The sequence below is a fragment of the Vidua chalybeata genome, chromosome 12 (genome assembly GCF_026979565.1).
Source record: "Vidua chalybeata isolate OUT-0048 chromosome 12, bVidCha1 merged haplotype, whole genome shotgun sequence".
Classification (NCBI taxonomy): Eukaryota; Metazoa; Chordata; class Aves; order Passeriformes; family Viduidae; genus Vidua; species Vidua chalybeata.
The window spans coordinates 20,480,828-20,602,723 of record NC_071541.1 but is presented as its reverse complement, the minus strand read 5'-3'; the positions used below and the strand labels follow the sequence as shown (position 1 = coordinate 20,602,723).

General features: G+C 44.3%; 1 protein-coding gene across 2 annotated transcripts; it reads left to right on the top strand.

The window, feature by feature from the left end:
* The first annotated feature begins 1,001 nt into the window (after window positions 1–1,001).
* PHF2 (PHD finger protein 2) lies at window positions 1,002–54,726 on the top strand. 2 transcript variants are annotated; one of them, XM_053953951.1, is made up of 22 exons: window positions 1,003–1,453; window positions 24,732–24,817; window positions 30,457–30,571; window positions 32,909–33,069; window positions 33,576–33,717; window positions 36,078–36,264; window positions 36,814–36,976; window positions 37,830–37,917; window positions 38,476–38,582; window positions 38,849–38,940; window positions 39,339–39,428; window positions 39,914–40,276; window positions 41,060–41,179; window positions 41,768–41,886; window positions 42,223–42,401; window positions 42,609–42,682; window positions 43,818–43,975; window positions 48,389–48,666; window positions 49,719–49,814; window positions 50,706–50,815; window positions 51,965–52,226; window positions 53,766–54,726. In XM_053953951.1, the coding sequence occupies exons 1-22, from the start codon at window positions 1,356–1,358 to the stop codon at window positions 53,852–53,854; spliced, it is 3,177 nt and encodes a 1,058-aa protein (XP_053809926.1). In that variant the 5' UTR covers window positions 1,003–1,355; the 3' UTR covers window positions 53,855–54,726. The 2 variants fall into 2 exon arrangements, with proteins under 2 accessions (XP_053809928.1, XP_053809926.1); XM_053953953.1 differs by lacking the exon at window positions 51,965–52,226 and having other exon boundaries at window positions 1,002–1,453.
* Window positions 54,727–121,896: the final 67,170 nt, after the last annotated feature.

Here is a 121,896-nt window from a genome sequence, read left to right as displayed (position 1 = left end):
CTGGCCTTTGAACACTCTGGGAATAGAGGTCATTCCAAAAGTCCCCAGCCTGTTTGTTTAACCCCTGTCAGAGCCTTGGCATGGCATGGCAGCAAGGTTCTGCATCCTCAGCCCCGGCTCACACTATATGATTCTTCTTTGGCCTCTGCGTGGGAGGAGGTCGGTGGGGCTGTGCAGTGTTGGGGTTCATGGCCATTCAGTGCCTCAGTGTCCTCCCATAGCCCATATGCTGCTGTGATCTGGTTCTTGGTGGGCACAAGGTGTTCATTACCATCCCCTTGGTGTCACAGCAGGGAAAGGGCTGCTGTGAGCAGAGCTGGTGACTTTAAAAGCAGAAATTATACAAATGGAGAATCACAGGGTGCTTTGAGCTGGAGACCTTTAAGACCATCTCGTTCCAGTTTACCGTTTACCGCCCCGTAAACCCCCCATGTAGTTAAACCCCCACTAAGATCATGTTACTGAATAGAAAGAAGCTCGTTCTTTTGGGTTCTCTAGATGTGGACCAGCTGCAGTGTGTATCTGGTTGCCCCCACCCGAACATCCAGCCAGGCGTTATTCCCGCGGGTCACAGCGCACTTGCGGCCACTTCTCCGGGCTTCCTCGCCCTTGGGGCGGCCCGGAGCCCCCCGATCCCGCGGGCACCTCGCTCCTCTCCCGGGCTCTGCCAGCTGTCCCAGACACCTCCGGGCGCCCCGAGCGGGGTTCCCCCCCGTTCCCACAGCCCCCGAGCGCTCCCCGCTCCCGGTGCCCCCGCACCGCCCCCCAGGCCCCCCCGGCGGGGCGGGCGGGGGCGCTCCGGCTGGGGGCAGCTCCCTCCCGGCAGGCGGGGGTTAACAAAAACACGCGTTTTCCGCCGAGCCCCCGCCGCGCCCCGGCCCCGACCGGGGAGCCCCGCTCCGCCGCGCTCCGCTCCGCCCGGCCCGGCCCCGCTCGGCCCCGCTCCCTCCGGGCTGACGCAAGGCCGGGCCCGCCGGGGAGGCCGCGCGGGGCTGTCACCAGGGGGCACCGCCGCGATCGCCGAGCACCGGGAATCACCATCCTGGAGGGACAACAACAACAACAACAACAGAGAGCCCCGGCCCGCGGCGCCGGCGGGCGGCGGGACCTGGCCATGGCCCCCGGCTCCGGGCAGCCCTTCCCTGTCCACCGCTCGCCCGCCCCTCTGGAGCCCTAAATCCACTGTCGCGGTTTTGTAGCGTTTTTTTTATTATTTACATTATTTCTCTTTTTCCGCTCTCCCCTTCCTTCCCCGTGCCACCCGCCTCGGCGCCTCGGCCCCGCCGCGCTCCGCTCCGCTCGGCCGGGCGGGCGGGCGGCCGCGAGCGGAGCGGATCGGCGCGGTCGGCGCGAACATGGCGACGGTGCCCGTCTATTGCATCTGCCGGCTGCCCTACGACGTGACCCGCTTCATGATCGAGTGCGACGCCTGCAAGGACTGGTTCCACGGCAGGTAACGCACCGCGCTCGACACCCCGACCCCGGCCCCGGGCCCGCCGCCCCCGGTGCTCCCGCCGCCGCGCTCCCTCCCGCAGGCCTTCCCGGAGCGGGGAAGGAGGAGCCGCGCTTCCCGGCGCCGCTCCCGCGCTCCTCGCGCGCTGGTTTTGTGTGTTTTGTGGGTTTGGTCCTGGATTCCCGACACAAAGCTGCTCCCCCCGCGGTGACACTGGAGCCCCGGGGTGGCGGGGGCCATTGTGCGCGCCCGGGGAGGAGATGGGGCCGCCCTGCGGCGACCGCCCGCGGCTCCGCGCCGCGTCCCTCCCGGAGCCGGGCCCGGGGCGGGGAGCGAGGGGCCGCGGCGGCGGCCGCGGGGCTCGGCCGCGCTGTCAGCGGGCTCGGCCCCCGCGCCTCGGCCTCCCGCCCGGGCAGGGCTCGGGCACCTCAGCCGCGGCTCTCCGCGGCGGTGGAGTGGGCCCGCGGGGTGTTCCCGGGTGGCAGGGCGGCCATGGCCAGGGAGGGCCGGGGGCTGCGGAGAGCGCCCGCCCTGGCAGCCCCTCGGCGGCGGGGCCGGGCGGGGCGGTGGGAGCGGGCGGGCGAGCCCTCCCTGGCGCAGCGCCCGCCCCGCGGCCCCGCCGGGCAGCGCCCCCGCCCCCGGGGACCCCTGCGCACCCCCGGCCCTGCCCGAAGCCAGGGCCTGCCGTGGCGGGGCCGCGGGCAGGGGAGCGGCGGAGGAGGCCGGGCGGGGCGAAGGACTCGGCTTTTCGGCTCGTTTCTCCCCAAAGTGCTTCCCGGCGCGCAGACAATGGGCGGCCGCGGCGGAGTTGGGGCGGGCGGCGGAACTTCGGTGGCGCCTGGTGTGATGGGGGCGAGGGCGGCGACTGGGGTCCGAGAGCCTGAACAGCCACCGCACCGCCCGAGCAGCCGTGCCGGCGAAAGGGGTCACTGGGCGAAAGGGGGTACACGCGGGGACAGCCCCCCGGCAGGACCCCTCGCTCCCTTCGGATGTGACGAAGGAGCGTCAGCGGCATCGCAGCAATTCCCCAGGAGTGACTGAAGTGTAAAAAGTGCAATTAAAATCGGGTAAATCACCTGGATGAGCACTTTTTACGACAGGGGTCCGGTCAGGTTAGGCTGTCGCTCTTTCATCGCAACCAGCGCCCAGCAGAGTCTCCGAACAGCTGTCAGAGGAGGTGGAGGCGAGAGGCTCTGCCTGGTGCGGCTCACGGGTGCTCGAGCGGGCACTGGGGCATCCGCGGATCTTCCGTGCGCGGAATAAACTATTCAAGACGCTTTGCCGTGGCATTAGGAATGATGTTCTGCCGTTTATTTTAGAAGCTGTATAGAAACAGGAAGGGAAATACAGAAGCAGACAGTCCTAGTGCCAGTGCTGGCAGAAGGGTGCTCTGCACGTATGGTCCAGAACAGGAGGCTCGCAGGAATCGCGCTGGTCCGTGTCACTGAGGACGCGGGCACAGATGGTGAGGTGAGGCTGGAGAGAAGCCTCAAGCATGTGCACTTGAAACTTAGAAAGTTTAAGGACATGAAAAAATTAAGATTTTCAGGCAAAGTAATAACAGAGTGAATTGCTGAGGAGTAAACAGCAAAAGGAGGTAAACTGCTTGCACAGGATGGTGAATTCCCATTGAAACTGACAAAGAGAGGTTGCTTGTAGCTGATCAAGCAAATGATCATGTTGTGGGCAGCTCAGGGTCAATAGCAGGAGGAAAGGTGTTTAATTTTTTGGCGTAAGGGACAGAATTGATTTGTGGCACTGCTGGGGGGACGAGTTTGTACCCTTTTTCCTTAGTTTATAGTAGTGCCCAGAGGTTGATTTTAGAGAAAGAAAACTGAGGAGGAGTTCACTTTTCACAGTGTCAAAGCCTGAGATAATTGTATCAGAGAAGTTCATCGAGTATTAGGAGCAAACAGCTTATCTATGACACTGTTTGCTTTTCTTGGTAATATATAAGTAAATAAATAGAAAAAAACATCAGGATTTAGTTGTATAAAATTGTGTATGTCCTGGACACTCAAAGCACTGGTGTTAATGTTTATACAAAACTGCAACAAAAATATTCAATGTTATATAGTACTGCAACAGAAGATACAATGTTACGTAGGTTCGGCAACCAAATATGAGCCAGTGTGCCAAGCTGCACAGTGCTCAGGAGGATTGCCTGGTGTTTTAATCATACTTCTGTTTCTTTTTAACATGATGTACAGTGTGCAGTTCAGAAAAAAAAGGTGTCATTTCTGGTTTGGTTTTGTAGAAGCAGATCAGGTGTTTTCATGTTTCCCTTCTCACAGGGATTCCCAAATATCTAAAAGAAATATTTTTCATGGGTTTATTCCTGCAGCAGTCACAGTCTCCCTTTCATCTAAGGCTGGGCAACATCTCTGTGGCAACTTCAGCAGTTCTGATGGCAAATTGATATTTTCAAAGTATCTAAAGTGTGTAAGCTTATGTAATGTAGTTTAGAAGTTGGACACAGGGTAATGGAGCCCTCTCCACTTCTGGGACAAATGCACTGGGGACCTTTGGACACTGTTGAAGTGTGCTGAGCCGTGGAGCTGTTGGTGTGTTCACAGAACCCTGTGTCTCCTTATGAGACTGAGGTTTGATGATTCTTATTCTCTCTGTTTGCCTGAGCTGCTCCAGACAAGCAGCTTCCAGCTGTCTGGAAAGGACAGAGATGATCTTAGAGGCAAAGGGCACTAATGCCAAAGTGGGCATGGGACTGTTTGTCTCCTCTCCATGTCGTGTGTTCTCTGGTGTGGCTGTTTGGGCTGATGAAGTCCCACACACCTCAGTGCTCTGCTCTGAGCAGCCAGCCTGGTGCTCCGTGGTTTCCTGGCCCCTCCATTGCCTGTGCTGGCTCCTCTCCCCTTGGGTCCCATCCTAAGGAGGAGTCCTGGTGTTGTTCTGCCTGGTAGCAGGTCTGCAGGCAGCAGGGCCGGCCAGGGACTGGTTGGCATGGGAACTGGCTCTTTGAGGAAGACCAGGAAAGGAGGAGGAAGAGGGAGTGGTCTTGATGTGTGAAGAAGCTGAGATTCAGCAGATGCTATGGGTCACTCTGCTGCCTCAAGGCTAGGCCTGGCTGGACGGGAAGATTGGTGCCAGCTGTGCCACAGGCATGGGCCAGGGTCCCTGGGCCAGCCATGTGCTGCTCGGGCACAGGTGATGTGGGACAAGGGGGTTCAGCTGTATGGTGTGAGGAGCTCTGCCTTCTTCCCTGCTTGCAGGTGATGCTGCTGGCTGTCCGTGCCCAGTGACACTGTGCTGCCTTGCAGGAACACCCTCCATTCTCCCTTCCTGGGAGCAGCTTGCTGGCAAGTTGCTGGGCTGGGAAAAGTTGTACATGATGACCGGTCTCTGAGTGTCTCATCTGCAATGGAAACGTTACAGAACCTTGTATCCAAGACAAGTCTTTTTGTACCAGTTTGTTCAACTAGAAATCTAAATGGGGTTACTTGTTACAGCTGTAGGTGATGGGAGGTAAATTATTCATTTTCTCTGCAGTATTTTGTTACCTGTTCTTATAACCCATACCTGGTGCTGTAGGGATTGTGCTCACTAAATGAAATAGCAAGTATTGATTTTATTACTTCGTGTATATTTAACCTTCTTGCTCCAGGCCTAGCAGTGGTCAATAACTTAGTAAAAGGTTTAGTTACCTAAGAGCAGCTCGTGCAGTTATCAGAGCAGCCTGAAGTGATGGTGGGAGTTACTCAGGATGCCCTGGCACACAGAGTAAACATGGCTGGGTTAAGAAAAGCACTTCTCTGCTACACTGCAAAGCTAAACCCTGTGTGTGGGCAGATTTTATGCTCATAACAGATCATTCAGCATTTCCCTTTCAAAAACAGGTCTGATTTTACATGGCAGCATTTAGTTCTACTCTTTTATCCAGGCTTATCACTAGCTATGGGCAAATTGGGAAATTTGGGTAAAATCTGAAGATGAGGATAATCCTAAAACTAGAGTGCTATTTGCTTTGGTTTTATCACAGCAGAGGGAATCCCTGAGGTTAATCGTGCTGTGCCCAGAATGATTTCCTTTCATGTGCTGAGTTCAGATAGGACCAAAGTGTAAGTTTTTCAAATAATTAAAAATCTCAGGTTATTTCAATTTTTCCTGAAGAGTTAGTTGACATGACAGGCTCAGTTTTTCTGGGAGCCTGCCCACAACAGGTATCATGAACGAGCCATGCTAATGCTTATACTAGAATGCTTTCAAAAATCCAAGTCTAAGTAATACCAAGAGTGGACAAGAGTTTAATTGAATTCCACACTACCAAGAGTAGTGTAGGTTCATGGCCTACATGAACTTCCTGGTACCTGAGAGCCAGTATAGATCACAGAAGATTTTTGTATATAAAGATTCTTCTAATTCTAGAAGATTTTACCAGATTTTACCTCTGAAAGGATAAAATCTTAGAAATATTAAACACAATTCATGTTTAATTAAAAAAAGACAAAAATGCTGTGGTTTAATGAGTACTCTCCAGCAGCCCAAGCATTCAGCTGCACTGTTTTGTGAGCAGCCCTGTGGGCACCTAGGTACCCATTGAGCTCAGCACTAGCGGGATGACAGCCTTACCAGTCATGTCACAACAAAGAAATTAGTTCTGCAAGCAAAGGGGAACTTTTTCCTTTGTGCTGAATAGCTCCATAATAAAGGAAATGGGAAAGATGTCTTGACAAAAATTATCAAACAACTGTAACTACATATGAAGAGATACTGGTGACGAGAAAAATGTTATACAGTCACTCTAATGCTTTCCAAAACTCAGAGGCCACCATCTTTAATATTACCTTAATATATTTTCTTCTTTCTGACCAATATAAATTTTGTAGTAGCAGCATAGTATATTTACACTGAAAATTGAGTGTGTTCTCCTTGCCCAGATAGCCCTCTCTTGTATGGCAGCCTGTAGGTCTACAGTTCTCAAAATATTTTATTAAAACATGGTTTGTGGCATTAAGAGTGTCTTATAAAGGTGCTCTGAAGCAGTGCTGGAGTTTTTTTTGTGCTACAGGTGAGATGATGCTCTGGAATCATGTGGGTTTTTCATAGTGACCATGTCATGCATCTTATCAGTGACTGATAACTCTGTAACATTATCAAATCTTACACTGGCTGACTGATACCAGTAGTAATTCCTTTCCAGAGTTTTATCTGAAAAAAAAAAAGAGCCTGGTCACAGTCTGTTTTATGACTTTATGCATGGCTATTTTTAGATGTTACTTGGCTGTTGCATCCAAGTACCTCTGGTACACAATATAATGGCAATAACAACATATTTGGCAAATCTCACCAGGTCTCTCATTTAGATTTTTCCTGGGGTGTTGGTCTCCCACCCTGTGTGATGGCTGAGCATCTTCCCCCCCACCCCTGACCCCCAGAGGGCACTGTCTGTGGGACAGGAGTGTCCCGGGGGCCATGGTCTCCAGCAGTGTGGTGTGATCAGGCTGCAACATCTGAATGTCTTAACGTTGTGCCAGGGAAAGCTTCAATTGGATATTGGGGAAAATTTCTGCACCAAAAGGGTTGTCATCCCTGGCACAGACTGTCCAGGGCAGTGGTGGAGTCACCATCCCTGGATGGATTTAAGAGAGGTGTAGACTGGGGACGTGGTTAATGGTACACTTGGCCGTGCTGGGGGGATGACTGGAGCTGATGATTTTATGGTCTTTTCCAACCAAACAATTGCATGATTCTGTGAACTCCTGCTTTGTTCTGGTGCTTGGTGCTCTTCAGCACTGGGACCACAGCCCCAGACACCCAGGGATGAATATTTTCTCCTGATTTTGCAGAATGCAAATCCCTCCTTGTTGCACTCTCCTGGGCCTTTGGAAGAGCTGTTGTAAGAGGCTGACAACATGTGCAGGGCTCCCAGCCAGCAGCCCATGGAGGAAGAAAAAGGAAAAAGAAGGAGTTCCTTCTTTTCCTCTCAGGCACATCCCCAAAAACTGATGGCTGCTGCTTCTCCAGGTGAGGCCAGGGTTTAGTACTGTGCTTACAGGCAGAGCAGGAGTGAGGACGCCGAGTTTCCCTGGGTGTAATTGTGCTTAGCTTCCCAGCTAACCAAGATAGACTTCTCCTGGGATATTCAGCAATTTTTAGTGCTTTATCCATTCGTTTTAGCAAGTAATCAAGACAAGCAGAAAGTTAAGCAATTGTATATTTTGACAGGAAAAAATAAACCAGAATTGCAGAAACAAAGATATTTTTAAATTTCCTGTTTGCAATTGTCAACCCAGTAATCTGGAACTATGTGAGAACTGCCTTATTGTTTTTATGGAATTGCTCATGGATTTCATTGTGTTTTCCTCTTTTAGCAAAATACACAGTACATTTACTCTCAGAAACAGAATTTCGCCTCATCTGGCAGACTGGAAGGATGTAACAAGTGAAAAAAGAAGTGAAATATTTCTGTTAGGTATCAGTAGCTGTGATTTTTTATTAAACCTCCATTTTTGCTGTTAACATCTCAATGGAAGGGAATGGAAATGTGAAAATTGGCTGGAATGCTGTTCCTGTGCCATATGTGCCATGTCCCTTGTGTCAGCAGCACATGGATCATTGTGCAGGATCATTGTGCAGGAGCACAGTCCCCACAGCCAGGTTGTAAGTGAGATTTAATGCCTTTATTGAGCATCTCAGCAAAGCCTCTGGGTTGGGGCAGGTGGGGGAAGCAAAAGGACTTGCAGTACTGTTGCTGCTGGGCTTATGTGTTAACAGGGACAGTGTCTCCTGGATCACCATACTATCCACTTGGGATTTCCTCTCTATTTGTGATCAATCACTAAATACCCTTAAATAGATTGCAGCAGTTACTAAGGAAGGTGGAGGGTATCTAGTGTACTCTTAATTTATTTAGCCAAAATGAGCAGTTTATTGGCCAGGAGCAGGACCACTGGAACCCCTGGCTCCTTACAGGCCATGGGGATAGCATATGAACAGCATATGAGCTCCTTCACATCCCAGAAATGTTTCCCAGGGAATTAAAGAAAAAAAAAAAAAAAGGATAAAAAAAAAGCTGTCACTGAGCAGTCCTCCTGGATACCTGAATGAGGAGTCATTGAGCAAAGAATGGTAAACACGTGGGGCTGCTAAGTCTTTTGTTCCATGATCACTTCAGAAATCCGAGTCACAGAGGTGCCATTAGAAGCCACAAGACCCTCAGAGAGCCCAAGTGCCCGAGGCTGGGAGTCCAGGGGCTTCTTGACATCCTCTTCTCTCCTGCTCCTTCATATGGAACACTGACCATGCTGCTCTGCAGCTGGTTGCTGATAAGGGATTCATCATTCCAAAGATTTGACTAATTCCCGCTCTGGCTTTGCCTTTCAATGAAACTTCCACTGAAAGGTGAAAAGGTTGGTAAAACATGTTAAAGAGGGTTGGAAAAGGTGAGGATGCTATTTCCTTACAGGTGAAAATGGGGCTTGTTCTAAAAGGGGTGGATTTGCTTTTGTTGAGATGGCTGAGGAGGTCTTAAAACACTCAGTTGTGTTCTGAGAAGATCCTATGAATTCACAGCTTTTACTGCCAAAGTGGTTCTTGGCAGTATCTGGAACTCTTATCCACCAACTCTTTTGCATCAGGACAAACACACTAGCCAAATGAAAGGATGGTTGTTCTTGAGGGAAAGTCAACATATCCACTAATGACTTGTCCCAATGTTTATTAGTTCATTTTTGGAAAAAATCATGTGTATTTCCAATCCAAGTTTGCTTATTTTCAGTTTCCAAGTGCTGTATTATTGCATTAGTGAAGAACTTCTTTCTCACTGAGGTGTTTCTATCAATGTTTTGATATGCTTCTGCTCAAGTCAACAATTATGAGATGAAAAAATTGTTCATCTGGGTTTGGCTAAAATAGTAGAACATTTCTTCTACAGTCCAAGAAATACTCTCAATTTTCTAGTTCTATACTGAGACCTTTTAACTTTTGACCATGTTGAGGTGAATGTTTTTCCCATCTCTTCTACTCCACATTCAGGTTTCCCTTTTTCTTTGTTTATATTTGCAGTAACTTATCAGACGAATGTTGGTTATCTGCATTACACTTGTAAAGGAGCCAGATATGGCTGTACTAGTTACTTTTTAAGCAGTCTGGTTTTGAAACTGGGTTTCTACCTTTGGAATTGACTCATGAATAGCAGCAGAAAGCCTCAGCCATGTTCAGAGTTGGAGCAAGAAAAACCTCTCGTCTGCTGAACTAGCACTGATAAGACAAAGTGCTGAAGGACCAAGGAAAGCATACAGAAACATGTAACAGTCCCTCAAAATAAATTTTTAGACTATTACATGGGACTGTGACAAAGTTCAGCCTGGTGGAATCACAAGGTGCTGTAGTGGCCGCACACCAGCTCCTGCTGAGGGATGCCCGCCCACAGTGCTGTCCTTCCAGCACTCATGGGAACAGGCTTCACAGTCACCCCAGGCAGCAGCACATCATTCCCTGAGCCCTTGCTCCCAGCTTCAGCAGCACAGCTGCTCACCCCTCTGCTCAGCTGGCACTGCTGCACCCCCACAACCCCAGCTCCAGGTGCTGGGGAAGGAATGGCTGTGTGTCCATGGATGCAGCAATGTCCTTAGAAGTCAAGGATTGCTGGAACATGTGGGAGTAAAACTGCAGGGGACTGAGCAATACCAGGGTGAAATGCAGCTGTGGGTGAAAAACTGTTACTATTCCTGATACTGGTGTAAATCACAGACTGGAGGAGGCAGTGCAAGGCAGAGGCACAGCGTGTCAGGACACTTCGCTCGGAATGGATGGAGAGGGCTCACAAGGACTTGAACACATTATTTTCCTTCATTCTTTGGACACAGAGTTGCACAGAACTGTTAGGAACTGAGCAAATGATTTCAGAGACCCCCCAGCCCTGCTCCTGGGCCCTGCCAGGCTTCGCAGGACCATTCTCCCGCAGCACTGTCAGTGCCTGTGGCATTTTCCGGTTTTATCAAGTTTTACCCTCTTTTTGACATTGCACCAGACTGACCAGAGAACAGGATAATTTTGCCCAAACACCTCCTGTAAAAGGCAGAGTGCTGAAGTTGGCTGTACAGTGATGATTCCTGCTCAGCCCCATGGAGGAACACCTTATATCTCAGGTACCTCTGAGGTTTGGGTGTGATCAGCTGTGTGCTCCTCCTGCAGGTTCACTGCTCCCCGTGAGCAGTTCACAGGGAATGTGGTGATACTCCTTTGCTTTGCAGGCAGGGCACAGCCCACTGCCCCTGTGGGATGCTGTGAGTGTTACTGAAAAGTGGGAGTTCACGTTTCAGATTCACTTGTGACATTTGCAGAGTGCCTGGAGAGGGGAGCAGGTAAGGAAATGGGCGCTGTGAGTGACACCAGCAGGGAGGAGATGGTGTGAAGAGCAGTCTTGCACCAAGAGTGCTACTGGGCACAGCGTTCTGCTCCCAGTTACCATCTGGGGCTGCCCTGAACTGGTGTTGGCTGCTACCTAAGTCCCATATACAATTATGTCCCTTTTTACCCTACTGCTAAATTTTTCCATTTAAAAAATGCTGAACTGAAGTAGTTGCTGGAATTCAGTTACAGTCCTACTTGAAAAATACCCAAAGGGCTGGAATGAGTTGGAGCTGGGGTTGTTCCCTCATGCTTCCAAAGCAAGGGGCTGTAGGAAATTATCTATTCAATATTTCACTTGTAGTCAGAACTGGTGTTGCCTGTAGTGTTCAATGATGAGCCAAACCTTAAAATTTTTAAGTTCTCAGACCTAAGCTTTTTCCCAGGAGGATTTCTGCAGGGAGGGTGGGCAGGTTTTGTTGTTTAGTTGGGTTTTTTTTGGTTGCTTGGGACTTTTTATTTAGAACAAGAAAAACTGTTGTTTTATGCTTTGGTGCAAGGAAGTTTTTCAGACACAAAGCACTCACAAATGTTCTTCAGAATAATTATTTCTGCTTTTTTGTGGTGTGAGAGTTGACGAATGGTTTGAGAAAGGAAAATGTGTGTCAAGGAGGTGTTTCTGAAGAGCACTTACCTGGAATCTTACAGTGAGTGGGAGCAGAGCCATCTGGCTGCCTGCAGTCACAGCCTCAACCTGCTGGCTGCTGCTGCTGCCTTTTCATTGTTCCTTCTGAATTCTGTGTTTCTTTGCATTCTTGGAACTCTGAAATCCCTCTCTGAGCAGAACTGATTGCTTTAATTGCAAACCATGTTGATGGGGAGGCTCTGTGGCACTGGCCTGCTGGCATTCCAGGTCCTGCTCATGCTATGGGGCTTCTGTGGGACAGAAATGGCACAGAAAATGTCACAATCATTTTTTAAGGAAGGATGTCTTATGGAGCACTTTTAAAGAGTGTCTTGTGGAGCACATCCTGCATGGACTGGAAGGGCTAAGTCAGGTAAGGTTTTCCCTTTGAGAAGAGCAAGGCAGAGCTCTAATTTTGTGTTGATAAGTCACAAGCAGTGAAAGAATATTAACACTTCATGTTATGTTTATAAAAAGGCAAGAAAAGTATCTGGAGGAAAAGAGGAAATTTATGACTTTCCATAGAATCCCGGTGTCATTTGTGTTGGGAGGGACCTTAAGCCTCACCTGGTTCCTGCTTCCTGCCAGGGTGCATTGATGTGCAGCTGTTTGAATCAGCTGAAGAAAACAGCACTTTACATCAGCACTACAACAAGCAATCTCCACTGCTAACTTACTGCTAGTGGCACTGGGTGGCACTGGGTATTTTATTTTGAGCTGTTACTGATCCTCCACAGTTCAAAATCATGGATGATTAAGAAATATGTTGTGGTTTCCCTGTCAGTTACCAGGTGGAGCAAATCCTTACAAGTACATGGACACGAAGGACACCACTTCACACCAGCCCAGTGCCCAGTCTGAATGCCTGATCCAAGGATACTCATGTGATTTATGGCTGTTGCTACCATGGTTTTCTTTTTAAACACTCAGGTTCTCTTTGTTTGCCTCTGTCAAGGATGTTATCCATTGTTCTCACACACACACGCCATATGCTGTATCAAAGCATGATGGACCATCTCCACCATGGCTCTCTTCACAGTGGGGCGCTGCTGCGCATGCCATAGGCAGGGGATCCTTTGCTCTCACCTGGATTAGTGATGGTGGAGGTAAGCCAGCTGGAGAATGGCCTGGGAAGAACACACAGAGCACAACATGGAGGTACATGGAGACGTATAAAGCCAGTTTGCATCTTGAAGTTGGAATAAAATGTGATAAAGCTGTAATTGGGTCGTTTGAAATTTGATGTTAATCTTTTGAAAATGTATTTGAAGTGCTGAAATGAAATTAAGGTACAAGAGCAGGTTATGCATCTCAACAGCAGGAACAGTCAAGAATGGTTTGAAGGTTCAGTTAATTATTTATCATTCTTTAATTGTGCGGTTGTTGGGTTTAATATAGTAAGTTCTTTTTAAATATGACAGTGAAAATCATTCCTGTTCCTTCTCCCTCCTTGTACTGTCGGCTCATTTTGGAGCTTCCCCTGTGAGTGTTGCAGTTGGTTCAGAGTGTTTGCCATGCAAAACAGAGCATTAAAAAGTAACGTCGGGGTACTATCAAGATTGCCATGTGTTTATATATTTATATGTATCTATAAAGAATACATGAAAATGGTCCTGTGACTGAAAAGGACAACCAACCATTGATCAGTATTTTTAGCAAGATCTGAGCATGCTTATGCAAATTACAGTGATAAGTTACCTCAGATTTAAAAGTAAGTTATATAAATGGTCATATAAATGGGTGTCACAATTAAAGCAAATCAAACACACACAGTAGTCAGATTTGTATTAATGTCTATAAATGCATACATGGACATATAAATACACAGGTACAGTTAGTTGTTGCTGTACAAAGTTAATGATGTCTGGGGCCTTGCTGGTGTTTAGTTTATTTGCATTTATCTGTCATTTAATCACACATGTCCACTGCCCATCTCCAGCCTGCTCCTGCCATATGTGTGGCTGTGGATGTGACACACAGGGTGAGCCAGATCCTCAATGTAGTGAAGAGGAGAGAGAAGGAACATGAAATGCAAAGGAGTGGTGTTGCTCAGTGTTGTGGCTTTTGGAGGACAAGTGACAAAATCAGAAATTCCAGAGGGATCCATTGGTTGCAGGTGTGAGTTTGTAACAGGCCAGTGTTACAGGAGTTTGGTGAGTTGTGGGTCCTGCACAGTTGATGTTACAGCAGTGGTATTTATTTGCAGTAATGTTCCTGTTGGACGGAGAAATGGAACAACAGGGTTAGGGCAAGTCAGTTTGTAAGGGTTTACAGTGGCTGATTTCCTGGAGTGTATGTGCTCATTTTTAAAGGTAATTCCTAGAATTGCAGAGGGCAAAGCATAAGGGATATGTTTTACTGAGCAGTGCTTGGTAAACACAGGTTTGTATTGCAGCACAGGTGATCCTGGTGGCTGCTCCTCAGGGCTTAGGTTTAGCCCAGCTTTTGGGACTCCTTCTGCTGTGGGGCTCCCCCGGAAAGGTGGCCTACCTACTTGGCCACTTTGTGGGGTGCCATTTCTGATAGAGATGCTTATAATCTTCAGATCCTTGGGCCAGCAAAGAAACACTGAGGTTAAATCCAGTCTCATTTGCAGTGCTGCTTGCTGCCACACTGGGCTGTCAGGGCACACTCGGACCAGTCTGCCATGGGAGTTGGCTCTGTTGGTCTGTTTGGGTTTGGTTTGGATACATCCTGGTTGGAGAGTTGGCAGTGTCCACTCCTCATCCCTTGTGGATGTGTGGTGTGTTGTACTGAACCTTGAAACTGAGACCTCGTTCTGTAGGGTCTCAAGAAACTAAGCAGTGAGCCCTGGCTGATTTTGGGGGTTCTGACTTCCAACTTCCAATAACAGATTTGTTGCTGGCATGCACAGGTTCTAGTTAGGCCATGTAACAGTGTAAGGCTGGCAAAGATTTGGGCTGTGCAGTAGGTGCAGGTTGCTGCAATCTAGAAACTTTCTGTTTGGTTGATTTCTTTTTTTCAAGGGTGGGTGATATTTCTATTATACAATGTCACCAGTTGGTTTTTGCTGAGGAACAAAAGGCACATGCAAACAGTAGATATTTTTGTAAAGTAGTTTGACCTGTGCTTGGGCAGAAGGTGCCCTGTGAGTGAAAACACACAAAGGCTGGATTCCAGCACTTCTCTGTGGAGGATGATTTCTGCTGGGTATGTACAAGGCTGGTCTGACAGTGGGCTGTTCCCAGGGGCTGCCTCCTGGAGCTCTTCATGGAGCAGTGGTCAACAGCTGAGGTGACACATTGCATGAGGAAGAAGTGCTGAGCACTAATATCACAGTATTTTGTTGGTAATACAATAATTCAAGGATTATTTTCCCTGACACAATTCTCCTTCCTACTCCCTTCTGCACTGGGCAGAATAGAGCCTGTGGTTTCTAAAATGCTCATGAAAATCAGTCCATTCCTGGGGTCTTTTGTTTCCTGCTGTGCTTGCCTCAGTGCACGTGAGAGAATGCACTCCATCACTCCATCCCTCAATTATGTGCAGCAGATAAACAAGGATTTATTTGACCAGACCAACACTAATTCCATAGAGAAGTTTTGCAGTATGTTTGAAGATAGAAGAGGAGGTTTTTAGGGATCTGGAGAGTCGCCTGTGCAGACTGGGATGAGCTGGGAGCCGGAGGGAGGAAAGGTAAAGGGCAATTTTATGCATGAGTCCACTTTCCGGTGTATGGCCACAAACCTGACACAGCGTTTACACTGAGGCAGAGCCCCAGGGCAGGATTCCTCTTGCAAGTGCCCTTAACTCTGTAAAGCTCTCAGTGACCTCAGCAGGACTGGATAACCTTGGTGTCCACCCCATTTGTATGTAGATCTCAGCCATGGGGAAGCTCCATGTGAGAGGTTATTCTGCTTACAGCGGCTTTGGTTAGGAGTGTCCTGTTAGGATGACAGATCTGAGGACATGGAGCCTGTAAGGTGAGTGTTAGGCTAGTCCATGGAGCAAAGTGGCAACAACCCGCAGTGCTATGGACTCCATCAGGGTGTGGAGCTGCTACTTTCTGTAGGATGGAGCAGAAAGGGTTTGAGGCACCCGGGGACATTAATTAGTGGTGGCATTGGCAATTCTGGGGAACGGTTGGACTCCATGTCCTTCAGATTATTTTCCAATGTAAATGATTCTGTGATTCTGTCATTCTGCTGGGCCAAGAGTCCTGTGTGGGTCATGGGTGGAGGAGCTGCTGTGTTGGTCACAGGGCTGAGTGCCACAGACTGGGGAGATGAGCTGTGGGGAAGGGCCCCTGCACTGCACCTGGCTGTGGCTGTGCAGGGGGAGCCGGGACATGTGCTGCCCACTCATTGGCTTTGTTTCTGAATTCTGTAGAATGCAGAGTGTCTGCTCAGGTGTATCTGTTTGAAGCTGTGTGGCAGCAGAGCAGGGCTGTGTGGATGGTGTCATGCCGAGTGGGATGGGTGTCACAGCTCTGCTGGCTCTGTGGTTCTGGCTGACACCTGCACATCAGTTGAAGATGAAATAGAAACCATACACAGAGAACAGAGGGTGATTGGTGAAAGGAGTGGGAGAGAGGAAGAAAATGCAGAGACAAGACATGTGCAGACCAGTTCATTTTTCACACCTGCAGCCTGTTGGTTCAGCCCTTGAGGTGGGAGCTCCATCATCCTCGCTGCACCCTTTGGGACTGGGCTGGGACGCACTGGGGTGCTGTGGAGGGCCTGCACAATGGTGTTGTCTGCTTTGTCACCTCCCCTGCTCCCAGGCTGGGATGAGCCCTTCTTGCTCCCTGCAGTTGCAGTATGGCCACCCTGCCTGGAAAAAGTTTTGGATGTGGCCAGATTCCTTTGTGGACCAGTGCCACTTCTTTCAGTGAAGTTACATAAGGAATAAACAAAAACTAACAGAATGATTTTGAGAGGAGAGTTTTTTTTGTTCTGTTTGTTTAATGGACTTCTTGACCTTTTGGGTCAAGAATTTGAGACCTTGAAATTGGGCTTGGCAATTTTTTTCCTTCAATTTTGATTTATTCCTGCTTTTTGCCACTCTTTCTCTGGTTCCCTCCCTCTTGGCTTATTTCCCATCTGCTTTTGGGAAACCCAGTGATGAGAAGGAGGAGAACAAACATCAGGGCAGCTGTAATCACACAGGGCTGAGCAGCTTCTCTGCTGAACAGGCTGAGCTCAGTTTTCAGCAGCAGCAGCACCTTGGCACAGTAGTGGGTCCACAAATGTCCTGTGCCCAGCTCAGGTCCTTCACATGGCAGAGGATGGGGCCGGCACTGCCACGGGATAGGGCAAGAGATATGTTACTGTGCAAAAAACGGCATGAGGCATTCTCCCTAGTCAGTGGTGAAGGTGTTCACCTCATCAAGGTGTTGCCTCTGAGGTCATCGAGATGACAGGCATATCAGTCAGCTGGAATTGTGTGATTGTTTGTTGGGGTAAGTCTCTAAGTCTTTAATTATTTTAAATTATATGACAGCAAGATTGAATAGAATTTTGAGTTGACATAAAATAATTAGGGGGAAAAGAGTCTCATCCAGCACTTTTCAGCCACATGTGTTTCATAAGAGAGTAATCTGCCAGCAGTAGGGATCAGGAGAGCTGGGCTTCACTTCTGAAGCAGGGTGTATTTCCTTGCTCTGTACATTCCCTTAGTGAGAAGAGGTTGTTGGAAAATGTAATGCATTCTAAACTAAGCAGTAATTCCCCTTCAAATTATATCTTAATAAAAAAGATAACATCTTGGGCAGTGTCTGATTTAGGCACACTGCATTTTAAATCTCTCCTAATTATAGTGCTCTTCGCTTAACATTCATTTAATGATGATCCTCATTTCTAAGGACAAGGTTGGCAAATAGGAATTAATGCCATTATAACCCGTGAGTTTCCCAAAGGAAACAAATCAAAAGCTCTGTGAAGGAAATGAAACCTTATTATTTATAGCAAGGCAAAGCACAGTCACCAGCCATACCTTGGTGTATCTGGCTCAGGGGCCTGCAGCAGATGTGGTTTGGAAAGGACAGTGCCCTGCTGCTGTGGGCATCGCTCCAGCTGGGGCACAGCTTCCCTTGAGGAGCCCCAGTCCAAGGCTCCTGTCTTGTCTTGCAAGTGGACCTTGGTTTTGTTTTGGTCTCAGTTTCTGATTCAAGACCAGGCTTCCTCTCATCAGCCCCAGAAATAACCACAGTGGTTCCCCAAGGCCCAGAACTAAGGATGGAAGGAAGACATCACATTTGTCTCGGTGGATCTGGAATGTTGTGGTGGATGCACATCTCTGCTGCTGTCCTTTTATCTCATGCTGATGTCAGAACTGCTTGGTTTGAAGGAGCACTGTCAGATTGTCTTCACAGGTGTTGATTTCAACACACACAGGAGATGGATGATTCTACTGGCTCCTTAAAAACCTTGGTCATCCTGAACAATGTTTCACTGGTGGAATTCAAGTGATGGCAGTGAGAGTTATGTACCAGCCTAAGAGCCCTTAGAGCAGTGCAGACTTGCACAGGCCCCTGCAACCCTCACAAATATCTCCTTACTTACTTGGAGGCTCTGAGTCTCTGGTGACTCAAGAGAACGGCTGGAGCTGTGTCAGGGAGGATTAGGGTGGATCTCAGAGAAAGGTTCTTCCCCCAGAGGGTGCTGGGCACTGCCCTGGCTCCCCAGGGAATGGGCACGGTCCCGAGGCTGCCAGAGCTCCAGGAGCCTTTGGACAACGCTGCCAGGGATGCCTGGGGTGGGGTTGGTGGGGTGTCTGTGCAGGGACAGGGGTTGGACTCCATGATCCTTGTGGATCCTTTGAGCTGAGGATATTCCATGATTTTATGAAGCCTCTGAAAGCTCTCTGTGTAGGCAGCATAGCCACAGCAAATGCCCACTTGCCCAGAGCTGGGCATTTTCAAAGCACTGAAATGAGTGTTTGTCCATTCTACAACAGCAGCCTCGAGGTGTTGGTAGTGCTGCTGCCTGCAGGGGATAACTGAGTCAAAAAGCTGAGCTCATTTCCTGGGATGAAAAGCAGTCCAAGCAATCTGATAAGTGGTGAGGATTGTCCCTGTCCCTGCATTCAGGTGTTGCTGAAGCTGCTGGGCTCCTTCCAGGGACTGCGCAGATGCTGTTCAGTTTGCAAGAGGAGGCCTTTACCCTTTTCTTTTCCTTTTTCCCTTCTTCTTTTTCTTCTTTTTCCCTTTTCCCTTTTCCCTTTTCCCTTTTCTCTTTTCCCTTTTCCCTTTTCCCTTTTCCCTTTTCCCTTTCCTTTTCCCTTTTCCCTTTCCCCATCCCTTTCTCTCCACATTTGTGTTTCTGTGAGCAAATGAGAGGTGATGTGAAATCCTGGTTGTCGAGCACAGCTCGAGTTCTCTTTCATTTAGGCCTTAATTAAAGATGTCCATGCAGGGGACCCTCACCCCGTGCCCACACCAGCACGTGGGTTCCTTCTGCTGTCCTTGGTCTTGGGTCTCCTGCTGAAGTGACACCAACGTCTGTCCCTGTTCTCCTGAATGACTCCTGAGCTCACTGCTTTGCTTTAACCCTAGCTGACAGCAGGCTTCATCTCTCCAAAATCTCTGTTTCATGAAAACATGTGACTGATTAGAAGAGACAAATCCTTCTACTTAGGAAAGGGCTTGTTTTTTTGCTCTGGAGATACTGGAGAGCACACAGGAGAGAGCTCTGGTCAGAGTTCCCCCCGTAAAGCCACCAGGAAAACAGCCCAGAAGACATGAACCCGTGGAACAACTCATTTACTTGCTCTCAAAATGGCCTCCCTCTTTCCCCTTTTTTGTCTTTTATTACGTTCTCTTGTGCTCACAGTGTTAGCTGTTGCATTTCTGGATGCTGGGATGGACAATGAGCATTGGCCTGGCATCAAAACATGAATTGTGAGCCTCTCCATTGCTGGGCAGTGCTGCTTTTCTGCAGCACCTATGGCTTTGTCCAGGTGGTAGAGGCTCCTGGAACTGGACAGGTGTCTTCTGTACAAATTACAGAAGTGAATGAAATGACACCTTGTTAAGGAAGAGCGTTATTGTGCAACATGTGATTGGTGACACACCGAGGAGTGCCAGCTGTTCAGGGATAGGGATGAGCCCAGGGTAATCACTAATTGTGACCTGCAAAAGTGCTGTGAGTTCTTCTTCTGCGCTTCATGGGGCTTTGATGATTTGTCCTCATGAGTTGGGGTGGGGAAGGGAAGGGAAGGGGAGGGAAGGGGAGGGGAGGGGAGGGAAGGGATGTTAGCCCATTTTTTTCTTTGGCTCTATTTCTGTTTTCCTAGATTTGATTTTCTTCCCCATCTAAGAGTCTTTTTCTTGTTTATTTTATTTTTTCATATTTTTCTATATTGTCTTCTGGTTGATAATGGAGGTGACATGGTTTTGATAGAACAGATACTATGTGAGTTATTTTTTTTCCTGAAGCTACTTAAAATATCACCTCCCTGCAGATGACAACCCAAGGTTGCCAGAAACATTCATGCTATAAAACCAGTTTAGTTTACTCACCTTTTATTAGTGTTGCCTGCGTAAGAAAAAAAAATCATTAACTTTATCAGAATATTGAGACTTGAACATCTCTTCACTGCCAACACAGAAGCAGTTTAATTTTAAAGTGGCAAAGGGCAGAGTTTCTGATAAAAATGTAATTTGTAGCCTCTGACTGCAAAAGCTTATAATGTGCTTATTCTCCTTTAAGTCTGTGTAACGTGGGTGAGATATCAGCTTAAACAGCTGCAATATCAAAGCCTTTACTTGTCATTATTATTTTTCCCCTACAACAGTTTTGGTGAAATTCAAATACATTTTTAATAATATTTCCCTTTTATCTCATGATCAAATTAGTTGTATGCTGCCTCAACATGAGTTAAATCACTTAATGACCATTTAAAAATCAACCATTAGGTTGGTTAAAATTGTTCCAACAAGATTCCTGGATGCAGGACAATTACTCTCTTAGACCATCTTTGCTGTGTTTGGGAAGAAAATTTTTTGAGCTGTGAGAGGTGTTGGTGGCTGCTGCTCCAGCATCCCACATCCCTGCCCTGCACAGCAGGTACATCCCCAGTTCCTGCTGGCATGGCTGCAGCCCCTCAGGCATTAGTGGCCATGGCACAGCAAGTGCGGGGCTTTGTGGGGTGTCTAGGAAGGGTTTCCTCTAACAAGAGAATTGTCCAGTCTTGGCACAGCTGCCCAGGGCAGTGCTGGAGTCCCCATCCCTGGAGGGATTTAACAGCCCTGTGGATGTGGCTATCAGGGACATGGGTTAGTAGTGGCCTTGGCAGTGCTGGGGAATGGTTGAACTTAATGGTCTTTGAGGGCTTTTACAATCTAAACAATTCTATGGCTTTGTGATTCTGTCCTACACCAAACAAAAAAAATTTTCCTTCTAACTCAACAGTGCAACTGGGAGCTTTTCCCAGTTCTTCCCTGACAATTGTAATGCACCCAGGTCCCACACTGATACTGTGGGATCCTGCTCCTGAGCACGCTGCCCAGATCCCACACACACTGCCCGGATCCCAAACACACTGCCCGGATCCCAAACACACTGCCTGGATCCCACACACACTGCCTGGATCCCACACACACTGCCCGGATCCCAAACACACTGCCCGGATCCCAAACACACTGCCTGGATCCCACACACACTGCCTGGATCCCACACACACTGCCTGGATCCCAAACACACTGCCTGGATCCCAAACACACTGCCCAGATCCCACATACACTGCCCGAATCCTGAGCACGCTGCCTGGATCCCAAACACACTGCCTGGATTCCAAACACATTGCTTGGATCCCACACACACTGCCTGGATCCCAAACACACTGCCTGGATCCCACATACACTGCCTGAATCCTGAGCATGCTGCCCGGATCCCAAACACACTGCCTGGATTCCAAACACATTGCTTGGATCCCACACACACTGCCAGGATCCCAAACACACTGCCCAGATCCCAGGCACATCACCGGTGATCAAGCACTGGCTGTGATCCCATGCCAACTGCCTTTAGACCCATCTGATCATTTTCCAATGCTTTTTTTTGATGTTTGTTTCTCTTGGGCAAATGTGGCTGAGAAAATAATCTGGAGGGACCAAAGTGAGTGTTCTCATGGGAAAAACCGATCGATGCCAGCCACAGAGTGCCATTTGTGCTGCAGTTCAGGGGCTGAGGGGGAGAACACCACTGTTCAGTCACCGTAGATGACTTGGTTTTCTTCTGCTTTGATTCTGTATTATTGTAATTAACCACCCTGAGAAAAAACAGTAATTTGGGTAGAAGATGCTTCAGAACTGGGCCCTGGCTTTTACCACAGCTGGCAGTCCCCTTCTGCTTTTTATTCCCAGGTGGAAATGCTCCGACCGACCCAAGGGTCAGTCACAGCCCCTTGCTACCCAAATCTTGCTCTGTAAACCCAGCACAGGCAGTGGGAAAACCTTGTTCCTCTGCTGGCAGGAATGGTTGCCTGGGGCTGTCTGGCAGTCTGGCTTTAACTTTTGGTGGGAATTTGGTTTCCTGTGCCTATATCCATGTGGAAGCCACCAACAGTCTTGCTGGTGGCAGTGCCTGGAGAACCCAGCTCTGCTGGCTGAGAGGAGCAGCACAGCCTGGAGTGGGTTGGTGTTTTGGTTCCTGATCTCCCGAGGCAGTTCAGCTGGGGGATCCCTTGGACAGTTCACACTCCCAGTTTCCCACACAGAGAGGGCAGCAGCTTCTCTCTGTGAGCAGCTGTAAGTGGCCAAACCTTATTCCAAAGCCATGCTGTAGTTGGAAAAGTTGACTGTGTCTTGTAGGGGCCCGCTGGAGTTTGAGGTCAGTTATTTTTACTTCTCTGTGTTGTTCTCTCAGATGTTTGACTCTCTCAGAACAATGGCTCCCACCATGCTGCAGCCACTGCCCTGTGCCACAGCTGCTCAAACCTCCTCCCATCCCGTGCCAAGGGTCTCATCTCCTTACTTTAGCTAAATATAGAGTTTTCAAGCTCTTGCAGAGAGCCTAATCTATACCTTTACTGAGCTTAGCCAGCTGAATCCAGTGGCAAAAGCAGCTGACACAGCTTTGTGGGTAGAGGAATCTTCTACATTCTCTTACACGGGCTCTAATCTACCAAGATTTGTTTAAATTTTCTACTGATTAATCTGCTGTTTTTCTACCATTTTTTCTGGTGTTTTCTACCAATCTGATATTTTTCTCTATATATGTACAGGATTCTGAGGACTGGATCGTTGTGATGGTGATTTTTCCTGTCGGCAAACTTCAGTTTTGTGTGCTGGCTTCCCAGGAACACACAATAATTTTGTATTTTTTCAAGTAATTGTTTAATGAAAAAAATCAGCCAAATATGCAGTTGCTTTGACACAATTCCAAAATAATGATTTCTGTTCCCAGTCTGGCTTCAGAAATGAGAGTGTCTCTGGCTTTAGTTGCAGAGCTTCTGTCACCCTGGGCTCTTTGTTTTGAAGGGAGCTGGGTCCCACATTGACAGTTGCAACAGGGGCACCATACCCACCAAGGTTTCTGGCAGGGTCTTATTTTGACACAACAGTTACAATGGTAAGAAAAAGGATGTGTTGCTGTATCTTAGCTAGTTTGGCCTTTCCCAGCGTGGTTGCAGTCTTGATTTTGTTGCTGCTGTTCTCCAGCAGCAGGTGTGTCTGTGGTTTGCCATGGTGACGTGCACCACCGTGGGCCTTGGGGTCAGCAGGGGGTTCAGAACCACCTCTGGCAATGGGGGCTCACAGTGCATTTTAACAGCTGCTCCCCTGCCCCAGGTATGTTTCTGTTGGTTCTTGGACACCTGCACCCTGCCAGGGGCACCCAGAGCCCTTAGGGAGTGGGTCTAGGGACTCTCATGGGAGGAGTGGGCACAGGATTGTGTGTTATCCTCCTTTATCAGCACCCAGGTCATGGCCTTCCTGCTTCTGGATCAGCACCAGGTGCTGCTGGTGTGTCCACCCTGTATGAATTTCTCCCATTGCTGAACCAATTTTTGGACACGCTGGTGTCCTGCAGAGCTTGAATGGAGTGAGAATGATCTGAGAGGTTCTGCGAGGTGCTTGGTAGAACCGCTGCCTGGCCTTTGGGATGGAGCAGCCATCCTCTGCTCTGTTTCCTCTGGGCGGAAACAGGAGCTATAAACTCCAAACTCCTGCACTCGTCAGTGCTCAGCCCTGCTGGGGAATGCCAGGAGGCAGAATGTGGCCTTGTGCATGGAGGTGGCACTGCATGACCCCTGCCCATACCTTTTCCCTGGCAGAAAAGCAGTGTTGGTGTTCTCTGCCAGCTGAGGAGCACTGAGGTGCTCTGCTGGCAGCTGTTCCCTGCTCCCTGCAGAGCACTGGGGAGGCATTTCAGGAGATGAAGTTGAGAAAACCCAGGAGAGCTCTTAGCACAGTGTGATCCAGCCTTTCTTGTGCTGGAGCTCAAGGTGCCTCTGATGCCTCTGGTGGGTGATCTTGCCTAGCTAAGCTCCCACGGAGCCAAGGCACCAGGGATGAATCCCACAGCACTCCACTGAACTCTTTTCCCTGTGTGGTGTCTTGCAGCCTGGGCTGCTCCTGACAGCAGGAGGAGCAGCAGGAGCAGAGTCCCCTTTGCCCTTCCTCTGTGGTCAGGACAGTGCTGGACCTGGCTTCTTTGGCTGGCTGCTTGGCACTTGGACTGTGCAGACTTCTTGTCTTGGGTGCTTCAATGCTTAGCTGTGTGCTTGACTCCTCCCCAGCCCTGTGCTCCCACAGGATTGTCCATGGGCATGCCCAGGGCTGCTGCTGGTGTGTCCCATCCAAACCCACCTCAGTGACATTCTGGCACAGCCAGGAGTGCTGAGCTGGGTGTCTGCTTCACCTTCTCATCTTCCTACATTGCAGCAGAGGTGAGACCTATGGAAGTTGTGCACATGGTATCCCTTGCCAAGATCCCTTTGGTATTTCACACCTGCCCACACATATTTTGTGAAGGTGTGTTTTGTTAATCAGGTTTATGTGGGATGGTACTGGGAGACCTCTGTGCAGGTGCAAAATAGTCTCCTTGGAAAAAAAAAAAATCTGTGGGTCTCTCTGTCACATTTTCATGGAGTTCCACAGTGGGCTACTGGATGGGCTTCTGGCTGGCAGCTTTTGGAACAAGCCCTCAGGAATGTAGGCTACAAAAACCCAGTCTGTATCAGTGTACACGGCCCCAAAGCTCGTTTGGGCAGGGTGCTGCTGGTCAGTGCAGCTGCATGGCAAACACATGGAGCTGTCATCATTAATGGTATGCTTGGGCATGGTGGGGCTAATGTCAGATGTACCTTCTTGTGTTCCAGCTGTGTTGGTGTGGAAGAAGAAGAGGCACCAGATATTGACATCTATCATTGTCCAAATTGTGAGAAAACCCACGGAAAGTCAACCTGTAAGTACTCTCGTGCAGCCAGTCCCCGACACACAGCAGGGTGGGGGTGTTTGAACAACAGGAGCTTTTTGTTTTGGTCATTACAAAAGGCACACCTCAGTATCATGCCATTAATACTGGAATTCAAACCAGAAGGTGAAGAAAGATGTTAGTGGGAGGAAGCTGCAGGTTGGATCACGGAGCTTTTGCTGCAGCCTTAGGCAAGTGTGTGAGCTCGTACAGACACTTACCTGGAAAACTGCAGTCCCTGGCCCCACAAAAAACTGAGTGTCCTTCCTTGGTTGAATTGGGCCCACACTCAGTAATGTGGGCTAGAAAAACCCTGTGGAGGCAGCTAAGTGCTAATAGAGGGAGTTTTGGAACCTACATGGAGTCTTCTGTCTGCAGATGAGAAGAGTAAGAAGCAGTTTGTTGTGCTTGGCCTGGATATAGAATTGCAACGATTTCAATGTCAGTCAAAATTGTAGGATACACTGAGGGTACCAGTTCTTGCAGTTCTTTCACAGGAAAAAGATTCTCCCGAGCAAAAGTGACAGTTGATCTCAGTGGGAGTTTTGTCTGGGAAGGAATCGTGGGATGTGTTTGCTTTGGTCAGATTAATTCACAAATTCTTTCTATTATACAATGGAGAAAAAAAAAGAAAAGAAACCAATCCCTGTGAAAGATGAAATGCTTTGCTTGAAAACCAGTTATTATAAATAAACAACAGTGCCAAAGAGGATCCTGCTGCTCTGCAACCTGAGGGCATCCTGCAGAGGAAGAGCACCACGCTCATCTGCTGGAGCTGAGGGAATCCTTATGACCTTTTATTTACTGTGAAATAAGGGATGACTGGAAAGTGACTCCTGTTGTGTTAAAATTCAGAATTTTTAACCCAAGCAATTATTTCTGTATTTCCTTAATTGTTAAAGTTTAAGAAATTTCTAGTGGGAATGGGCTGGAGTCTGAAGTGTTTGTTTTGTGGGCAAAAAATAGAATTGTATTTTCACTGTGATTTTTTAAAAATCAAATGTGAACTGTAAACCTGAATGACCTGCAGCTGCTCCTGTCTCCCAGAGGATCCAAGCTGGCAAAATCCCCATTGGGGGGTTGGTTTTGAAAGACTTAACAAAATCAGTATGTCCCTACAAAATATTGTGGTTTGAAAGGATCAGCCTTTCTACTGTTTTGTTTTCCTGGTTACACAAATAACCACAAATCATTTTGAAGTGAATGACTTGGGATTGGAGGGGTGGGGGGGTGATTACAGGCTCTCCCAGACTGTTCCTAACCCAGGAGGGAAGAAGCAGCACAGGATCTCCACCCTCTGAGTCTGTCAGTGCATAACATTGAGATGGGTCTGATACTTTGATTTCTTTCACTTTTTAAAAAAATTATAAATTATGAAAGACACCTACTTTTCAGGGCAAGGCAAAACCCTATAATCAGGAATTGAATATCAGTTCCATAAAAACCGGGGTGCGTCATCCTAGAATTCAGACATGGCAGTTTTGATAAAAAGATTGCAGGTTTAATATACCAGTTATGATGAGGAGAGTTGAATTGACAACAACATTCTGATGCTTTTTAAAAGGTTTCTGTGTATCCAGTTATTTTTATCCAAATAAAATTCCACTGATGTGTCCCAGAGAGCATTCAGCCCAGCAGAGAGTGCTGCTGGAGCACAGTTCCAGCCCCTGCCATGGCAGGGACACCTTCCACTATCCCAGGCTGCTCCAAGCCCTGTTCAACCTGGCCTTGGGCACTGCCAGGGATCCAGGGGCAGCCACAGCTGCTCTGGGCACCCTGTGCCAGGGCCTGCCCACCCTCACAGGGAACAATTTCTTCCCCATATCCCATCCATCCCTGCCCTCTGGGAAGCCATTCCCTGTGTCCTGTCCCTCCATCCCTTGTCCCCAGTCCCTCTCCAGCTCTCCTGGAGCCCCTTTAGGCCCTGGAAGGGGCTCTGAGCTCTCCCTGGATCCTTCTCCTTTCCAGGTGAGCACCCCCAGCTCTGCCAGGCTGGCTCCAGAGCAGAGGGGCTCCAGCCCTCAGAGCAGCTCCAGGGCCTCCTCTGGATCTCTCCAGCAGCTCCATGTCCTTCTGGTGTTGCAGCCTGCTGATCTAGGGCAGCTCTGCAGCTGTGGTCTCAGAAAGTGTCCCTTGACCCTCTTCCCTCTGGGGATGCAGTATGGAGGGAATGCAGACCAACATCCGTTCTGTAGGACAGCAAGGACACTTCCTTTTCTCCCTTTGACAGCATAGGCAGTTTAATGAGATACAACACCAATCATCAAAGAAGTGAAGTGCAAAAAATTTATTTAAATATAAATCATTGCTATCCTTACCTTGAGTTTTGGTGACATGGACACAAGCTGCATAGTAATTTTCCCTGCTAATATGTAGAATCGTGGATTCTGTGGGAAAAGGAGGCTGTTCTACTCTAGCCCATCCTTGCAGGGTACACCAGGCCAGGGGAGTTAAAAGCTGGAAGAAGTGAAGGAGGGAGCGGCTTGGCTGGTGAATTCCATCTGCTGGAATTTGCATGGAGAATGTCCTGTTGCAGGGCTTGGGCACTGCTGGGAGATTGCTTCCTTTGCTTGTTAACTGCTCCAGAATCTGTTCAGATCCATTATCCAGCACTATCAGCTCTGTAATAAAAGAGCAGGAGTTGTTCCAGCGCCAGTAGTTCACTGGTAGGATTTAATTATTGTGAGACTAGCAAAGGGAAACACAGACACCAATTGTCTGTTATGCGACTTGTCTGGATTTAAAAATATAAGTGTATTTCTGGAGCTCACCTTCTACTAGATATGTTTTCCAGATGTCAAATTTAAAAATAATTTTCCTCTCCTTACATTTTTCCACTTTTCCACTGTGGTGAGTGGCTGCTCTCAGAAGATTGCTTCCTGTCACATGGCATTTTAAGCCATCCCTGCTTAATGAAATGTGTAGGGACTTCTCTTTGGGAAAAATCATCCATATTCATCCAACATTTTCTGACATAATTTCAATAAAATGTAAGGGCTTCATTTGGGCAGGCTTGGCTCATTTTCATAACACAGTCTGAAATGCTGAGTTTGATTGCTGCCTCATTTGCCACAGTGAAAATCAGGAGAAATCCTTTGGATTCAGTGGAGTTACAGAGCTGTGAGTGAGCCAAAGGCTGTGGCTGGCTTTAAGTACTTACAACCTTTGGTGCTGATCAGTAGAGAGCTCACAGGGTGCTCCTGGGTATCTCTGCTCTAGGGAAGCACCCTGGTCATGGCTGGAACAAGATGGGCTTTGAAGTCAAGCAGTCATTTAGGTTGGGAAAAACTCCAAGATCACTTAGTCCAACCTGTGACTGATCACCAGCTTGTTAAGACCAGAGCACTGAGTGCCATGTCCAGCACTTCCAGGGCATGGGGACTTCCATGAGCACTTCCAGGTATGGGGACTCCACCCCTCCCTGGGCAGCCCTGTCCCATGCTTGACCACCCTTTCATTCTTCCTGAGAATTCAAGTTGATGATCCCTTCTACACAAATAGGTTTGAAATAATATATGCATACCTGTGAATTACTTATTTTGAGATACAGTTTTTGTAAAAATTTATTCCCTTTTTCCCATGTTGGACTTCCCAAAGGTTAAATTTGTATCAGAAAGATCTGCAGAAAAATAAATCTGTGGTAAATTACAAAAAAGTAGCTTTTCTGGCCCAAGCTGGGATCTTGCACATGAGAATAAGTCTTTAGTCCTTACTGTGGTGTTCAAGGCAAAGATAAAATATAGAAAGTGTGCCTGAAAATGGCCAAGGGTCAAGTGTTTGATGCAGTGTAATGGACTCCAGCTGCCATCCAGGAGACAGCCCCTCCTGAGGAATGCTCTGGGGTGAGGAATCCAGGCTGCCTCTGCAGGAGGGCTGAATGGGAGAGCTGGATGGGGAGAGCTGGATGGGAGTGCTGGATGGGGAGGTTCATGGGAAAGGTGGATGCCTGCCAGCTCTTGGTGCTGAGGCAAAGAACTCCCTGGAGGTTTTGGGAGAGTTGCAGTGAATTTGTTAATTCAGCACTGATCTGTTGCCTTCATTTCCCAACGCTCTGTGCTATCTGGAGTGTAATAAAGGAACGTGCTTAAGCTCTTTAATTTTCCTGTGGCAAGTGACACCTCTTTCCCTGGGACTTGCACTCAGTGCGAGTGCAATCAGTACACTCGTGGTGTGGATTCAGATGTGGAGGTTGGGAAGGGAGGGAGAGGAGGAAGGTTTGGCATTCAAGCCAGGCTTGTTTCCTTTGTTACCACGAGCATTGAATTAATACACTAAGCCTGAGAGTCATTAAGATAAAGAACTAGCAGCTTTAATGAATATCTCCAGCTAGGCTGGAGCCTGCATGGAACTAATAAACCCAACATGCTTTGTGCAAAACCTGGGATGGACTCACTCGGAGATGTTTTTCCTTGAATTATTCCAGGGCTGTGGTTGGGAAAGCAAAATTTGCTCTTTCCAAATCTCAACTATTATAGCTCTAGCCTCCAGATTCCTTTCCTAATGGAAAAGTGTATGGATCTGTGTGTGTGCAAAGAGTGAGGAGTGGGTGCCATCTGTGAGAAGTCTGCTGCCTTCCCTTACTGTTTTGATAACTTGGGGTGAAATACTGAATTTCATGATGTAAAACAAGGGTGGAAAATGAAAGTATGCGACATATGAAAATTCTATTAACAGAGGTTTTGAATGATACAAATGAGGAAAACAAATGATACAAATGAGTTTCCTACCAAAGTGAGTTTCTCTAGACTCACTGTGGAAGCAGGAACAGCTGAGGGAGATAGTCTGACTCAGGGAAAAAGCTGGACCAGTTTTTCCTGCTTTGTGCTATCTGGCTATCGGAGGCAGGGGAAAACCACACTGAAACCTGACTGGCTCACATGTGCTCATTCCTGCCGGCCCTTTATCCCTGACGAACTGTCCTGATCCCTCACTGGGAGCACAGTCAAGGGGCCTCAATCAGCTGCAGCTCTGAGCCATAATAAATTCCCTTCCCTGCACTTCCAGCAACTAATCCTTTTCCTTTTCCTTTTCCTTTTCCTTTTCCTTTTCCTTTTCCTTTTCCTTTTCCTTTTCCTTTTCCTTTTCCTTTTCCTTTCCTTTTCCTTTTCCTTTTCCTTTTTTTCCTTTTCCTTCTTTTCCTTTTCCTTTTCCTCCCCTTCCTGTCCTTGCTGTGTGTAGGGCATACTAAAATCCCATCAAACTTGGTGTCAAATGCAGCACTACTGGACAGAGCTTTATTCTGAGGTAATTCCTGATGAATGCATTCTCACAGATCTGTCCTGCAGGTTGTGCCAAGGGGCTTCTGGGGAGTTTTCTGGTGAGGATGAGGAGCAGTGTGAGAGCCCAGGATGTCCAGATCCGTGCTTGTGTGAGGCTGCAGGCACTGTAGTTCAGCAATTACTCAACTGCTGCCCTCTGCTCCAAAATGCTCACTGCTCACCCTGTAATGGATGTTCAGCTGCACCACAATTGTTAAATGGGGCACTGAGAGCAATATTGAAATCTGCAGGGCAGCGTAGTGGGGGTTCCCTCCACTCTGCTCATGTGAGAAATTAAAATAAGATTCATCCTTCCTGCCAATGTCTTAATAATTATCTCCAATTTGACATAGTACAATTCATTTTTTTCAGTGAAGAAGAAAAGAAATTGGCATAAACATGATACCAGCCAGACAATGGAGGTCAAGCCTGTGCAGAATGGGAGCCAAGTGTTTATAAAAGAGCTGCGAAGTCGGACATTTCCAAGGTGGGTTTCGGTGTTGGTGGGGTACAGGGTGGGGTCCTGTGAGGTTGGGGATGGTCTGTGCTGGAAACACTGCAGAATATTGGTGATTAAATCAGTGCTGTTTGATTGCAGATGTCCCAGGCTCTTCCCTTTTTCACATTTGTGCAGGTGTATTTAGATCTCCTCTCAGTTGAGCCCAGTGCCTGTGGATTTCCATAGATGCTGGGATTTGGGAAGGCAAGGATCATGGAATCAGAGAATGGTTTGGGTGGGAAGGGACCTTAAAGTCCATCTTGTTCCACCTCTGCCATGAGCAGGGACACTTTCCACTACCCCAGGTTGCTCCAAGCCCTGTCCAACCTGGCCTTGGACACTTCCAGGGATCCAGGGGCAGCCACAGCTGCTCTGGGCACCCTGTGCCAGGGCCTCCCCACCCTCACAGGGAACAATTCCTTCCAAACATTCAATCTAAATCTCTCCTAGTTTAAAACTCTTTTCCCTTGTCCTATCACTATCTGCCTCTGGAGAAACTCACTCTTGCTGTTCTTTATAAGTTCCCTTTAGGCATTCAAAAGTGGCTCTAAGATCTCCCCAGAGCCTTCTCTTCTCCAGGCTGAACCAAAGCGTGTTTGGCCCGTAGAACATTCACTTGCATAAGAAGCTAACCCACTTATTGCATAGAATTCTCCAGTTCTCAAAATTCTAATGACTTTGCTGAAGTCTGTCCCCATCTTGGACAGAACAATGACATGCTCAGTCACTGGGTGACAAAGGCTCTCTCACTGGGGTAATGAATGGTGCTAATTGTTAGGTGACATGTCCCACATGTTATTAGGCTGCTTCACAGCCATTTGTGAGAGTGATCATTTTCTTTTAGCTCTTTAATGTAGGCTGTAGCCAAAGAAATCCTTAATTATTAATAACTAATTATTTTAGAAGAATCCTTGGAGACTGGCAAAATAAACACAGAACTTCTTCCTTTTTATGGAGAATTTAATTTCACACTTTATTTAAGATACTTGTCTTAGGATGCTTAAAGAAAAAACTGAAAACAATCCTGTAAAGTGTTTTGCAGCTTTTACAGATGTGTTTTGCTGAATTCAGGATCCAGTATTTTTACTTGCCTGTCTATTTCCATTGGGGCCTGCAAGGTTTTTTATCTTTGCTATTTGTCTTTTTTTTTTTTTTTTTTTTTTTTTTTTTGTAATTTGTAATTTGACAGGTTGCACAGCTCATTTTAAGAAAGATTTATGGCCCAGGCAGACTGATTTCAGTAACCTCGGGTGACCTCTGAGACTACAGTCACATGTACAGTATCTCTGAGTCACTCCAAAATTGTTATAAATAATACAGCCCCCCCATTTTTTCTCTTTGTTACTCATTAATGTGTGCATAAGAAAATCCTGCTGCCAAATGAAATCTCCTGAGACAGGAGAGTCTGTAGCACAAAGAAATGTCTGCAAGATCTGGGACTCAGACACAAAGTCTTGTGGAGGAATTTTCTCCTCCAAAGCAAATGAACGAGATGTGCAGATGGGACTGACCAGGCCCCAGCACTCGGCACCCAGAGGCTGCTGGAGGGGACAGGGAGAGACCAGGAGCATAACTGGTGACTCCCAACACGAGGCAGGGAATGACAACCCCGAGTGAGTGCTTGCGAGGGTCTCAGGTCAAAAGGAACACTGAAGGGAGCAAAAAGGCAAAAAATATTATTCATGTCATCCTGTTCTAAAATGTTGAATACCAAAATAGTGCTGGAGTAGCAAGAGTAGCAGTGATAGCAATTAAATTGATTATTCTCTGTGAGGGTGGAGAGGCTTGGCACAGGGTGCCCAGAGCAGCTGTGGCTGCCCCTAGATCCCTGGCAGTGCCCAAGGCCAAATTGGACACTGGGGCTTGGAGTAGCCTGGACAGTGGAAAGTGTCCCTGCCACTTCAAAACGATCTGCAGAATACTTCCTGAATACATTATTCGACTGCTTTAAAATGATTTGCAAAGCATATCTAGGGCCATTTATTTGAGATTGGGTAACATTTTTAACCTCATCTTCTTTAGAGTGAAACATTTAACATCAGTTCTTTAACAGTGATCACTGGTAGCTCGACTGATCCTACAGCTGAGGAAAATGGTCTTTTGCTATAAGCTGTTATTTTAGGACTTCCCAGTAGTTGGAGCATGAGGCCATGTTGCATGACTTTTTTGTGTCCTTTGTGCTTTGCAATAAATGGGGTTTTGGCTTATGTACCTAATTTGCCTATAATTCCTTTTTCACAGTGTCTTCCTTTCAGCAGTGAAATGCAGAACATTCCAAACTCAGTGTGGAGGTCCTCACCACTGAATCTGTGTTTGCTTTTGCAGTGCTGAAGACATAGTGGTGAAAGTGCCAGGCAGCCAGCTGACAGCAGAGTATTTGGAAGAGAAGGGCTTTGCAGAGCCCATCCTGGTCCCCAAGAAGGATGGGCTGGGCCTGGCTGTGCCTGCCCCCACCTTCTACGTCAGTGACGTCGAGAACTACGTTGGTGGGTACCTGGTATTGCAGTGCTTGGAGCTCAGCTGCTTTATAGAAATAATTAGTTGTGTGGAAAATTGTAAAATGTTGTATTCTAAAATATTGTCTGTGCCGTGAGCTTGCTGGTCTCAGTGCTTTTTATGTAGTGGGAGGTTGTAGTTAGCAATTAAGTAATTCTTGTTTTGTGTGGCAGCTTGGCAGTGAGGCTGAGCTAGCCTGCACTGCTCTCCACAGCTCTGCATAAGCAGTAACAGCCAAAGTAGTATCAAGGAATGGTTTTCCCAGGGACATGACTACAGAAGCACCATTTGATAGGTATTATGTATATGCAGGTCTTTCATGCATGTGTGTCTGTGTGGGTACATACATAAGCAACAGGGAGGGTCCAAGGGATGAAAAGGTCAGAAAATCAGAAGATTGAGATGTTTCTGGGCAGGTTAACTCACCCTCAAGCATAGGAAAGGGGGCAAGCCAGGCTCTCCATCAACCTGTCCTCTCCACTGAATTCATGTGCAGGGCCGGAGCGGAGTGTTGATGTCACTGATGTCACCAAGCAGAAAGATTGCAAGATGAAGCTCAAGGAATTTGTGGATTACTACTACAGCACAAACAGGAAAAGGGTCTTAAATGTCACAAACCTGGAGTTCTCTGACACCAGGTAAGGGTCCAGCCTGCTACACAGTAATTACTACAGGTTTATTTTAATTTATAATTTTTATTTAATTTATTATTTTGTATATAACATATTTCTATATAATAACATAGCTGTATACTATGCTGTGTTGCCCTATGTGTTTATTTTTGAATTACATTAATATTGCTTACATAGAATTATATATAAATTATAATTTTAAATTACTGAATCTCGCATTGTGTCTGGGATACGTGGCTGGGTTCAGCCTCTGCCTTCACCAGTGCTTTTCATCCTTAGGGAAAGCTGTTTAGCAACTTCTGGTTGCTCTGGCTTTAGGTGTAGGGTGACATGTCACTGGGTGTCCTTTGAGGAGAATAACTTTGGAATTTTGTTATAATTCTGTAATCCTACAGCATGTGTTCTAGTTCTGGTTTCAGTGCTTGTGCCAGGTAACCTGTAATCTGTCTGACAGCAGTTCAGGGTCAGAGTGATGCTGACTTCCCAGTGGCAGGCTGGAGGTGATGGTGCAGATCAGAGAGATCAGATATTGGGAAGAAATTCCTCCCTGTGAGGGTGGGCAGGCCCTGGCACAGGGTGTCCAGAGCAGCTGTGGCTGCCCCTGGATCCCTGGCAGTGCCCAAGGCCAAATTGGACATTGGGGCTTGGAGCAGCCTGGGACAGTGGAAAGTGTCCCTGCCCAGGACTAGATGGGAATGAGATGGTCTTTAAGGTCCCTTCCAGCCTAAACCACCCTGTGATTCCATGGTTAGCTGACACAAATGCTGAGGGCATTGCCTGGTGCTCTCTGTAGCTGTGCTGCCATAACTGAGCAGGGATTTCCTTCCAGCAGTGGGCAGGGGCATCTCTGAGATACTGAACACCAAAAACTGTGCAGGTTATTTTCACAGGCCCTGGATCCTTTGGGGTAGCTGATGCTTCCAGAAGGGAAGCACCAGGAAATGGAAAGATCCTTTTACACACAAACACACTACACAGATGATAATTAATGTCAGCAGAAAAACAAAGAATGGTTGTTTTGGAAAGCATTCTGCTTCAGCACGAAGGCTGGAAAAAGAAGACTGGTGGATAATGACAAGCTCATTTTCCCCAGGCATTCCCCTGATCCCTGTGGCTGGGATTTAGTAGCTCACCCCCATCACTGCAGAGAGCAGCTCTGCTCACTGCAGGTTTGAGACCACCGGGATTCTCAACAGAGATTTTTTCAGCTTTCTGCCATTATCCCCAAATAATGGGATGTCTTTCTTCCTGAAGGACTGCTGCAGCTGTCGTTCATACTCTGCTAATCGAGACATAAGTAGCAAATATTTTATTTCTTAGCATAGACAGTGACAGTTTAATTGAATGCACAGCTCCATCTTCCCTGCCATGGAAATGGAGTTATTGTCATTAGGGCTTGACACTGAGCACAATGACATGTGGGAGCACATAATATTGGCTTGAAGTGCAGATACTCTTTCTGATGTGGTATTTTAGAGTGTCTAGCAGTGAATCTTCACCTCCTGCACTATCAGCCCAAATTCTGGACTATTTGAATAAAAAATTTAGCACATTCTAGGATGAAACATTTAATATCTGGTTGTCATGCCACTGCATTGTCTTAGCTGTGATTATAGTATATGTTAAGTATTTGACAAAAACATAATATATGAATGATATAAATAAATAGGAATATATGTTCAGTGTGAATGAAGGTAATATTTTGTGTAGATTTAGATACATATCCAGTAAGAGTGTGTTCTTAATGTACATAAATAGATTAATTCATATAAATTATAGAAATATGTATTATATATCTTATATTTTAAATATATTCACATTGTCAACCCAAATTGGACTTCTTCCTTCTTTTGAGCTTTTAATGTTATTTACTCAATCTAAATAAGATTGCTGATTTTCACCATCAGATCAGGAGTTATTTATCTACAAGCATTAATGTTATTTGGATTATTAATATTAAGCTTGACTTGCTAATTTTTATGGTTTACCAGTGGATTTCTGTCCAAGTGCACACATTTCACTTTCTGTTCTGAAGGGGGCTGGAAAGGTGACTGTGATCACAGCAAGGTTGGTCCCTGAGCCTGCGTAGCAGGGGCTGGAAAACTACAACCAGCACATATTTGATCATAGATGATACTGCTGACAGAAGGCAAAGGATTGTTGTTAAGTCATCACACTTGAAAAACCTTAAATCTCTGTCTGTAAACAGTTTTTCCTAATTTTCTGAATGAAGAGCAGTTCCACTGCCACAAGAGGAGCTGCTCCAATTTGCTATGCAAGTATTTGTCACACTTGCTTCTTGCTGTACCAGGGTCCTGGTGCTCTGTTTTAAAAGCTGCCTGTCTGTTCTCCACTCTCTCTGTAAGGATGTCTAGCTTTGTAGAGCCTCCTGATATTGTTAAGAAGCTGTCCTGGGTGGAAAATTATTGGCCTGATGATGCTCTGCTGGCTAAACCCAAAGTGACCAAGTACTGCCTGATCTGCGTGAAGGACAGCTACACTGACTTCCACATAGACTCTGGGGGGGCTTCTGCCTGGTACCACGTGCTGAAGGTGAGGGAGCCTGGCTTTCGGGTGTAGCTAGTAACAAACTCAATTTTATCCACAAAGACCATCAAAGAATTCTCTCCAAAATTCAGCTCTCGGGTTTTTTTGTCATTGTCCTGTTGTATCTGGGCCTTGACTGCTCTGAGTGCCCTCCCAGAGGTGCCAGGGTCTCCTGAGTGAGAAAGCACTTGGAGCATGGAAGTCCTCTGTGTATTTTCTCTCTGTTAGGATTTTAATATTTGTTTAGTGCCTTTTGACATACATTACCCTAGGCCTTAAAGATATCACATCCTATTTTTGCAGTGTGATGGAACCTGGCACTGTAAACCTTTTGTACCGTCACTCCCACAAATCTGAGCAGATGTGATCATGTGTGATTTAATTATTTCAGCCCTTCTGTAGAAAGTTGACTAATTAATTTTATTTAAATACTGCCAAAATATACATACATGTATATTTAGATAACTGTGCGTGTGTGTGTCTTTGTGTGTGTGTGCACCAGTGCAATGTTGTTTGATTTGGCTGCTCATTGCTAATTTTATATTTCTAATTCAGGGAGAAAAGATCTTTTATCTCATCAAGCCAGCCTCTGCAAATATTTCTCTGTATGAACGCTGGCAGTCAGCAGCAAATCACAGTGAGATGTTTTTTGCAGACCAAGTAGATAAATGTTACAAATGCACCGTTAAACAAGGCCAGACACTGTTCATCCCATCAGGTGAGCAGGTGGGGGAGGAGAGCTTTCCTTATGCTTTAGAGTAGCACATCCAAAATGCCAGAGGAGTGGGATTTGACAACTCACTCTGACAAAGTATGGAGTCTTATTCTCAGTAGAAGTTTTATTTCATGTGCTTATGAACAAAACAAATCAGAACTTTTACTCCTTTCTATTAATATTTTAGCAGCCTTTTAAAAGTTAAACTAGTAGGAGAGTGTTCCACTCATGGTCTAGCTGGGTTGTAGTAACTCATGAGTTCTCTTTCTGTATCCACCATGTCATTGGTGCTTTCTGACATCTAACAGACAATTTACATTGAGTGAATTTGACCATGCATTCTGACCATGACACCCCCAAATCCTTGTCACAGACATTAATCCCCTGTGACACTCAGGAACTACAGGTCACTGTGTGTGAGTAGATTCTTGCACCAAAGGTTTACACACTTGAATTTTACCTTGGGTATAAGAAGTGGAAAGTAGGTGTTTTTCTTATGACTATCTGTGGAGCAGATGGTGGAACAAACACAGAGCAATTTATAAAGATTCACTAACTTGAGTAGTTTTTTTATGAAAATATATGTTTGCAAAACACCTGATTCTGGCACTGTGATAAAGCACGTCAGGGGCTGTTTCAGGTCTTTGTGGAGACAGGAAAGCAGCTGCCATTATGCAGCAAAACAAAGAAGGGACTAGAGGCAGCTTTGTTTAAAGTGTGTGTAGTTCTGGGACTGGGCTGTGTGGGTACCTGTGGAGCAAAGTGCTCAGTGAAGTGTAGACATCATTTGGGATTGAAGTCTGTGCTAATGGCCTTCAAGTTCTTGTCTTGAGGACTGGACTCCTCTCTCTTTTAGGTTGGATTTATGCAACTCTAACACCAGTAGACTGCCTGGCCTTTGCAGGACATTTTCTACACAGTCTAAGTGTGGAAATGCAGATGAGGTAATCTGTCTTTAAAGTCTAATGTTATGTAGAGCTCATTTTTTAATAAATCAGTAATATTGAATCGCTGACAGTAATGCTGATGTAGCTCTTGGGCAGTTTTGGCTGGTGCGCCCACCTTTGTCCCCTCTGACCGTGTTCCCTCATGCTGACTTAACCTGAGCTGTCCTTACACCTGTTGATAATGCACGGGAGGATGCCTGAGGTGCCTGGATTGATGTGGCCACATCCTGAAGGCAGAACGGTTACACACTGCCTGGAGTTTTACCCTGGCACCTGCCACTTGCTGCTGGATCAGCCCCCACCTGCTCAGCTGGGCTCTTTGCCTAGTGTAAGACAATGCAATGAGTTCTTTACTGATTCTGGGCAAATAATGCAATAAAACCATCATACATCTGTATCTCAGTATTTTACCAGTGCTGTCATGTTTTGCTTTTGGCCTGAGGCCAGCCTGTGTAGCAGCAGGACAAAGAAGGGACCCACTGCAAAGTGACCCTGGCACTTCTGTGGCACACTCGTGCTCTGCCATGCTGAGTTTCCTGTGGCTTTGTCTTGCAGGGCATATGAAGTAGAAAGGCGATTGAAAATTGTCAGTCTGACCCAGTTTCCCAACTTTGAAACGGCGTGTTGGTATATGGGGAAGCATCTACTAGAGAAATTCAAAGGTAAAACTGCCTTTCCTTGCTCGCCCTGATCGCTCAGCTTTGGGATCTGGGGACACTTACCCTGAATTTCAGCAGCCATAACTGACAGGAGCACAGGATGGGAAGGCTCAGCTGGATTTGGGACACAGTAAAGCACTGCTTATTACCATCAGGTTGTAGCAGGGATTCATTTGTGGGGATCAACTCTCAAAGAGTTAACTTCCAGCTTTCTGTAAACAACTGTAGCTGTCAGTGGTTGAATGACACTGGTTTTTTTTTCTGCTTAGGTTTGCATAAAGCTGGACAACAACCTCCTGCTCATCTCCTTCAGGGAGCAAAGATTCTCAATGGTGCTTTCAGGTCATGGACTAAAAAACAGGTAGGAGAGGCAGCCTGCATTAATATTATGTGTTTGTCAGTTGCTGGAGCAGAGAGGGAATTCTGGAACAAAGAATATCTCCATTGCAAAACATCCAATTCTAAGATGCCAAAGAGAAGGAATTGCGAGAACGGGGGGTGAACAAAGTGATGTTGCAGTTGTGAAAATGAAATAATATCTGAAAAAAGATGATTGACTTTGTTGGTTTCTCAGGACAACTTGTTACAATAACATCCAGAACAGGAAAAAAACCCCTTTTTTTCTTATTTGAATGTCTAATGCAGTCAAGATTGATTGAAATACATAGGAAAAAATGCAGACAAGTCCCTTCAAGAGGGTTTTTTTATTTTTGAAGAAAACATGCACAGAAACAGCAATTCGGCTTTGTTGTGTTTTAGGCTTTAGCAGAGCATGAAGATGAACTACCAGAAAACTTCAAACCAGCACAACTTATCAAGGACCTTGCCAAAGAAATAAGATTAAGTGAGGTTTGTGCTGTTTTTATAATATTTACTGTATGGGGAGTCCAGGCTATAAAATGCATGGAGGTATCACCCACTGAGTGTGGTATCAAATCCTGCTGGGTGGAGACGTGTGACAGCAAAAGGTGACCACAGCTGGCTCAGCTCCTTCAGGAAGACATTGTGCTGCATTCCACCCTGCTCCTAACCACATCCAGAGACCTCAAAACTGAAACCTATCATGTCCTTTGATCCTCTTTGATGTAGTATTTAAGTTTTCTGATTGTCAGAACAGCAAGTTAAGCAGAAAATAATTTCTTTTTAATTAGTCAGTGTTAATTTTAATGGGGCAGCTATTTTACTGCTAATTTTTCCTGGAGGCATGAAATGTGATTCTGCTATATTTATCACATTAGAATTAAATGGAAAGGGTTTTTGCTCAAGCTGATCAGTATTTTAAGCAGAGCAGAGCAGGTGTGTCTGAACACCTTGTGCTTTGTGCCAAACCACAGAACGCTTCAAAGGCCAGCAAAGCAGACATGAGTGCCAACCCCACATCTGAGGAGATCTGTCCTGTGGAGAGGGAGGAGGCTCCATCGCCCGTCCAAGTCACCCCTCTGCCCCCACCTCTAGAAAAGCTTCCTAAAAAAAAGACTTCCAAAACTGTGAAAACCCCCAAACAACTCAAGCCGTCCAAACCCCCGAAGACTCCCAAACCCTCCAAACCTCCCAAAACACCGAAAGTGAAGGGAGAAGGCAAAAAGAAAGGAAAGAAGGCAAAGGAGAGCCCACCACCAGCCATCCCCAACCTCGACCTGCTGGAGGCACACACGAAGGAAGCTCTGACCAAGATCGAGACGCCAAAGAAGGGGAAGGTAGGTCGTGTTTTAACCTCTCCCTCTTCTCACACCCTCAGAGAGATAAAATCCCTCTGTAAGTTTGATGCAAAAAGTAATATGTGCAGCACATTGTGAAAGCCTGGCTCTGCAGAAGCAAAGGAATGATTTGTAACTGCTGGCTCATTGCCCTTCTCTTATGCAGCTGGTGGGTTTGATTTGACTCTTTGCTGGTTATTCATTGATGTGGAGCCTCCTAGAAACCCACTGATATCAAAAGGTGTCAGTGATGAAAGAACTTGTTTCTAAAGTATCTAATTTGCTTGAAATGTTACTCTAGAATGAGTGACTGAAACAGAACAGTGGTTTTCTTCCACTTTTACCCATGTAGAAACTTGTCAAGTTTCTTTTTGACGTCCTTTAGTTCTGATGCCCTGTAATTCAGCATGAATTTTGCTACTGATTTCAGTGGGCCTCAGGATCCATCAAGGCACTGATAGAGGAATAGCTGTACGCTGTTTGTGAAGAAATATCCATAAACCTTTCCTAAAATGCTTCTGAAGTTCTAAGAGTTTGTGTGTAGTTTGTGAAACCTGTCATGGGGTGACAGACAGGGAGAGGAGAGTATTGGTGTATCAAGGAGAACTGCAGCTGCTGTTCTGCATGCTCTGAATGGGCAATATTTGATTGAACCTCAATCTGGGATTCAAAAAAAATAAATTAGAGTTTTCAAAAATATGTCATGTTATTTCCCAGATAAAGCCTGTGTTTCTGACATGCCAACACTCCATTCAGAGGACTTTTTCCTGACTTTTTTCCCAGGCTTCAAAGAATGTTTTAAGTGTTCCCAATAAGGAATCTGCGAGCAAGCAGAATGAGGTGGAGAAATTTGAAGTTCGAGAGCAAAGTAAAAGCAAAACAGAAGCTAAATGGAAATACAAGGTGATGTCTGCTGTTAAATTCTGCCACATGATGATAAGCCAAGGGTAGGGAATTGTTTGTGGCTCTGCCCAAGCGGAGAGAACAAGGCACCAATTTTCAGTTCCCAAAGAAAAGAAAATAAAGCACGAAATAATCAATTAATCCCTGATAAAGGAAGAGGGGGTGGATGGATTCTTCAAAAGCATGTGCTTTTTCACTAGACACCAGTGAGATGGTTCAGTGTTGATCCCTTTTGTGATCCTTGCTCTGACACCGTCCTACTAGTTTAAGTCTGAAATCAATAACTAATGAGAAATCAACAACTAACTAATAGCTAATAATCAATAACTAATTTTAATGGCATAAAATTAGAGTTAATGAAATCTGAATTATGCCCTAGGGATTAAAAGCTTGCCCTTCTTCAGGGCTAATGCAGGGTGAGTGGAATTCACTCACAGAGTAGAACATTTTGTTTGCAGAGAAAATTTGAAAGGATTTTTAATAAGGGAAAATTTAACAGGCTTAGATTCTGAGGCTACTTGGGAAGCTGGAACATAAAGGACTTATTTAATTGATTTATTTATTTTGTTTTGGTCTTTTGCCTTTCAGAACAGTAAACCTGATTCACTTCTAAAAATGGAAGAGGAACACAAATCAGAAAAGACGCCTTTATCTGGAAATAAAGACAACAAATTCACATTCTCTTTCTCTAATAAGAAGTTGCTTGGGTAAGTAAAAATATATGACAACACACATCAACTAAAAAAGGAAATTGAAAGGTCATTATTTGTATTTTTTATACAAGATGATGAAAACCTGCGTTTCTCGTCAATGTAGAAAATACCCTAACATTAAAACTTCTAGTAGTGCTCTAGTCAGAGTCCTATTTTGAGATATAAATAGTAGGTTCAGAAATGTGTTTGTAAAATTATTCTAGTTACTTTGGCACCCCTGAAGGAATTCAGTTTGACTGAGATTTCTGCACAGAGATACTAATTGTCTGTCAAGTCGCAAGCTGTTTTCTACTCAGAGTGTTGTTACTGATTTGTAAATTTTTTTTTCAGTTCAAAGGGAGTCAAAACTCATCTGAATACCAGTGTGTTTGGGTCACTGCAGAATTTTAAAGAGGACAAAGCCAAACCTGTACGGGATGAATATGAATATGTGTCAGATGACGGTGAACTAAAAATTGATGAGTTTCCAATCAGAAGAAAGAAGAACAGTGCAAAAAGAGAACTGCCCTGTAAGGATATTTCCTGGCTTATCTTTATCTGCTCAACAAAGTCTTAGGTGGTGATTGTCCAAAACAATCAATATAATCTTTAAAATCTATGTGATTTAGAATAAAGAAAGCCATGTCCTACCTGTCAGTCAAATGTGAGTGGAATAGGAAGGCTGGCTTTTGAAGGGAAAAAAAACCATGACTTTTTGTTTCTTTTTATTTATTCAGTTTTATCAGATAAAAAGGAAGCCCTACATCACACTCCTGTTAAGAAGCCAAAGGTGGAGTCGGTACCATACAAGGTATGAGGTTATTGTACCTTCACAAGGAGACACTCCTAGACCATGAAGTTCTTTAAGGACCTTTCCAACCCAAACCATTCTGTGATTCTCTTCCTGTGATGTAGTAACTCACATATTTGTTTTGTGCCACTTGGCAGAGCCTCTCTGCCCATTATGGGCTGAGATGTAGAATACTCCTGACCCAGGTGAGCCCAGCCCAGCCCCTGCAGTGTCAGTGAACCTGGGTGGAGCTCACCTGCAGGATGGGACAGCCCAGGTGTGAGTGTGCCCTGCGTCTGAAGCTCAGTGCTGGAAATCAAATTACATTAAAATTAAATGTTTTGCCCAACTGTGGTTAATGCAAATTCATATTATAATACCAGAATAAGTCAGAAAAAGCAAAATAGTTTGTTAAGACAGAACCAAAGATGACCAGAGTGTTTGGCCTTCAGTACTAAGGAGTTCTTTTCACCCTGTTTTGTGTCTGGGACACTCAGGAGTACAGAAGTACAGACCTCTGTCTGAGTCAGTACCTGAGGTCTGGGGTGTCTCCCTGTGCAGGAGCCTGAGGAGGGAGTCCCTGGAGACAAGACTGGCACCCCAAGCAATAAGGGCTGGTGCTGTAGCAGCCTGAAAACAGGGCAGGAAGGGGGAAGAACTTGTTTTCTTAGGCACCTGACTACAGTGCCTAGAAATCTCAGCCCCAGAGAGAGGGCCAGATGTAGGCAGCTCCCTTCCAGAGTCTGACATGGCACTATTGTACATGTCTGTCCCATTCCTCTGCCTGATCCTCCCAGTCTTCTGCTGTGGGGATGGAAACACCACTGTTAAAGGGAATTGATCCCATGAACAGGATCAGATCTCAAAGCTTTGGACAGGAGAAGAAAAACTTACCATGCCTACAGGCTACAAGGAAATGGATTTTTACCATGTACTTGGTTTTGTGGTGTTTTTTGGTTGTTTTTTTTTTTTTTTTTTTTTTGGGTTTTTGTTTGTTTGTTTGTTTGTTTGCTTGGGTTTTTTTTTAAAGAAAGCAAATTCCAAAGGCTAATCCTCTGTCTTTGGAGGAGCAGCAGGCTGCGAAAATCACTGTGCTGTTCTTGGGGACCAGCTCAGTGAGTTTCCACCTTTTTTAGCTCTTTCCTTGTTTTTGCAGAGCGAGGACTCATCAGACGAAGATTTGCTTCACATTGACACAGAGGTAAAGCCAGGACGCAATTCCAAAGTAAAGAAAGAGAGTGGAAGTTCAGCAGGAATTCTTGATCTTTTGCAGGCAAGCAAGGAAGTTGGGGGTTTAGAGTATAACACCAACAGGTACGCACCAGGGGACGCTCTTCCCTCTTACCTGTGAACAAAATTGCCCTTTTGTGGTTGTGTGTGAGTGAGAAGGAATTTTTCAGCTTGGTAACTACTTTTTCTCCAGTAAGCAAAATTTTCCTTTATCCTGTGATCTGGAGGGAGAGGGAGGAAAGATTTTGCTAGTATAATTTGAATAAATAGAGGACTTCACATCTGTAGATGCTGAAGATCAGTTTTAGCAATAATGCTGTAATAGATGAATAATTCAAAAGAAGGAGAGAGTTCAGTGACTGCAGCTTGAGGGTGGGAATGAAGGTTTTTAATGTAGTGATATTGTAATAAAGTTATCTAAATGGCCAGCATTTCTCCCATAAGGAACTCTAAGGTACCACAAATACCAGGTGCTTGAAAGAAGGATATAGGAAACTGTCTGCTCTCCCCGGCCCCACCCCCACCTCCCTCCTCTCCCTCACCTCCCTCCCTCCCCGCCCCCCTCCCTCCCTCCCTCCCTCCCTCCCTCCTTCCCATCTGTGGTTATCATTCTTCTTCCCACCATAAAATAAGGCTTGGGGGAAAAAAGCACACTCTTTCATGGGCACTTCTGTACCTGAAAGGGAAATGTCTGGCTGGGCTTAGTGGTGTCTTATGTGGAACATGGAAACTGACACTGGATGTTTTGGGCTGTGGCCAGTAAGGTACAGCACCAGCTCCTTCAGTGATCCAAACAGTGAGTGGTGGAAGGAAATAATCACATTAATACTTGTCTGCTTGACCATCCCTGTGAATTCCTTTTCCATTCTGCATTATGGTCCATAATGGGATGAGTGTTTATGTTGATTTTGCAGTTACATTTTGGCAGGTGATTAGATACATTAAAAGTAGTTAGGTGTGTCTGACACTGTAATAAAGTTGCTGGGTTAATAAAACTCCCATGCTGGAAGTTTGGTATAAAAAAAGAAAAATTATCAACTATTATAAGAACTTAAAGAAATCCTCCTTGGCCCTGTGTACACTGCTGGCCATTCTGTGGATAACACTGCTCACTGCATGCTTTGAAATGGTCCTTGACAATTGTCTGCCTTGCTCGGGGTGTGTTTTGCTGTCTGCAAGGGGTTAAACCAGAATAGAGGTTAAACTCAGGCCTTTCCCCCCCTCAGCCTGGGCGCTGTACCCAGGGTGTTTGAAGGCTCTGTGGTTTCTGAAATCGAAGTCCCACCCCAGACTCGGCTGAGTTACTGCTCTGTGTGGGGTGGTTTAGTGGGAATGTGCCATATCAATGCTGGCTCTGGGATAAACACTGGGTTTAGGCAGTGTGTGCTGCATCTTAATTGGAAAAAGCCCCTGGTAAATGTAATTATTGTGTTTCATATCATAATTACACTTGGCTTTTCAAAGGGCCATAATGTGGTCTTTTTGAAAATAAATCAGAAGAAACATGATATGCAAACACACTGTGTCACAGCATGAGGCCAGTGCGGTCATGTCTGACTCTCAGGAACAATTCCCACCTTTCTCTCCTTGCAGGGCAGATGAGGGGTAGGGAATGTGTGCATTTATAGATCTGTATGTGTGTATTGTGGATGCTGTGGAGCAGCCCTATGTCACTGTGGGATCTCCTCCCACACAAACAGTCAGTGCCTGCATCCCTGCCAGACTAGTGCTGGATTCCCAGTCACTGGGAAGCAGATCAGGGCTTTTTGTGATAGTGGCCTTACCTGAACCATGGCAAGCCTTATTCTGTAAAACACTGAGCTGTCACTAGCAGCTGGCCACCCCAGAGGCCCTGATGGCATTACCTAGAGCGCTCTAGAGAGCTGCAGCTCAACTATGTGTATCAGCAAGACAGAGAGAGGGAAGGACAGAGATGCTGCAGAAAGGCTGCTGTGAGTGTGGGAGCAGGCTGAAAGAACTGAAATGGAATATGCAAAAAGCTTGAAGGGCTGGTCATCACCTGATCTGGAAAGGAGCAAAATTACTTGTGGCCAGGTCTGACTCAAAAATGGAAGAAAACACTGGGTTTTGTACTTGAAATTGTTGGAGTTCTTTAGTTTTATACAACTGTGAGTTCTCCAGAGCAACCACTCAATCAGTAAGTGAAATATAAGTAAGTAAGGGAAATCAATATTTTGCTCTGCTGAATTATTACAAATTCACTTTCTAATATGAGGATATAGGTAGGAAACTCAGTAATTCCTGATGGAAGGAAGGAGATGATCTGCGTAGAGAGGGTGAGAGAGATGGCAGTGGTAGAGTTGGTGGTGAAGAGCAAGGCACTGGCTCCCTACACAATATCCTGCACAATGGAGGGTGCTGGGATCATTCCTGTGCCCTGCTCACTGAGGAGGTAAAACCTGAGTCCATCAGTGCTTGTTCCTGTCCCCAGCACAGCTGTTTGCCTGCTCCACTGGCCCTGGGACATGCCAGGAACAGAATGGCAAACCTGGGTACCACAGTCCCCCTGAGCCTCCTTTTCTCAGACTGAGCCCCTTTCCCATCTCCCTCAGCCACTCCTGGTGCTCCAGCCCTTCTCCAAGTCTGCTCCCTTCTCTGGACATGCCCCAGCCCCTCAACCCCTCAATGTCCTTCTTGTCATGAGGAGCCCAAAACTGACCCCAGGATTCCAGGTCAGGCTGCAGCAGTGCCAGCACAGGGGACGGGCACTGCCCTGGGCCTGCTGCCACACCAGGGCTGCCACAAGCAAGGTGAAGGCACAAACCACTGCCAGCGTGTCTGTTAGAGTGTCCTCCTCTCTGTGCACCCACAACAGCAGCTGTCAGCCTGAGGACAGGACAACAAGGCTGCTGGGCTGGAGGCAGGTCTGAGCTATCCCCCAGTGACACCTCCAGTGTGTCTGGAGATGGCTGTGGGGATAGAGCAGGGGCAGAAGCACTTTGGTCGCTTTGTTCCTGCTCCAATATTCTTTGAAAATGTTTTTCTAAGCCATAATTGTAACTCACTGATAGTTTACTTTCGTAAATGTGTTTTTTTTAAAAATCATTGCTGAAGCTATAGAAAGGGGATATGGCTCTTCCAGAGCTTCAAAATTGCTTCCTGAGTCTTCTTGAATTTTTTTTTGGATTAGAAAGCTGAGATACTCCTGATGGAAGCACACCAGGCACATGCCCTAATGAGAAACACTCTGCCCCATGTGCAACTCTGAGACATTTCCCCCTCTTCAGGTTGGTGTTTGAGTCTCAGAACCACTGGTTTTGATCATATCCCACCATTTATTTGTTGAAGTTTGTGTTGCTTAAGGCAGTTCCTCTCTGATTTGCTCATTTAATGGTCAGTATTTGATGGTCTGTTTGCAGTGTTTTGAGAGTCCAGTGTTTGGAAAAACAGTTCAGGGGAAAAGGCTGGAAGAAAATATGATAATTCCTTGTAGATGATGCAAAATATTTCTTTGCTGGGGAGAAGGCAGAGGAGAAGGCATGATATTGGAGGGATTTAAATGGCTCTTTCCTAAATAAGTTTTTTGATGTTCTGTTTGTTGAGTTCTGAATTAGTCTTAACTCATTTTCAGGATTATGACTGAATGCCATTAGTGACCAGAAACTTCCTTTATGGTCTTGTACATTACTCTATTCAGAGCCCAGATTAAGCTCAAGTAGGAGAAAGTGACATGGTGCTGTTAATTTTCTTGTATGTATGTGGCTTCTATTGCACAACAAAGGTATAACAAGTGTAACAAATATTATTGCCACAACAAGGTTTATTTTGCATTTCACTACTTGCCCAAACTTCAGATTTCTGGAAATACTGGATGATGTGTTCTGCCAGTCTCAGAATGAATTTCCAGCAGCTCCTGGAGTGGTGACAGCCCATGATGTGAACTGGGACCAAAAACTTCCAGGCAGTTTTGAGCAGAGCCCCACAAGACATCCCCCACCAATGCTGATGCATAAGCTCTCCTTTTACAGGAGCTGATAGTGTAGATTATAAATAATACTATTAAAATATGATGATGAGGAGGAGGATGACTTGGTAGTAAAGAAAAATAACATTATGATAGATAGATAGATAGATAGATAGATAGATAGATAGATAGATATTTAAAGATGATGATGATGAGGAGGAGAAGGAGGAGGAGGATGATGATGATGATGACAGTATGGTATAGAGACATTGCTCTGTCAGGGATTCTGCTGTGGGCTTTGGGAAGTTTCCTGAGCTGTGCCCAGAGTGCTGACAGCCCCAGGGATCTGCTCACATCTCCCTAGCTCCTGGGCCGTCACCCCCACATCTGAGGTGCTTTTTGTGGTATTCCTGTCCCATAAAATTTTCCACTGGCCCTGTTGGTATGTGCAGCTGCTCTGAGGAATCGGGGGTCTCTCCTAGCACAACTGCCTGGCAGGAGCGAGCTGCCTGTGAGGGGTTGGTGTTTCTGGAATCACTAAGTGCTCTGGCATCTCTCCCTGTGCCCCACAGCCAGCCACCTGCCTCCCCCAGCACGCAGGAAGCCATCCAGGGCATGCTCTCCATGGCAAACCTCCAGGCCTCAGAGTCCTGCCTGCAGACATCATGGGGCACCAATCAGGCGAAGAACAACTCCTTCTCCACACAAAACTTGAAGAAAACTGGTGGTGGTGGCAACAAAACCGCTGGGAAACGGCTGCTGAAGAAAAGCACAAAGAACAGCATCGACATCGAGGATTACGATGAGGACCAGGACCACTTGGATGCCTGTTTTAAGGACTCAGATTATGGTGAGTAGGAGGGAAGCAGAGTGAGGGTGTGCCTGGGGCTGCATGGACACGTGTGTGCCTGTTGGTGAATGTCCCTTTGCTTGTGGGTGCTTCTGCCCGCTCTGCCACCCTGGGATCGGCTAGGCGTGCGCAGGAGCAGTGCATGGAACAGGGACCTGCACACCAAAGGGAGCAAAGACGTGGGACAGCAGACTGGCTGCAGAGCCCAGGGTCACACAGCCATCCAGGCAGGCTGGATTTGAGGCCAAAACCAGAAGTTTTGTGGCACAAAACTTCTTTTTTGAGAAGAAAAAACTGGTTTTTGAGAGAAACTCTCAAGAAACATGGAGAGCCCCCAAAACTGCAGCAGTCAACCCAGAAATGGGGGACTGTCCCAGAAATGTGGGTCAGGTACTGCTACTTGTGACATAAATGTCCTTCTCTGCACAGTAGCAATTAAACCTCCAGCTGAGAGGAGTGAGAAGTTGAACTTGTACATGGAAAAAGGATCTAATGCTGTTTTGAGTTTTGGCAGAGAAGGCAAGCATCTGCAACAGAAATGCACACAAAGACAGTTTACAGCAGTTACATCAGTTCTGCCATAATTATCATAGAATCAGAGAGTGGTTTAGCTTGGAAGGGACCTTCAAGGGCCATCTAGTTCCATCCTCTGCCATGGGCAGGGACACTTTTCACTAGATCAAGTTGCTCCAAGCTCTGTCCAGCCTGGCCTTGGACACTTGCAGAGATGGAGCAGCCACAGCTTTACTGGGCAGCCAAGTTGGACTTGATGATTCTTGTGGCTCCCTTGCAGCTCAGGATATTCTGTGATTAAAGAGGAATACAGAGAACCAGTCACAGTTTAATGACAGCAGCTCTCAATAGTAATGTGTGGATGAGAACAGAGGAAAGTGCCCTGAGTGTCACAGCTGTGACAGAAGTGCTCAATGGCACTTCTGGGCATCATCCAGCTGTGATGTCTGTGGTCACTGCAACTGGACAGAGCAAGGGTCCTCTGTGCAGGGCAGAGCTGTTTCCTAAACTGAAACTCTTGCTTTTGTTTCCTACTGTAGTTTACCCTTCTCTCGAATCAGACGAAGATAATCCAGTATTCAAGTCCCGATCAAAGAAAAGGAAAAGTTCAGATGATGCCCCTTACAGTCCGACGGGTAAGTCAATGTGGTCTGTGCTGCCCAGACTCAGGCTAAGTCATGCAAATCTCTAAATTTTTCAAGGAGTGTGGAAACTGTAACACACAATTAGTGATTTCTTTATCACATTAAGGATTAACCCTTTCCAGGGCAGTGGGAGGTGATCCAGGCACTGGAATTCCTCCCAAGCAATTTTAGCCTTCCTCCTGCAATCAGCTGGCACGAGAACGTAATTCCTTGGTTTGTTTGTTTTTCCTCACAGTCTTAGTAATAGATCATTTGATTGCCACCTTAGCAGTGGTGTTACAGTGAATCAAGCTCTGGACAGCTGAGTTGCTGTTGATTTCAGGTGTTGACTGTGGGAATAGTGAGAGAGAGCAGGAATAGTCTCCTTCAGGTTCAGCCAAAGCTCATGATCTGGAAGGGTTTGGTCTGCTCTGGGTTTGTTGGAGCTCACCAGGGGTAGTGACAGGCAAGAGGGCCCCTAGACCCCTTTGACCCCTGTAGCCCATGAGCAGGGCACCCTCTGTGTGTGCTGTGTGTGACAAGCAGCCCATGCATGGCCTCATCAGCTTGTGGCCCTGCATGTCCTCCCCCGGCTGCAGGTGAGCATTATCACTTTGGCAATAACACTCATAATCCAGGATGTGGGCACAAACCTGCATGGCTTTGGCTTCAGGTGGCTGTGGAGCTGCTCAGCTGTATGACATCTCTATCAGCAGCTTCTGCCCATGCCACTGTGCCCAGAGGCTGCTGGCTCTTGTGCCTTCACTTGTACCTGGGAAAGGGAAGGGCAGAGGCTGTCCCCATCTCTCCTTGCTGAGCAGGGCAGAGCGTGCTGCACTGTGGTGGCTGTGCTGCTCCCACAGGCACATTCCTGCCCCTCACCTACCTCTGCTCTCCTTGCAGCACGAGTTGGCCCCTCGGTGCCCCGGCAGGACAGACCGGTGCGAGAAGGCACAAGAGTCGCCTCCATTGAAACTGGACTCGCCGCCGCTGCTGCCAAGCTGTCACAGCAGGTGAGAGGCTGCCGGGAGAGTAGGAGCTGTCAGGAAAGGAGAGCCCTGTCCCCAGCAGCAGAGCTGTGCCCAAGCCTAGTGCTGTGCCAGCTCTGCATAGTGTTTGGTCCTGCCAGTGACACGAGGCTCTGCAGTCTCAGGGAAATAAATGGGATCTAAGCCCAGTGATGTCACAACACACCTGAACATGTCAGGTAGCAAGGGACAGAGAAAAGCACAGGGAAGGATGAGGGGGTGAGAATGGCTACTGGGGTAGAACAGGAGAAGGCTGCCTTGAAGGAGTGTATTTGATGTGTACTTGAGAACCTGACTGGTGTGATTGCCTGTCCGTGCAGATTGGCTGCTGGGAAGTGTCAGGGTTTGCTTCCAAAGGATTGGTGAACTGTGAGCAAAGAGTCAGTTTAGGAAAGGAACTGGGGCAGTTTGGATGTTTGGTAAGTGGTCTCTGAAGGGGTTAGAGAAGCCCCATAAAGGTGACATGGTGAGATGCTAAGGTGACAAGGTCTGCTGGAGCGAGGTTGGTGAGGTACCTCAGCAAGCTGGTGGAGACGCAGGTTGTGGTGGCCTTGGGCTTCTGCGATGTGGACTATTGAGTAGAAGAGCTTTAAGGATGGTGGCAAGGTTTCAAGAAGAAGGAACTGAAAATAGACAAGGGACACAGGACAGTAGGAGACCTCTGCCATCCCAGTGTGCATGTCCAGGTGCAGTTACAGGTCAGGAGATGATGTATGTTTCCTAGCAGGAAGCAGAGGCTGAATCAGTGGGATGTTTAATATCCTTCATGCTGTTGTGCAAGGGTGTGAAGATCCCTGAAGATAGGAGGTGCCAGTTTTTGTGGAAGATGGAAAGATTTGCCCATGCTGACCACGCTGCTGTGCCAGGGCGGTGTCGGTGCGGCCCTGGCCGGCTCCCGCTCGCCGCAGTGGTAAGGAACGAGGAGGCCCCGCACAGAGCGAGGATGTAGAGGCACGAGAGGCAAACATGTGTGTGCAGCTGTGAGCCAGACGTGTTGGAACAGCCCCCGAGCGCTTGTCCATGGCCAACTCCTGGCATGTCGTTGTATCAGGACCCTAAGCAACGCCGCTGGCCCTTGCCCTAGCTAAAGGTCTTCTGGGGATTAATCTGAGCTTCATCTTTGTCATTTTAAAGGAGGAACAAAAAGGCAAGAAGAAAAAAAATACCAAAAAGAAGCTGTCAGCCCCCAACGCAAGCAAAGCGGGTCAGGAAGGCAGCTCCCCCAAGCCGAAGCTGGAGTCACAGGCCAGCAGCCTCACAGATCACGAGTACACCGCAGGGGCCAGCACCTTTGGGGTCACCCAGCCTAACAGGGGATCGCAGCCGATGGCACCCGGTGTTTTCCTCACACAGAGGAGACCCTCATCATCCTCGCAGAACAATGCCTCCGCCAAAGGTACCAGGAAACGCCTGGGTTGTGGTGCAGGAGTGGGGAAGGGTGAAGTGCCATGGAATCCGAGCCTTCCGCAGGGCCTCCACTGCAGTGTGTGGTGTGGGCATGCACAGGTGCAGGTGTGTGGATGCAAGTCAGATCTGGTCAGGGATAGGGCCTGTGGCCTTGACTGTCCTGGCACTGCGGGGCCAAGTCGGTGTTTCTCTGCTGGACTGTTGGTTGCAGGATGTGAGGTATCCCTGGCAGGAGCACTGCCCAACCCAAACCCAGCTCAGGAGGAGCGCCTGCAGGGTCACATCCCAGACAGCCCGGCTGGTGGAGCCTTGGCCAGGGGAGGATGCATCCATGAAGGCTGTTCTGCCCAGGGCTGGGCAGAACAACTGTGGTGTTGGTGGTGGCTGTATACCAGCTCTGTGCTGACTGTAGCTGAGGGCAGTCCTGCCAGGACATGTAGAGCAGGGCACACTGCAGATCTCTCTGGAGGGTTGCCGCAAGGAATATCAAACCTTGGAAATAACACAACTACAACTAAAGGCAGGAGAGAGGAAGAGGTTGCTCGCTGTCTGTCATAGGGAAAGTGTGAGAAAGCTGAGGCTGTCCCAGAGTCTGGGCTGGGACCTCCTGCTCTCCACTTGAACTTGGCTCAGGAAGTGTAACACTGAGGCAGGTGTGTGAGACAGGCACTGCATTAGCATGAAAATTGTGTGTGATCCCACTGGGAAAGACACCAGTGACAAGTGAGGCAATGTGGCAGATGTTTCCTGAATTCCATGTATTTGAGTGGAGCAGATTAGAGGTAGTGCACAGTATCCTGGCAGCTTGGATGGCTGTAGGGCAGGATGTGTGTAGCCTATGGTAGGGGCTGGGGTCCTGCCAGGAGCTGGTGGTACTTGTGGCTCTCTGCAGATCTGGAGTAGAAAAAATGTATTTGCCTGGAATTGTGCTTTTGTGGTGAAATGGTGGGAAACAGGTCCAAGGCAGAGAGGTGCCCAGGAGCTTGGAGCTGCGAAAAGCTGTAGGGCATGTGTCTGTGTCTGTGTGTCTCTGTGTGTGTGCAGCCTCTCCCTGAGGAGCAGAATGGCACTGGTGAGGCTGGGTTTGACTGTCACCCTGTGGGCAAACAGGTGACCGTGAGCAGTGACCCAGGGCAGGTGAGGGCACAGGGCAGCAGGGCTGGCACTGCGGGGGCAGAAGGGTGCCTGGTAGAGCTGCGGGGTCAGGAGGGTGCCCAGGAGAGTTGTGGGGGCAGGAGGGTGCCCAGCAGAGCTGTGCCTCCCTGGAGCAGGTGTGAATGTGTCCATGGGGGTGGGTGTACACTGTGCCCGAGCTCAGCAGGGCTGGCTCTCCAGAGGCAGTTCTCCCAGCCAAGCCCTGTCCTCTGGCAAGCAGCCCCATTCCTGAGGGGTGCTGGTGGGTGTCCTTGAAGGTTCTGGGCAGGGCTGGTGGCAGGGCCGTGGAGGCAGGAGGCAGCTGGAGGGTCTGTGCCTGTGGGGTGGTGTGGGGTGGGCATGGGTCCTCACCCCACCCCTGCTGTCCTTCCAGGGAAGCGTACGAAGAAGGGGATGGCCACGGCCAAGCAGCGGCTCGGCAAGATCCTGAAGATCCACCGGAACGGGAAGCTACTGCTCTAGTGGCCCCAGGGACACTGCCACCAGTTCTGGGCCACCACTACAATAATCCCTTTAACTTTCAGCGGTCGGACTGTACAGAATCCTGCTATAAATATTTTTTAATATAGACGTCCTTTCTCAGAGTGCTGAGAGCAAATAGCCGCAAAAAGTTAATACTAATCTTGGCCACGGAGGAGCGCGCCGGGCCCCTCACTCTGGCACCGGCCCTGGCCTTGGGCCCCTCGTCCCGCCTGGCGAGCGGGCAGGGCGGGTGGCCGCAGCTGCTGTGGCAGCAGTGCCAGGAGCAGGAAGGGCCACAAGGCCACGTGGTGGGAGGGGACTGCAGGACTCGAGGCGTCGGGCAAGGAGGTGGCGGGCGCGTTTCTCAGGCACCGCTGCCGCTCCACGCCGCTGCATGCCAGGCCCCTTTTCCTAGAATGTAGCTTGTACATAGCTTTTGGAATAACCACCGCCGGGTTTTTATATGGGGAGGGTCTCTCCGGGCGCTGCCCGCCGGTACCAGCTCTTTGCGTAACTTCTTGTACGAGGAGGGAGACAGTTATTTTACTAGCACCTTGTGGAGTGTTTCCGTGTTTTGTGACGATGTAATTTATTAATGTTTGTAGCTTTTTATATTTGTACATTTCTTATGGGCTTTGTTTATATACACACATTACTGGGGTGCGGCGCCTGCGGGGAACCAGAGCCACCTGCCGCCATGTGCCAGGGCCACCAGGGCCATCACCGGGGCCACCACCAGGGCCAACAGGGCCGCGCCGGCCCAGGCGTTGCGCTGGCTTTTTTTATTATGATTATGATTATGATTATTATTATTAGTATTATTATTTTTTCGCGACATGTACATTTCTAACAAAGTTTATCGTGGTTATCTATCTATGACGGTGTTTTATTTACTGATTCATATCAAATGCTCTTGTATCGACTTCACAAAATCTTAAGTAAACCTAGAGCAAAGTTTAAAAAAAGACGAAAAAAAAAGGAAAAAAAAAAGAAAGCAAAGTAAAACTATTTCAGGTTTTGTACACAATTGCCTGGGCCTGGCCTTTTTGTGGGGTTGGTGAACGAGGGGTGGGGAGGCAGCCAGGGCTCCCTGAGGGTAGGTGAAGGAGCCAGCAAGGACTCACAGCTGGCACAGACAGGGGATGGCTCTGCTGCCACTGCCCCATCTGTCACCCACCCCCTTACACACCTCTGCTTGCTACAGCACCACAAGAAGCCCATGTCGATTGGGCATGGTCTTGAGCATCCCAGTGAGACACCTCATGGTCCACCCAAAGGTTCCACCCACTGCCCAGCTCATCATCCGCCTCCCATGGACAAACATACATGTCTGTTTCTCTCTGCTTCTTCCCTCTTGGGGGTCACCAGGTGCTCCAGCCTTTCCCCTTCTTTGTGCTCACTGAAACATGCAGCATCTCACCATTTATTCCTGACCCTTGGGGAAATGCACAACCTGCATTTTTCTCTTTGCTGATGTAAGGCCATTCCCACCTCTCACTCTGCTTCCTGCTCTTGGACACCTTGTTCTGGCAGTGGTCCGAGCCACCTGCAGCCTGCACCTGTTCCCCCATGATGGGCACAGAGGCCCCAGGGGGCAGCCCCTGGCCCAGCCCCTTGCTCCGGACCGGCCGAGCGCTCATTCCCGGCTCCGCGGTTTTGGGGGAATCCTCGCAGTCCATCTTCGCAGGGACATTTCGGGCGGGCTGCGGTGGCTGGCGGCGATATCGAGCTATCGCCAGCTGGGGGAGTTCACAGTTCACAAACAGCCGCAGCCGGAAAAATGGGATCCGCCGGAATGGAACTTCCCGAGCACCTCCCGCGGCTCGGGGACACGCGTGCACCCCTGGCTCATCATAAAATATCCCGATATCCTGGAAGGGACCTGCAAGGATCACCAGCTGAGGATGTGCTGTGACGGGTGAAAGTGAACACTCAGCCAGGGCACCCACCCAGCGCCCACCCAGGGCACCCACCCAGGACACCCACCCAGCGCCCACCGCCGGCTCTGTCCCAGCCCCGCAGAGCCTCCCGCAGAGCCTGGATGCTACAGCCGGGAGGAACCGCGGTCTGGAAATCCAGGGACAAGGGATGACAGTCGCTGTGCCAGCCTCTCTGTTCAGGAGTTCGGGGCTGCCACGAGGTGCTGAATGCCGATGTGGGACAATCGACTTACCTTTGGTATTACCTCTGCAGTGACTGGCACCTGTGAATTCATAAATGTGCTGCTCAGTGTACAAAGGACGGCCCAGCCAGGGAGGTGTTCTCTGTGCACACGTGCAGAGAGGCTGTTGGCTGCTCCTGGTAAACCACTACTCACAACATTTGTGTTTCTGTTGTTTCTGTCTTTATACTGACAAGAATCACTCCAACCCAGACATTTGGCACAACCACACCTTAGTCTCACGGACCTCACATTCATCTTTCCCCCGGCCGGGGCAGGCTCTGCCCGGGCTCTGGGGTGCTTCCAGCAGTGGCCAGATGCCATCCCGCGCTGCAGGCGCCGTTCTTTCCATTCCATCTGCCACGGACCTCAGTTCCCGCCCCACAGGACTCACAGCATTTATGTAAACTGTTTGGAAGTTTTTCTCTGCATATGACAAGAGAAAGCCTGCTTCTCATCTTCTCTTGAAAGTGTAATAATTATAATGAATTAGATTTTCTTCTGTTTCCAGCCTGCAGGGAAGGCACACTTTGAGACTCATTTCAGGTCACTCTCTTGTCAAACTTCACGTACGTCTGTGCCCCAGCTCACTGTATTTGCTAAACATTGAGCTCCACGGTGCTCTCCTCCTCGGGGAGAGGCACGGACCAGCCTGGGGCTGTCCACCTCCCTGGCTCACTCCCTGGCTCACTGGGCTTGCTCCTGGCTCGCTCCTCCCATCACACACTGCAAGTGTTTGCAGACTGTGTGTGACCACGTGTCTTCCTCTTACCTTCAACTCAATCAAATAATTAGCAGTCACTTAGGAGTCAATTAGGTGACATATCTTGAAAGTCTTTGTGTTTACCCTACTCCTTCATTTATAAGCTCTTTCTAGCAGCCCAAGGGAAACCCTTTCTTCCTGAGGTCACCAGGGCACCCTGGGTTCATCTTTGGACTGTAGAGGAGTTCACACTCATGTCTCACCACTGGCTGGGCAGTGGGCACCGTGGGCCAGACCCCTACTATGGCCACAGCTCTTGTGCTTCATGGTCTCTCAAAACCCACTGTCCCTTCACAACAACCCCTCCTGCTGTCTGTGGGGAGCATGTGGCTGTGCAGTAGAAACTCCCCTCCGCTGGTCATTCTTTTCCCCTTCTTTGCTGAACTCAGCAGTTCCAGCCCACAGCCACTTCATTTGCTGCCATAAAACATATTTAGTGGGTTGGTTTGGAGAACAAACCTTTCACACGATGTGGAATATTAGATGTCTGAATCCAGAGGAGACAGAAAGGGAAGAAGGGGTGAAGGTTTTCTAGAAATACTTATGTATGAATTTATGGGAGCAGACCTTAAAATAGGACCTAGAACAAGTTACACAATTAAAACTGTGCACTAATGCTGTATGGCTTACATGTCCCTTGCCCAGGGTTAAAGACTGCAGCAGCTCCTTTCAACATTCTTTATTCAAGATCACCAGTCTCGGTACTTTGCCTCAAAATGTGCAAACCTTTAACTTCCCCCAAGGGATAACTTACTCTGAGAATGAAATATTCATTAGAGACTCGTCATCCACCATCACTGTGTGGCCTCTCCGAAGCCTGGGGAAGCCAGACACCAGCCCCAAAGTGCTCCCTTTGTGTAGGGCTTTTGTTCCCCACATTCCACCCGTGGGGCCCTGTCACAGTGGATAAGAGCTCCCCAGGCCTGAAAGGGAACTGTCAGGCTGAATGTAGCTGGCTGCTGACAGGGAGTATCACCATTAACCAGCTTGTTATCTTGAGTGGGGTTTGCACAAATCGCTCCCTGCCTGGCTTTTGCTATCAGTGGTGATGACAGCTCTTCGACAGATGCTAGTGAGGAGTGAATAAAGATGCTGTGGCTAAAGACCATCTGCAAGGATTAAACCTTCATCACATCCGGTGACTTTTCTACTCTTGAGACAAAGGAAACCTTTCTTTTTCCCCAGTCACACACCTTAGTTTCTCCAAGAGGCTGTTCCCTGCCAGACGCTTCCATTGCAGCTTGTCTATCATGGAGACATTTGAAAACCACCTTACACTGACTATTTGCACTTTTAATCCATGATTCTCTCTAATGCTTCTCTAAATCTCCAGTAACAACCCACCCTCCTCCAGGACTGCTTCAGGAAATTGCTGATGGCCCTTAGGGCCACCAACTTCCAACGCCAGACACAAAGGTCAAAAGAGAAAGTGGTGTGTGACCCTCAGAGTCTTGTCTTTCCATCTGAGCTAATTGCAGAAAGGGAGAACTAAACCGCCAAGAATGCTGTGATTCTCCATCTTCTGAGCAGTGACAAAAAGAGATTTGAGTAACAAAAGAACTGTGGAATCATAGAATATCCCAAGCTGGAAGGGATCCTCAAGGACCTTTGAATCTGACTCCTGGGCCTACACAGGACACCCCAACAATCCCACCCTGTGCCTGAGAGTATTGTACTAACACTTCTTAAATAAGATTTGCTGTGTAAAACAAGGAGAATATTAAATCTTGAGTTTGTTTGTCCAATGCTTAAAACTGATCAGGGAATTAAATAGACCCAAGCAAAGCAATTAACTGCAGTGAAGAAATGCTGTTTGTTTTCAGTATGTTTTTGCTGTGTGCAGTAGCATATGAGGAGGAAACAACATCAGATGGGGATGTTTATCTCATGCAATGACTCAGTCCTCATGCCTGATGCTTCTCAAAGCATCATGTCTCACTGCCCTTGTTGCAGTCCTGTTTCCATTGAGCTCCTGATGCACTCTTATTTAATAAGATTTGCACTCTTATTCCTTCCAGAGTCCTGCTGGGTGTGTTCCAGGTAGGATCCCCTGGATTCCGACAGACCTCACACTGACTGAGGCATCCTTGCAATAGAAAAGTTTTTATTTTCTCCCTGTGAGGGTGGTGGGGCCCTGGCACAGGTTGCCCAGAGAAGCTGCCGCTGCCTCATCCCTGGAAGTGTCAAAGGCCAGGCTGGACTTCTTCATTGTGTAGTCAGTAATGAAAGGGTCCTGACTATTCTAGCTGTCTTGTCAGCAGTAATTTATTTTTATGCAGAAATCAAGGAGATTTCTATCTGAAAACTGTCTCCCCTCTGGCCCCAATGGTCAGTAACTGCCTAGTTGGACGAGGATCTTCCCACACACATGCCTGTCCTTGAAGTCATGGGAATCCCATGCACAGAATGAATTTGCACTGGCATAAATAAACAGACAATTCTGGGCTGCAGGTCTCCAACCCAGCCACATTATGCTGGATGAGATAAACCTTGGCCCAGGTCCCTTTCCCAAGGCAGAGCCTGGCTCAGGCACTGGAGGTGGGCAGGGGCAGGAATTATGTGTTATCCATTCAGCAATTCCAACAAGGAGAAGGGTTGTTGGTGCTGCTGGTGAAGGATTTGCTTTTTCTTGGAGCATTGTTCTTGCCAGCATCCCATGAGCTAATTCTGTGTACCCAAGGCAGGCTGGCAGGACAGAGTAGCATTCCTTCTGGAAACGTGTGCTTAGCGTTCCTGTGAGCCAGTTTGTGACTGATGGATCCCTGGGTGGTCAGTTTGGCTGCAGCCCTTCTACACGGCTCCGTGGGGGAATTCTTGGGCATGGCTCTGCCTATGGATTCACAAGACATACTACACTTCTTCCTAGGCATTATTTTCCAGAATGATTCAGTTGAGAAATCTAGAACAGTTGGAGGGTTTATCTGGAAATGCATCACTTTGCCCTTAGGTATATTCATTTAATATACAGAAATGTATTTATTTATATGAAAGGCAAACCAACCTTAGGCAATAATAATAGCTAAAAGCCAAACTTGCAATTGTTATTCAGTGCTATTGCTATTAAGCGGCTGTTACTCATAACACAGGCGTACATACTTTGGATCTTAATCTCCTTTTGTGGTATTAAATGGGCCAAGCAGCTGCTAAATGGAACAAAAGTGTCATCCATCAGGATCAATTGGGATAAACATAAACATCCCATTTCCTTTCAGACAAACGTGGCATGGGCTGAGCAGCTTGCTTTGACCATCAGAATGATGCTCCTGGAACTCCAGCAGCTGGAAAATCGGGGTGTTAACCTAACCTGAGCCTGGCAGGTGGCACTGTTTTAGGGAATTGGGAGGTGTGAAAGGGGCTGGAACATGTGATGTCCGTGCTTTTTGTGAGGATGGGGCTTGGCAAAGATGACTTTGTAAGGTGCACCTGGGGCTTGGCTTGCACTGCCAGCTGTGCCTGCATCGGGGAGCACCTGGGGCAGATCCTTGCACTTGATCCCCTGTAATAGCAGGAGCAATCACACAGTGCTCAGCAAGGGGAGTACCAGGGGTTTGACTCTGGCACTACACGGCATTTCCTTTTTATCTAAGCAGCCAGCCTCTTGCAAAAGAAATTATCAACAAGGCAGCTCTGTCAATAACAGATTTTATCATATCACAAGTGTGTGCAGGGAGCCTGTGTGCCCTGACCTACCATCATCCAGCCTCAGCGCTCCATTTGAGAGTAATCAGCTGTAGGGAAGTAATTGGAAAAATATGGCATAAACTGTGTGTGTATACATGCACATGAGTAAACCAAATTTCATTAAACAGCATTAAACACAGAACCATATGTCAGATTGAAATCACTGAAGTTTCTTCTGATTTCTACAACCAGTACTGGACCTGTGGAGTGGTACCTACCTTGGCTTGGTGGTGGGCAGCCCTGGAATGTCCCAGCAAAGGGGTGAAGTCAAAAATGAGAGGTGGCTGGAAATTTGGGGAGTGACAGCTAAGAACTGTGGAGGTTCAAGTGGCACATGACGCCTGTGAGAGTGAGACCTCCTCATCTGCTTGCAGCAGCAGTCAGTGCAAGGTCTGGTGGAGATATAAACTGATTTAGATCTACATGGTGAAAATATAAATTGATCACATTAAATGATCGCTCCACCTGTACCTGAAGGTAACAAAATTGGATTTTTCCTTCTTCAGCTTCCCCTACACTGGATTCTTTCTCCTCCCCTCTCTCCTCCAGTCTTTTCCAAGCTGTGCCGAGGACATGGGATATGGCATGTCCCATGCCACCATAAACATGTCAAGGAAAGGGCTGAGAGCAACTGCAGAAGAGACAGGAACAACCTTTGGAGTGGGGAAAAATGCTGACCCTGTAATGGCCCTATGATGCTGAGTATTTAGAAACATAAACCCAAAAAAGACAGTAGGTTTTTTTTAATTGGGAGTATAGAGTTTTATTATTTAAAAGGTTTTATAAAGAAATTTTAAACAGGCCATAGAATTGCTGTAGCAGGTTGGGTTTTTTCCTCTTGGAAATTACTCAGCCATTTGGTTTCTATTTTTGCTCAAAGCACAAGCTTTTTGAACAATCATTTGATATGCTTGTTGATGCATCACAAAAAGGAGACATGCTTTGAATTCTCCTTAAAAACCCCATGTAAACACAAGGTTTATGGAGCATTGCAACAAAATACCATCTCCTTATTGAGTGCTTTCACATGTGATTTCCTCTCTGACTACTGCATGTAAACATACTTATTGTGTTTGGGCAATTCCAAAACCTCAGACACAATCAGGCTCAATAGCTCAGCAAAGGCAAGTTATAGATTAAAATATCCACATTTTGCAACGAGATGCGTGGATGGTAGCAGAGGAGGGAAGAGAGGGACATTTTAACACAGCAGGGTGGTTGGAAAGCCCCGTTTTTCACTCCTTGGAGTCACAGACTCACCCTGCGCACACCAGCAGCATCCTCCCCACCCAGGGACTGCTGGTCTATTGTCTGTAGGAAAGACACCCAGACCCAGGATTGTCATTTCACACTGACTAGGGCATGGTCCTCTCCAGGCCCTTAACTGTCCACTGTGTTTCTATCATTTTGTAAAGAAAAGCCTTTCATACATAGGGGTTATGTTCCTTTTTCTTGCATTTATGTTTCCTTAAGGCTTTATATTAGAAAAACCATAAAGAAATAAGCAACAATACCAAGATATTACACAGGTGAGAAGAAATAGCAACAAGTGTCAGATACAACATGACAAAAGACTGTGAGAAAATTATTAAATACCGCTGAAATAAGTGGATTTTCTTGTTTCCCACTGTGCACATAGCACACTGCTGAGCATAGGGGTGATTGCTGCAGGACTGGGGTCCCTTTAGCTTCCCCTAAAGTCGGCCAGGATGTGCACACATCTCCCAGTTCCGAGTCTTCAGCGTCCCTGTGGAGACTTGTGAGGTCTTTTTAGTTTAGCGCATAAGCCACTGCCACCTTCCTCCCCACAGCTGAGCCTTCTGGAAAAATTGTTGAAAGTTTAAATCCTACTAATTTGTAAATGAATAAACATTAAATTCTCTTTATTAAGTTCTAAATCACTATTTGTGCCCCTAAGGCTGTTTATTATTATAATTATAGAATCGTAACAGATTGGTTTGGGCTGGAAGGATCTTAAATATCATCTTAAATATCCCATGATGGGCAGGGACACCTTCCACTATCCCAAGCTGCTCTGTCCAGCCCAGCCTTGGACTTCCAGGAATGGGGAACCACAGCTGCACTGGGCACCCTGTGCCAGTTCCATAATGACCATATGGTTATAATTTTCCTCTGCTAAAACTGATACTCAGATTTAAACCAGACATTTCTCCACCTGTACCTGAAGGCAACATAAACTGGGTTTCTGCTTCTGCAGCTTCCCCAGCCCTGAAGTGCATCGCTCTGGGCTGAGCACAGCAGGGCTCTGGGCTCTGCCAGCGTTGCCCCAAGGTAGAGCAGGAGCAGCTCTGTCCATGCACAGGCAGCCACGGCACCAACAGTTTTGTTAGGCAAAAGGTCCGTGTAACATGAGTATCCTGCAAAAATGGCAGGGCTGCAGTATGAAATTACTCTCCCCTTCACTCTCTGTATATTTTTTATTTTCAAATTTGTTTCTGCTATGCCCTGATTTATCAAAGCCCTAAAACACATGCTTGACTTTAAATACCTCACTGCAGCTAAAACTAATTGCATACTTAGTCTTTGATGGCTCAAGGTCATAAAGAAATCACTCGCTTTTCCAAACAAATACTTCAGTATTTTAATTGCTTGCAAACCACATCCCACAGCCCCTGCAGAGATGGGTGTAGGACTGTGTGCCTGACTAGAGGGTGAACTGCCTGGGATTTCCCCAACCAAATTCAGGCACTGCACCCAGTTACTCGGGGCACAGTATGTCCAGTAAGGTCGGGTCAGGCCGGGTTTGGGTCTGATATGTGACAAAGCACTGGGAAGAACATGTAGCTGTCCTAATCCTGCTGGCAGTGGCTGGGTGAGAGATGCCTGATGTGCCACAGTTACATGAACACATCTGGGAAGTCTTCAGCATCTCTTCAGCAGGCATTTCCCATATTGGGGAATCATAAATAAGATATCAATATCCCTGCTGGGGATCTTGTTAGTTCATGTAAGTAACTACATAAATATATAAATATGCAAATCATATATAGAATTTAAACTTGCACATACATAAAGAAGTGGAAGCAGTACTGTACAAACAGAGTTCCCATCGACATTCACTCTGACAGCCTGGGGATATTCACTCCCTCCCTCTACACTCGCTGCTTTCCCCTCTAAAATTCTTAGTAGAATGATAATATTTTAACAGTTGCAGCTTTAAAAACCTTGATTATGACCAATAATTTCTCCCAGGCAATTGTATATTTAGCAGAAGGGAAAAATTAAACTTCCCAGGAATTAGGTTATTTAGGGCATAAAATTCAAGGAAATAGGTATTTAGGTCATTGTGGGCATGGTTTTTATTTTCCCTAATTTTCAGATTACTTTCAATTAGGGTCTGCTCAGAGTGGAAACTTCTTGATGTGAAATAGATACTATCTAAATCATTAGAGCTCATTCATTGCCATGTGCCACCTTTTAGAGCAATTAAACCTGACCTTGGGGTTACGGAGCTGAGCACTCACCGACCCAGGGCACTTCCTCTGAATATGAATAAGCTTGGAGTACAAATACAGTGGGGCAGGATTGCTCCTGGCACAGATAATGCCTTTGTTAGAGCAGGGCTCTTCGGGCTCTTAACTATGGAGTCCATTGATTCAGAACATTCACTGGTGGGATCAATTCTGGGAATTTTTTTCCTGTCTTTTTTTTTTTTTCCTTGACATCTGGAGTCTATCTCTTTGCCAACTTCTCAGCCCTCCACTCAAAAAGAGAAAGTGAGGAAAACAGATGGACAGGCTCACAAACACATAGAATAAGTACCAAAAAAAGTTTGACAAAAATTTTACAAGAAGAGGGAAAAGAAGAAGAAGAAAAATGTTTAAATTTTTAAGTCTTTTGGCCATTAATTTTTTTGCCAAGTATTGCCAGATGAACATGAGTTCAGTCTAAAAATCCCATGATTCTCACCAGAGTGGTTTCTTCTCACTTTCCAACTCTCAGTAGCTCTTCCAATGGCAGTGCCCACCATCTGCATGCCACATTTGGAGTCCTGTTTACAGTCGTGTTACAAAAAATGTCCAGAGCAAGGACTGTCCAGGATAGATTGTCCGATCTATCAGTAGGAGTTATTTCAATGCCTTCTTCGTTTGGCAGAAACAATGGGGAAGCTGCCTCTCCTTACAGGAAACAGAAAAGGAGATGCTGGTAAACAATTAGGTGGGGTCTTGTTTAGAGAACAGAGCTTTTCATGCTCTGCCAAGCCATGTTAAACAATAACTGTCAGAATCTCCTAGAAGATGGAAAATTGGTATTGCTTGGTACAGAACTAATTCTGCTGGGGTTTGTACACAGACTGCATGGCACTTTTAGCCCTGTTTACTCACGAGCTCTCAGCAACCCAAGACAGCTCCAAACACTTTTCTTTCAGCTTTCAGCATGTGCTAGGGAGGGGAAAAAAGCCATCTGGCATTCCTTCACCTGGCAGGGCCACTCCTCATCAGGCTGCTGACCTAAAACATAATCTCCACCATGACCTATGGAGAAATGGGCAGGACCCACCTGCAAAGTAAAAGCCCCTTTTTGAGGCATAATACCAAATTCCTGATGGCTGATGTGTGCACGTTCACCTTTAGGACACTTTGCCAACTTGTATTTCATTGCCACAGTGTGCAAATGATTTCCAAGCAAGTCATTCTGCTCATTTGCAGGTAAAAGTTAAAGATACTGAGGGAACTACACCAAACCTCCTTGTTCCCCACTGACTTAGTCCAAGAGGACAAGACATGGAAATACTCTGTGTTGCAGCATTTCTGAATTCCTTTACACATCTTGTACACAGCATGAAGAAGCAAGGTCAGGACTTTATGTTGTGAAGTAAACATTTTCCCACTATAGCCTATAAAAGTATAAAAAATTAGGAAATATTCCCAGCCATGGCAGATTGAGGGATTCAGACTTTTTTTGCAGGCGTAATTATATAAAAAAAAAAAAAAAAGATGATTGAGACTATTTTAAATCAGCTTTATCTAAAAATGTCATCCGAAGCAAGCATACAGCTGAATTTAGTTGTTGTAAAAAATCAATTTCCAGTGGTGGTTGAACAGCTTCAGGGTGAAGTTTTGGCTTCACATACAAATACAGAATCAAACCAGCCATTATTATCCATTTCCAAGTGCAGCACTTGAGTTCATGAAAACAGCACTCTTCTCCTCTTGGAAGTTTCTCTCATGGTACATTCCCATCCTCGAGGGAGCAACTCATTCCCTGTGTTAACATTTTATTTGAGAACCATCTGCTCTGTCCATGAGGCAGAAAAATGAGGCCATTATCAGAAAGGAGCTGCAGAAGGAGCCTGTATCCTGACAGGGAGGCTGAGAAATATGCCTCAGTGGGTCATAAAATTACAGAGTGATTTGGGCTGGAAGGGACCTGAAAGCTCATCTCTTGCCCTCCCTGCCCTGGCCTTGGACACTGCCAGGGATCCAGGGGCAGCCCGAGATGCTCTGGGTGCCGTGTTCCTGCAGAGGAGGACAGATGGACTGTCATTATTGGCTGGTGTTTATCTGCCAGAGAAGGCAGGATAAATGTACTGGCAGTCTAATTCCCTTTAACTGAATATGGGAGCCCCAAAATCACCCACACAAGCTGGGAGTGTTGGAAAAATGACGGGGACTGTAGCTCACTGGTGTTTCAGGGGCAGTGCTGGCATCCACATGTTTATAGTGGCTTTCCATTACTTTTTAAACTAAATTACATTTTATCAAACTGCAAGTGTCCTATCGCTGAGTAGATCTCTCTTGTTCCAGGCACAGAACCACTGCTTTCATAGGAGAAATAAAGCAGAAAACCCTGGTTAAAACCAACCCATTTCTTGCAGAATTTTAAATATCTCACTTGGAACTCTGGCTCCCCTTTTCCATGTGCTGGGAATCAGGGCTGCAGAGCAAGGGCTGACTGTGAGCAGGCAGGGGGCTGGCGGCAGCAGGAAAGGCAATATTTCCAGCTCCACTCTAGTCATTAACAACAGCAATTTGCCCACAAACAATCTGGAAAGAGTTTTCTCAGATTACAGTAAAAGTTAATGGAGTTAGAAATTCCTTCTCTTTTGGATTTAGCTTATCCTTCTTTGTGCAGCCCTTAAGTACATGGTGAAGTGCAAGGAAGGTTTGGTAGCAGCAGATGCAGCTGTGAGCATAAAACCCATGGTGAGGGGGCCTGATCCAGGATTCCTGGATCTCCTCACTGCTCCCATTAGTCCAGGTGGGAAAGCTCAGGACCTCCCTTTGCAGGTGCCTTTGAGAGGAAAATTAAAGCTCTTGTCAGCTGATTGTGCTGTAACTGGTTATTTAAGGAGGTGAGAGGAATTGGAATAAGCAATACAACTTTAACAAGATACAGCATGATTACTCTGATACCAGGTTTTGCTGCCAGAGCACTGCAGAACCTCATGAGCATGGAGAAAGCAGTTGAGAGGATAGACAAACAACAGACAGCAGAAAACGTTCATTCTAGGTTAAATAAAACTGACTGTTGGTTTGAGCCAAAGCCCATTAGGTGACACAGATTAATCACAACATCAGAAACCAGCTCAGTTATCCTGCACATCAGGTTCTTCCATGGATCTCTGATCACCCCATTATGGATTCTTCAACTCATCATTTCCAACGTACCTTTACATCTCCTAAGAGCTCTTGTTATTGTGTCAAAGTAACCAGTTTTTAAAAAATTGAATGTCATCCATTTATATCAGAAGAAAATCACAGCTAAATTGTGTTTATGCTTCATCCATCTTTACTATATCTCAGATTTGATTAAAAAAAAGTGAGAACTCTATGTGGTCAGCAAAGAGCCTTACCACTTAGAGGTCAGCAGAATTTCCCCACCCATGTCCTTTACTGCCACATTGCAGCTGATCTGAAGCTGCCCCCTAAACTCAACAAACCTAGAAGAAAACAAGTCCGCAGATAAGGTGGGGATAGGTTGGATTCAAACCCATCAAAGACCTCAGCCAACCCTGTTCTAGCTGAGATGCATCTATCCAACTGGCCAGAGAGCTGGGCAGAGAGAGGTCTCATCCCCTCAGCTATCTGAGCCTGGGAAATCCAAAGCCCCTGTGAAAGGGGCAGCCATATCAAACTCATGGCTATTTGCTGAGGTTTGTCGTGTGTCTATCTCCAACCCACGACTCCACATAACACTTTACCACCAGAGGAGAGCAAGCAGGGAATAAATTAACAGCTGCTGGAATCATCTCTGCCTGCAGAAGAAATGAAAAAATGCTAGTGAACTCTAGTTAAAAGATGGAAATCTCTTGCACTACATAAACTTGAGCCAAAACCTACCAGAGCCATTGCTGCTCACTGTAGAGGGCTCAAGGTCGATCTGTACAACAGGACGTGTCTTCTTCTCTTAATCATTAAATCAGATGAGGCAGAGCAGGAACAGGCACTCATTCTGTTTGAAGCCAAGTGGTGTTCACCAGGGATGAGCCCACAGACAGAGGTGGCCCCTTTCAGTCACAGCTGGCTCGTCCTCAGCATGGATGGAAGCTGCTGAGGAAATATCCTTCCTTTATCCCCACCTCCCCTTTCTGTTTAAGGGCATTACATTACTGAAAAAATACTTATAGTTAATCAGCACTGCTTAATCCTGTTCACTTCCATCTGTGCCTCTTTGCAGCCTGACACCTCTCCTGTCCTGAGGCCATGGAAAGCAGAGGGTATTTGGTGGGGAGGCCTCTGGGGAGCAGCTGTCCCCAATCATCCTGTCCACATCCCTTTTGTTCCCAGATTACATCTTGTACCAACAGTTTGTGTGTGGGAAAAATCAAAGCTGTCAGAGCTGCTCCCAGGATGTGCACAGCGGACAAGGTGCCCGATCAGGAGGGCACAGGCCTTGACCCCTGTGCTCACCCAAAATAATGAATGGAGGCAGGTTCCCAGCCTCCTCCAACTACTCCAGAGCTCAGCAGCAGAGTAATCATGACATGCACAAGCAATGAAAGCAATCTGTTGTTAACTGGCTGAACAGGCTTGTCCAGAGACCCCAGACTTCCTCATTCAGGCATATTACACAACGGCAATTTTCTATTTAAATGAGGGGGAAAAAAACTCAACAGGCTAAAAGATGCCTCCTCACAGCCTTCCTTCCCCAGTCCAGGGCTTCAAAAACAATTGACAGAAAATCCAAGGAAAATTTCAGAAACCATGCACCGTTATGAAAGTGGAATGACTGAATAAGACTGAATAATGGACTAGGAAGAGTTGATAATAAAAAGCATTTCTTTAATATTAGTCCTTCACCCAAGCTCATGGGGATGAATCTATTGAGTTACTCACATTCACTGTCCTGGGAGGGGACTGAAGTCTTTAGTTATGGCTGACAAGGGTGTTTTTGAGGGATTGAAATGGAAACACTTCTACAATGGCCTTGTGGGTGCAGCTTTGAACCATAATTCACTGGCAACAAAATTCTGTATTTTGGGTGTCAATCCAGATAGCATGCAGGAGGACCAAAAACTTGCTGCCTGCTGAATTTCAGCTTGTCAGCAGCAGCACTGGCTCATCACATCCCAGTTCTCCAGTACTCACCTGTTACCAGTAGTTGCATATCTACTATTTTAATTGTCAATTTAGCATTTAATTAAGTATTGTCACAGAATGACCAAACACCATAGGATTCCTGCACACAGATGTGCTGACCCCATATGGCACCGGCTGGCTTTTGACTTCTGGTTATTTTTAGCTTCAAATGTGATCCTTTACACCACAATATCTTCATAAACCATAAAAATAAAGATTTTCACGGATGTGTCAGTAAAGGACAGGACAGGGAGTGCCCAGATAAGCTCATGGCACGACCTGAGCCCCTCAGCAAGGCAGATTCAGGAAGTCAGTAGATGTGGGTAAGAATTCAGGGCAGGCAGCATGAAAGGATCACATGGAACTGCTTTTAGTGCTTCGAAAAATTAAATATCCACCCTCAGAGCAAATGATATTTTTTCACTGCAGGAGCACTGCTGCTGAGGATATCAATGGTATTGCTAGATAAACCTGTCAAAACTGGGTAATACCTTGAAGTAGGATAATATTTTGTGAGGGATTTAAGCACTTTTCCCCAGTGGCTCCTCTTCCAGCTTGGCCAGAGAAATGCTGCTTGGTGCCTGGATCACCTGAGAAAAAAACACTGTTATTTTATGAGTGGAGTGAGATGACGGCTATCTCTTTCTTCCACACTTCAGCAGCTTCCTGTGTCTGCCTCGTTCGCAGGTATTTCGCAGGATTAAATGACCTGATGTTATCGAGCTGCCTGGCAGAGCTCGGTGTGTCCCATCTGATCACTGTGTCCCCTCTTCAGCGCCCACAGAAATCCCATTTCTCATGGCACACGCCAGGAAACATTGTCAGGCTTACATAAATAGATATTTTGACAAGGAAAATTAGGTTTTCCCTCTGTTATTTTGTCTAATACCTCTCATGTTTTGTCTATTGTATTGCAGATTGATTAAAACAGGAGTGCAGGCAAAGGCAAGATACATAGAATGCAAAGGTAATGTCCACTCAATTTTCCTATCAGGCAAAACTTAGGGCTTAAAGATCTACTCCAAGTTAAGAAAATATTCACATATTTCAATGCAAATGTTCTCATGTTTCAATGCAAACCCCTAAAAATGAAGTTTAACACTGGAAGTGTATATGCCACTTGACACTGACCAGTCTTGCCCACCAATCCAGCTCAGCCCGGTTGTGTCTTAAAGGTTTTACAGAATTATAGGACATTAAGGGGTAAAGATCACCTCGTCCCAACCCCAGCACTTCCCACCAGACCAGGGTGCTCAAGGCCTCTCTTTCCACAAGACTCAAGACTGTCCCAAGGACACAAGACTGATGCGTAATAATTTTGGTTGTCCTGCTACACCAAGGGCCATTCCAGACCCTTGGGTACCCTTTAGCAGATGTTCCTTACCAAGCATGATGAGAAACAAAGAGCAGAACTGTCACTAACTGGGAACATCTACAGTTGTCTCCTACCTCACTTGCAGATTTTCAGTATTATTGTCGCATATAAATATATATTATGTCACATGTCACCTCGGGAAGGGTAGCTGAAGTTCTCACTATGGAGACCATTCTGCAGTGCACACAACCCCTGGTATTTCTGCCCTGCTCTGCCTGTCTTCCGCCCCTTACAAGGGTACAAAACACAGAACATATTTCTTAAACAGCTCCAATCACAGTCCCACCAGTGTAAGAGCAGCAGCTGGGGCTGTCTCCTTCAAAAACTGAAACCCAACTGCACCTTGAAAAACAAGGACATCTCACAGGGGATGAAACCTTGGCTGGGACACAAAGGGAAATAATGGGACTGGCCTGGGGCCCCTCTCCTGGAAGGGAAGGTGTTGGTTGGCACTCTCAGCACTGGTGGTATATCTGCAAACAAGCTCAGAGCTGATGTAAGTATCTCCAGTACAAGTTATGGCATTGTTAATCCTCCACAGGTTTTAATAATCATTTAGCATTTAGTGAATACGCTGGACTATAAATGTGTTATTAAACCTAAATTAAATGCAGATTTGCAACACAAATGTGCTATAGAAATTTATGAGGGATCTTAGCAGTGAATAATTTTTTTAGACATTGCTGTGAAAGCTACAGAATATCAGTTTCTGAGTTAGTATAAAATACTGTGTGTTACTTGTCCATTATTGGAGACTGTCCTACAACCCCCATGCAGTCCAAAACTTAATTCATTGGCAGGAATTTCCAGGTCTGAAAAAAACAAATGAACCATTTTCATGTCAGCACGCTACTGCTCCACCTGGAATTGCTGTGTGTGGGTCCCACTTTCTCCAGGCCTACCAAACTCAGGATGTGCAGAAATCACAGAACCTAGGACAAATTGGGTTGGAAGGGATCTTAAAGATCATCTCATCCCACCCTTGCCATGGCAGGGACACCTTCCATATCCCAGGGTGCTCCAAGCCCAGTCCAACCTGGCCTTGGACTTCCAGGAATGTGATTCACATACCAAAGACTTGAGGATTGTTTGGGCTGCCAGTGCTTGTAAATTCCTCTTCTTCCCTGAGAAGGATCACCAGAGAGCCCTTCCTGCAAAACCTGGAAATGAGTTGATAAATTCAGGGAAGCCATTCCCAATGAATGTCAAGCACCTCACTCACCAGGAGGTATCAAAGGACAGTGCTGTATGGGCTGACATGCCCTTGATTGAATTTACATCAACAATACTGAATTAATTTGAATTGATTTTTAAAGGAAAAAAAGCAAACTTATAACAATTTCGACCAGCTTACAAACCTGTTGATTACTGCAAAACCTGAAGATCCTGCACACTGCAGCCTTTTGGTCACTCTGAGGCAAAACAGGATCCCATTTCCTGCAGGAGAACTGCAAGATTTAACAGCTTTGGGCAGAACAAAGCTGTTAGCTGAGAAATGAACCTCATCAGTATCATAGTTAGGAAACAGAATCTTATTCAAACTCTGCAGCGGCCAGCAGGTCAGGGCAAATGTTAGAAAGGAGAGAATAGTGGACAAGCTAATTGATCTAATGATGGTGTTTTATTTTTGAGTCATGCCAAATTTCCTTCATGGTCTGCACCAAAAAATGAACATCCAGCTGTCATGAGTAACACACAGCTGTCCACATGCTGATTTCCTAAAGGACCATCTCTGTTTCTAGTAATTCCAGATGCAATTCTAAACCTTACCTTAATCAGGCATGATGGAAATCTGCTCCCACTCAGGGAAAGAAGGGGAGAAAGGAAGCAGCAGTGCAAGGGCAAGGTCCTGGAGCACTGGCTGAGCACTTGAGGTGGTTCCTGGAGAAACAAAAGGGACATTTTACATGGACTAAGTGCTCTCAGCAGAGCACGTATGTGTGGATGGCTTCCCCTCACTCATGAGACTGATGCATTCACTGTTTCTTTTGCCAGCCTGCACTTGATTAAAGGACACTCCACATCCAGAGCAGTGTTGTTGTACAGAATGCATGTGCTATCAAATAATAAACTATCTGTCACAATATTGGCTCAAAGTTTGGGAATTTTCTAATGTAAGAAGATTAAGACAAATGAACTTCAAATAAGTACCATTTCTGACTAATTGTTTGCAGATATGGCATAGAAGCAAGATGGCTTCTTTTGGGAAAGTAATGTGATTTTACTTTACAAGATTCTAGCTGAAAAATAAATGCTCAAAGTCCAAACTTGCTTAAATCTTACATTTGCAGTCACCTGAAGGGAAGCTGCACTTAGAGCACTATAGAGTGTCCAAACATGCTGGTCTCCTCTTGAAAACTGGAATAAAAAGCAGTCACCATATTAGATTTAATCACCTGGGCCTAGATTTTGTTACAACCACATGGGCAGCTCTTCAGATCTGGTCTACAGACCAGACTTGACCTGTGAAGTCTTCCCTCCCCATACCCATGATGACACACACAGAAATTCACTCTACAGAACTTACAGAGGCTCCCACTTCTTTTTCTAATCATTATTACATGGCCTTTCCTGCATGGGAAGGTCACAAATGCCACCCTGCCTTCATCCCTCTCTTGGTGTTCTCCTGTGCTGATCTCCATAGGGTGACCTGCACAAGCATTTTCTCCCTGCAGGACATTGATCAACACAGCCAGAAAGATCTTGGTTCTCCATTCCAGCTGAGTCACAGGCTCAACATGTGGCCCTCTGTCACTTGGTCTTCTCATGTCAAAATCAAAATTGAGTTAAAATCTGAGAACACACTGAGAACCAGATGCTCCAGCTGAGCCAAACCTTTCTGGGTAAATACATTGCAAAGAGGACAAATCATCCCACTTCAAACTTTAGGGATCTGTATATATTTTAATGGATACAAAATTCTGCTGTTTTTTGACAATAGGGTCATGCTCTAGAAGAACAGAAATTCAGCAGGCTGAAATTAATAATACATTAGAATGAACACCAGTGCATTGTTTCCCATTTAAGGAACAGCCTGGATATAAATAAATCCTTACTCATATTCTATTATTTAAATAACAGAATAATTCTTACCATGAGTAACGATTGTACCTTTCATAAAAATAAGAGGTAAAAATTAGTTTTGAGAAGAAAAGAGTCTTAAACTTTGATGCTCTTGCTGTCAGTGAATTGAATGGGGCACAGTTCAAAACTATCTGCTAATGTCCCCAAAATGTCATTGTTTAATCACAACCAGCCACCAGCCCCTCTCAGCCCTTTTCTCATTCCCCCACCACTGGGATCAGGGAGAGAATTGGAAGGGTAAAAGCTAGAAAACTTGTGGGTTTAGATAAAGACAGTTTAACAGTGCAAGCAGAACCTGGGTACACAAACACTGCAAAGCAAGGTATTAATTCGCTGCAAAGCGAGGTATTAATTCACTGCAAGCAACGTATTAATAACACTGCAAGCAAGGTATTAATTCACTGCTCCTCATGGCTGTGCAGGTGTTCAGCTCCTCCAGGAGAGCAGGGCCCCGTCCTGTGCAGCCGTGACTTGGAAAGACAAATGCCATCACTTCGAACCTCCCTCCTTCCCTTCTTGTCCCCCCAGCTTTATATCCTGAGTGTGATGTCACACGGTCAGTTTGTGTCACCTTTGGTCAGTTTGTGTCACCTGTCCTGGCTGTGGCTCCTCCCAGCTTCCTACCCAGTGTCACCACACAAAAGCAGGAAAGGCTTTGGCCCTGCCCATCCACAGCAAAAACATCTTTGTGTTATCAACCCCGTGTTCAGCACAAACCCAAACCAGCTCCAAACCAGACAATTAATTCTATCCCAGCCAAAACCAGCACATTAGGAAAAGACTAAATTGGATGAGTGGAATTCAAGCTAAGGCCATTTCTACTTTTGATGCTCTACCTGAAGGTGCTGTTTCCACCACATGGCCAAATCACGTGTTGCCCAAATTTGTGCCAGCTTTGTATCTTTCTGAGGTTTCCTCTTGCAGAATGCAAGGAGCGTGCAGTGCATGGAAACAAATATTTGCCCAAAACAACATCAAAGGTAAAAAACCAACCAAACAAAAGAACATGGATCAGGGCTCGTGGACCCTCACTGAGACAGTTTTCTCAGTGATGGTGTTCTGGCACTGGTGAGAAAGTGTTGCTTTGCATCTGAAATCTCAGCTTGTAGTGAGAGCTACTCCTGAATATTCGAGTTCACTGGACAAGAGGCAGCTGAATTACTGTACATTTACACATCTCCAACAATACCTCCAAATAACACCAGAAAGAACTGAGGCAAATGCTTTAAAAACATCATTTTAAAAATCTGAAACACAAAGATTTCAGTTTAATAACTGGTTGTATAGTTCCAAAAAATGTAGGGTGCTATACATTCAAATCCAGTAACAAGATCCTTTTACCACAGCAGAGATCCCTTTAATTCCACAGCAGAGAAAGTTGGTCGCAAAGTAGATTAATTAGCCACTTGATTTTTTTATTTGTGATATGTATAAGCCCAGAGTATTCTACTCTAAAATTCACTGCAGCATTTGGAGTGAACAAGTAAAAAAACCTCAAATCATAAAGTATTTTCCTTTGCTTATATTATCAGTTTGTGAAAACGAGTATCTGATGAACAAACCCTTTTAAACAAACAGGGGTTTAGGAGTGTGCAATACAGCAAATTGTGGTTATTTCTCACATAACTTTGTTACATGCCAAGCACTGATTTCCTTTTTATATAAATGAAAGCCTACAAACTGATGCAATTACTCTCCCCACATACATTAGTTTAAATGCTAGGGTGTTACAAACCCCATTTATCTTTCGTGCTTTCTGTTAGGCTGTGAGTCAGCTCTGAGGTTTAAATTTTGTTTAAAAGTTCTTGGCTAATTGATCACTTTAGAGATGCTTTAAACACAGGTAAAACACCGACAAAGATGTTAAAAGTAAGCTTTCCTAATGGATGAATTGCAGCTATCCATCATCCTGCAGCTACTTCCCCACCACCCTCCCATTAAACCTAATAAGTTCTATTAGAGCTGTTAACATGTGGCATCTGTTAATGGAAAGTGCATAATGCACAAGATGTGACCAGACCTGAGGGCTCCAAGAAGTAAAGTTTGAAACAGAAAAGCAAATTCTGGCTATTCCCAAAGTTAATGCAAAGCCAGGTCAGTGCTCCAGGCCCTTCTCAGAGGTGATTCCAATTTAAAGCCTTGCTGGAGCAGAGGCAGCGAGGCTTCATTTGCTGCCACAGTGCACATGTTATATTTCAACTACAACAGCAGGCAAAATGTAGAAGTTGAAGGAAAAAGAGGAAATATATTTATTTTTGGGTTGAGAAAACAGTGTGACACATGACAAGCCTGGATCTCTTTTGGAGAGGCCGTGCTCTACATTACTGAGATTAAGTTTGATCATTGCTGAAGGAAGACAGAAACCCCCCAGCCTGGATGGCAGGGCTGTAATAGTGGCTGTTAATGTCTGCTGTGAGCTGGTTCCTGACATCTTGAACGCATTGCTGGGGCAGCTCCTGCGAGCCTTTGCCATGTGGATGCTCTGGCAGATGGAGAGCACGGAGCGTGGGGAGAGGCTGGCTGGGAGCTTCAAGGGCCGTGTGTAATCAAAGGCTTTGAAATGTTCCTAGCCTGTGAGACCACTTTCCTTGGTACTAGGGGGACTATTAGAAGATATTAAAATGAACAAAGCCAGCCCATATAATAACAGTTATAAGTGTAATCCAAAATTAGCTTATTAATTCACAGGAAAGTATTTTCTACTCGTCTTTCATTACAAAAAATGTGTCTGCTTGTTAGCAAAACCTAGAGCTTTAACAGGAATCTTTAAAACATTAGCAATGCATATGTGCTTTTCTATGCCTTACTGGGAGATTTATTGAGTTTATTCTCTAATCTTTGTTTACAAGCAGAAATATGACAAACATAAATCATTTGAATAAGACTTCAAGCTACAAATCCCCTTTGCTATTTTCTGGTATCCTCATGTTATTTCAAACCTGTAATTAATTCTTTTCTTTGCTGGCCCATTTGTTTTTAAAACAATTTCACTCCACTTGACCTTTGTATTTCTTGGAAAAGTGTTCAAAGTTGGAAATAACTCTAGATGTTATCTGTTAGTGCTTATTTACCATGCACAGCGAGCTCAGCTTAGGAGCTCACAGTGAGCTGAGCTTAGAAGCCCCAGAGATTCAAGATGAAGGGGCAAATTCCTACGAGTAGGAATGAGTATTGCAGGGAGGCTGTGATCATTATTAAGGACAGTCAGGCTGCTCTCCAAGTGGTGGCTCTTACAAAAACCTCAAATATTTAAAAAAGAATGGAAAAAAATGATGTAACAAGAAAACACCTCTCCAGAGCTCTGCCTTGCAAGGTACTGGGCATACTGCCCACAACCTAAGCAAGTGCTAAAACAACCATTATGTAGGCACAGGTACAGAATTGGGCCCAAGGCCCTGAAACAGCAACAATTTGTCATTATTGTTAATTAATTCTAGTTATTGTCATGGACCAGGATAAAAATGCACTGTGTACTAACTGCATTACAGCAACTTCTAGAAACCCAGAATTCTACAAAGCTGGTGATTTCAGTGATTATGCAAGAATAACTTTTATCTTTCTAGGAAGCTTTATGTGTTTTCATGGGAAAAGTGTGGCTTAAAAGGGCTGCTCTGGTTTTGCAACTGCTGCCAGCTAAGAATCTGCTGAAACTTGTGTTTTCAGAAGTGCAGCCCATATATATTGGATCATCAACAGGGCAACAGCATTAACTAAACTATTACATCAATGGTATATAGTCTAGACACACAATCTCCACTTTTTATGGTAGAGGGAGTTCAAGTCCTGCCAAAAAAAAAAAAAAAAGAAAAGAAAAAGAAAAAAAAAAAAAAAAAAAAAGAATACAGAAAGCCAACAATATTTACATTTAACAGATTGCAGCATTTTGGTTTTCAAAAGACTGAGTCCAAGGCAATTAAAACTTCGGTGGCCTTTTGGTTTTTAAATTGCAAATAAAGGGTACCAACACGGAGAGTGGGGTCTCTGCAGCACATGTGGCTGTCAGGGTTTGACAGGTGTGTGCTCGGGCGCTGCCGCTGCGCCGCTGCCTCGGCAACCCCGGGAAACCTGAGAGTGTTTGTAAACAGTCTGTGCTTTCTCAAAAGTGCCCTCGAGATTTGCTACAGGAAGTCAAATTGCTCAAATCTACCTAATTTGGCACGATACGTTGAAAGCATGCTTGAGTGATCATAATTGCACTGGGACCGACTTCATTTAGCAATCTCTGGGCATACCTTTCCAATAACAACTGCAGGCGATATAAATTCAATCTCTTGTTTGTTTCTGAAAGTGATTAGCCTAAAAAATTTGGAATTTAAACACTCATAATTGCAAAGTGTTATTTATATTCAATTTTGGTTTATTAAAGAAAAAAGTGCCCTCGTTTTTTCTTTCTTTTTTTTTTTTTTTTTTTTTTTTTTTCCCTATCCAGGAATGGCTAGAGTTTCTTTGGAAAATGAAAGGGATAGAAAATAGAAATGGAAAAAAAAAAGACATATCTTCTTGGTGGTGAACATTGCTCTTACAATGGGATTTTTTCTCTTACAACATATAGTTTTGCAACAAGAACATCAAAGGTTCTGATGTTTACTTCAAGCCTGGGTTTTTTGCTGTGAAATGGCTCACTAGGATTAATGTAATTTTCACACCTATGCAGAAATATGTGCAAAAATAAGGCAAATCAACTGTGCTGTACAACTGCATGACCAGAAAGAGATCTGGAAGAGTCCCCTTTACATTCTGAGTACAAGAAACAGAATTGTTCAACATGAGAAACAAGGCTGAAATAAAGTTATTTATTTGGTGCATGCATTCAAGTTTTTAAAACCAATTCATCTAATACATATTTGCACCCTTTTTATATTTGTCTTCTCCAGAAACTGTTAGGATAAATGCTATGATGGGCAAGAATTTTCCTGAAAGTGAATTTTGGGAGATCTGCAGAAAGAAAATATTGATTCAGAATGGAGGCAAAAATTCATAAAGACTTTTCAGCAGGATGCTAGCTCTAACATGTAAAATCATCGCCCAAAAAGCCCATAACATGTATAAACCCCAAAGGTCAGATTTCCAATTAAAGAAAGATCCTGTGAACTCTTTAGAAATTTACTGATAAATTAAGAAATTAAATTCCCGACAATTGTCTTGCAAAGAGCAGTTTAAAATATCCAGAGAAAACAAAAAAATTCATTAGAAAAAACTGTTTCCTGAGAACATCTTGCTTTGCCCTAATCACAAACAGACCTGTGTGCAGCTCCCTTGTTCTAATTAAAACCAAGAAATGAGAGATGAAGCAAAGCAGTAAGATCTCCATCAGGGCTGACCCTGTGGCCCCAGCCCAACACGGCCAGGAAGGACTGGGCTCTCCTCACAGGAAAAACAGAAGCTGGACAAGTCTCTTTGCCACGTTGTTTTTTTCCATATCTTCTTTATAACCATCCTCCTCCTCCTCCTCCTCCTCCTCCTCCTCCTCCTCCTCCTCCTCTGTTCCTGACCCTAATTGTCATTGAACATGGCCAACTCTGTGCCCATGGGTGGGTGAAACCCTGTGCTCAGCACTAGGATCGTGGCTGGTGTCTTCACCACACCTGTGCACCTCTGAGAATCTGCTGAGCACTTGGACAGGCCAGGAGCACCAGCAGCCCCCAGCAGCAGGGTGGCAGCAAGGATGTCACTTTTGTCACACGTTGGCCACCTTCACGAGCCCATCTGGAGACCCCACTCCTCTCAACAACCACCTGAGAGGAGTGGGGAACCAGGGGGGTGGTCTTTTCTCCCAGATAACAAAGTGACAAGAGGAAATGTCCTCAAGTTGTGTCAAGGGATGTTCGGGTTGGATAATAGGGAAAAATTCTTCACTGAAAGGGTGAAGAACATTGGAACAGGGTCCCCAGGGCAAAGGTGGAGTCAGCATCCCTTCAGTGTCCAGAAGGCTTCAAGATGTGGCATTTGGGAACACAGTTCAGTGGTGAATGTGCCAGGGCTAAGTTAATTTTTGGATTTGAACACCTTAGAAGTCTTTTCCACCCATAACAATTCCATGATGGTTCCAGGATCTCTCCTGGCAGCAATGCCCACCCAGGTGCTACTGTTGAGGGATGCCCACAGCCCACCTGGACACCTGGAAAAGGACACCAGGAAAAGCATCTGAGCACATGGAGGCAAAGGCACCTGCACACACTGAAACTCCAGTGGACTCTTTCAGACATTTCTGAACACGTACAGGGCCCCTTGACAAGTCATGGGATCTCAGTGTCACAAGCCAGTGTGGTGCCAGCAGGTGTATCCAGGGGGAACAGGTCACTTAATTGGTGCTGAAACAGAGAAGGAGCAGTTCTCAGACCCATCAAGCTCTACCTAAAGTTTACTTTGTTTTTAAAGTAACAAATTAACCAAATCATCCCTAAAACAAAGCCAAGCCTCAGGGTGGATGATTTAAAAATGGTCTGTGTACAGACGGTCTCAAGCTAGGTGGGACCTTCACCTACTAAGCAAATAATTTAGTGCTATAATTATCCCATTTCCCTGTCAGCAGTATTACTGCTCATCCAAAACATTGCCATTTAGTTTTAAACCAAACACATTATTTACTTGATAGGAGGGAAGAGAACTTGATAGGAGGGAAAGAGCAGCACAACCTGAACATTCATCATTGTTGTTTGTGCACCTTGAAAGACATTGTTGAATTATTGTGATAAACATTCCACATTTGGCTAAATGTTGTTGATATAAACAAGGATTGTTCCTTATTAAGGTAATTTGGTGCAGTTTGAGAAACTGATTTATCAAGAGAATTAACTCAAGGCAGACATGATTTGTGTCTCTTTGTACTTGTAGATGTTTCAGCATAAACATCCCCATTAAAATTAAATTATGGCTAGTCTAGTCCTACTAACAATAGTTTTCAAATACACTTCACATATGCAGACATGATGTCCTTGCTCCAATTTGGAGCTGTGCAGCAGAGCCCCAAGCTCACCATTGTCATGGTGCCCAGGAGGCAGAAGAGCTTGGCAGATGCCTTGGGTGGTGTTGGGGACCTTCACATGGAAAGTTTGCTGGTTTTGGAGTGGGGCAGAGGTAAATTCTGTTTTCTCCTCCAGTCTTCCCATGAGGTACAGATTTAAAAGGACTTCTTTGGGCTGGAGAGAGGATGTAACTAGTCAATTAAAATAAAAAACCTCTCCCTCCTTCTCTAATATGCATTTTATGTAGTCCACAGAGGCAGGATGCAAATCAAGAACCAGTGCAACCAACTGCCCCTGAACCAAGCAAGATTTGTCTGTAGCACTTTGGTTCAGGAGCCAGTCCTACATGACATTTCCTAGCCTTCTTCTTTTTATCAGAAACAAGAGAACAACAGTCACAGTGGCAGATGGATGGACCTCAGGACACACATCTGTCACCCACATTCCCAGTTTCCTCTGACCCAGTGGAGCCCTGATAGAGCTGCACAGCTGGCACAGGGACACTCAGACCTGGAGCCCTGTGTCCTCCTGGGACATCATCTGGAGACCCAGCAAGAGTGAATGGCACTAAACCCTGATTCTGGACCCTGATTCACCATTCTGCAGGTTCCTCAGCCCTTCTTTCACATAAATCTACCACAGAAAGGTTCACAAGCACTAACCCAAGCTCCTGAACTGTTGCTTCTCCTCCCCTTACCACTGGGAGCTCCTCCACAAAGCAAAACTGAAGTGCAAATTTGGCCCAGGGTATCCAAGTGCTTTAAAAGGTGCATGAACTGGGCAGCAGCAGCAGTTGTACCAGGTACCTGAAAAGCAGGTCTCTGCTCAAGGAGGTACTGAATAAAACTGTTACAATTTATTTTGTTCTCTGTGCTTGCTGATGAGAACTGGGAAAAAGCCCATGGTGTGCTCCCTTTCTCCAAATGGACTTGCTCCTGAGAGTCAGGGGCTGGGTTTAGGACACTCTGGTTCCTGTGCTCTCACAGGTTGGTTCAGATTCCAGGGTAATCAGCCATGATCATGTCATACTGATTTTCTTGCCAGCCAGCAATACAGAACATAATCTGGTAGAGAAATCAAAGTCTTCTAATCTTGACCTAGAAAGAAATCAGGCATGAAAAGAAATGGGGAAGCAGATCAATCTAGCTTAGGTCATGGACATGCCTCATGCCTTAACTAACAGCCTCTCAAAGACTGAAGTACTTGCTGTTCAAAACAAAGCTGAAAATGCCTGGATTTATCTTCACTCAAAGGATACAGGTAGTTGGTGATTGAGGACAAGCCACCTTTCTGTTCCCAGTCTCAGTGATCAGTCCTGCAGGGATGTTGAACATCTTCAATCCACTGTTATTTGAGCCTGCTAATTACAGTGCTCAGCCATTCCCAAGCCATGGACATCACAGAGGCATATAGATTACATATTTACAGAGAGGGCCCTTGGGAAGTCTGGGGTAGTCCCAGCACAACTTGAGAGGAAAGATAAGGAAGCTTAAGGGGACTCTTCCTCTCCTGCAGCAGATGAATGAATTAGCAGAGAAGGCTCCAGCTCTGGTCAAAGGGAAGGGATAATGTAGTGATGAAGTAGGTCTTCAATCACTGTGAAGTATTTAAATGTCAGTCTAAAGAAGATTTAGAGATGTAGGGAGAAAACAAAGTATCGGTCAAAATCATCAGGCAAATTTGAGGACACCATGGCTCGGTTGCATACATATACTTTCTAGCATAAAATTCCTTTCACTTTTAAAGGATCTTTTGTATATTGTTCATTGAAGTGAAAGAACTTTCATTTAGTCAAGTTATTTATCCAATTTTATTAGCTCATTTGTCTCACACCAGAGTCTCGTGTAAGGTGTTTTATTTTCCATGCACAGAAGGTGTCTCGGGGCAGGGAGGGAGCTGTGCTGCTTGGCCAGAAGACTACAAACAGCTACGGGGACTCTGGTGGCCCTGTAAAGGGGGCAAAGTCCTTCCCTGCTCTCTGCCTTTGGGCAGAGTCTGACATGTGGGCTCCAGCAGCAGAATGTGCTGCAGTTGCAGCAGCAGCACTGGAGTCAGCATCATGGTGGCACCCAAAGCTCCTAGATGAGGTGTGGTGAGAACCCTGATACCCTGAGAAGGGGAGTGTGGTGAGAGTCTCAGATGCTTTAGGGATGATGCAGCTCCTGAACTGCCAAGGGGCAGGAAAAGAGCAGTGAAGCTCCTCTGAGGTCACTGGTGTCAGTGCAGGGACAAGAGCATCACCTGGGATGTGCCAGGGGGCAGAACAGAACCACACCAAGGCTGAACCTGACTGCAGAACCCCCTTGGGCCAGGCTCCAGCTCTGGTCATTGAAATAAAGGCAACAAAGACAATACATTATGCTCTCCTATTGGAGGCCTGAATTTCACATCCTCTGGTATAAATCAGAAACTAGGCTCAGAGGAGCACAGGGTAAGATAAACTTCTTCTTGCATTTACTTTTTCAGGAGTGAATGCTTACCCTGGGACACACACACATAGCTGAGGCACTGCTCCATGGGATTTAAACCTAGCATTTCACTTATAATTAACTAGCAATTCATTAACATCTTTGGCCTTCATGGAAAAACTTATTTCAAGGAAATATGATGCATATACATCATCTGGGAGGGAGAGGGGAATGAAGAACTTATCTGCTAGGACTTGAGAAGATACAGAAGCCTCGTGGCTCCACACTTCCCAGCATGGTGCTGTCAGCAGCTGCAGTAAGTGGCTGCATCCATTACGGGGATCGGAGTTGTCAGCAAAATGAATTAGAGACTTATTGGGCCATAGCTGCATTTTACACCCTCCTAGCAATTCCGTCTCACATGCTCATGGAAAGTAGACTGGGAAAAGAAGGCCCTAGTGCATAAGAACACGAAGTATGTAGATTGTTTTTCATTTCCATAATGGAATAATGTGGGCTTTTACAGCAATTTAAACACACCCTTTTTTTTTTCTTCTCATATATCCCACTACTAAGGAACAGTTGTCATCCTAAATCTTAACTAAAGACTATTTAGAAAGCGTAATTAATGGCTGTGAGATAACATCCCCTCCACAAAGCTGGGTAATTAATGAGTAATAACTGATATACTTGTGATTGCCAACAAATGTGTGTCCACTTTAAACTGAAGAACAGACACAAATCCTAATTCATGTGGAACACCAATAAATGGGCACAGCAAAGCTCAGACAGGAATGGATCTGGCCCTTCACACACCAGTTCTGGAGGGAGGAAAAAGAGACAAATTGGATTTTAGTCTGCCCCCACATCCCCAATGCTGCTGGTAGTTTTGCTGGAGCAAAACTTGTACAGTCTGGGGAAATACCCATAACCCAGGTGGGCTTCTTTGAAGAAAATCTGCCAAGGGCCCTTTAGGCACTTACCAGCACAAGGAAACCTTGCTGCTCTTCCCAAGAGAGCTGTGCAGCAGTGATGGCAAGTGTGGCTCTCAGTGATGGCAAGTGTGGCTCACACAGGAGCCAGCAAAGCAGGGTAAGGATTGCCAGGGCACCAGGGTTCCATCTCCCTCCCCACAGCTCTTACAGCTTTTGCTGCTTCTGTTACCTGCCTCCTGAGTGACTGACACCAAGGAAACTGTCCAAATCTTGTTCTTATATTTACCAGAAAATTCTCTGCTGCCTCATACTCTCTTGAATCCGGCCTCTAAATGCCCAAATACATAAAAAGATCACAGGGAAGGTGCTTATTTAGAAATGAATGCATATTTTAATATTTTTAAAGCTTAAATAACGAGTATTTAGAATGCAGCATAGAAAGTGCAGTCTTTACATCTGTGAATTTATTTCCTGCAGTTACCTGTTCTTTGGGGATGAAGAAACTGTAGTGCAGATACATTTTACCAGCAAAGAAGAAGGGTGGGAGGTAAGAGGGGGAAATGCTTATTGGATGAGCATGTGTCTGTCTATTTTGGTTCCAAAATGCTGAGCAGCACTGAGTATATCAGTAGAATCTTACAGCACCCAACACTGGAGGGGAACAGCCTGTGTGGAGTGTGCAGGTTCAAGGGATAGGTATTCACCTTCACAGCTCATTGGCAGTGTGCTGCAGGACTGGGATCCCACAAAGGCAGAGTTTCCTTCCTGGGAAGGTGCAAAGCCATTCATCACTTTCATGAGAGCACAAAACACCCACAGACTTTCCTTAATAAAAGAAGCTGTGTGTTGAAAGTGTGAATTCCCTGTGTGGGAAGTGGGGCAGTTGGGCCATTCTGGCCTCACCTGCAGAGAACTAAAGACAAAACACTGACAAGGCTTGAGTGGAAGTGTCTTATATAGTGTCACAAAAATCAGCCAACACTGCCCTCCCAATTTTTCTCGCCAACTCAGTCCATCTCTTGGCACCATTGCTTGTGGCTGAGCTTACTGACACCACCTTAGGGAACAAACACCCCAGAGCATGGAATTTTTCACTGTCAGTTCTGGTCTACAGCCCTGGCCCATCTGTTACCCCTGAGTCTGTGTTCACAATGTGGTGACAAGGGCTCAGTGCTCTGGTGGTACCACCCCATTTTTCAGAGAGCTGGGGACAACTCTGTGGCACAGTGTGGGAGCTCTGGAGTGTTGCAGAAAATACGAAAGCATCACAACTCTGTTTTAAAGTCTCCAAGCCTTCCTGGGGTTCCTGCATGTAGTTGTAATATGAAATTAATTTTGAACTTTGGGCTGCAATGTGAATGCAGCCTACTAGTCACCGTGAAAAACAACATGACATGAAAAACAATAATCCAACAAAATGGGTCAAAGTCCCAGTTTAAGGAAATGGATAAATGTAATGATTGTATTTTTCTCATGCTGACCAGCCCAACACAATCAACAATAGGTTATATACATAAGGCTGTGAACCTTCAGCACCTCTGAGCTCCTTCCATGCAATCCATCTATCCTTCCAAGGCAAGAACTATGATAAAGAGATGAGATTGATAATTTCTCAACTCTGTAAATCACAGAATCATCCTAAATTTGCTCATTTGCATTTGTGAAACAATACCCTGGGTCTCCTTCCTTCTGAATTAGCCCCAGATTGTGTTCTGTCACTGTTCTACTGAGGCTCTGGCCAGAGAAGCTGTGGCTGCCCCTGGATCCCTGGAAGTCTCCAAGGGACGGACAGGACTTGGAGCACCCTGGGACAGAGGAAAGTGTCCCTGCCCATGGCAGGGGGTGGAATGGGATGATCTGTAAGGTAACTTCTAACCCAACAATTCTGGGATGCTCTGAAGTAATTTTGCTTCTGTCTCTCTTGATCCAGAAGAAACAGCCCTTTAGATCTAGCCATTTGTATTTGGGCTCAATCAGCCCAACTGCAAATACAGACATGACTTGCACTCTTTGGACTTAGAGTGGCTTCCCCCAAACTGAAGACTCAGCAGCAAGAAAAGGGAGCTGTGAGGTTTGCAGGTCACCTCTCAATGCAGATGAGTTTATTGCAACCCCAGAGAAAAGATCCTGTTGTGCAGCAGGCCATTTCCAAGTGCTAATCAAGGAGCCACTTTTGCCAAGCAACACTCCATCTCCCCAGGTTGTCATAAATAGTTGAGCATCCTGCCAAATTTCAGTGTGAACAATAAAGCACTTTCTGTTATCAGAGCACAAACCCCACTCTCAACTACTGTGAGTTGCCCCTTAACTTCAATTCCAGACACCCCTCAAAATCATTATCCCTGGCAGGCAGGGCTTGGAACCGCTGAAGCCAAGCCTGGCCAGGAGAGCCCAAGGCCTGACATTAATAAGGTGCTCTCTGCCTGAAAGACCATAAAGGGAAAACCTTAACTAGGTGTTATAACAAGGGGATATGAAGTGTCACAAAGTGTGTAAATGTCACGAGTTCTCTATGAGGCCTCTCTGTTAAAAAACTGCCTCAGCTCAGCTCCTCTGGGTAAAATATTTCCCTTCTGCTGCTGCTGTTTATAAAATATTTTGATAACAAGAATGAAAATGATAATTTCAGTGGCATGCGTGCTGGCAGCTTTGTGGGGATGGCAGCACAGATCACAGCACTGAGGTGGAACAGGGAGTACACAGCCTGATAACAAAACCCAAACACGTATTGCCATTAAAAGCTGTTCACAGAGGACTGCAAGCGTTTCAGATACAACATAAACCCTGCTTCCTGCCACCAGCATTTACACTCTGACAGTTAGGATGTTTGTGACCTTATGCTCTTGGTAAAACCGTGGGAAGGTTTCCATGGTTAATGCCTGTAGGGCTGGGGTGCTGTAAACTCAGTCCTGCAAGTCCTGAGCCCCCACCCCAGTGGAGTTGATCGCTGCACCTCCACTTCCTCAGGCAACTGTGGGCACGGAGATCACAGCAGGAACATCTCTGCAGAGAAGGGCAGCTTTGGGGGGTTAGGTTGGGGTTTCTTGACAGATGATGTGTTGGAGAGATAATTTCCACTGTGAGATTAGAGAACCACACAAATCACCTGAGCTGGAAGGGACTAACAAGGACAACCAAGCCCAACCCCTGGTCCTGCACAGACACCCCAACAATCCCACTCTGTGCATGCCTGGGAATGAATGCTCCTGGAGCTCTGGCAGCCTCAGGGATGTGCCCATTCCCTGGGGATCCTGGGCAGTGCCCAGCACCCTCAGGAGGAAGAACCTTTCATTTGGGATGGTGTATTAAGTGTGATGTGATGATAGAAAATAGGCATGTAGAAGTTGATTCTACCATTCTCTATGCATGTGCAAAGAATTTTAAAAGTCACCATTACTCTCCTGGGGCCAAATATTCCAGAGTAGTTTTTAGTGCCTATGGAATGCTTTAGTGCCTAATTCCTGGTAGAACCAGAAATCTTAGATTAATGGAATGGTTTGAGTAGGAAATGATTCAGTTCTAACCCCCTGTCCTAAGGCAGGGACAGACCTCCCAGGCTGTTTCTCATTCTACACGTGGCCAGGGCAGGTGCCAGCACACAGGGGCCACCATCAGGGTGTTTCTGGCATGTCCCATAGGCTACCACAGCCCTGTCCTCACTGCCACAGCAGCCAGGGAGGCTCTTTTCACGTCTTGTTGTTAATGAGAAGAGAGTTGAAGGGCTGTGCAGAGCACCTTCCCCAGCCTCACACTGCTATGCCAGCCTGTGATGAATTGGGGCTGTGCTTGAACCTAAAGACCAGCAAATTAACAGTTAATTAGGAGATGATAAATAGCACAGTCATACAGCCCCTCTGGTTTAGGCTGTGTTCAGCTGCTGCCCCTCTCCCATATCTTGACACAGCAAGTGTTTATGTGCATCAGCAAGTGTCTGAGTGGGCGCCGTGCCTGGCCTTTGTCAGGGCCAGGGCTCTCCCTGACACAGGAGCTTTATCAGCATTTATCCCCCAGATAAAGAGAGGTGACAGGGCTTTCAGGGAGAAGCTGGGCCTGTGGTGGGAGGGAAGGGCGTGTTTCCCAGTCCATCCCTGGGTAGAGCCTGGCTGACTCCCATGGAGGCACTCCTGGGTCAGGAGTCTCCTATCACCAGGAATTATATCTCATCTGACCACTTGAGACAAGGACTTGGCTCTGAAGGGGGTGTTAGACTAAACCAAGGGGACTGCAATTCATTCCTCCTCTATACAAGGCCAGTTTCCTCAATTCCTGTAGAATTCACTGGAAGAAGTTCCCCATTCCAGTGAAGCTTTGCTCCATCCACCTCGGGCAGAGAAGAAACTCTGTAAAGCTGGAGCCCAGAGCCTCTTTCATTTCCTGGCACTGTTGGTGGTTGCAGAGCACCAGGGGAGGTTGCCAGGAAAGACACACATGCCCAGGGAAGCTGTCGCTGCCCCTGGATCCCTGGAGGTGTCCAAGGCCAGGCTGGACAGGGCTTGGAGCACCCTGGGCTAGTGGAAGGTGTCCCTGCCCATGGCAGGGAGTGGAACATGGTGAGGTTTCAGGTTGTTCCAACCCAAACCATTCCATGATTCTGTGATAAAATCAAACTAACAGAAAAAATAACTAAATTTTGTTAAACCTGCCCAGGACTGGAAGAGGTAGATATTGGCAGGACCACACCAGGCCCACAGACCACGATAACTGAGCCGTCTGCAGGGTGCGGGTGAGGGTGTTGGTGTCTCCAGGAACACTCAGCTCTCCTTCTGCTTCAGGGCTCCTGTCCGTGACAAGGCTGGAATAACTCTTTGAACTACATACCTGATTTGAACAGGACCGAGATGTGATTCCAAAATGTCGAAGGTAATAAGGTTTTTTTCCTTGTGAAAAATTAAGGTTTTTTTCCTTATGAAGAAGAAGCTGCAGAGTAAAGTAATAGAATAACTTGGAGAAGACCTTTGAAATAATGAAGCATAGCTTCCCTAGACAAACATCACATAATGAAATATTCGATTTTGTCACATTTTTCCTTAGCTGGTGATTTTCTAACTCTGCTGGGTATGGGGTGTCCAGCACTCATATAGGCTATATAGCCTATTCCAGAAATTACTAGATTTGGCTAAACCCCATGAGAATAGACCCAAAACACTAGTCTTAATTTGAAGGGGATGTATATTCATGAATGAGGATCTAAAGGTACCCTGGTTAATAAATACATAAATCAACAAAATCCCTTGAGTGCCTTAAAGATGATTAAACACACACTCAGATTAAATTAAATTCACTCTAGCTTTTATGCATTTCTTTAAGTGACTCGAATAGGTTTGTTTTTCCTTGGAGATAAATAGAACAACTGTGTGACATTCATATAAGAACATTGCTTCAGTCAATAAAGGTACATTCAATCAAATCCAGAAACTAACATTTAAATAATGTTACAGTAGGGCTTAAACAGAAAAGAGTACAGTGAGGAAGTGATACCGCCTTCTCCCCCAGTCCCAGTTTATAAAACTCTAAAGGAGAAGCAATTTCCAAGTTTTACTCTGGGAGCCTCTATGCCTTTGCATCTCAAACACTCGGCTCCAAGATCCATGCAATTGTTTATTGTACTCAACTGACATGCTTGGAGATGTGAAACAAGATAGAAACTTGTTTTGGAAGTTGTTTAACAGTTATCAGTCTCTGAGGTGAATGATCATCTGCAAATGCGAATATTCGCTCTAATTAATGGCAGGGAGTGGACATGGAATATCAGTTACCCCTTTCCATCCAGCCTCACTCCCTGTGCAACAGCACAGAGGAACTGGGCCAACTTAAATGAATGCCTCTATACTTGTAGACTGCTTTTACTACCAGAAATGTAGGATTTAAGAAAATCCAGGCTACTGAAAGAGTCAGTAGGAATTCCTTCTGTAAGAAGCAAATGGACTTTGGACCAAAAACCTCAAGAACTGACCAAGGAATTCTCAGTTTTTGTCTCTTCCCTGTTCAGCAGCATCCTGTACTGCTTTTCCTCAGCTTTTCTTATTCCCTACAGAGCATATTAGTGAATCCTTCTTCATTTTTTTCAAATAAGAAGTTGAGTTCTTAGTATTAACAGGCAGAAAGTAAAGGGTTTAATCTGGCTGTAAGTAATTATTTAATCATATTTCTATATCCCTGAGCATACATAATTTGAAGCAACAGGTTTAGACTTATATTTATCTGTTCTGAATATTCCACACCACTCCTTTGATTGCTCTCTGAGATTTTCCCAAACTGCCTTGAAGAGGATGTGATCATTCAAGGTTTGAGCTCACGGCGGCAATAACCTGCTGTTATTTTATTAATTGTGTGTTCTCGTAGGATTAACACAGTTCTGCAGCGCAGCACCCGAGTGTGTGTGTGGGGGAACAACCAGGGGTTACATTTAACTGTGTAATTTGGGCTCCCTGTTTAAGTAAAGGAAACAATAATGGTAGTCTTAATTGCAGAAATTACCAGCTACTCGGGGTCTGATATGTGCTTAATGACCAGGCGGTGGAAACGCCAGCTCTAATGCCACTTGGCAGACATTGGAACTGATAATCATCTCTTTAAATGCTATTGCTGGTAATCTGTTAGGAACAGATTTGGCTAATTCCAAGCAGAAGCAGCTTTAGGACACAGCCCCCAGCCCCAGTCAGGAATGGGGAGTATTCACATTTCACTGCAAACACAAATCCTGTAAAGACAACCGTGAAGTACCAAAAGACAATGTTGTTCCATCACTAATGCTTCTAATAGAGGGTGCCTACTTTCAAGTGATAATGCCCTGCACATTATCACCTGTCCTGTATCATTGCCCTGACCTAGCCTGTGCATGGTCTTCCTGTCCCGTTGGTGCCACAGGCCCAAAGAACTCTTCCTGAAGTTCTGATGAAGCTTGCTGACAAGCTGCTCCGTATGAAAGTGGATGTGTCTTCCCCAGCAGGAAAGAACCTGCGTTCAGTGGAAGAAAAGCTTTCAAAGTGGTAATTGTAGGGCTGATATCGAGCAACTGAGTATCAGTGAGTATTCCAGGTGAATTTTCTTGTGTGCAAATGTGCAGGAGAATTTGCCTGTGTTGTTTCTTTGCTTTTTGTCTCCCTAACAGCTTGGTCAGTACTTCTCCTTTTAACTCTTAAAAAGTATTTCAACAGAATTTGCAGCTATCTTATATATTATGTGATTTGTATAGATAGCCATGGTCCATCCCAACCAAAATATTAACTGGATCCTGCACTGAGCCTATCAGTGACTTAAACAAAGCCACAGCAGAACGTGATAGCTTTGAGAAAATGTGTAATCACTGGTATCACTTTTCCTCATCTATTCTCTAAAAGAGCTCTGATTTTCCTGTGCTGGTATACATTTAGAAATAAAATTATTAATAATAAATATTTATAGTCGTATTTCTGTCCAGTCTACTATACATCACTCAGTACAACTAACTTTCCCTAACATATAGGGGAAAATGAACATTAAAAGCATGCCCAGAATGGAGCCAGAGGAAAATATGGATTTTCAGTCCCAAATTTAAGATAGGAATGAATGGTGCAATATAATGTGAGTATAAAAGAAATAAAAGTAAAAAAAAAGGCTCAACACAAATAAATAAAATCAAATTTGTTTGTTTGGAGTTTTTAATACACTGAATATCTACCTAATCACAAGAGGAGGACATTTAAAGATGTTTTAAAGGCCAGAAAAGACAGGCATACATTATATAAATCCATTTAATAGAGAAATAACTTTTAGGAAAAGTAAAAGGCAATGATAAAGAAGAAAACAAGCAGCCCTACTCCTTCAAGCTTTCTGCACCATGAACAAACATGAGAGTTTTCATCCCAAAAGTGTTGCATGTTTGAAGAAAGTTGAGGCATGAGAAAATGAAAGATAATAGTGAAAATCCAAATATATCCTTCCCTGAAGTTCAGCCTTTTGGCAAACGACAATGATGCAGAGTGATTCTGGGATTCTGGAGACAGCAGGAGAGCTGCTACTGGAATATGAACATCAGGTTCTCAGTTTCAAAGAAGCAGTCATTATAGCTAAAAATATTTTCCATGCAGGAAAAAAAAAACAACTCCTGACTTACTTTATAATTTGGTGACATACTTCAGATTATATTTATTTCTTGCCCAACAGATTCATAACTAGCGTCTCTTCTGGACAAGCAATGATGTTTTTGTGACCAACCCATGAGGATGTCTCACCCACTGAAAATGCACTGAAATACAAGTAAGACTTGCAACTAATAATCTGTATTTTAAAACACTAAAACACTATTTTAGGTTTTGGTGCTTTTCTGGTACATATATTCCATACCAACAGGGTGTAATCACAAATAGGTTTCACATATTTGTTTCACATATATATATTTCACAAATTTTCCACTTTTTTTGTGGTTTTTATGGGTGTTTTTAAGAATGAGGACTCCTTTTAACTGCATTCCTGACTGTGAGATAAATAAGATCCACAGAGTGGAAGTTTGCCACAAACAGAAGGAGTAGAGAATTTGGTGTGAAAGGTCGGAGAGAGCTCAGTTACCAAAGCATGAGAAGTCATTCCCCTCCTTCATTCCAGGCAGGAGCCAAAGCCCACTTTGTGCCCGAGGTGCAGGCAGTGAGATCTGTCTGCAGCCCATGTGCTGGAGCCCTGCTGGTGTCACAGCAACCTCACTGAGTAGGGCACTGCACAAATACACAAGCAAATTCCTTGTTTCCCTTTAAAGCACCCAACTCCAAATGATCTGCCATGAAAAAAAAAAAAAAAACAAACTCAAAAAAACCCAAAAAAAACAAGGCAGCAGCAATAGATACTATCTGCAAATATCATCAGGAAATTCAACACAGCACAGCTCTAGCTGTGATCTCACCATCTTCTAGGAATTTAAACATTTTTCTACATACACAATTTCACAAAGACTCAAAAAACCTCAAACTTTCAGAACATGGAGATTTGTTTTGTTTTATTCCTCTACATGAGATTCAAGGCTAAACATTGTTATAGGTCAGAGATTCTCTGGCCAGAACTACAGGCTTAGGAGCTGGACCACAAAATGCTGCTCTGAAACAGGAACTAACATTTAATCTGCTCCTTTCCACAAGTAGTATGAATTCAGAATAAAATACTTTACTACACAACATGGGGGCTGTTCAGGAATAACACCTCATTTCGGCATAATTCCACAGCACAGCCTTTGTACTTGGTCTCTGTATTAAGAACAAGTTCTGATCCTGATGCCCAGGTGACAAGCCAAGCCTAACTCAGGCAGCTTAAACTAGAACTAGAGTTTGTAGGCATCAGTAAATGATAGCTATTGAATACAGAGTGAAATCCCCACTTTTGATGATGCACACGTCATGCAAATCTAAACCAGGAAATGTGTACAGCATTAATCACAGTCACTGAGCACCTCCTGCTGAAGATCTCATTTCCGTGGAATTTCTGCATTTGGATCACAGAACTGCTGAGGTTGCATGTCACCTCTGGAAATTATCCAGCCCAAATCCCATGGATGTGTCCAGGTTCTGATTACCTCCAAGACTGGGCCCCCATGGCCCCTCTGGGCAACCTGTTCCAGTGTCTAACCACCCTCTCTGTAAATCTCCACCTCTGCCTCTTATCCTGTCACTGAAGGCTCTGGCTCCCCCTTTTTTTCTCATTGTCCCTGCAGGTATTTACGCACACCACTTAGTTTCCCTTGAGCCTTCCCATCTCAAGACCTACAATGTAGAAGCTGAATTGTCCTGTTTGTTTAACAATAACAGATTTGTTAATGAATATAGACTGGGTGGGGGTCCCATGACTACCTCAAAGCTTCCTAAAGCTTTAATTGACTCTGGAGTGAGAGGCCGAGTCCCAAGGGTGACATTTGCTCTGAAAGTCTGCCCTTCACTGCAAAAAGTTGACAATTTGACATCAGTATTTCTACCATGAAGCAATACCCTAGAATACAGGTAATCTTATTTACACAACACTTGACGGAATCACACATGTAAAACCTCCAAAATTTGGGAGGTGTCTGGATCTTGTCAATAAGCTCCATTTGCTCTCATTAGAAAATAAATTACAGAGCAGCATCAGTCACCAGTAGAAAAGCCACGTGCTGCCAAGTGACTTCAAAGGCAGCCCCATATGTGCTGCTGCCTTTGATTTACAATGGCACCGATTACTTCAGCTCAACACCAGTGCTTTAAACCCATGACTAAATCCTAAAATAATGAAGCAAAACATTTTTGATTGGATTATTTTCCTTGCCTTCTGATTTATGATCCATAAGGCTTCCAATATTTAGGCAATCTCGCATGCATTGGGCCCACAGTTTGTTTTGAAGTGAGAGATGATTCATAGAATTATTTGCCTGTAGAGTCCGGATTGTTAGGCAAAAGTGAAATATTAGGAAAATGATCATAAATTTCAAATGTTAACCACACTGCCACCCTACATATCAGAGTAAGGCCTTGTTTTATGCCTCTACACAAAACTCAAGGCTAAACATCATTTTGTGTCAGGGATTCTCTGGTCAGAATAACAGGACAATGAACTGGACCCCAAAATTGGTACTGGAAAAGGCACCAATTTTAAATGGTGACAGCCTATTTCCCAGCTGCAAGATGACTGCCAGGCTGAACTCCAATTGAACAGCCAGCACCAGTATCAAAAGCTCAGATAAATTTTGCACTGAGTTAAGGTTAAAATGCCTCCCTTTGACCAAGCACATCCAAACTGCACAACTTTCACATATGTATATATAATGTATTAAAGCAAAACTTAAAATTCATCTCCTTAGGAACATGATCCTTGAAAGCAGCCATGGATGATGCTGGTGTGAGATGAGAAAAAAAAGTTCATGGATTACATTCTTCACCTTTTTATTATACACAGAATTCTAGTATCTGTAATGTTTTAAAGTACTTACATACACTATAGTCTAATATGATTTATTTGGTTATTGCAATAACATTTTAGTGCCATTTTATCTGAGAGTTCATGGAATGTTTTAAAACCCAAGCCTAATGGAAGCCAATCAATCATCACATTTTCAAAGAACAAATTATTTAAGTTTTTGTACTACACGGAGCTAATCACTGCACAGAGATATCTGATTGTTTTGACTGATGTCATTCATTTCTCTTTAGGCTGACCTGATTGATAGTCTAAGTGCTGAAGTTAACCAGACAAATGGATATGTACTTCTGGGCTGTTTCCAGCCCAGCTGCCTTTTTAGCACTAAAAACTTCATATGCCTGATAGCAACTTGCAGCTGGTCCTGCTCAGGCGATTGAAATTAAAGCTGGAAAGGAGCATGACAGCCAACACTTTTTCCTCTTACATCAAGGATTTTGTCCATGATGCCTCCAAGCAATCACCAGTAATAAATTAGCTGTATTAAATCCACATCTATATTTGATTATGTGGTGGCCTGCTTTCCAAGTTCCCACTTCCACATCTTCAAATACTTATTAATAGCACTGCTGAGACACCCAAGTATTATTGCATCCAACTCTTCCTCTCCTTTCTGAACTGGGATCCAGTGCTGTGTCACATTTAGGCTGTTGCTTTTGATAACTAGAAAAGTCCTTCATGAGCCAAAAACTGGCTGCACTCCATCAGGGGAGCTGCCTAACTGAAATCTACAGGATGATTACCTGATTTAGATGAGGAAAATTTGGCTTATCACATGTAAAATCAGTAACAGCAACACAAGCTCCTCCAAATTCTGTGAGATCTAAGACAGGCCAGTTCCAGCCCAAAGAACTGACTAGGCTCTTTGACTTTAATGTATTACATTACTGTTTTATTGGCTGATATCTACTTTAAAGAAATTGAGGAAAACTTTGTGTGAGGAATTAAAGGAAAACTTGCATAGCCCTGCTTTTTCATTGATGTGGTCACTGACTCAAATATATCATGGTTCTAAGGAGCCACATTCAAAGCCATTAAAGCACAGATATATTTGACATTTATGCTACAACAGAAGACATAAGCAGGTTATAAAAGTTTTGATTGTTTTATGTGGAATGAAATGCACTTTCAGAATGAACAATTTTGCTGTATACCCAGGAAGCTGAAAATTCAGATATTCCCCTCATGTACTGAAATTCTTTCTAAGCATTGCTGGCAGAGCTCAGAGCTCTCCAATTGACTCCAGAAACCCTGTTTACAGTACAGCAATCACGGATACCATATAATGTGGCTTTTGTAAATGGAATTTTGACCGTGGGACACCTGACAGAAGTATCATATAAGGTTCAAACACTAATTATGTTATTCTAGTAAAAAAATCTGCCCTGTCAGCTGCCACTTAAAGATCTGTTGCTGTGGAAGAAAGAAAACCAGCAAAGCAAAAGGCAAGTACAGAGAGTTACAGGAAACAATGGTATTAGTCCCAGTAAAAATAGCGCAGATATGAGAAACAATGGTTCAGCACTTAATTTTACCAAAATCTGCAATGAAAAAAATACATCCTTCCAGAAATTAGCCTGTCATGAATTCAACAAAATTTTGGTAGAAACTACCTCCCCTGGAAGAAAGCACTTCCAATTTCTGCATGTCTGAGCCAAATACTGTTCTCACCAACCATAGAAATATCAGGAATATTTTAAATCAAGGCAACATGAAGAGGTTATCTTCAAAATGTGTATGTTGAAAGGCTAAATATATTTGCAAGGGTAAAATCCCACTCCTTTTCAAAGTAATTTGATAACTCACTGTTAAGCCCAGGGTTCTGAAGTCCAAAGAACTAAATAAAAGGTAAACAGAAAATAAATATTTTCACAACCATTCTTGGAGCCGAAACCATCGTGATGTGGTTTTCTTAACTGTCACTTTCTAAGTACAAAATTTCAAATTATTACAAGCAAATATTTTCAAGTAGCAAATAGCTATTGGATAGCTATTGACATGGCAAATTAATTCAGCTCAAGCTTGGTTTGATTCCATGAATATTCAGTTGACATTGGACATGAAACTGCTGAAGGCTCTTCACTGTCACATAATTATTTAGCAAACTGGAATACACTGGACCAAGATTCACATTTCATCCAGAATTTCAAAGAGAATCATGTGCTCTCATTTAAGAAGAAGAAAATGGTGGAAGACTCTTAAGCTCAGGCAGTGTATATGTATGTATATATATTAAAGTAATATATTTTTATACACACATGCACACACACACACACATATATAGATAAATCTCACTACAGCAGGCTGCAGCATTTGCCAAATAGCTGGACAGATTAGACAGAAATTTTTATTAAGGTAGATCAAAATTATTAGGTTTGAAGTGGTCAGTGAGCTTTTCCTTGATAAAATACAGTTAATAGTGATATTCTGGAATTTCATAGCAAAAATATTATGTCAAATGTCTGGAATTTGAAACAGCAGCTGTGTAAAATATGCCAGAGTTTTGCTTAGTACAGAGAATGAGAATTTTAAAAGTCATGAAATCAGGAACCTCCAAAAACACACAGTACAGAAACTCTCAATTTGTTGTACAATTAAAGGGCTCTGTTCACAACTGGAATATATTTAAACTCAAAAAAATGCCATTTCTTGTGGAACTGAACTTGGGATGAGACAGTCATGGCCTGGCAGGAGCTACTTTTTGTACCCCAGGAGAGACTGAGGTCTTTTGTCCTCCACAGCCTTGTTCTGGGTCCAAGGTCTGTCATCCTCATCCTGCCCACAACATTTATTTATTTGTGGCAAATGTAATTCTGCCACAGGAAGGAACTGCTCTTGTTTTACTCTGCTTTTCCCTGTGAACCTCAATTTTATAAAGGGCTTAAGGGGCTCAGATAGCTGTCTCTTGCAACTTCTGTGAACAAGAAATATCGTGCAATGGTTGTGGCAAAAGGGAAAACTTTCCTGGGAAGCATGGAGTACTTTAACAGAATGTTGGTAACTTGGTGTTAATGGTAAGAGTTTTTGCCTTAAACTCATAATTGCTGTATTTTTCTTTCTTTTTCCCCCCTCCACCTACAAAATTAACCAAAAAATGTCCCATGAATCAAAACTGGTGACCTAATATGGCATTATGCGCTTGCCAGCTGTGAAGTTCCCTGCAGGTCCCTGTGCAGGCAGTGCTTGGGGCTGAGGATGCAGCTCCAGGCCACATCCCCAGTGTGCTGTCCTGGAGTGCTCAGCTCTGCTGGCGCAGCCGGGGAATCCTGCCCAAACTCACTCTCTAAACCCTAATTCCTCCCTGCCTTGCTGATCAGTAAACAAATGGCCTGGATTACCGCTGAGATAAGATCTGGATCAGTATCTCAGGCAGACTTTATCAGATCAGCTGAGTGCTGTTTACACAGTAGGCTCCAGGAAGCCCTTGGAAAGTTTGCAGAGTTTTGTTCTGTTTGCCACAACCCAGGGCGTCAAATTCTGCATCTCAGGATGCTGACACTGCTGTGATTTAACACCTTTGAGATTTCACCTCGAGAGTTTAAAATAATCAGGTAAAATGAATGTAGCCAGATCCTCCTTTAGTGTTCATCTTCAGCCTGGGGCTGGAGTAGGGGAAGAGGGGAAGCTCGCAGCCAGGATGTATAGGAAATGCACTTGATACGCTGCTAACAGGGAACTAATGTGAATCTTTCAGCAAAGGGGAAATATGCTCTGAGTGTTTACTCAGAGTGATAAGGCCTCCTGATCCATTTTGAACCTGCTCAGCTCCTGAGGAGCCCTGCCGGGAAAGCCTGCGATCGTTGGTGCGGTCAGAGAAACCTGGGCTGCCCGTCAGGCTGGCAAATCTGAAATGCAGAGCTGAGCAGTGCTAAATGGAGCCTTTAGCTTTGAGACTAATAATTCCTAGTATTTATTTAAAAGCCTGTAGTGAGGGGAATTGCTGGGTATAGGTATCATATTTTTCCTATTAATGGGAATGAAGAATAACACAAAAGAACTTAAGCAATTGTTGAGTTTACTCCAGCAGAATCTAATCCAATTTCATTTTTAGCAAGAAGAAATTCAGTTTTGTAACACTGAAGCAGATATATTGATTTTTAAAAGAACTATATCCAGGTTTCTTTATATTTTAAACTGCATCGAAATTATAAAATGGAAAGATTTAATTTTCAGGAGTTTTCCTTAAAATATTATAGTAGATATTCCTGGTTGAAATATTTTTGTTCAGTTTCTTTTATGAAAAGCATGTAGCTTTGATCAGTTATGGTTGAGAGGAGTACTGTTTAAATAAAATGCCTGAAACTAAATCTCTTCAGTCGATGGAAAGACCTGCACCGGCTCCCTGGGCATTTGATCAAACTTTCATTCAGAAAACATTTTTCTCCACCAACATACTTAAGCTGTTAAAATTAAAATGCAATTTAAGCAATTACATAAATAAGAGTGACAAATGTTTCTTTTCCTAAGTGCAAGCAGGTGTAAGGCACAATCGAAGCTATTCTCTGAGAGCTGCAGAATGCCAGCGGTGTTGAAAGACCCCGAGACAAAAGGAAGGAAACTTCAGGAACCTCAAACAGAATTAACCCGTGTTTACAGTTCGTTGTACAAGTAGATTCACAGCAGCATCCCTTTAAACAGTGCTCACTGTTCCACGAGCCCCTGTCAGCACAAACAGGCAGGAATTCCCTGAGTACAGCACCCAGGAAGATGGAACAGAGATGTTCAAAGTTCTGTGCTTTACTCTGCACCACTGATCACCTGAGCGAGTCTTTATATTCTGAATATTTATTCCAAAAGAAATCAGACCCCATCTACCAAATGGTTCCCCTCAAAGCTGGGAGCCTGCTACATACCATTACCCTCAAGTAGTAATTTCACTGGACCACACTGATGCTTTCCACTACATTGTGATTCAAATATATAAGAAAGCTGCAGGAAAAAAAAAAAAAAAAAAGAAAAGTGAAACATTTTTGAAATGACAGGTTCTGACATATCCAAAGCTCAACCCTTAACTGCTCAGATCTCTGCCTTTGCTGCTAACACACTACAGAACTTGAGGTGAGAAGAAAACTTTCTTAGTTCTTTATAACACTTAAAAAAAATTAAATTACTAAACCCTCAGCACTAGCAGTTCAGCATCTAATGTAAAATACCTGCACTTACTGAATTTAGAGAATCCCTTTAATGAATTCTCCATGGCTGATCTCCAGCTATGGGACTTTTCTTCTCTTAGTATCAGATGCTCAATATTTATTCACTCTATCAATACAAAACCCACAGGACATTAATTATAAAGGCTTCATTCAGTAATTACAAAGGTTTTGTTTGGTTAACCAGACAGTAAAATCTCAGCTAATATAAATAGATGCTAATTCACAGCTAAGAAACAGATCAGAGTTTTGTTGTGATGTCAATTTCTGTGATTTCTGATGATTTGTCTTTGAAACAGCTTTTGTATTTTCACTGCCAGGATGTTACTCTGTACAGACAGACACAGTTCTTAATGAGTTCTTCAAATCCTTCAGTATATATTTTTCCTTTGATTTTCTGCTAATTAGTGATGAAATAAAACATAACTCAGGAAGAAAAAGTCACTTAAAAATTAGTATTGAGTAACAAAAATGAGAACTTAATTTTTATTTGCCTCTTATACATTTATATCCCATTAATGCTATTACTATACTTTAATATATATTTTAAAAAAAATTCTCACATTTATTTTCCTTGAGATTCTTCTAAGTACACACACCTCACTATGAAAAATCACTGCAAAGTCCTACTCTAAAATTGCCCTGTATTTGCTACTTGATGTACTGGCAAGGCTGTGTTTTCTCAAGAGCCCACAGGCAAGTGAGACACACAAGATCCTCATGGAAAGCACAGCACAAAGAGAATTTCAACACTGTAATATTGTTATGAGAAAAACTATATTTAAATATTTTTGGGTGTTTTAGAACAGCTCTGTTAACAGTTGAGAGGTAAGACGATTGTGTGTGGCTCATTGATTACTATTTCAGAAATATTTTTGAACAACCACTGTAGCAATTATTTTTATTGATCTTAAGAAAAATTGGAATTTGGTGTCTTTTTCTTCCCACACACAACTATGTAAAAATTAACTATACCCCAATGCAGCTTTGTGGGAAATAGATTGGACCATGGTCATTCCCAGCCCATGCCCGTGGTCATTCCCAACCCATGCCCGTGGGCATTCCCAGCCCATGCCAATGGTCATTCCCAGCCCATGCCCGTGGTCATTCCCAGCCCATGCCCGTGGTCATTCCCAGCCCATGCCCGTGGGCATTCCCCGCTGCTGCGGCACACGGGCACCGCACGCCGCTAGATGGCAATGCATTGTGCGAAAGGAATAAATAATTCGGGTTTTACCCTCTAAGCAGTAACAACACGGGAGTTTTCCCTCTGCAGTGCTGCAGGCACCTCCAGAGAAGGAATTACGGACACTTCTCCACGACACGGGAAGGATTAATTGTAATTTGGGAACTGAATAAATTACTTAAGTGCAAGTATCCAGAGAGAAGGCGCAGTAAAACACAGCAGAATCTGCTAGTGATTTGGCAGCTTTTGTCTTCATGAAGCAGTTTAAAATAAATCATTCTTTGATTTCTGTGCAGTTCTGTTATTATTATTGAACGCCCTGGTATCTTCTGCAAACTACAAGAACAGGGCTTAAGTAGTAGGGCACATGTTTCACATTTATCAAAATTCCTAATTTTTAATTTTTTTTATAATTTCAGTCTGCACTGAACAACCAAATAATTTAAATACTTTTTTGAGAGGAAAGACTAATAAAATACTCACACTGTGTTATACAATTAGCTCTTAAAAGTTTTATATTTTACAGTTGCAGTCAGGTTTTCTCATTTGAGAATCTGCTGTATTTGAAATACCTTTTCTTATTTATAATATTTTTTTCACGTAGTGGCAGGAATCTCTTTCTGGGGGAGTTCGTCAATACATCTAAGAAGTTGAAGAATATTTCTCTATCTCTAAAAATATTGGCAACAACAATCTACATTCTTCAAGTGCCAATTCTTATAAGAAATACTTCCCATTTCTATGTTGCTCTGCAGCAGAAGCTGCTCCTGCAAATTTGAGACAAATTTATTTATTTTTATGAAGAGCAAATGGCCATGAGTGGGCTGCAGAGAATGGGCAGAATAAACCTCTCAGGACTTAAAATCTAGTAAAATTTTTGAAGCAAAAGGGAATCCCAGAGACAGATGCCCTCATTACCCATTCTGCCTTAAAAGATGTAGAAATATTTCTTTGTTGCTTCTCTTTTTCTTTCCCTTTTTTTTTTTTTTTTTTTTTTTTTTTTTTTTTTTTTTTTTTTTTTTTGTTTTGTTTTGTTTTGTTTTGTTTTGTTTTCCAGGGGTTTGGTCATAAATGGTAATAATATGCTACTTTAGGTAACTATTTTGGGATCTGTTTTCCAAGAATTAACACTTTTCTTCACAATTAGCCTGAAGGACTGATTTTTATATCAGCTCTAGTTACTAAGAATTTTTGCTTTTAAAAATTAATTGGTAGATATTCCAAGTGCTGACTTGGGATTTACACAACATTCATCCCAAGATTAATGGAAAGCACATGGTGAAAACTCCACAAATGACCTGGAAAATGTATCCTGAGAAGGAAGTGAATACCTGCTGAGGGCCAGGATCTCTTTGCTGCCATGTGGGGAAATCCACTGGTATTAAGGGCACTGTTAATCCTGAGGAAGGACAATAAAATCTACTTCATCTTCCATCAAGTGTGAGAACTTTGAGAATTTTCACAGCAATTTCTCATTCTCTGAATTTGTTCCCAACATATTATTAGAAGTTTGCAGAAACATTCAGAGCTGGATAAACCTTCCCAGTGTTTTCAAACTGTACTGGATGCAGTGTAAGAAGTGGTTTGGCCTTTTAAGAAAACCATCAGTTCAAAGTATTTTCAGCATAATCCAGGACACTAAATCACCAGCAAAATAGAAACATTTACCGACAGCTTGAGTACAAATATTTTATTGTGAAGAGCAGTGAATGTAATGACCAGAGCTGTAGCCTCCTGGTCTGGCTAAACAAGGTGGTGGTGTTGGTGGGTACATGTGATTAAAATGCCATTGCCAGGGCCAAGCTGGCAGCTAAAAAGGAAACAGAAGAGTCCCCACCAGGCCTAGAAAAGCTTTGGAAGGGCCTTAACAACCTCTGTCTATATGGGTCTGACTGACATAGACTTATTTACCCTTAAAAGGGCAAAAAGATCCATCAGAGTCAATAATGCTGCTCTGAAGCTTGATCCCTGTGAGGGCCATTCACTGAGGCTTGGACTCAGTGATCCTTGTGGGTCCCTTCCAGCTCAGGATATTCTGGGACTCTGAAAGTTGAATGAGATGTAAGACTATCTCAGGCTGCTCCCAAATTCATAAGCCATCTCAAAACTGGCTGAACAACCCAGCCTTAGCAGCAAAGATTTTCAGGCACACACAAAACAACTTGTGTTGGCTTTAATCCAGTCCAGACCAGCTGTAATTTTCCTGGGTCCAGTGTCCATTGTGGTGTCAGTGCAGCAGAACTCACAGGGCTCAGCCAGGGACCTGCCTGGTCACGGCTTTCCCCTCCAGACCTTGTGTTCCTGCAGTGACACTACTCCTGCACCCAAGTACCCAGGGTGGGGCAGAGGACTGTAATTACTTTATATATATTATATAGATAGATAGATAGATAGATAGATAGATAGACATGCATAATAATCCAACTCTACATTCTCTGGCTGCGCCTGTGGAGCATGTCCAAATTGAGTTGTTGTCCTGTTGAACAAGTTGTAAATATTTTCATTAGTTAGTGTTCTAATTTTAAAAAAATTAGAAAACTAATTCTAATTAAATGCCTATACTTTCCCTTTGCCATACTCCATTCATGCTGCAAGCTTCTGCTTGCTCATCACTACTCTTCTACAATAATCTTGTTAATGCTTGTCTTCATTGCAGTACTTCTTACCAGGTATCAAAACTGACCAGGAAAAAAGACCCACAGCCAAACCACTATCACATCCCAAACCTTGCAGAATTGTTTCATTACTCTGTAGCTTGGTAGCATGGACAGCAGGCTGCAGAAACATGATAAAATCATTTAACGCATTAATAATTATATATAATATTGTAACTTTTGTATAGGACGTTCTTATATCTAACACATCACACCAGGATGTTTGCACTACCCCTCTTCAATATTGTTAAACTGTATCTTATTTTACTGCCATTAAACAATGAGCAGGTCTGGCCTGCTGTAAAATACTTCATTACCCAATTTTCCAGGAACCAGAGTTGAGGAAAAATGCAGGAGGGTAGGGCATGTTTTGTTGGATCATCCATGTGTGCTGTGTGGTGAGGGAGGTGCCATGATGGGTTCAGCTTTCTGTTGAAAAAGTCAATTAGCAAGCACTGAGGTAATGAAACCTGTCAGCTCTTACAGTAGGGCTGCCTCAGGGCAGCCTTCTCTTGCATTCTTCCCTCCGAGTCAGAATTTCTTTTTAATCCACATAGTCAGAGCGCTGAAGCATAACCTGTTTCTTCCTTAATTGATTCTAAGGTATATTAAAAAAAAAAAAACAAACCCAAAACCCAATACTTTTAAGGGTTCTTTAAATCTAGGGTTAAATGATGTTTGAGCCAATGCAATTTAGGCAGATGTGTTAAGCAAAGCATGTGTTCCAGGTTTTAAGGAATGGGAGATTGCAAACCAAATCAGCCCAGTGAAAATGAACAAAGATGGAAAACCCGCTAGAAATGCTGTTTTCTCTCCAAGTTCAAGACTTACTTCTTAAATTTTTTTATCAGCTACAAAGTGTGACGAGTTATTAGTTTATTTGTCTGAGTAAAAGGGCATTAATAGTTAAAAAGGAAACATGCTGCAAGATAAAACATCTTAGATTTTTCAATATTCCTTACATGTGATATTAGTGCTAGAACACCAAAAAATAATGGCTCAATTTCCAGATAGTGATGGCAACTGGCTCTGCTTAGTGCAAGAGATCAACGGCTTTTTAGTAGGAAATAAAATTCTGAGGCATCCCTTTAGGATAACATTGAAGCAACCTGCCTAAGCATCTTCTATCAGATTACTGTAATTGAGAGGGTGGTTTTAGACTAATGACTCTCTTTGGATAGATCTGGGGTCTGCCTACACATATTCCTCAAAAGATAGTTTTGGTTTGGTGAAAGGTGACCCCACCCATGGCAGGGGGTTGAAACTGGATGATCTTTAAGATCTCTTCCAACCCAAGCGGCCTTGTGATTCTCTGATTCTATGAAGTTTTGGAAGCATTTAGTCAGGTCCATTAACTGAAGATCCATTCTGAACCACAACAACACTTGTACTTCTGTTTGCAAGGACAGATGTGCAAGCCCTGAGAGGCCAAATTTAAGAATTGGAAGGCAAACCCTTCCTGAAGTTAATATGAGGGAAAAAAAAAAAAAAAAAACATGGGGAAAATCCAAACAATATAAAGGGCTGGATTCCACCACTTTTGAGTGCCAAGATGGGTGCCTGGTGTAAGGCTCATTTGCAAAGCCAAAAGCTGGCCATGTAAAAGCCATTGTACTTCTATTAATTCATGATTGCAACACTGTTTATTAATTGAAATAACTTAAGAAAAATGCAGGTATGGCAATTCCATACTAAAACAAACATCTGGAGCAATCACCACTGGATCTCTGTTGCTGTCTGTGGCAATTTTCTTCTCCTACCCATTCTTCTGCCTGCCCCCATGGATCTGTGCCCACCTCCCCTGCTTGAGCTACGTCACCCACGTTCTCCGTGTGTTGCAGGTGCCAGGGGGAACTTTTACTTAGTCTTCTTTCAGCACTTCTCTTTGGACCTTTTTCCCAACCTGGAAACTTGCACATGCTTTAGTCTAGACATGAATACGCTGTCTGTTTTTGCTCCTCAGACAGCATCTTTTCACAGTAACTCCTCTCTTTATAGCTCAAAGTAGAACCTTGATATTTGCCCTTGGGGAAATGGAGGGAAGAACGCCCCCACTGTGGCGGTCCCAAGCCTCTGCTTCCCTGGGTGTCCATCCCTCGCCCAAATGCTGGTAAGTGGACGGCGCCACTGAGGAATGTCATTGCAGGAACAGGAGCCACAGGGCTGCAGCACAGCCCCAGGACTGCCCCGGCCATCCCTCACTGACCCAGCATCCAGGAAGCTGCTGTGTGCTCCTGAGGGACAGCTGTGTCCTGCTGGGAGCTGAAATCAGGAGTCTGAGGCAAACTTGGTGTCTTGGTGCCACCTCCATGCCCTGCCCACACACCCATCTTGGTCCCGAGGCTGTTGCAGACAAGGTCACCTTATTGCTGCCCTTCTCCTTGGTGTGCTGACTCCCCATTGAGAAAGAGCAGCTGCCAGCCAAGGCCTTGGTGTACCTGAGAGAAGTTAAAAACTGTTACTAATGATGCTCAATTATTTTTCCTCTGCCTGGTTTCTAGGATGTCAGGGTGAGCACATTCCATCCCAAATGTAGCGTCTCTGAAAGGCTGCTGAATTCCTCCTTCAAGCCTTGCTCTGTTCATCACTCAGTACCCAGCCTGTGCCTCAGCCCAGGCCACATTGCTACTCACGGCTCATGAGCGCTAATACAGATTTTGTTTGAAAAGCCACACGTTGGCAAACCACAGTTATTTGCAAGCCTGGCCCAGGGCTAGCGTCAGACATCAACACATAGGCAGCACAGATATTTTATTTAATTAAGTCATGCCATCTGGGCCAACAATGAAGGCACTCATATGCTTTGCCTTTGCTTTCAGACTGCATAGTGTTCTGATCCCCCAAAATTGTTCTGAAAGTTAAATCTCCGTGGAATTTAAAGAACACTTTCAGCTGTTACTTGCATTAGACTGAATTTCTGCTGTAGCAAACCCGGGGACTTTTCCTATCCTAATAAAGCCAGTCAGATTTATGTGCCTCAGTTTCATCTGAACGCTGCGTCCACTGTGCAGGAAATTACTAATGAGCAGCTAAAAGGCCTGTGCTATATATAGCAGGTGTGTGCACCACCTCAGAGCCAGCAGCGTATTCTGCCAAGGGTTGTTTGCTATGAAAAACAAAGGTAGAGCCAAGCAGCCAGGCACTGGGCACAGGGAGCTGCTCCTCATGCAGGTTGTGCAGAGCTGCAGGGTCACTGCCCATGGCCACACACCCTCCTGAAAAAACTGTACTTTCTTCCAAATCAGGGGTTTCCTAATGAACCCACAATGAACAGAAACCAAGCCCCAAAAAAAGTGACAAATATGAACACAGGTCTTCAGAAAGGAGAAAAGCTTAAAGGGTGTTGAATTTCCTGGCTTAGTTTTGGGGCTCAAAGAAATTACAGAAGCATGGAAACAAAGAATGGGTTGAAAGGGACCAAGCTCATCTTGTTCCACCCCCCAGCATGGGCAGGGACATCTTCCACTGTCCCAGGTTGCTCCAAGCCCCAGTGTCCAACCAGGCCTTGGACACTTCCAGGGATCCAGGGGCAGACACAGGGATCTCTGGGCACCCTGTGCCAGAGCCTCCCCACCCTCCCAGGGAAGAATTTCCTCCTAATACCTCATCCAAACCTTTCCTCCTTCAGTGCAAAGCCATTCACCCTTGTCCTATCACTACTTCTGAAAAGTCCCTTTCCAGCCTTCTTGCAAATTCAGCTCAAGAAAGAATCCAAATCCAGGAAAAAAAAAATCTGTATACCTCAGCACCAGCTTTGGGCCATGGTCTGAATCCAAACATGGCACACAGCCACACCATGTTAACCTCTGCCGTGTTAAATGCAATGGGCCGACTGTCACTGTTGCTCTAAAAAACTGTAGCTACCGACACGATTTGAGAACAGGGTTAAAACCCCAGAAAACACAAAAAAAAAAGCATGGAAAAAAGGCAGAAACTGAGCACGACCAGACTGCTCAAGTTATTCTTAATTGTCCTTTATCCAGATTGTGGCCTTTCCACCTTGTTTATGGGGAATTTACTGGTCCTTCTTGTGGGTAACACCACACCACCACGCTTACCCAGAGTCATGGCACACGGTTACAGTGGGACTCATAAAAGTTTAAAATGAATTAAACTGTTTCAATAACCTGGCTGAAATATTTCAGCAAAGTTTAATAACTTTAGCTGAGATTCAGGTCTGAGTCAGATGCAATTGAGTCACTGTGCACCCCCTGATAAGTGCTGCACTTACTCTTTTCTTGATAGAGGGAAGATTTTATCACTTAACTTAAATAGAAACTGAAGTGTTTTGCTGAACTGAGGCCCAAGCCCATGGACAGAGTAATTTATGGAATGGAAGAGTCATTTTTGCTCACTGTATTAAACAGCATAAGGTATTATTTAGCACACCTATACTATTCAACTTTTCAAAGTTCTAAAAGGATGCGTTCACCAAATTTTTGTGAGGTAAGAATATAGAGAACAAAGCTACGATCAAAGTGCCATTTTGTCACTCCCTAATTGCTGGATCTCTGGGAAGCTCCCCGAGCCTTTGCACTTCCCAGTTACAATTTACATATGACCACGTTAAACAATTGATTCTAACACATGCATTTCAGCACCAAAACCCCCTCGTCTCCATGTTGTTACAAACAAAAATCAACCCATATATCCTGGGAAATGGCATCACTGAACATTTTCAAGGGAAAGAGTATTTTTACAACCCTATTTTCCAAGTGTCTGTATTTAGCAATGCTGGGCAGAAAGTCAAACATTTCCTTTTTGCTTCAGCAGATGCGAGCTGCTGAAACTTCTCACGCTCTTGCTACCATCTCACATTAAGAGAGCAAGAGTAAGTGCTCCTAAGTACTGCAAAAATATCTGCATGGGAGACAGGAACAGCAGATGGATGCTCCAGTCAAGCACTACTTAGTGCCATCAGCATAAACACTGAGGAATCAAGGACACCTGCAAATTAATTTCTTTAGCATCAGACATGCTCTGAGTTACCATGAGCTGCCTATTATTCTATTATTATGGCTCTTGCTATTTAAAACAGTTTTAATGGATCCAAAAGAAGTGTAACAGCAGAGGTCACTATGAAGTATTTCACTGATGTATTTGATGATGTTTTTCTGTGCTTCCAAAAATACAATCAAACTGTTTTAACATAGTTGGTTTATGTAATAATGAACTTAGAAATATCAAGCCGTAATGAAGATGCTGTACAGAACAGCAAAACATGCTGGGGAAATTAAAGAATTGCAATGTGCTTTAGTGTGTCAGCTGATAAATCAAACAGAAAGGCCAGCATTGTTATTAGTAATTGGTTAAAGAAAAGAATAGAATTGTTTGACACCAAGCATTCAGAAAGTATTCAAAATAAGGCAATTCAAGAATGGTGTCTAAATATTTTAGAAAATGTTTAAGAGTATATTAATATTGTTACAAAGCATAGAAATAATTTAGGTTTGTTAAGGACTGAAAAATTTACTTCTGACTTATCTAGAAGGATTAGCTAGTGAGTTCCTTATAGGAGTCAAGTACAGTTTTTAAAAAGAAAAAGAAAAAAAATTGGACTGCTAAGTAAGCACAGAGTTGGGGGAAAAAATTGAAGCTGGGAGTACTAGGAAATAGTGTATTTGAGTAAATACGAGTTCTCCATATTTACACATGACCTGACTGGGAATTAAAACAAAGCAGGCCCTCTCTTGCATGTATCGCACAGAACTCACATGTGTGATAGGTAAAGAAAATATTGCAAAGGGCATTTATTGGATGGACAAGGCAATTTACAGCTTTGTCTCTTAAGCTGGAGAAACTTTTGGAAGACCAAACACAAAGAACAAGTTTCATGATAGTGAGATAGAAGAGGTTCAAATTTCAATTTAAAAATAGTTCTGGAGACCTGAAATGCACCTTGAAGGAGCTGAAGGTCCCTTCCCAGAGCTCACTGCTGCTGGGGCTGTCCCTTGGCCGTGGTGGCTGCAGGACTCAGAAGCTGTTCAGCTGGAAGGTTCTCTGTCATGGACACAGAAGATGAAGCAGACAAGCAGCAATGGCCAGAAACCAGGAGGAGAATTTTGGCAACATTTTAGGAAAACGTTTTGAGAAAGGACAACTGGATAGTGGACGGACAGGGAAAGGACTGCTATGGCACGGGAGCGTCCTTGGTGACACTGGAAAACATTGGGAAAGAAATCCTGCTGAGGGATCGGGTCAATGCTGGGGTATTGCACATGTCCTATAGAGTTCGTACAACTGTGCTTTGGAAAGTGCGGCTATGGTGTACAGACCATTTGATTTGTGCAGCACAGGATGCAGAGATTACCAGGATTTTGTACAACTTACAAAAAATTTGAAAGCAGGAGGAATTATGGACATAAGAATGGCAATTTCTACACTCAAATTCTGGTAAGTTGTGTTAGTCATCTGAAACAGGATGTGTAAGCATAGAGAAACTGCAGAGAAGGATCAGAGAAAACTGAGCTGAAAATCAGGCTGGATATAGGCACAGCCTGAAGCCCACTCTGTTTGACTTGACCATGTTGAATTCAGCGGAATTTTAAAATCTATAATAGTTGCTTTGCTAATTTGGATTAATGTGTTCTACACATTAATTTTATTTTATTTTTATTTAATGTTATTTTTATTAAAGCAACAGCTTCACAATGACAGAGATTCAGTCCTACTCTCTGTCTTAGACCTTTTAAGACAGCTGGGACTGTGTTCCTTGGACAGTGTCATGATATTTACACACATTTGAAACTTTCCTTCATTCTTTGGTTTTACTTGTTTCAGTAGGAGCACAGATCTAAGGAATAAATTTAGATGTGAGTTTGGAACATTAAGTCCAATCCACAAGTCACAAGATTTCAACCAAACAGGAAAACCAATAAATTTCTCACTGCTTAGAAGCCCTTGCTAAGGGTTCTTCAGCCCATGTAAAACAGTGCCAGAATGTGTAGTTTCTGCATTTACTGCTTAGAGGGCAATTTCTAGGCTTTGTCTTCAAGAAACAAAGGAACAGTGAAAAGGAAGGGACTGCAGTTCTACACCTTTATGCAAAAAATTATGCACAGAAGTTTGTTGGTGGAAGTCAAGCTGAAAGTTCAACATCATTTCTTTACCCCCTAGCTCTCATATTAAAGTCTGTCACTTCATACCATTTCAAGACTGTGATAGCTCACAGACCCATTTAAGATCAATTTATTTTTTCTTTCTGGCCTATAAATTCTCCAGTGTTTAACAACTGCTAGGATGAGGAGCATCTCTCTCTTACATAAACTTTTATGAGGGAAATAAAATGATCCTGCTGTAATCCCAAATTTGGTTTTCATATTTGTGTGGATTGGGACGTGGTGCCAGCTGTCGGATGTATTTTAATCTAATTGCCCTCAAGTTTCACACAGTTACTTAAAGTCGCTGAGCACCAGTGTTTGCATGAACAACACACAAAACACACCCAGGCCTCTGTGTGCTCTCTCCATGGTGTCCGAGTGTCTGTAAGGGCACGCAGGGCTCTCTGTGGGCATGGACACGGATCTTTTAGGTACCTGCACACTGGACCTCTTCACTCCCTTAGAAACACAAAACTCTCCTGACATCAGTTGATCAATACTTCTGCCCAACAGCTTTTAGATTGGCACTTCCAAGCAGGTGTCAGGTTTGCAGAAATGCCCTGTGCTCTTTTATGACCCAAAATCCAAAATACAGGGTTAAAAAGTGCCTAAGGTTGAGACTCACCATTTAATGCTATTTATTTCCAGCAAAATTTTGTCCACTTGCCTTTAAAATAGGCTTTTCCTAAATTTTCCTCCTGCTGTTCCACCTGATTGAATTAATCTGTTTTCCACTCAATGGAATGAGCTAGCTGTGTGACAAAGTGGCAAAGAAATCCCAAACAGAATATAAAATTAAATATAAATTACTTGAAAGCATGTTACAGCAAAGGATAAAAATACATAATTCTATCCATGAAAAGAGTTGACTGTCAAAAATTCAACATGCAAAGTATATATTAAATACACAATCTGGTTTTTTTCATGTTTGAGAAATTACTTTAATCCTTTTAGTGAATTTTTTTTTAATGTGTGGAGTACATTAGTCTGGATTAACGGATGATGTTTATCATACTTTGTATTGTGGTTTCAGGAAATAGTCTGGCAATGCTAGGTTTCTACAAATGGATTTAAAATTAATCAACATCTATTTATGAGAAAGTTTAAACCATTATTAATACACTGTAAATACAGATCTCCTTAGAGCTGACCCCAAGTGTCTACCATCTGCTCAACTGTTGTAATCACATTTTTAAAGAGCGTGGTCATACATAATGATTCTTCTCAGGAAAGAGCATCCTTAAGTGCATCAGCAACATTTTAAATTCCACTTGTGTAATGCAATAATTTCCTACTGCCCTTTGCTAAGGAAAAAAGGATCTGGTGGTGACTAAAGCCAATCAAGCAACCCTTGATTTGTTTTCAGGGCTGCAAGGATAATATTTTTATTTATTTTTAGAAGAAACAACCAAAAAATTAGCTCATATAACTTTTTTTTTTTAATTAAATGTGAGTATTTTCACTAGCTTAACTAAAGCAGCTTTGATGGTAATATAGTCATAGATATTATTAACTCCAAATACAAACCTTGTGGTAACTTGGGATATATTAGATGCCTGAATTAAAGCACACATTTAGCAAAGGCAGCTGAACCAAACAATTTCATTTGGAGAAGTCCACAAAATCCCTTCTAATCCTCACAACATCATTCCAAGTTAACAAACAAGACCCAGGGCCCTGGTTTAGAGCTGATCTGTGGGACACGGGGACAGCATGTCCCACGGTGCTGTTATTGACACACCTGGGAGCAGCCACCAGCTCCTTTAAAACACATGTGGGATGAGTAGGATGGGGAGGGGAGGAAGAAGGTGCTCCACATCAGCCTCCAGTTTCCATGGTCCTGTGGGCACACAGCTCAGGGACCACCACAATCTCCCCAAGGGGAAGAGGCCATCAAAGAGGCAATTACCATTTTGTAACTTCAACAAAGCATTTCATGTTTGTGTTTTACTTTAAGAAACATTTTTATTGGAAGCAAACAATGCATAAGGTTTATTGAACAGTGTGATGCACATAGAGCAGCCAATGTTGTTGTATGGGACTGCCATTAGTATCTTTATATGGATCTTAATCTTAGGGATAAAAGGAATCTCTACCATTAAACCAACTGAGAAATTGTTCTGTGTTTAATGTGCTAAGCTTTCTTTGGCAGTGCTGTGTTGATGATTGGATTCAGTGATCTCAGAGCTCTTTTCCAACCTAAAAGATTCTATGACTCTTCAAATGAAATAAAAATATTTGTAACTGTCTCAATTAAAGCAAACAAACAAACAAAAAAGCCTGACAGTTACAATGAGTCCAACAGTTCTAGTAAGATTAGGAATAAGTTCCTAATAAGTTTTTCATCTGTAAATCACAAGGCCAAATCTATCTGTAGCCAGTACTACTAAAAATCATCTCATAGGATGCTTTTATAAGCAGTCCAACATGAAACAATTTTATTGTTTGCGGTTCTGCAGGGTTTGCTGAGTTTGTTTCAAATTAGCTTGACAGCCCCATGTTGATGGACATGATTTGATTTCACACAAAAAAAGGGACTCCTCCAATCCCTCACAATATCCAAGATTTCCCAGAGAACACAGAGGAGAAATTTTACAGACTATGAAGCCATTGTTGTGTGGACAACTGACTCAGCAGAGACACCTGGCTGGGTGGAGGACTGGGGCAAGAGAAGGCTGGAGGGACACAGTGGAAGGGCAGAGACAAACACAGGCTTGACCCAGGGGTAGGAGAGCTCAGGGGCATTATTACTGAGGGCTGGAGAGGCTGCTTTACTGCCAGGAGCTGCTATTTTCTGCCAGGTTTGGGCTGATAGCCAAGGAAGGCTCTCTGCTTCCAGTAACATCCCCACCTTCCATTTACCATCTTCTCTTGCAGGCTTGATCTGAGCCAGGCTGAAATCAAGGCAGATAGCAGCCTGCCCTGCTCTCAGATGCACAGATGTGACTGTACCTTAAAAGACAAAAAAACCCAAACCAATAACACTGTCACATTGCAAACATTGAGGAACAGCTTCTTCCAGGATAATTTTATTGCCACACCAGGGAAGATGTGTATCTCATTTCAGCACTAAACCATTACACTCCCCATGTAAAGGAGTTGCCATCACTTCTTCATACACTCTTTCAAACCATGAGCAGGTCCTGGTGGATGAAAAGGTAATTCCTGCCAGTAATAAATACTGAGTTCCATAATCCTCATGTTAAACACAAATTCTTGCAATACAAAGCATTTCAGAAATTCTATCCCTAGAATGTCATTACAGTTACATTATCTCAGGCAGCTCTGGCTGATAACAGCTGATAACAGCTGGTAAGATCTGCTGAGATAACGTTGTACAGGCAAAGTAATTGAAATTAAAGTACAGGTGCCAACTTTTCAGACAAACTACTAGGATCATGGGAGTGGAAGTGTAAAATTTGATCCTTAAGAAATCTCTTTACTCAATCTTATTTACTCAGGATTGCATTTAACAGTCCTGGAAGGCTGAAAACCAACGATGCAGAAAGCACTTGTTAATTTATTTTGCAAAAATCTTCTTAACAGGTTTTGGAAGCCACTGCTGGATATCCAGCAGAAATTAAATGAAAATTGGACTTTATGACATGACTGCATAAAGTTAGGAAGGACTGGAAATAGGTTATAGTACTTTTAAAAATTTCTCCAGCTGTCACATTGCTGATTCATACTTATTTTTCTGAAATGCTTTTAAGCATAATATTCAATATTTCAACATGAAATGCAATGGTTCTTTCTTAAAATAAGTCATGTTTTTATCTATGATTTCTGCATTATTGTGCATGATTTATCATGCACTGCACAGATGAAAGAATTCCACACCCCTTTCCTGTACCAGATGGACTCAGTTCCAGTAATTACTATTTCAGGCTAGTTACTTTTTTTGCCTTCATTTTGCTGTAGGATAAATGAAAACACAGGGAATGGTAGAAAGTGGAATTTGGCCAGCTGAGCCAAACATTTGTTTACTGAACACAATTCAGAAGGTGTTACCCCATTAGAAGAAGCTTTGTTAGTGCATATCAAGAACAAGAATTTAATATTACTTGAGAAGAGGCTTTATCTACCTCTGGGTTTAAAATGAGAAGTGAAGCAGGTTGAGAAGCCAAACAAATATCAATTGATGTGCCATTATTTGGTATTGATGATACCATGCCATCATTTGGGTATTGATGACAGTTTTACCAAGGAGTTCAGGACAGGCGTGACCTGGAGCTCCAGGCTGCTGAGGCGGACATGTGACGTTTGTGGGTCTGAGGAACCCTGACACTGACTCCAGTGGGGCTGAGGGGGTTAATGCATTCCTGCTTTCCTCGGGTTCAAACACAGTTCAAGTCAACAGTGAAATGCTGAGGTGTGGTGGTCTCAAGGCAGAGCACTTTTGTCCAGACCCAAACCCACAGCGAGGTTTGGCCACTCCATGGTCAGCACCATCTCTGGAGGCGCCTTGGGACTGGACACGAGTGGCCAGGGGGACCAGGGTCACCCATCCCACCAGGAATCGCTGCCCCATCCATCAGCAGGGAAATAAATCCCCTTCCACAGGTGAAACATAGAACAGCTCGGGCTCTCTGGAAGGCTCTGCTTTTGGAAGAAGCATTTGGAAATGCTGCCTGAAATGCTCGGGTTTTTCAGAATATCTTCGAACAGGAATTTTAAAAATGTTGAAGACAAATAATCCAAAGGTTGAATTCTGACTGTGGTATTTTCACTTGAGCTTTTTCATTAATTTTAATGAGCTCAGGATTTCATTTTTATTTCATTTTCAGTTTTATTTTCCCACATTTTCCATGCAGAGTCATTATTGCTCCAAATTGATACAAGATATAACAAGGGAAGAGGAAAGTAGTAATTCTTCACTTAAAATTGTCTCAAGAAACTGCTGTAACTATGTATTAAAAATAAGAATAATTGCAAAAATACAAATTCATGTATCTATTTAAAATATATTTCTTTAGAAATCCCAACCCCCAAATTAAATAGTCAGTAACTGGACAGGGTGAAAAAGCTTTCTTTTTTTGTCACACACTAGTTATGTCTGAAATATCATATGATATCAGATGAATTCCAGAAAGTAATTCCCTTCCCTGAAATTTAGAAATATATAAAAATTTTTAAAGTAAATTACATAAAGGTAAAACAAAAGGGCAGCACTGGATTAATTCAAAGTATTTCACACTTGAAAATTCTGCTCTCAGAATAGAGCATGGAGGTACCAAGGGACATTCTCTGTCCTGAAAAACAAATAAAGATAAATTCTCCTGCTGCCTCCTGTGGTACATTTGCATTATGCATAAGCAAGTGACCAAAGAGACAAAATTCCTAAGGCTTTCTCCACCCCTCACAGTTCCTCATTCTTTCTTCCTCAAATCAGCATGGTTCAAAACTGGAAAAATAAGTCAAGCCATTAGCGGTTCCTGAGTGATTATTCTGGGTGACCAGCACAACTGACATGGTGAGTGCCCATTCACATGGATGCTTTCCACTTTATGAGATGGTTGCCAACTCTCACCTGCCTCCTTCCCTCTTAAATATTTGCTTCTCGAAATATTTGGGCATTAACTCCCCGAAAGCTTGCAAGGAAGTGAGGGTTTCAGCTGGAATGTGTTTGAGGAGCTGCACCGGGAGCTGCTGTTTGTTTCCAGTGAGGGGAACACAAGGAGTGTTGGATCAATGCAGACCCAGCTCTCACCTTGTCTGGAGCACAGCAAGGGAGCCACCTTTGGCTGCCCCATCACCCAAATACTGTGCCCATCCTGCCCAGGGAGTGGGCTCTGCCTCCAGAGGCAGGGGAAAGAGCAGGACCCTGTAGCTCCTGCTTTAAAACTCGCTGCAGACCAAAGGGAACAAGAAAGCTTTTGGGATCTTTTCTTATCCCAAAGCCAATTAAGGAATTTTCTATGGTGACTGAGGTTGCGTCTTGGTGGTTTGGAGCATTTAGCTTATGTTGAAATATGCCAGAGTATGTAAATTGCAAGTTTACTGCAAACAATATAAAGACATTCAGGCAAGAACCTGTAAAGCACCACTAAATAAAGCAGTAAAATACTATATTTTATCCCAATTCTAATGCTTGCATGAGTTAAATTAATTCTGTGATTTTTCTATGGTGACTCTCTCTGAAGGGATATTTGAGTTGAGGGAGGTGGAACAGAAAGATATAAAAATACCAAATCATTGCTGCTCACTTCTGTTTTTAGGACTTGGCAAACAAGTTTATCTCGGATATTAACTGAAGAGTGTGCAAGATTGCCTGCAAAATCTAATGAGACTTTAGTGTTCAGGTATATATAAAGCAATAAGAAAATCTCTGTCATTTCCCAGTGAGAGACTTGGATGCTGTCTAGTTCTACATGCTATAATTTTTGGGAAAATATTTTTTTGCAAATGATGGGAAGTCAGTAGTTACAGTTACTGCTTGCTGTTGATGTTAGGTGACTGTTCGTATGCCCAGAATACCACCTACCTCAGCTAAATGGTATCTTTATGAAATTAACAGAATGCGGTTACAACAGGGCTATAAGAAAAAATATTAACATCAAATTTTAGATTATAATTGGAAAACTGACCTTTGGAAAATATGTTACCACTGCAGTCCTGAACTGTACTTTAAAATGACAACTTTAAGGAGTGAAAGAATGGTTGTATTATGCAGTTTAGAAAACGCAGCAAATACAAATAATTATACTCTTTATGCTTCACTGGAATTCAAAATAAAAAAAAAAAACTTGCAGCTTTCTATGGCCTTCCTCCTGTGAAACCATTCATATTATTTTCAGTCTTCCAACTTCTTGGAAGTGTCTGTCAAACATTTTAAAGCACTTTCAGTAAACCAGATTTGTCTGTCATTACACAGGCAATCTCCGTAGGCCATTGTGACAGGTAATGTAAATAAAGATTTTCCAGGAAACATCTCACAGCAAGATTGCTTCAGAGCATATAAATGTTTCTTTTTTGTTGTTGTTAAACAGCAGACTTGATTGAAAACCTTGACATCAGAAGTCCCAAAATGCATCGCAGCAGAAAATTTTGAGAAGCTTCTACAAGATCTCCTGGTTTCTCTTGGCTCTGTTACTCTTTAGACTTCTGCCACACGTACATCTTTGTCAGCAGTATTGCTGTCCTCCCTGGGTCAGTATTTATTAATGTGTGTTGCTGTATGCAAATATAGCTTTATTTGCATTACTTAACTATTTGCATTCTTAACTATCAGGTCATTCTTATATCATTAAACTGAATGGCATTTTCCAAAAAAACCTGAAAGGTGCATAGAAAAATGTCATCCTGTATTTTTTGCTCTGGCTTAATCTCAAATATTAAATATTTGATTTTTTTTTCTGATGTGAATGCTCAGTTGTAGTTTTGCTTCTCATTGTATATATAAAAATCCCTTTTCCTTAGAAAATGTTTTGATTGGTAGATCAATAAATAGACTTCTAGAGAGATAAGCACAACTATATTGCAGTCGTATTTAACCCAATTGTGCTAAACTACCACCTGATGGAGAATGTAGAGCTCAAAGCATTTAGCCATGTCTTTATTTCTAAGACATTTGGTTCATTCTTAGTATAGAAAAAGGTAGAGAATTAGAAATACTGCAACTTCTTCAGTTTGCCAGTGACTGACAATTGAAAATTAAATCCCAGAGGACTGAGAGAAGCAAGAGTGTCGGTAAAATATAATTTAAAGAATACCAACACCAATATGGAATGTCTAAATGGGGGGATATCCTTTTCATTGTGTGAATGAAGCCAGTAAAACCCTTCCAAAATTTAAGCCAGATACAAGGATTACCAAACTCTGGCAAGAGTTTGTGCTAAAATAAAACTAAAAGCCTCCACAACTCTGAGGAGATGAAAAAACAATTTTTATTCAAATACTATTTGTGTTTCAACATAATGTCTTAAGACTAGGCTTATTTAATTATAAATGAAATGCAAACTAAAAAGTAGTCAGACTAAGTGTGTTATTTTTTGAACTAAGCATTCTGGATTGGTTTATTTCCAGTTTTTTGCCTTAGTTTTTCATTTTTCTGGGAAAAAGAAATAGGTCTCATTACATAGTGACTCAAAATGATCCAACTCAGCCCAAAATTTTTGGGGCTGGCCAGAGAAATGAAAAGAATGAAGTATTCACACATCTGTATTTTAGATACTGCTGGTGTAAACTGAAAGTTTGAGTCAAGGCTCACTTGCAGAACAATGAGTGAGAATCTTCTGGACAATCCTACAGCGTTTCTCCCCTTCTTTTTGACAGCCATGTAATAAAGCATGGAAATTGGTGCTTCTTGATGCATGGCAACCGTTCTTGGCCCAAATGTCTGGGATTTGCTGCACATAGTGAAGGTAATCCACTGCAAAAACAATTACTGTGTCCTAGGAGGAAATGATACAATGACAAAGCTGATTATTTTTCAGTTTTATGTTGATCATTACTGCTCCATTCAGAATCCATCCTTGCTCTATCATCCACCCCATCCCCCCAGGGGATGCATTTTGCTGCAAAACCACCTCCACTCTGCTCACCTGCGGGACAATCTCCCTTGGACTTCCATCTTAGCAGACCAGCTATTTTTCTCCCCTTCTTTTAATTAAAATCTCCACGTCAGTAGCATGTATTAAATCAAGTTCCATTACAAGCCCAACTTACAAGAGTGCATTTTTTTAAGCAGCTCATATTTTGTCAAGCCTAATTGCTTTAGTTCTAGGTAATATTAGTTGCAGAACAGCCAGTAATAACCTTTAGTCCTGGCAAATTTTCTCTCTACTAGAACTCAATCACATAACATAAACAGCTATAAAAGGAGGCTTTTTAAAGCTTTATTCATAATGTGTAGCACATGCATGTGGCAATGTATATCAGATCACAACACTGAAGGAAATATGAGATTTATCCATGATGTAAGTTATGCCAACATATAGTAAGTTGAGAGCATTAATTTGAATTTACCTACAGTAGAAAAGAGAGGGGGAAAATGACATGCTGCTTTATTAGGGCAGGTTTTCCCAATTTAATATTAAAACCCATTTCTTGCACCGTGAGTGTAGTTGCTCATGGCACCACACTGATGATGCAGCTCAGTGCAGAAAAAGCACACCAAGCTGTGGACAGAGAGGATCGAGGTGGTCCATGTGAAGGAATGCAGCCTCAGGATCTGAGGGGAGGAAGAGATATTAGCTTTTGGGTATGGTGGCAAGAAGAGAGCTGTAAGGACTGAAAACTGGGAGTGAAACACAGGATGGCCCCCAGAGCAGCACATGCCCAGGGGCTGGGGAGTCCCAGCCTCAGACATACCTGGGAGCATTCCCGAGGTGCACAGGCAATGGAAAAGCCACATGTTGGCCATTCTGGCTGGCTGGGTGTCCCACAGCAGCCTGGGTTATTCCCAAAAGCCCACGTGTAATTTATGGGCTGTATTTACAAAATGTCTCTGCCTGCAACCGCTGAATTTGTTAATCCCCAGAGTTGAAGATACAGTCTTCATATGGCAAGCACACTGCAAGGATTTAATACCAATTGAAATAACACTTAATCTGGTATATTTTAAGCCAGTCTGTTAGAGGAATATGCCTTGCAGACAGTTTTCAGCCTGTCTGGTGGTCCATGAGAAAGAGTCTTCTCAAACCTTCTGCACCACAATATCGTCTCCTAAAAGATGGCACAGGATCAGAGGGGGAATTTATTCCATTCTGTTGTTTCAGTGCTTTTGGTTTTATTCACATAATTATTTACAAACACAGAGAGAATAGGAGTGAAATAGTCTGAAATGTCGCAGTGTACAAGGATGCTACTTTGAGAGCAGTCAGGTAAATGTGAAGCTGAGACTTTAAAAGAGAGAAAAGGTTAATAATGAGTTATATTTTGTATTTCCATGTAATCCAACTCACCAAAGAGAACTATATAATAAAGAATCTGAAAGGTGGTGATAGAACTTTCCTTGTGATTTATAAACTCCCCTAAATCAAAAATGCACTGTTAATTTCGCAAGGATTGGCTGCAGAGAGGCGCCAAAGTGAAAAACTGCAGCACAGGTTTGAGTACAAAAAGGCCAAAATTCTCCAGAAACAGAATCTTCTGTAGGACCATTATGTATTTCACCAGTAAGTTTGCATAGTTCAAGCTGAGTTTTTCCAAAAGGTAATACAATCCTTTTTCAAAGGATGCATTGCCAAGTGCAATTATTTGCGAGCATTTGAGAAGTTCATAGAAACATTATGCATACAAATTCAATTTGAGGAGTTTTAGGAAGTCCAAGTTCATTAGGGAAGGCTGATCACAACTGAAAAGCAATTTGTGACTCTGTCCAGCCAATTTAGGATGTTTTGCAAATCTTGAAGTGAAACGCTTTCTTTAGTAGTTACAAGAATTGATCAATAGCCAGTGTCTTGGGGTTTGTATAAATGCTGTACAATTATTTACGTAGAAGAAAAATATTATTACATAACTGAAAAAAATTACATATCCAGGTTATTTTCAAAGTAAAATATGGGTTTGTCATTCCTGATGCAAAATTTTCCTCCTTGAAACATATTGCAGTAGATATAAGGGGTGGTGTGTAAAAAATAGGAAATAAAGTATTTTCTTTCTGGAAATCTTCCTAAAGAGTTGCCATGGAGACAAATTTAACTAAATTTCATATCTCTGTTAGGGACTTCATTTCTGTTTGTCATCTGTTATTTTTATTTGTAATTATAGTTGTTTTAGAAAGAAACACTAAATGTCATTTAAAGATGAATATACAGCTAAATACAAAACCCAAATATCCTATTAAAATTTTATATTACATAACTATATTAATTTCCTGAAGAAGAATGTCTGTAGATTTAGGATTTGTCTGCATACCAGATAACAGGACCCCACAGAGTTCAAAACTGTACAAAAAGAGGTTGCTTTATTTGTGTTATTTACATTGCACACTGCCTTAACCTGCAATTACAGAAAAGTTTTCATTAGCAGAGACCACAGTAAGCGGAAACCACACTGTGCCAAGAAAACTGCTGCCTGCTCCAGTTAATTACTAAATGTGTTTCTCCAGTGTAATTTTATCTTTAAGGCCAATTTTCAAATTAGCAACTTGGTCTTATCCTGATACATCGCCCGCGTTATCGGCC

Bases quoted from the DNA above. Each gene is read 5' to 3' on its own strand.
- PHF2 (XM_053953951.1), top strand. From the start codon at position 1,356: ATGGCGACGGTGCCCGTCTATTGCATCTGCCGGCTGCCCTACGACGTG. The intron at 1,454-24,731 runs GTAACGCACCGC...CTTGTGTTCCAG, and splicing joins AAGGACTGGTTCCACGGCAG to CTGTGTTGGTGTGGAAGAAG. The intron at 39,429-39,913 runs GTTTGTGCTGTT...GCCAAACCACAG, and splicing joins AAGAAATAAGATTAAGTGAG to AACGCTTCAAAGGCCAGCAA.